Source organism: Xyrauchen texanus, chromosome 6, assembly GCF_025860055.1.
Source record: "Xyrauchen texanus isolate HMW12.3.18 chromosome 6, RBS_HiC_50CHRs, whole genome shotgun sequence".
NCBI lineage: Eukaryota > Metazoa > Chordata > Actinopteri > Cypriniformes > Catostomidae > Xyrauchen > Xyrauchen texanus.
Window position 1 is genome coordinate 5813221 of NC_068281.1, and position 144179 is coordinate 5957399.

The following is a 144179-nucleotide window of genomic DNA, read 5'->3' on the forward strand; positions in this document are numbered from 1 at the left end:
GTTCAGTTACAATAAAACTGTGGCATGGTTCACATGAGTGAGAAAGCAACCTGTACTTAGGTCTGCACTTGTTCATGAAGTAAAATAACTACTAATGCATGCGTTTTTGCTTATTTAAGCATGATGACATCATCAGATGCACACACACAAAAAAACTGCACCATGAGTGGCAGGGGAATGTCGTGGGACACAGAAGAGGTGAGGTGCCTTTTATTTTTGTGCATGAGTGGGCCTTGATTGTTGATTGCTGCAGGTGATGCAATTCAACTGTTGAATTATGGCATGCTACACACAGAAGTGTCATTCACTCTGTCATTCATTCAAACCACTTAAATGAGAGTTTGTGTAATGTCAGACTCCCTATAGTTATTTATGCTGAATTTAAAAAGTCATGAAACACTTGGCTTTCAGAATAGTGTTTAATACACAATCATTCCCTTATTCTATATGCCAAGATGTTCAGACACAACAACCCTGTCATCTACAATTGTACTTGCAGTTCAGTAGTTCATTAATGTAATCTTGTATAGAAGAGGTAAACTTATTTGGCTTGCTGTCCGTATACTAGAGTACAGTGTAATAAGAGCATCTCCTGTAGTGCAGTCATGTCTTTCTTTTGTCTCTAGACCATCTTTAAAGGCTTGTACCCAAATATATTGTATTCAGTCATATATGTCCTCATTGTGTTAATAAGTAGGTGTGTGTGTGCGTGCGTGAGCACAAATGTTCTGCATTGTGGATGTGCTATAGTTTCACTCCTTCATTTCTGTGTGTGTTTGATCTGCTTTGTGCTTGATATTTTGTATTTTATTTGACAATTAAAAAAATTACACAACGAATGTTACTGTTTTTGTCATGCAGCATAAACTGAGTTTATGGCAAATGAAGGAAAAGTAACCAAGCCTTATGGGGCGGCTGTGGCTCAGGTGGTAGAGCGGATCGGACACTAATCACTGGGTTGGTGGTTCGATTCCTGGCCCAAGTGTCCTTGGGCATGACCATTTACCTTGGCCTACTCAGATCAAAGATACCATTCTTATTAAAGAAACAATCAAAATTGGTACAAATTACCTGAACACCAAATGAGGGTTAAACAGTGTTACAGCTGGTTTCTAGTCTAGATGGTTTTTTATTGGCTAAAAATAACTTATTCCCAAATTTCTATGAAAGGAACCGGAGCATTTTATCCAGAGAAAGTTTGTGGAAATTTATGGGAGTTAATTGCATGTTTTATCATCTGGCTTAGAAAAATGAGAACTTTGTGAAAAGTACCTCACAAATTTAAAACAAGAAAAACGATTTGCCAATGGAGTAAGAAAAAAAGTATAATCCGTACAAATGATGTTTAGAGATTTCAAGACAAAAAACGAAGCCATTTTAGTAGTGTGTGCAGTGACATTGTTACCTGAAAATGTCCCTCCATTTCTCCCTAAACAGACTGAGCACCAAATCATTTTTAGGCTTGACTTTGGAGCCCCATGCAGTAACACTGTTTGTTGGTTTGGACAGTCTTGTTCATATCTGGACCTTTAAAAACATTTCAAAAGTTCAACATTTTCTGAGGGGAAACGATTGTTAACAAAATTGTGCAACAGAAGATAGAAATCTTCAATGGAAGGTGTGTGTTATTGCAAGACCCTGATGATCCACTGATAAATGATGCAGCTTTATGTGGTGGTTGATTATGACATCAAGACATTGTAAACATTTCTCAGTTTTCCATATAAATATCCCTTGAACCTGCAGACACAGACCGATTCCAGCAAACTCTCAGGTAGTGTCACCAAACGAATGCTTCAAATGCACATTTTTGCTGAATTTATGATGGTATAACATATTTAGACTCATATTTAATTATGTGTGTTGTCTAATAATTCTACTTTTAATATAATTCTGTTTTTCAGTTGTGAAGTAGTCCTGGTTTGGGGTTTCATCATTATACTCAATGGCAGTCTGGATTGTCTACCTGTCTCTCTGCCTTCTCTTTTCGATGAGTGGTGCAGGTAAAAGCAATATAACAATAATAGGCTTTAAGGTATTACTTTATTTTTGTTTGAATCATTAATTACCTTGTAATAATATTAATATTTATAATAAGAAAATAATTTATTATATATTTTAAAACTATTAAAAGGCAAAACAATGAAAGCCTGTTTTAAACCGTATGTTTAATATCCTTATTATTATTATTTTGGAAACACTACAATAAGGTTGTATTAGTTAACATTGTTTAATGCCTTAGTTAACATTAGTTAATGCCTTAGTTAGCATTAGTTAATGCCTTAGTTAACATTAATTAATGCATTAGTTAACATTAGTTAACATTATTTAATGCCTTAGTTAACATTAGTTAATGCATTAGTTAACATTAGTTAATGCATTAGTTAACATTAGTTAATGCATTAGTTAACATTAGTTAATGCCTTAGTTAACATTAGTTAATGCCTTAGTTAACATTAGTTAATGCATTAGTTAACATTAATTAATGCATTAGTTAACATTAGTTAATGCCTTAGTTAACATTAGTTAATGCATTAGTTAACATTAGTTAATGCATTAGTTAACATTAGTTAATGCCTTAGTTAACATTAGTTAATGCCTTAGTTAACATTAGTTAACATTAGTTAATGCCTTAGTTAACATTAGTTAATGCAAAAATTAGTTAACATTAGTTAATGCCTTAGTTAACATTAGTTAATGCCTTAGTTAACATTAGTTAATGCATTAGTTAACATTAGTTAATGCCTTAGTTAAAATTCGTTAATGCCTTAGTTAACATTAGTTAATGCATTAGTTAACATTAGTTAATGCCTTAGTTAACATTATTTAATGCATTAGTTAACATGAACTAACAATGATCAACACTTATTTTCAGCATTTATTAATCTTGTCTTATGTAATAGATATTTCGTTTATATGAACTAACAAGGAACAGCACCTCTTTACAATGTTTATTAATGTTAATTTTTACAAAAGCCTATAATAATATATAGTGTATTCAGTACTACTAACACATTTCTTACTAACACATTTCTTATTCTTGAAAGGTGTCTAATATGATTCATTCTGGATGAGAAATGTTGGAGAGATATTGAAAGAATTGTCACATGTGTTCCTGTGTGATATATATATATATAATGGAGTTTTGTGAACATTATTGTAAAGTGAAAACCCTTTGATTATCATCAATTAATGCATTACTAATGTTTGTTGACTCTTAATTAATGATATATAATTATAATAAAGTATTTATTGTGCATATTTGTGAACCTTATTGTAAAGTGTAACATATTTCAGCATTACCTAATGTGTTACTAATGTTTGTAGGCTCTTTACTAAATGTATTTAATAATAAAAATGCATTAATTATAGGTATTAACTGACTTTATTGTAAAGTGAAAGTAATTCACACGTTACAAACATTTGCAGGACATAATAAATTACATAGCAGAAAAGATAACACATTAATCAAACTATTGATTCACTATTGAATCAACAATAAATATCACATACAACTCTGAGAACATTTTTCTGCACTGTGCGCATATTGGACATACACTCACCTAAAGGATTATTAGGAACACCATACTAATACTGTGTTTGACCCCCTTTCACCTTCAGAACTGCCTTAATTCTACGTGGCATTGATTCAACAAGGTGCTGAAAGCATTCTTTAGAAATGTTGGCCCATATTGATAGGATAGCATCTTGCAGTTGATGGAGATTTGTGGGATGCACATCCAGGGCACGAAGCTCCGTTCCACCACATCCCAAAGATGCTCTATTGGGTTGAGATCTGGTGACTGTGGGGGCCATTTTAGTACAGTGAACTCATTGTCATGTTCAAGAAACCAATTTGAAATGATTCGAGCTTTGTGACATGGTGCATTATCCTGCTGGAAGTAGCCATCAGAGGATGGGTACATGGTGGCCATAAAGGGATGGACATGGTCAGAAACAATGCTCAGGTAGGCGTGGCATTTAAGCGATGCCCAATTGGCACTAAGGGGCCTAAAGTGTGCCAAGAAAACATCCCCCACACCATTACACCACCACCACCAGCCTGCACAGTGGTAACAAGGCATGATGGATCCATGTTCTCATTCTGTTTACGCCAAATTCTGACTCTACCATCTGAATGTCTCAGCAGAAATCGAGACTCATCAGACCAGGCAACATTTTTCCAGTCTTCAACTGTCCAATTTTGGTGAGCTCTTGCAAATTGTAGCCTCTTTTTCCTATTTGTAGTGGAGATGAGTGGTACCTGGTGGGGTCTTCTGCTGTTGTAGCCCATCCGCCTCAAGGTTGTGCGTGTTGTGGCTTCACAAATGCTTTGCTGCATACCTCGGTTGTAGCAGTGGTTATTTCAGGCAAAGTTGCTCTTCTATCAGCTTGAATCAGTCGGCCCATTCTCCTCTGACCTCTAGCATCAACAAGGCATTTTAAGCCCACAGGACTGCCGCATACTGGATGTTTTTCCTTTTCACACCATTCTTTGTAAACCCTAGAAATGGTTGTGCGTGAAAATCCCAGTAACTGAGCAGATTGTGAAATACTCAGACCGGCCCGTCTGGCACCAACAACCATGCCACGCTCAAAATTGCTTAAATCACCTTTCTTTCCAATTCTGACATTCAGTTTGGAGTTCAGGAGATTGTCTTGACCAGGACCACACCCCTAAATGCATTGAAGCAACTGCCATGTGATTGGTTGATTAGATAATTGCATTAATGAGAAATTGAACAGGTGTTCCTAATAATCCTTTAGGTGAGTGTATATATATATATATATATATATATATATATATATATATATATATATATATGCCATATCATTATACAGTAAATATAACATAGTCTGTATTATTAACATTAAACAAGACACTTAAATACTGTAAAGGCGTGTTATTTTTAGTTAGTTGATGTTAATTAATGCATTGAATAATGTTAACTTAAACAACTTTTTAATGTTAAGAAATGTCTTATATGCATCAGAACAAAGATTAATAAATGCTGTAAATAAATGTTGTTCATAGTTAGTGCATTAACTGTTAACAAAAGCAACCTTACTGTTAAATGTTACCATTACTATTATTAGAATTATTATTATTATTATTAGTATTAGTAATACTAGTAGTAATAATGATTTATTCAGTGGCGGCTGCTGGTCTTTCAAAGAGGGGAAGCTCATTTTCGGCCTACATTATAAACTTATTTAAAAGTAAATTCTGCCCTATGAATGAACGAACGAACGAACGAACGAACGAACGAACGAACGAACGCTCTAAAACTAAATATATTAAACTTGGTAAAACTGAAACAAGGAATGTGGTGTATAATTGTGTGAAATGTATTATGCAAATTGACTAGCAATTTCGCCAAACAAATATAAAGAAATAGGTTGCAGCAGTTTGTCTTTTGACTACACTTGAGAAATCCGCGATGGGACTGAGCGCGAAATAGCTTCAGTGACTTCTTATAGTACAGATTCGCTGTCAATCAAAAGGAGATGCAGTCTTTCGACAGATCCTCCAATCATCACGCGGAAGCCCGGAGTCGGGCCAGCCCACTCCTCATTCACCCCCAGAGACGCTGAGCGTCCGTGGGCGGGACATAATCGCAGCATTTATCCAATGACCGTCTATTTTCGGAGCACTGAAAAAAACTGTTCAGAGCAGCCCCATTGAAGTCAATGGACGCTCGGCTTCAACAGGGAAATGCACTGACGCTACGGGAATGTATGAGAAGTAAATCGAGTCAGCCGACCTGCTATATGTAATGTAGCTGATTCTGAACGAACTCGTCTTCGAGATGAACGTGTTCTAACGCATTTTTAGTCAATAAATTGTTTACACAATAGTACATATTTGACCATTATTTTTTTGACATTATAGGGGAAGCTGAGCTTCCCTTGCAGTCTTAAAGAAATCCCAACTGGATTTATTTATTTTCTTATTTAAGAGGAAGTACAGCATCAGAGAGCAGCCAGAAACACATGCTGTAACAGTAAGACTTTGGTACTCTTAATATCTATTTATTTAATCCCACAATAGTTTATTTAACAATAATAAAAAATATCAACAAAATCTCTTAACAGATTGTCCACTTGGGTGGGATGAATATGGATGTAGATGCTTCAAGTTTTTCAACACAACAGTCACCTGGATTGATGCAGAGGTTTGACATATAACTTTTTTGTCATTCATGAATACTTTGAAAGCTTTTGTCATCTGTTGTAACATTCATTTTCTCTCCTCAGAAAACCTGTTTGTCTTATGGTTTAACCTGGTTAGGAGGCCATGATGCAGTTTCTGTATGTATTGTTTTATTCATGTTGCTTGTGCTATTGGGCAGTTTATAGAGATAAAAACACAGAAAAATAAAAGCTAAATTTCCACCCAAACTTCTCATTATTGATTTGTCTGGAGACATTTTACTTTTGCTTCTTTATTCTCAATAGTGACACTCATTATATTCCCATTAATGTACTGCAATACAATTATTATTTGTTTAATTTTATTTATAAATTAAAGTCTAAACTACCCAAATACAATTATGATGTATAAATACTTCACAATTTTTAACATTGCAGTAATAAGAATTGAGAGGAGAAAGACATAAATAATATAAAAGATTATGTAGGGCCCTATAATAATTTTATTATTTTCCAAATTCCATTTTTTTCTGATTCCATAATAGACAAATTAATCCAATTTTATTGTTAAAAGTGTGTCTGAACAAGTGAATTACTTTGAACTTGTGAGTTATGTGAGTGGTGGTGATGTAGTGGCTAAAGCACAGGGCTGTTAATCAGAAGGTCATTGGTTCGAACCCCATGGCCACCATCATTGTGTCCTTGAGCAAGGCACTTAACTCCAGGTTGCTCCGGGGGGATTGTCCCTGTAATAAGTGCACTGTAAGGTGCTTTGGATAAAACCATCTGCCAAATGTAAATGTAAACTTAAATTAAATGAAAATGCAACACAACATTGGAGTTTTGTCAAATGAAGTGCTGCACCACAGAGCATCACATATTGCTTAAATATATTATTCTGTTGATATTTATTATTATTATAATTATCATCATCATCATCATTACTATTATTACAGTGAATATTACATAAGCATACAGTAGTGAAATATTTCTGTTATTTTTCCATTTAAATCAACAGTTTTTATTTTGGTGTAAAACTGAGTGAACCTCAAACAGTTTCTGAGCGTCTTTGAAGGTAGCTTCTCATGATGAGTGGCAGACTGCACACATTCACTTTGTACCACACAGCACAAGCAGACCGTCATTTAAAGGAATAGTTTACCCAAAAATTCTCATCATTTACTCGCCCTCATGCCATCCCAGATGTGTATGACTTTCTTTCTTCTGCTGAACACAAATTAAGATTTTTTAAAGAATATTTCAGCTCTGTAGGTGTATTCAATGCAAGTGAATAGTGAACAGAACTTTGAAGCTCAAAAAAGCACATAAGGGCAGCATAATTTAAGTCCTTTTTTACTTTTAATTCTCCTGGAAGTGAAAGTGGAGATTAAAGTAAAAAAAATACTTAAATACTGATCTGTTTCTCAACCAAACCTATCATATCACTTCTGAAGACATCGATTAAGCATTGGGGCATTGAAGAAAGCAATGTGCTGAAACGTCTGCTCCCTTTGTTGTTATGACTCTTTAACTCACTTTGCAAATATTTTTAGGATGCAAATTTAATAAAGTTATATCTTTTTGCTCGACCCTTTTTAGTCTGTTTGTCAATCAGTTAGAAACTTTAGATTTTTGAAAACATGGATTAAATCCTGTTATTTTATGAATTACTTTTATGCTGCCTTTATGTGGTATTTGGCCTTCAAATTTCAGGTCACCCTTCAATTGTATTGAATGAACCAACAGATCTGAAATAGTTTTCTAAAAATCTTTGTGTTCTGCAGAAGGACGAAAGTAATACGCATCTGGGATGACATGAGGGTGAGCAAATGAAGAAATAATAAAACAATTTGGTGAAGTGTCCCTTTTAAGTTGAAGTATGTATTTTTCTGTGTTAAAACTTTGTTCTATCCAAGCTTAATATACAGAGACAACGGCAGGTAAGTCATTTATAGGTTAATTTTCATAAAAACTGTGGGCTCTAAGTAGTAAGTATTATGCACGTTGTGTCAAAAAATGATTGATGACGTCACCTTTGACCTTTGCTTCCGGTCCCGCCCCCTCCCCACCCAACCTCCGGCAGATGTTCATGATGTGATATGAAATGTTTGGTCAGCGGTTGTGTACAGGAAGTAGTATGAAGTGTCTGTTCTGATACCCCATCTGTGTATTTAAAAAGGGTTAGGTTTGTTCATTGCAACTATTCAGCAAGTATTTTGTGATTTCCACTTGTGCAAAGGCTGCTTCCAGCACTCCTAAAAAAACAATGTTAAATGATGTAAAAAGGCTTACTAAGATATATTGGGCTCCGAGGAGATGTCACGGTCCATGCATGACCAAGTCTCTCCATGAGCCGTTAGAAGATCTGAAATATGAATTTCATCTAAACAACGCACAGTTGTGTGTGTACGACTTTGACAGAACATCTCGTACTGTTAAGTTATTCAACAGGGGTGATGCAATGGATGAAGACCGTTGTTTGTATTTCACGGAAAAGGACTGGGATGTATTTTACAATCGTGTTTGGAGGGATCTGAATAATGGCGCATCTCCAGAATCATTTCCAAGAGACTGTGTTCAAATCAAATCAAATCAAATCAAATCACTTTATTGTCACACTACCATGTACACAAGTGCAACAGTAGGTGAAATTCTTGTGTGCAGTTCCGAGCAACATAGCAGTCATGACAGTGACGAGACATATACCAATTACAATAAACAACATACTTACACAAAACAATTTACATATCAAATGTACACATACTTACACAAAACAATTTACAAATCAGATGTACACATACTTACACAACACAATAATTATATACAATGCAGAATATAGAACAGAATATACAATACAATACAATAAGTGGGAGTATATGAAATATATGTGTATATATATATATATAGCAGTTGTATTGAGGAGAATATGTTGACAGTCCAGTGTGAGATTATAGATTAATAAAGTGCAGTGCTAATTATTGATCCTGATAGATCAAGAGTTCAACAGTCTGATTGCTTGGGGAAAAAGCTATCATGTAGTCGGCTGGTGCGGGTCCTGATGCTGCGATACCGCCTGCCTGATGGTAGCAGTGAGAACAGCCCATGACTTGGGTGACTGGAGTCTCTGATGATCCTCCGAGCTTTTTTCACACACCGCCTGGTGTATATGTCCTGGAGGGAGGGAAGCTCACCTCCGATGATGTTCCTGGCAGTTCGCACCACCCTTTGCAGGGCTTTGCAGTTGTACGCGGTGCTATTGCCGTACCAGGCGGTGATGCAGCCAGTCAGGATGCTCTCTACAGTGCTGGTGTAGAACCGTGTGAGGATGTGGTGGTTCATTCCAAACTTCCTCAGCCGTCTCAGGAAGAAGAGGCTGGTGAGCCTTCTTCACAACGGCCTCAGTGTGGACGGACCATGTGAGTTCCTCAGTAATGTGGACACCGAGGAACTTGAAGCTGCTGACTCTCTCCACGGTGCTCCATTGATGGTGATGGGGCTGTGTTCTCCGTCTTTCTTCCTGAAGTCCACAACAAGCTCCTTGGTTTTACTGACGTTGAGGGAGAGGTTGTGCTCCTGACACCAGCGTGTCAGAGTGTGCACCTCCTCTCTGTAGGCTCTTTCATCATTGTCAGTGATCAGACCTACCACCGTCGTATCGTCAGCAAACTTAATGATGGCATTGGAGCTATGTGTTGCCACACAGTCATGTGTGTACAGGGAATACAGGAGTGGGCTGAGAACACAGCCCTGCGAGCTCCAGTGTTGAGGGTCAGTGATGAGGAGGTGTTGCTGCCCATTCTAACCACCTGACGTCTGCCTGACAGGAAATCCAGGATCCAGCTGCACAGCGAGCTGTTTAAGCCCAGAGCCCGGAGTTTCTCATCAAGCTTGGAGGGCACTATGGTGTTGAATGCTGAGCTGTAGTCTACAAACAGCATTCTCACATATGTGTTCCTTTTTTCCAGGTGGGAGAGAGCAGTGTGTATTGTAGATGCAATGGCATCATCAGTGGAGCGGTTGTTGCGGTAGGCAAACTGCAATGGGTCCAAAGAGGGGGGCAGAACAGAGCAGGTAACCACACTATCAAGAGGGTGGCTGACCATGTCTACATACTTACCAGCGAGGACAAACAGGGTCTCAGTGACAGAGGGTGTCCTTTCCCAGAGACAGAGCACAATTAATGTTTCCAAATGAAGTTTTTGTTTCAGTGGAAAGATGTTCCTATACTGAATGATGTTTTTTCAAAGATAGACAAACTGTTTAAATGGTGTGATGCAAATGACCAATACAATGTAATTAAGGTCAGGCTGTTTGACCCCGAAAAAGCGTGGGAGAGTTTGTAGGAGTGACCGTGTAACACCGCCCACCTTCTACAGACCTTAAAGGTTGGTGGTGACTGACCGCATTTCAAACCAACATTCAAACCAACATGTCTCAAGACTTTACTACAGATCTTCCTGGGCCCGTCGCATCACCCAATGACACAGATACTTCAGCAAGAGATGACCCCGTTGTAGGGACTCCTGACATCGGCCATTGGCTTGACAAGTTTTGCATGGAGCTTGGCTACAGCAATCTAACGTTCATTTCATCCCACGGATCAGGATGCCCACTTCCGGATGCAGCGACTCTTAGGGGAGATGATGACACGGATGGCATTATTGGTGTGAAGGGGTTCAATTTCATAAAAGCAGTCATAGTGGTCATTCTGGATCATCTCCTCGATTTAAAGTTAAAAGAGTTGTGCTACGGTTGTGAAGTGGATCACCCCAGTCAGATCCAGCACACGTGCTTGTTTGATCCTGACAAGTATTTCTTTTACACTCATTTTGAAGAAATTTCCAGTAAACTGTTTAAACCTGTGTTAAACCAAGTTATCGGCCAGGCTTTAAAACCATTTGGGTTGACACCGCATCCTCAGAGAATCCATGGAGTTGTCGAAGGCGTGTTGTGTGAACTAAGAGAGGAGCCGAACATTCTACAGAGAGTGCGTGAAATCCGTGAGAAGCTGGTGAATGATAGCTGTGAGCAGGCTGTCTATGACGCTGTGGACGGTTGGAAAGGCTGTTCGGCTGGGTCCAAAGTTTGATGCTAACAATGGGTAACTGCTGCGGAGCTACTGGCCTGATTACATTTATTCTGAGACATCGACTTCAATGTGAAATAACCAATATGCTGTATAAGATCATTAATGATGAACGTTCTGGACAAAACAAGATTGTAAATGAACCCTATATTAACAAACGGCTGATTTGTCTAAAAAAAACACATGGACATAGTCAGAGGTCTATCAAACAATTCTACAGAGTCTATGCCTGATACAAGTCTATGCCTGCCAGAATGATTCTCCCTGTGTGTTGCTTAAAAACATTCTAAATTCATTGTTTGAATGCGATAATGTCTGTAAAATATCCGATATAATATGCTTATGTACATTTGTGACGGATACATGTGTGATGTTATTGTCAAGAAACGATCAGAGTGATAGTCATGTCTTTGAAAATGTTGATACTCTGGTTAATTACCTGATTGACAAAAATGCTGATACATGCGTTAATTTCCTACAATATCTAGACATTGGTTGATGTTGGTGTTTCTATTTTGACTATTTAAGCATGTATTGTATGATTACTCCTGATTTTAAAATAAAAGGATACTTTTATAGAATCACTGTTTCATTATTTATGTGGTGTCTGATCTGATAACAGGACCGAGCAATTGCATAAGGTGTACTACACACCATCAAACCCCGGCTCTTTAGGGGGTGTGAGTAGATTAAAACGTGGTGTATTAGAGGAAAGTGGTGATTTGCTAAGTGATAAAGAAGTTTCAAATGAACCTGGTAGATATGTCAATATATTCTACGGAAAATGACAATACAAAATTTCTGCGCACATTTACATTTATTTACATTTATTCATTTGGCAGACGCTTTTATCCAAAGCGACTTACAAAAGAGGAGGAACATCAGCGAATCATCTTAGGTATACAAAACAGATTTAAGTGCAACAAGAAATGTAAATAATTATTTTTTTTTTTTTAGTGACCGGTTAAGTGCTTTTGGAAAAGATGTGTTTTTAGCCGTTTTTTGAAGATAGAGAGTGAGTTAGCTTCTCGGATTGAGTTGGGAAGGTCATTCCACCACCGTGGTATGATGAAATTGAAAGTCCGGGAAAGTGTTTTGGTGCCTCTTTGTTTTGGTACGACAAGGCGACGTTCCTTAGCCGACCGCAGGCTTCTGGTGGGAACGTAGCTCTGCATAAATGTTTTTAGGTATGCTGGAGCAGACCCAGTGACTGTTTTATATGCCAGCATTAGGGCCTTGAATTTAATACGTGCATGAACCGGCAGCCAGTGGAGAGAGACAAAGAGTGGTGTAACATGTGCTCTCTTAGGTTCATTAAAGACCAGACGTGCTGCTGCATTCTGGATCATTTGGAGAGGTCTAATAGCACATGCAGGGAGGCCTGCAATGAGAGCGTTACAGTAGTCCAGTCTAGTTATGACAAGGGAACGAGCTGAACGAGCAGTTGTGTGGCATGTACAGAGAGGAAGGGTCTTATCTTCCTGATATTGTAGAGTGTAAATCTACAAGATCTTGCAGTTTTTGAAATGTGGTCTGTGAAATTTAGCTCATCATCAATGGTTACCCCTAGATTTCTGACCGTTTTGGAAGGCGAAACTGTAGTTGGACCCAGCTGCACGGTGATGTTGTGTTCAACAGCAGGGTTGGCTGGAAAGACAAGGAGTTCGGTCTTGGCAGGGTTGAGTTGAAGGTGGTGTTCCTTCATCCAGGCTGAGATGTCTGCCAGACAGGCAGCAATTCGAGCGGTCACTGTGGTGTCGTTGGGCTGGAAAGACAAGTAGAGTTGCGTGTCATCAGCGTAGCAGTGGTAAGAGAAACCATGTGACTGGATGATGGGTCCCAGTGATGTTGTGTATATGGAGAAGAGAAGTGGCCCAAGCACTGATCCCTGAGGTACCCCAGTAAGTAATGTTGTAGTTTTTCATGCCAATTTTGTGAAAAATCACTCAGCATCTTTGGGGTTTTGATTTCAGAAGAATAGACTTTATTATCACACAATAAAGCCAAGTTGCCTACGGTGAAACCACAGTACCAACAACAACTGAAGCATCTCTGGTTTGGTTTTACTTAAATACATCTCCTCAAACAAGGTGGGGCTTACATGTATTATCCATCATGCTCTTCATTGACTCTGGTCTTGACCATATTAAGAAGTAACAGAATGTCCTTTGGAAGAGATCAATTCTCCCCTAAGTAATGCTATTTATGTTTCTGCACACAAAGTCAAATAGTCAAACCTATGTGAGCACATATTCATCACGTCACAGGCCTTTACACACAGTAAACTGCATGTTTGCTCCTCAGACATAACTGTGGTATAAATCAACAAGTTTTCATTACTCTGATAACTTGATAAAAATATACTACATATTCCCTCCTCTGTGACTTTCTATAGTCACAAATTAACATATTTAAGCATGTACGTGCTCCTGGTTTGGTCTTGTTTTTGGTTGTCACAGTTATGTAGATTGCATTAAACAAAATATTCATCCTAATTTTAAGAGTTCTTGCTTGTAGTGTAGATGTCTTCAACCCAGATGCTTTGTGCATCGTAGAGGATCACCCTTTGGGGAGAGGTTAACCAGCACTTACACCCAGGGCGTGGTTCTTCATATCTTCTTATATATTCATTGAAGGAATCAATTTCCTCCCAATTTGGTCTTTCTGTCCATTCAGGGTAGTTGCCATTGCATTGGGCCATTCACATCAATCAAAGTCATCTGCTTTACTGTTGCTTGAATCCAAAATTATTTTACCAATGGATCACACAACAGAATCTTATTCCTTCCACAATGTTATTATCCAGATATTATATTAATTTTAGTTAATTGTGCACCCCATTTCTTTTGGCAATCAGGTCATGTTAATTTTTAGTCACCACCATATATTCTTTTCCATTCTTCATTATTATTCAAATGTACATGAGTTCAATAACAGCATAAACAAAAATAATTTTCCAATGTAATTCTTCATCATGCAAACAGTCCCAGGTTTGCTTAATACTTTAATAATTTAGGCACTTCTTTGTATGCAACGGTTCTCAAAGCTTTACCTCCAAAATCAATCTATAATTGGTCTTCTACACAGGGTGTGATCCCCTGATAACACAGTGATAGAATGCCTGTTATTCATTGCTGTGATAAAATATTTTAATAAAGCGGTTATTAAGACACAGTCAGGTTGAGTGGAACTCACAACTTCTGGCAGGTTTCTTCTAGACCTCCCTTTTGATGCTTCTTTCCTAAAAGCATCCATCCACTTCCTTAAACCCAGTTCACCCTTCTTGGGCATGTTTCCAGGGCGGTGGCGCCTGTCTTAGGCAGCTCTCATTTTGCAATTGGAGAGTCTTTACCCGTCATTGGGTCGTCACCTCTTGCCACTGGAGAATTTTACCCATCATTGGGTCATCATCTCTTGTCTCTGGTCTCGGTACCGCTCAGTCTTATTATCCAATCTTTAATAATCTGGTATCTGTAAACAGACATTTTCCCTTGCTTCAGGGAGCATCACCTGAGAACCATCACAGCCAATGGAGCCATCTACAACTGCTCAAACATTGAGACAGTCCAAAACATGGTTAAATTCACAAAGCATTATTCACAGTTCAACAATCTATTGAAATTGTCCAAATGAAAAGTAAAATGCAACAATTGAACTCATTTACAGTTCACTAATTTCCATTCAAGTTGTTATATTTTCTCATTTAGCAAAGGTCATAAAAGACTTTGTCTCTTGGTGAAGACTAACCATCAGAACAAATCAAAATACAGGATCGCCTCTGTCAAGCTTCTAAGACGCTTAATTTAAATCATCACTTAATTTAATAATTTCTAGGTAGTTTTAGAACCTACATTTATTCTTCCAGATGTACATTCAACCAAATCTCTTATCTTTAGTATGAGCACTTCATTCAAATTGCCCTCTGAAAATAACAAATCTTTAATCATGATGAGGAAAGCTGTTTGAACCTTTCCTTCATATTACTGTATCTAACATTATTGTCAAATCACATCATTTTCCATATAAAAGAAAATAAAATCAAAAGAAAATAAAACAATTTAGTGATATGGTTTTAGCCCACTTAAAAACTTAAACTGAGAGCGAGAGGGAAAGAATTTTGAGGGAGAGATTGCACTCCTTCACACTGTTGTTACAGTTATTCCCTTTTTTTTCTTAGAAAATCACAATAACACATTTATGTAATTCTACAACAGTGAGAATAGTGATAAATGTAATTTAATAAAATGATATAATCAAATATATTTTATTATATTATCTGCTTTCAACCTTTGCCATTGTAAACCATCTTCAAGAAAACTTCTAGAATTTCTACTTCTCTTATCCCTTCCCTCCTCACGCAATAAAATTAATGCGCATTTGTATTCAGACCATTGAGAAATTTAAGTTTTCATTTTAAAACTCTCTTATGATTACTTTCTCCCTTTTCTTACTCTTTCTCAGGAGAAGGAACTTTCATTATGTCAAATAAACCAACATAAATCACCTTTTTAAATTAACAGAAAATAAATTGAAGATTTTAAACAAAATAAAATAGTAAAGTGGCACAATGGAAGTTCAGACATATATCTTGTGTTTTGCAATAATTGATCAGTGAAATACATTATGTCCTTTGAATTTCTTACAAGTCTCATTTTTATATCCTAATGTTATCATCCTTTAATAATATGATTTTTCAGTTATTATCGTCTTATACTTATCAGCATTTCATGATCAATTATTCAGTTAAATAGCAGAGACAGATGTCACTGTGCATAAACTGTATACCTCTAAAATTGTATTTTCATGGATTTAACTCAAAATAAAAATAGCTTACTAGAAATAGACACTTAATTAACACCTTGTAGTACTGATTAATCTTTTTCTTTAAAGTGAGGGTAGTCTTTGGAAAATTTAGGGAGTAAACAATCCAATATGTTACTCTTACTTTGCCAACAAATTAGCAATTAGATGCTGGATTTAAATTTAGACCCTCAGAACAATTTAGACATGGATATTGCACCCATGGATGGCATTTGGAGAATCAAACATCCAATTAGTCATATATGACTGAAATCAACTTATCAAGAGAAATTTGAATCCACAATTGAAATGTCAATTCAGTAATGATTACCAGCATTCATGATAGTAGGAGGGCCAATCATATAACAGCCCACATACTGTATTTCTCAGTCTTTTTCTTTTCTCCGGACTGTCTCCTGTAACATAAGCTTCTTCAATAAATCATCTGGCTCAGCAATCTGCAATGATAGAGACTGGTTCCAGAATGAGTTATTGAAATGACTTACACAATGCTGACAACAGAGAGAGTAAAACATAGTTAGCATCAATTTCACACAGAATAGACACATGAACATCAAATTATTCATGATATTCAATTTAATCTTAATGTTTTTCTATGAGTTTCACCCAGTACCAATTTCCAGTTTTTCCTTAGCATTATCAATATTTTTTCAATCAAATACACCACATATTGGGACTTATTTCAATTTTATCTAGCATGACTGGTCATAGAACAAACCCAAGAAAAACTTCTGAGTAAATTTGAAATGTAGAGAACATGCAATGATTTAAATCATTCTTAAATTTATTTTCTTTAATTCTAGTCTCAGTGACAACTTTCAGTGTACCCATGATCAACCAATGCCTACACTGTATATATAAAACAAGAAATAAAAGAAAAATGTCTAATCTTAAAAGAATCTGCTATCTCTTTTTTCTAAATTCGGGGCCCCCTGTGTTTGACTAGAGACATTATGAGAGACACCAGGGTCTTAACCCTCTCTGTTCACCTTACGATCAGGATGTCTCACTCAAATCTCTCCAGTCAGACTTTCCTAGCAAAAATAATAAACACTATCTGTCTTATTTTTGTTGGTTGATCAAGTTTACACCAATAAAGTTGCACAAACATATACATTGTTCTCCAGACATATTTAAACACATCAAAAATAAAACATATAATCCTGGGTTTAAATGTATATATAAAGACATTATAGTTTAATTTAATATTGTTAAAAATGTTATTCTTTCATATTGGACTAGACAGAACATAAAACAGACACATGAATGTGAAATTTTCACATTTAAGATTTACTTTTCATATTCCAGTTTCACAATCCTTCTTTTTAATTTCCCTTTCCCATTTTCTGTGGCTTTGATAACTACTGGTCTTATTACAAGAAAGACTATCCACATTCTATCTAAAGTATTTGGAGCTGACCTTTGGGAGCTGACCTTTGGGGTCACATAGGGAGGTATTTTTAAAAAGGGTCCTGTCATTTTACCCTCCTCTGCATGCCTCAGCTTTTCTGGCCTGCCTCATATTTCTCAGTGAATTTTAAACTTTCTGGATATATCTCTTACTACTTTATATTTTTCCTGTTTTTAGTTTTTACTCTTATCTTTTTATTTATTTTTTTACATTTTAATCTAAATGTCTTTCTAAATCATTTTCCTTATCTTCTTCTAATATATGAATTATTATACTCCATACATGAATACATTTCCTATATGTTTGTCAATTTACTTTTTAGGATCAGTTTTCATCTAGATTTTAGTTTTTATTTCTCCACTTGTTCCTTCTTCATTTTTACTTGGCATATAAAAATGAAAATTTATTTTAGCACCCTTAATTTAGATAAATCAATACATCTAGAGAATAAATTAATCTTTTATTTTTTAAATGTATTTCCTTCTACACTAATCTTCAACAGCAATATTTTGAAACAATTTTCCCAATTTCTTTCACCTTTACTTTTTAATACACAAAGTCAATTCACGTCACTTTATTATTTATTTATTTATTTTGCTTTCTCATTTCTTTGAGATTTTACACAGTGGATTTCTAGATTTTAGTATTTCCACTGGAGTTTTACCTTATGTGATATAACAACACTTATCTTAACTACACCTTTGTTTAAATTTCAATTACTTAGTTGACTTCAGTTTAATACACTGGACTCAAAGCTTTAATTCTTATTCTCATTATTTATTATTTTATTTTTTCCTTTGCCTTTTTTTTATTTTTCAAACTGATTTTAATTACTTTACAGTTGTTTAATTTTTTATTTCAATTTCAATTGTTTATTGTTACTTGTCCCTGTGCTTTAAAGGTTAAACTTTAAGCACAGATATCTCTTTTGACTTCACAAATTCTCTATATGAAGTTCACTTGTCTTCTGTGACTGACTAGTTCAGCGGTCTGGCATATTTTTCAGCTGCTAGTCTAAAAAAAAAAAACCTCAGAAGCTAAGAGTTAACTTTCTGTCTATGCAGCAAAGCTAAGTCTCTCTATCTTGTTCACACACCCACCAATATCTCTGGAATGTATAGATTCTCTGTATGAAGTCAAATACATTTCTATGCTACAGTCTAGTTTAGGAGTTATGCTCTAGCCCATTTCAATTAACAGCTGCTAGACTAAGAACAGCCAAGACTAAATGTTTTCCAGCCAGTTGTGAGTTAACTTTTTGATTTTTTTTTTTTTTCCTAATTTCGTTTTACATCTATATTAGCTCACTGTTTTTATTCATTTTCTTGTTGTTTGTTTATACTCTATTAAATGTATCTTTCTATCTATATATCTTTATCATTGGTTTTATCTCCACTTTACAACCAGACTATCTATTAGGTGCCTTTTCTGCCTGCAATTATCAGTTCTTTTCTGCCTCCATATAGTGATGGAAGGTTGAAAATAGCCCAAATATATTTTCTCTGCTGTAAATTGCATATATACACCTTACCATTTATGCAGCACAGGCTGATATTTTGGAACATTTTTAGTTTTCTATATGTTATCAACGAAATTTCCTTCCACAGTTTATCGAGACAGCTTTCATTTCCAACATTCATTCAACATATAACTGATACACTTTCTTTATTGAACAACTTTACTTCATCCGCCTTCGTCTCTTATTTATTTATTGGGCTCATATTACATCCACACAGTGTTCCTTTTATGGTCATTGACTATCACACATTCCGATTCCTCTGCCGGACTTATATTTTTATTCAGTCATACTCTCTCATATTAGTTCACTCTGAACACTCTTGAACCACAATTATTCTTACACGCACATAAACGTTACTAGGCCTTTATAAACACAGAGCTCTCAAAAACACACTAAATTTTGCAATTATTATTATTATTCCTATCTTAAGTACCCTGCAGGATTTATTTTATTTATTTACTTTTTAATCTTTTATTCAGTATTCTTATATTCATTTTTCCCAAGAACGTTATCCGCATTTATGCCAATGCAGACCTCTAATATTAATACTTTTCAAGAGTATTCTCTAATATTAATACTATTCAAGAGCATTCTCTAATATTAATACTATTCAAGAGCATTCTCTAATATTAATACTTTTCAAGAGCATTCTCTAATATTAATACTATTCAAGAGCATTCTCTAATATTAATACTATTCAGAGCATTCTCTAATATTAATACTTTTCAAGAGCATTCTCTAATATTAATACTATTCAAGAGCATTCTCTAATATTAATACTATTCAAGAGCATTCTCTAATATTAATACTATTCAAGAGCATTCTCTAATATTAATACTTTTCAAGAGCATTCTCTAATATTAATACTATTCAAGAGCATTCTCTAATATTAATACTTTTCAAGAGCATTCTCTAATATTAATACTATTCAAGAGCATTCTCTAATATTAATACTATTCAAGAGCATTCTCTAATATTAATACTTTTCAAGAGCATTCTCTAATATTAATACTATTCAAGAGCATTCTCTAATATTAATACTATTCAAGAGCATTCTCTAATATTAATACTATTCAAGAGCATTCTCTAATATTAATACTATTCAAGAGCATTCTCTAATATTAATACTATTCAAGAGCATTCTCTAATATTAATACTATTCAGAGCATTCTCTAATATTAATACTTTCAGAGCATTCTCTAATATTAATACTATTCAGGCATTCTCTAATATTAATACTATTCAGAGCATTCTCATAATACTTAAGACATTCTCTAATATTAATACTATTCAAGAGCATTCTCTAATATTAATACTTTTCAAGAGCATTCTCTAATATTAATACTATTCAAGAGCATTCTCTAATATTAATACTTTTCAAGAGCATTCTCTAATATTAATACTATTCAGAGCATTCTCTAATATTAATACTATTCAGAGCATTCTCTAATATTAATACTATTCAAGAGCATTCTCTAATATTAATACTTTTCAAGAGCATTCTCTAATATTAATACTATTCAGAGCATTCTCTAATATTAATACTATTCAGAGCATTCTCTAATATCTTATAATATATATTATTACTTCTTAAACTTTATCTGTCCCTATTTACTGCTATTACACCTACACCCTTACCAGCAAATAAAAACAGATCATTGCATGCAATTATTTCTTCTGGAATCAAAACCCTTTATTTAGTCTTATTTTCCTTTTTGGTTTAGAAGAGCTTTTTGAGCGTTCTTACCACCACAGGCAAACTGGCAAGCAACACAAACTTTTATAAGCAAAATCTGCTTACCTATTAATGGTGGCCACCTGTTTGTGTTTGCCTTCCCAGCCAGCCCGCGATGTAACGACTCTGCTCTCTTCTGTCGCTGTTCGGGCGCCAATTGTTGTAGTTTTTCATGCCAATTTTGTGAAAAATCACTCAGCATCTTTGGGGTTTTGATTTCAGAAGAATAGACTTTATTATCACACAATAAAGCCGAGTTGCCTACGGTGAAACCACAGTACCAACAACAACTGAAGCATCTCTGGTTTGGTTTTACTTAAATACATCTCCTCAAACAAGGTGGGGCTTACATGTATTATCCATCATGCTCTTCATTGACTCTGGTCTTGACCATATTAAGAAGTAACAGAATGTCCTTTGGAAGAGATCAATTCTCCCCCCTAAGTAATGCTATTTATGTTTCTGCACACAAAGTCAAATAGTCAAACCTATGTGAACACATATTCATCACGTCACAGGCCTTTACACACAGTAAACTGCATGTTTGCTCCTCAGACATAACTGTGGTATAAAACAACAATTTAACTTGATAAAAAATATACTACAGTAACTGGTGTGGCTTGGATACTTCCCCTCTCCATGCTACCTCAAAGGACCTTTCTGAGAGATAAGAGTTGAACCAGTCAAGCACAGTTCCAGTGATACCCAGTTTAGAGAGGGTGGAGAGTAGGATCTGATGGTTGACTGTGTCAAAGGCAGCAGAAAGGTCCAGCAGAATCAGAACGGATGATTTCGATTCAGCTGGACCTTTCTGCTGCCGTTGACTGTGTCAAAGGCAGCAGAAAGGTCCAGCAGAATCAGAACGGATGATTTCGATTCAGCTCTCGCCTGTCTCAGCGACTCGATGACAGACAGCAGGGCAGTCTCAGTGGAGTGTCCACTTTTGAAGCTCGACTGATTGTCATCCAGCAGCTTGTTCTGTGAGAGATAGGCGGAGATCTGATTGAAAACTGCCCTTTCAAGTGTTTTTGCCATGAATGGGATGAGAGAGACTGGTCTGTAGTGTTCTATCTGTGTGGGGTTAAGTGCAGGTTTTTTCAGCAGTGGGGTTACTCGAGCCTGCTTATATGTAGTGGGAAAAGTGCCTGCAAGAAGGGATGTGTTAATTATGTGTGTAAGTGCCAGTAGGATGGACGGAGAGATGGCCTGGAGAAGGTGTGATGGAATGGGGTCAAGGGAACAGGTTGTGGGGTGGTTGGAGAGGAGGAGTTTAGAGACCTCAGTGTCAGTTAAAGGAGAGAACATAGGGAAAGAAGGGTTGTATACAGGAGCCAGGTGTTTGGCAGGGTGTGGTGCTGTGAATAGCACATGTATGCACATGTATAGACGTGTTTAGCAAATATGCATGGGTACGTTGTATAAAGAACAAGACTGGATTGGCGGTGACCAATGCATTTAATTCAATACTACAAGAGGGTAGAATCCCTCAGAAAATTCAGACTGACAAGGGGAAGGAATTTTTTAACAAGCATTTCCAACAACTAACTAAAAAGCACCACATTTACCATTTCAGCACGGGGAGTGAATTGAAAGCAAGCGTTATTGAACGTTTTAATAGAACATTAAAAGGACGGATTTGGCGTTATTTAACAGCTATACAACAGTAGTTATCACAGAAGTATTAAAATGAGGCCTGTAGATGTCAACAAAGAAAATGAACCGGTCGTCTATGACAATTTGTATGGTAATGTGTGTAAGAAGACGCCTGTATTTAAATTCAAAATCGGCGACGTGGTTAGAATATCAAAGATGAGGGGTCCTTTTACCAAGGGTTATGAACAAAACTACACAGATGAGTTCTTCACTATAACCAAATGTATACCACGACAACCACCAGTCTACAAACTATCTGATTATGATGGCGACGTTATCGATGGATCATTTTATGAAGAGGAGTTACAAAAAATTATTGTGGCTAAGGACAAAGCTTTTAAAGTAGAATAGATATTAGACAAGAAGAAGCATGGTAAAAGATCCATGGTGCTCGTACGATGGGTGGGGTGGCCTCCGAAGTTTGACAGCTGGGTTACTGAAAAAGATGTTGTAGATCTACAAACCTCTTAAAGCATATAAAAATAAAACATTTGTTACCTGAGTTCATTTCTGCAGTAAACGGTCATGGGTGAAGCAGGGTTTTATGTTACATTGCCATGCAATGCTTCATTAGATCTTTACCCCGAAAACCGAATTTCAAATTACAGAACAAGATTAGCCAGACCTATAAACTTAAAAGGCCGTTGGGAGGTGGGTGTGGCTGAAATTGAATACCCTAGATCATGGTACTCTATTACTGATGATGATGTGAAAGTCCAATTCAGAGAGGTTATCGACGGAGTCATCCATCTTGAGAAGATAAAACTGAAAAGCGGTTATTATGACAAAGTTTTGATTGTAATTAAGGACCTAAATACTTTGCTACCTCGGCATTTACGTCTTGGCTACGATCATGTGAAAAACAAAGTGTTCATGATAGCGTCACCAGGAAGTTCCTTAACATTTCACGGTAAACTAGCCATTATTTTGGGGTTAATACCGAGGAAACCATTGGTATCTGTAAATGAGTATACTGGAAATGAACGCGTCGAAACCGGTTTTACGCCAGTGTACGCGCCACACCAAGCAGAGATAAATGGAGGGTTTTACACCATGTACATGTACACAGATATTATCGAATATCAATCTGTGGGTGATGCACATGTCCCGCTTTTGAGATGTGTACATATAACCGGATCGGATCGTGAAATAGTCAGTGTTGCATATGACAGAGTGCACTACGTGTCAGTGAATAAACATTCTATTGGAGAGATTTGTATTGAACTCAAAGACGACAGAAACAGCGAAGTGCCATTTTCTTATGGCAAAGTCGTCGTTAAACTACACTTCAGGCCTGTGAAACAACCGATCCTTTAAAAATGGTGTATTACAATCCGTACCAAATGGACCCCACTCATTATGTAAACTATTAAAGCTCAAGCAGGCGGTGGAATGCCGGGGTTTTCTGGGGGAGGGGTCATGTATGGGGCGGGGCTCCACTTCAGGCCTTTTCAGGGGTTTGTTTCGAATGGCTCTTCCGTTGTTAAAAAGAGGTTTCAGCATAGCCAAACCACACCTTAAAAACGCTGCTAAAAACATAGCCAGCGACGTTGTTACAAGAGCTATGACACATTCCTTTAATAATAATGATAAATCTCAAGACGGTTCGGGGTTAATGGTTATGTTACGTAAATGGAGGTCTAAACCACCTGGAATGAGGAGGGGGAGGAGCGGTCAGGCGGTAAAGAAAACCAGGAAACACCCTAAGAAAACCGCAGTTAGGCAACGAAAACGAAAGAGAGCTGTGAAGCGTTTTTCATCTGTTAAAACTATATTCTAAACCATGGCACTACTACACACCATGTCCGAAGAGTGTATTAAATCCGAACTGGATCTGTTTACAGTACCGATGACTCACCGTGCGTTCACATCAGAGGCGGCGAGAGCATCAAATCGACCGGAAGTCATTCATTTTCAATGACAGCCAGCGTCTCTCGCCAGCTAGAAACGGCGCAGCGAATCTTGGGCGGTGTGGGTGTCAGATGAAAGTTCAAGTGCAGTCAACATTATGGTAATGAGCTGTGACGCGGTTTGGCAGCAACCTATTGGAATATAGAAGTGCTCCGCTCTAGCGAAGTCTAGAGAACACAACAGTGTAAACTTTGGTTCCCCCCAAACATTAGTTCCAAAGATAAAATGGAGGAGAAACTAATTATTGCCGTGGCGGGTTTCCCAATAATATATGATCTGTCCCTGTTTACTTACAGGGATATAAAACAACCAAGACCACAGTTATTATTACAAATGCATTTTATTTTGATAACAAACAACTATAATTTCGATCGATTTCTTATTTTCACATTTTAAAGAGTTCATGAGGATATACGCTACTTGTGATAGGTCGGCAAAAAGTAAATGTTCGACATGTCTGGATGTTTAAATTGTGGCCCCTTTAAATATAGTTCACAAAACAAAGCATTCTGAACAAACATTGCCGCCTATTTCATCTACGTCAGAGCGTCCACGAGCGTCGAAGGCAGGGCAGCCAGAGCGACTTTTGACGCTCTCGCCGCTTCTGGTGTGAAAGTACGGTCAGACGGCTATTGAAAAAAACACATACATTGAAATACCTCCTCTATCTGCGATATTGGACAGCGCTCCATTGGAATTTTTCATAGCGGGGAATGGTGAAGATTATATAGATCTGAATAATACACTGCTTTACATGCGTGTTAAAATCACAAATCCGGACGGTTCAAATATCATAGATGGGGCTCCTGTTGGACTGGTCAATTATCCAGGAAACACTATTTTTTCACAGGTTGATGTATCGCTTGGTGATAGGTTAATTTCACAGAGTACAAACACTTACCCCTATCGATGTATTATAGAATGCCTTTTAAACTACGGTAAAGATACATTGGAAAGTGTTTTCTCAGCAGGTTTATTTTACAAAGATTCTGCTGGACATATGGATGCAGGCGATCTGGCAGGGGCTAACATTGGTCTGACAAAGAGGGCTGCCTTTAGCAACGAAAGTGCAGTAGTTGAGCTTTTATCACCAATACACAGTGATATTTTCTTTCAAGAAAAACTAATGCTTAATGGGGTGGACATTAAAATCCGTCTGACAAGAGGCAAAGATGAATTTTGTCTAATGAGGAGTGATGCTATAGCATACAAACTACGTATTTTGACAGCTTCTCTGTTTGTTAAAAAAGTATCTGTATCACCAGGAGTGAGACTGGGGCACGCTCAAGCACTACTCTCAACAACTGCCAAATACCCAATTGATAGGGTCTGCCTGAAAAATTTCTCCATACCAGCTGGAGGCCGTGTATCAAACCAGGAAAACCTGTTTTTAGGTACATTACCCAAATCTATCATATTGGGTATGGTCGATAATGATGCTTTACAGGGGCATACGATAAAAACCCTTTTGCATTTAAGCATTACGATCTGGAGTTTCTAGCTGTTTATGTGGATGGTCAGCAACACCCCGCCAAACCATTACAACCTGACTTTTACCAGCTTGCGCTTTCGTCTGGAAGACATCTAAAAAACCAAGCATTGGTAATCGACAGAGAAGATTTTCTGCAGGGTTATACACTTTATGGTTTTAACCTCACTCCAGAAGAAGAATGTAGCCAGCACATCTCTCTTGTTAAGTCTGGGAATATCAGACTAGAAGTACGTTTCAGACAACCGCTTCCAAGAACCATTAATCTGATTGTTTATGCTGTTTTTGACAACATCATTGAAGTTTCTAACCGAAGACAGGTGCTTGTTGACTACTATTAATTGAAAACATGAATACCATACAGCTTACAGCGGCTATAGACAGAATCACACAAAACACGCATTTTCTTGGAGTACTACCGTGTGATCATTTACCGAAGGACCCCTTAAGAACGTTACCTACGTCAACCATAATCAACACAGACCCTGCACATCTCCCCGGTGAACACTGGTTAGCAATTTACATAAATAAGGATGGTTCAGCATTTTTCTTTGACAGTTTCGGTAATAGTCCTGATTTTATTCGTTTTCCTGTATCAATCACTGCCTTTCTAAAAACGAATTCAACACGCATTCAATATTCAGCTAAACAAGTTCAGCATTTTATGTCTGACACATGTGGTCATCATTGTGTTTTCTTTCTATATCATATGATTCGAGGTTGTGCTTATGATGATGTTATGATGCTTTATAGCGATGATTTAATTAAAAATGATGAATATGTATCGCATTTTGTGAAAAAACTAAGGATAACTCATTGTAATAGTACTACATTTAAGTGTATGCAATGTGTGCAAATGGGATGAAACGTTTATGTTAAATACATGATTTGTAAATGTTTGCTTCTAATAAATAAAAAGAGCACAATGTCAAATGTACCAATGTCATAGCTTTATTTATTACCACATGATTAATTTGTACAAAATTGAATATACAATTATACAATATCAAAATGACAGCCATACGTTTTGATCAAGAGACGGTGATTTAAACGCTGATGCATCTGAATCCTTAGAAGAAGGTGTACTTAAATACATTCTTTTTACCATAGAGGGCGATGTAGACGGTTTGGTTTTAAATGAACTTATTACACGTCTAACCTTATGGTTTGGCACTGTTGAATAGGGGATGTTTAAAGTAGCAATTGCCTGCAAAAACTCCATCCATGAGGTCTACGGTCATCCCTAATATTATGCGGAGCCGTAATACTCTTTACAAGATCCATCACGTGCGACCCCTGTATAGTAATACCTTTAAATACAAACTCCCCCAAATCATTCCAAGATGACATTTCTTTGTCTTTAGACATTTTATCCATGATGTATCTTGCATTTTTCACACTTCTCAATGGGACATTTTTCAATACATCTGCCATAATATCTTCAACAGGGTTAACAGATTGCTCTTTGTGAGACTCATTGGGGGATGTTAATGCAAGCGTTAATGTGTTACTATCTCGATCACCCTGTTTAACTAGCGTTAAAAATCTTTGTAAAGCCGAGGTGTAAAGCTTAGCCTTCTGATGAGTATCCAAATTGTCTTTATTCAAAATATTTCTTATAGCAACATCCAGATCGTCTTCCACGGTTTGTTGAATAGACTCTCGGGTATTGGACATCTTCAGTTTATCTATTTGGTTTTGAGACACTAAAAACAACTTCTCAGCATACTCCATCTTCAACCTTGTTTAGCCGTTATCAGGCTTGTAATAAAGGGGACTGCTATGCTCAAAAGCAGAAGCAGAAATCCTCCGTTCTGGTTGATCAAGCGTTTTTTTCTGGACACATCAATCTTTTTATTGGCTATGTATTTAATTTCAGTCCTTCTCCTCTTCAACCGTTTGTGTTGCTGGTTTGTTAGTGGGATTGTGCCATAGAGTACATTAAATGCAATCTCACACAATGTTAAAATGAGCTCGTCAGATGCTGATTGCATAATAAGACGCATTTGCATTGGGGTCGCTTTAAATAGCATTTTTAACAGGGGGAGGTTTCTAGATAGTCTAGCGTTACCAAAATCACGGTTTTCTTTTTTGAATGTAAACTACTGGCTGGTTTGAAAGCAACCCCGTTCTTAGACGAAAACATTCAGGGGATTTTGCTTTATAGTCGATCATGAGGTATCCAAAAGTCTGGTTGGTAGCATCTTGATAGCATTCCATAAAATATTTTGTATTTCCAGGGTACATTTGTTTTCCCAACACATTTATCTGATTGTTATCACGAGGATTCTTAAACAATATTAAATCATTTGTATTCAAACTGATGGTTCTGCTGGATTTACCTTGGAAAAATAAATTCTGCACAATATAAATAGCGCTGAGGTTTCTATGGTGAACGTATTGAGTGAATAACTTTTCCACTTCAGAGTTTCCACTCGCCTCCTTCATCATGTCGTCAATTATCAATAGATTTGTTTTATTGACAGGTAATAAAACATCATCATTCAGAGATTGTGGTATTCCTTCCACAAATTTAATGTTATACAATTTATACAGTTCATCATACAGTGGTTGCCAGCAATCATAAATGTACACAATGTTTTCAATCTTTTTATAAATCATATTTACAGCATTTTCCAACAACAGTTTTACAAAATAAGACTTTCCAGAATTTGAAGGTCCACTTATTACACATGAAAAAGGATGTTGAAGTCTAATATCAAACCATCAACCTCCCGCACACTGCGGTGATTTAAAAAATGATCAGTAACCATATGGTAGAGTTGTATAATCAGGGAATAGCTGCCTCTTATTATACACCACTTGAAACTTTTTAACAACTGACTTGTTTTTCAAAGTGAAGTTCTTTTTATTCCTCACGATGTTGTCTGTGTAGGCTAGGATGTGTTTGGTGTCATGCGATTTTACATAACTGTTGTAGAGTATCCAGGTCAGCTTTGGGGAATGTACAATTAATTTTAAATGATCGTAATCAATGATTAATCATACGGTTTGAACCAGATAACAATACATACAAAAACGCCCCAAAAAGGGCTTATATAGTCCAAGAGTCTGCTTCAAATATATATAGATAATTAAACACAACGAATTATAATTAATTAGGAATATACATTATATGCAGACTGGCTATATTAATTTTAATAACACCCTAATGGAATTGACCCGTAGGCTACCGCAATCAGTCAGTTCGTCCAGCGAACCGCTTTGCTAAATACTCCTGATCAATTCTCTTGAAGGTTTATTCTTAGTTATAAGCTAACTCATCAAAGCACGTTAACTTACTTTGATAATATCAGCTCGTAGCTTTAGATCGCACATTAAAGAGGCCTTGTTTTATGACCAACAAACACAGACAACTAAGCGTATAATTGGGTTTAATACAAAGAACTAGGATATATCACTACACTTAAACAAACATTTAACATATAATAAACATAAAATAAACAGAGTAAACACAGTAAGGGAAAGTAAAGAATTATTAGAGGTACGGCAAACTTATTTCAACCATTAACCCTTTGGAGCCAGCACGGAAATTACACACTGTGATGCATTTGAATATCAATGGAATAATACTTGCACAATGGACCTTTGTGTCGCTGAACAAGACTGCGTGTTTATCGTGTCCTCGTGGCGTCAGTGAGATGGAGGATTTCTCTTGGTGTTTCCCCAAGCGTGGGTCTCGCGCGGAGAGTTCAAAGCGTCTTAGAGGGTAACTGTTGAAGAGTCGACGGTGTTCCGGAGGGTTGCAGAGCGTTCAGGGGAGTCCGAGGGAGGGGAAGAGAGAGAGTTGAAATGTTGTTCCGAAGGGGTCCAGAAGAACGGGGGAAGAGTGCAGAAGTGTAAGATGGCTTGAAGAGATCCAGAAGAAGTCCAAGGGGAAGAGGTAAGAGAGCGATTCCAATGCCGGGCCTGACTTTTAAAGGTAGGGAGGTCACACCTCCCTTGGGAGGGCTGACCCAATGAGATTCCTCCATTTTGGGCGCGAGATGATTCCTTTGACCGTCAAGGCTCATTTGCATGTTTTATTGACCGGGTCCGGCTTTGGCTTGAATAACTCAAAAGATGGTAAAAACATAGCAGAATGCAATTCTAAGGTGATCTTATATTTATATTCAGCTAGGACAAATCGTAAGGTTTAATTTGATACCAAGAAACGTGTATTTGGTACACTTAAAAGTGGATATACACACTTAGGCTATTAAATATAAGGCCTCAGAGTTTAAACTACACAACTAAGCAGTCTTACTAGTTTGATCTAACAGCAGACATACACAAACATACGGGATTGAACATATTTACTTAAAAATAAACATTTCTGGGTTTTACATGAAAGACACAACTTTTTGCCAACTTTTTCACGTGCCTGGCTCACATGGTACAGCACGGGTTTGGAGTGTCACATGGGAAAGGAGGTTTGTCAATAGTTCATTGTACTTCACAGACTAGCGGGCGCCATTTCAGTGATCTGACAGGGGTTCTTTGTCTTCAAAATCGATGAGTTAATGATTCCCATTCATACGCTACACTGTCAACAAGACAGATCAAAGTGTCTAATCTAATTGCCATAGAATTTTCGGCATTCAAAGTTATACCCTTTGCTTTCATACACACTTTACCTTTCACAGTGTGATATTCGTATGTTTTAGGCCCTCCTGAACAAAATTCTGTGATGTGATCATCATTGCCGATTTCGTCAGTCAGATCCCCTATATACGAACCCAGAGGAGGGTCCCAATCACCGTCTCTAGAGATAAAGATAATGCTGTCTGTGTCGCTATACAACAATCTGTCACCCAATTTATCCATAAGGCTATACAATTCTAACCGTGCATGTGCTGTTGTAAAGGCCCCCAGAAATATATTCACATCCCGTGTGTTGTACATGGCTCCATCGTCATGTTTGTACTGCACCAGCGCAATTTCATCAGACACGAATGTGAAATATTTAACGTCATACTGACAGCCAAATATGATGTGAGCAAAGTCTTCTGGGTCTTTCAAAAGTTTAGAAGTGGGTAGATTTTCTCTCATTGAAAAACGCCCCCACAGACTATTCAGCAACAATTTGTTGATAGATCTCTGAGCAGGGTTGTGACAGATCTTTGCAGGATCGAGTTTAATCCCTTCTTTTTTAAAGTAATCATCGATATAGGCTTTTTTGTCTGAATCGGTGACTACGTGAGAGGGGTAGTCTGAGGCCTCCTGTTTAAATTTCAGAAAGGTCTTTACATAATCGGAAAACAGTGTTTCTGATTTCTCTGCAAAGTGCCACACCTCTGAGACCTCCATTACAAGATACCCCTTCTCAATCGCCTTCAACAATCCAATGCTCACCAAGCAGCCTGAGATAGATCTCTCCTCATATGTATGCGTACAAGATGTAACATTGATTTGTTTCTCAACGCATGTTCTGCATAGAGGAAACATAAGTTTCCCTGCACACCTGTAAGGAAGGGGGTAGCATTGTGGCCTTAATAAGGCTGTAATAATTAATAATTTTCAAGGGGTTCAAAATCCTTGAAGATTATTTCAGGATGTCCAACAGGGTAGCTTTTTCGAGCCTGACAGTAAGGATAAAGACTCGTGAAATCAACATATCTGATCTTTTCATTTTCTGAAGTTTTGTGGTACAACTTGTAAGCATTTGTACGCCCCCCAAAGAGTGCATCACGCAGTTTCAGTCTCTCAGGTGCCGAATAAGTGGTCATAAACGCAATTACATGAGGGTCAGTTTGCTTAAGATTCTTCCATACACACTCATGCATCACCTAAACGTCTAAACAGTATGCGTTCTGCAAAACATCAATCTTTTCATTAAACTGCATCCTGAGCACTCCAAAAGGAATTTTTGACAGGGGGTTTACATAGTCAGGTCTGTAACGACACTCGTGACCGTGGTGAAAACATCCGGCAAATTCTAGAGCTTTTCGTACACCATCTTTTTCGTAATATCCATCAACAAAGTACCCTCCAAATTTCAACAAATTTAACCGTGATTTAGTGCGTGGTGAATGTCTACTTCACGTGTTTTTTTTCACATACTCAAGCCATTCAATAGAGATGTTAGAGAATGTCTTATACTGATTGACGTATGCATTATTATGCATCAGAGCCAGTGTATTTCTAGAGAGAAATTGCATCTTGAAAGTACCCATACAGCAACTAGCAAGAGTCACGTAGCTGAAAGGATCTACCTGCGTGCATCGTAGGAATTCATCTCTAAATTTAATGCATGCTTCACGTAATAAAACAACGTCATTCATGCAGTAGATGCCAATCTCTTTTTTGAAATCAAAGACTTCACCATCAACTGTTTCGTACCACTGATCAAATTTTGTCCTGGCACTATCTGTCATGGTTTTGAACCCGTAGTAGTTTTTCGCAGGGTATGGGCCTATATAAGCCTGATTTTCCTGTCTGTTGAAATAGTGAGGAAAGAAGCCTTTTTCTTTATTTTGCAAATTTAACGCAGATGGCATCTTAGACAGAGCCATGTGGAGGAATGAGTAAGAATCGATAAAACGTTGCCTAAAAGTCTCATCATACATGAAAATGGTTCTAAGTGTAATTTTTGTATCTCGGCTGTCTAAACCTCCAAACGAGTTGTCTCACACACCCCTCACCTCCAAATTCAAATGTCTCACCATCAAAAGTCATGGCACACACATTATTTGATATATGTTTACCATTATCACATCGTGTTTCAAAATCATAGAAAATGTAACGATCTGTATATTCCTTGGGTATGGTAGGCTGTATGAAACACTGGTGTAGGCCTTTGTGGCTTACATCATCCCCGCAATGTAAACATTTATCATTTGGACAGTTATGAGGTTTGGGGTTTTTGGCTGTATGGTAACGTTTACTGCATTTACGACAATATTTTGGGGGTACTATTTTATGAGCATTAAAACAGTATCTAGATCTGCAATAACGCAAACAGTCTTGACAGTGTATTATGCTTTTAGGATGCTTGTAGCACTCACTATCATTGCAAACAGAGCACACATATTTACAATCATGATTCTGTCTGATCGTATAACCTGTGTAACAGAAATCACACACATATGTAGATCCTATAAATGCTTTCAGGTTCTTTATCATGTAATAATGAGAGTCATGAATGTAAAGATATGCTGTTTTGGTGTGTGGTTCATCTGAAGTTTTATATTTTTCCAACTTTCCATCGGTTGACCTGTAAAAGACAACAATTTTTATGTCTAATGCACGTTCAAATTTTGCAATGTCTCCTAGACTTATTTTATCCCGAGGTGTGAAACCGCCAGCACTCTGAATGGATTCACCCCGTCTTTCTAAGTTGTCATGTGAAATCTGAGGGTCGAGAAAATATGCGAGGCATAATGAAAAACATAGGTTGTTTGACGTATTGACAGGACAGAATAAATGCATTCTTTTTCTTTCTTCTAATCACATCATCATGTGCTATATCAACCAGCTTCCTACGAGCACCACCGTTCCTACTTCTGGCTATGGATGCGTGTAACTGCAAACTGTCGTCGGCCATTACTTTCGCATTGCTCTGCATAATTTTTTCAAATTGTTCAACAAAAATGTGTTCGTTATAGCCATTGCTAGGTGATAATACACAGTTTACATCAGATTTCAGACTGGGGCCTCTCAGTGAAATATTAATAAAACTGGATTCACCGCCCATCTGTCTGGAAAATGACACCATCTCTGACAATGCATTGTGCACAGATGTACTGTATTCAGCAAGGTCTGTAGATATTAATTCCCTTAAATTTAGAGCTCTGTGTATCTCTATGCCGTTGAAACGCGGTCTTGGTACAATTGTGAACTCATTTACTACACCTCCGTTTCTAACCAATGCTTCAATATTATTCTGACTTAAACCCACATGGGGTTCATTCGTGTCTGATGAAATATTGCTTACACCACCAGTCTGTACTGCATCAACAATCAACTCAACCTCATTATTAGCATCCTCGTGCTTTTTTATGAACCAATGAACAAACAGAACTCAAACAAGATGACAAGGTGATAAACAGAAACCAATGGGAAACTAACGAGGGCAGGTGAAAACAATGAACAGCGAACACGAGGGCTAACAAGACGACTATGGAGCTACAAGGGTGACAAAAGTGAAAACTAAGGAACTACAAAAGTGACAAAAATGACAAACAAAGGGCAACAGTGAGACAAGACAAGGTATATATAACAGAGACCTCCCTCAAAGGATCGGATTCCAGACGATCCTAAATAATAAAAAAATAAAAAAATAAAAGGCACCAGGAGCAGACGGGCAGACCAGGGGGGGCACGAGAGCAAGAAGGCAGTCCAAGGGGGCACAAAGGGCAGACCGGCAGTCCAAGGGGGGTACAGAGGGGACTGGGTCAGGGGGCCTGGGAGGTGGCCACAGGACAGGGACCGGTTCAGGGGGCCTGGGAGCTGGCCACAGGGCAAGGATAGGTTCAGGAGGCCTGGGAGCTGGCCACAGGGCAAGGACAGGTTTGGGGGGCCTGGGAGTTAGTCGAAGGACAGGGGCCAGTCCTGGGGGCCAGGAAGTTGACCACGGTATGTGGATTGGCTTGGGGGACCTGGGAGGTGGCCGCAGGATAGGGACCGGTCCGGGGGGCGGAGCCGTAGAAGGCATAGCCGGGGGAGGCCTTGGAGCCGTGGGGGGCGGAGAAGCCGTGGGAGGCGGAGCTGAGGGAAGCCCTGGAGGCTCAGGAGGCGGAGCTGCGGGAGGCTCAGGAGGTGGAGCTGAAGGAGGTTCTGGAGGTTCAGAAGGCGGAGCTGAGGGAGGCTCAAGAGGCGGAGCTGAGGGAGGCTCTGGAGGCTCAGGGGGCGGAGCCATGGGAGGCTCAGGAGGAAGAGCCGTAGGAGGCTCGGGAGGCGGAGCCCAGGAAGGCTCGAGAGACTTGAGGGGCGGAGCCCTGGAAGGCTCGAGAGGCTTGAGAGGCGGAGTCCTGGAAGGCTCGAGAGGCTCGAGAGGCAGAGCCCTGGGAGGCTTGAGAGACTCGAGAGGCGGAGCCCTGGGAGGCTTGAGAGGCTGGAGGGGCGGAGCCCTGGAAGACTCGAGGGATTTGAGAGGCGGAGCCCTGGGAGGCTCGGGAGGAGGAGCTCTGGAAAGCTCGGAAGGCGGAGCTCTGGAAGACTCGGGAGGAGGAGCCCTGGAAGACTCGGGAGGAGGAGCCCTGGAAGACTCGGGAGGAGGAGCCCTGGAAGACTCGAGGGACTTGAGAGGCGGAGCCCTGGGATGCTTGGGAGGAGGAGCTCTGGAAAGCTCGGGAGGCGGAGCTCTGGAAGGCTCGGAAGGCGGAGCTCTGGAAGGCTCGGAAGGCGGAGCCCTGGAAGACTCGGAAGGCGGAGCCCTGGAAGACTCGAGGGACTTGAGAGGCGGAGCTCTGGGAAGCTCGGGAGGCGGAGCTCTGGGAACCTCGGGAGGAGGAGCCCTAGAAGGCTCGGGGGCCTCGAGAGACTGACGCCATAGGAGGATGAGCCGCGGACGGCGGGGCCGTGGCGGAGCCCAAGAAGGCTCTGGAGTCTCTGGGGACAGAGCCGTAGGAGGCTCGGAAGGCGGAGCTCTGGGAAGCTCGGGAGGAGGAGCCCTAGAAGGCTCGAGAGACTTGAGAGACTTGAGAGGCGGAGCCCTGGGAAACTCTGGAAGAGGCGCCCTAGAAGGCTCGGGGGCCTCGAGAGGCTGACGCCGTAGGAGGATGAGCTGCGGACGGAGTCCTGGAAGGCTCGAGAGGCTCGAGTGGCGGAGCCCTGGGAGGCTCGAGAGACTCGAGAGGCGGAGCCCTGGAAGGCTCAAGAGGCTCGATGGGCGGAGCCCTGGAAGGCTCGAGAGGCTTGAGAGGCGGAGCCCTGGAAGGCTCAAGAGGCGGAGCCCTGGGAGGCTCGAGAGGCTTGAGGGGCGGAGCCCTGGGAGGCTCGAGAGGCTGGAGGGGCAGAGCCCTGGAAGGCTCGGGAGGAGGGGCCCTGGAAGACTCGATGGATTTGAGAGGCGGAGCCCTGGGAGGCTCGGGAGGAGGAGCTCTGGAAAGCTCGGGAGGCGGAGCTCTGGAAAACTCGGGACGCTCGGAAGGCAGAGTTCTAGGAAGCTTGGAAGGCGGAGCTCCGGAAAGCTCGGAAGGCGGAGCACTGGACAGCTCGAGAGGCGGAGCTCTGGAAAGCTCAGAAGGCGGAGCTCTGGAAAGCTCGGAAGGATGTCAGGCCTAACACTACTCCACAAAACATACGAGACTGGGTAAATCCATTACATTATTCCCTCACTAGCCATCCAGCCCAAGTTCCATATTCACTACCTCAATCTCCACCCTGGCTGGTTGATCCTCCACCATCACCTCACCAATAATCCATGTATGCTCCTCGATCAGTGCAGCAGACTGAACCATGGCTTACACTACCTGAAATACCATACAGTCTGCTATGACCATCACCTTATGAGACTTTCCCCACGATGCTACCAGCTCAGGAGAAAGTCTATCTAGGCCCTAAGCCACGAATCCCCATGTTCATTCATCGTGACCCATCAGAGTTCACCAGGCTTAAGATGTCATTAGATAATCTACTGCCAGCTGATGCCACAGAGCTCTTTAAATACCAAATATTGGTAGACCACCTTAAATTAGAGGAAGCTTCGCTCATTGCTGACTCTTACATGAACTCTGCCATACCATACTCTGACACAATGACAGCCTTAAATGAGAGGTTTGGTCAGCCACATCAGCTAGCCCTCAAAAGAATTGCACAAGTCATGGATGCTCCTGACATTAGGCGAGGGGATCATGAGGCATTTCAAAGGTTTGCACTGCAGATCAGAGCTCTTGTTGGTATGCTGGAAACCCTTGGCATAGAGTGAGAAGTGGAGTTAAAGTGTGGCTTTCATGTCGCTCGACTGCTTGGCAAACTACCACCAGTGTTGCGTGCAGACTTCCGTAGACACTTATACTACTGCTCTGAATCAGTGTATACATTACCTGATTTCTCTAAGTGGCTTCAGTACGAAGCATGGTGCCAAGGCCATACTGAACCACCTACCAAAAGGAATACTGAGAGCCAGGCGAGGCCAGCTCACCCAAGGCCAAACTCTGGATACATATGCTGTTCTCGACGATGGTTCAGAAAGGACCATACTTATGTGTGAGGCAGCAAATAAGCTTGGTCTGTGTGGAATTCCTGAGGAACTGGCATTGAGAACAATCAGGCAAGAAACTAAAGTACTTAAAGGAGCATCTGTCTCTTTCAGCATCTCCCCTGCCTCACAGCCAAATCGGAACTACCATATTAGCGGGCCGTTTACTGCACAGCATCTGGGATTAGCTGATCATTCCTACCCACTAGCCACCTTACAGAAAAGGTACAAGTACCTCAGAGGCTTACCACTTGAGCCCTTTGATCGAGTTTCCCCTCTTCTTCTCATTGGAGCTGATCAGCCCCATTTGATCACTCCAATAGAACCAGTACTTCTGGGACCACCAGGAGGACCGGTCGCTATACGGACTAGATTGGGGTGGACATTACAGCGCCCTGCCAGAGCAAAACCATTTGTGTTGAGCATAACATGGTCCAACACTACGCCACACCTCTGCTATGGAAAAGAAATGATTCCTTTTTCCATGCAAATAAAGATGCTGTCATGCCAAGCCTCAGATGTATAGAGAAACGGCTCGCTAAAGATGATGATAAAGCCTCAGCATATACAACAGAGATGATCAAACTTGAGTTGGCAGGCTCAGTGCGTAAGCTGACTATGGAAGAATCTGTGCAGAGTGAGAAATCATGGTTCATTCCCCATCATTTGGTGCAACACAATGGAAAGAACCGCCTAGTATTCAATTGTTCTTACCAGTTTCAGGGCCGCAACCTCAACGAATCTCTTCTTCCTGGGCCTACCCTTGGTCCTTCGCTCCTAGGGGTCCTGCTTCGCTTTGAGAGCATGCCATCGCTATAAGTGGGGACATAAAGGCAATGTTCCACCAAGTATGTCTTCTAACTGAGGATAAGCCCCTTCTTCGGTTTGTGTGGCGAAACCTCTGCTGTGATGTGCCACCTGATGTTTATGAGTGGCAGGTTCTGCCATTTGGTACTACATGTTCTCCTTGTTGTGCCACATTTGCTCTCCAGAAGCATGTCCATGATCACAGCAAAAAGGGAGATAATGTCAGGAACTCAGTTGACAGGTGTTTCTACATGGACAACTGTTTACAAAGCCTACCATCAAAAGCTGAAGCCAAGGAACTACTCGATAAATTACGAGTTCTGTTAGCATCAGGGGGCTTTGAGATCCGCCAGTGGGCCAGCAATGTCCCAGACATCCTCAGCCATCTTCCTCAAGAAGCCCGCTCAGATAACGCTGAACTGTGGCTCACTCAAATCTCACCTGACTTTCAGGAGTCTACACTGGGACTAAGATGGCACTGTCCTACTGATACCATTGGTCCATTCAAGGTCTTTGTGGGAACCAGGATAGATGAAATCCAAGATCTCACAGATCAACAGGCTTGAAGGTATGTGAACTCATCCACAAACCCGGCAGATGATCTGACGAGGAGCAAAACATTGGCGAAATTGGCCCAGCCAAATAGGTGGTGTTAGGGTCCATCCTTCTTGTTTCGACCCCCTTATGAGTGGGCAGAAGCAGTGCCAGGTGAAGAATATTCTACAGAGCTACGTCCATTGAGTCTGTCATTTCTTTCTTCCCTCAGCTGAGCCGTATCGAGACGGGGATTGCAGATCAACAAAATAAATTAAATACATTGGATAACAAAATTATCGAACAGTTTGGGGGCTCGTCTGGGATCTATCCAGACAGGTAAGACTGATTTAAGTATCAGGTATTACTGTCTGATGAGAGATTGAATAAAACTTAGTTTAATTTGGCTCGATATTAACTCTGTTAACAACTCTGCTCAGGGGCCTCTTCTAAGAAATGATATTGCCCTATTATGAAATAGGAAGGAGGGTTTTGCTCTATTATAATATAGGGAAAACCCCACGACCGCAGCAGTTTTAAGGATATCCTTATTCTGGTATGAATAGGAAGAGGGCGGTAATTGTCCTAAGGAAAAGACGGAGACAATTTGATCTGCATTATTGTTCTGCATGAACCGTGTCGATCGGGAAATTGTTTGTATTATTATTATTATTAAAAGGGTGACATTATGGGACAGGAAATAAGTCACCCGTTATCGAAGTAAACTCCAAAATAATGGATGTTTTGCAATTAATATGATTATAATACTGAGCCATATATCAGCAATTTGGCTGGGTGGTCAGAGAAAGGAGAAAGGAAAAAGGAAGAAAAAAAAGGAAAAAAAAAAGGAAAAAAAATTAATTAGATCAATTCATGAGCGAATCAAATCTATGGTTAAAAAGGGTGAAAGGACCCTCAGTGGGATTATATATACATAAATGAGTCATATGAGGTGTGGAAGAAAATAAAACTATTCTGGGACATAGGTCCTGAACAAAAAGAGACTAATCAAATGCATGCAGCGGTCTCTGTTTCAAAACAAGCCGCCTAAATATGATATTGCCGTGAACAAAGCTTTAACCCCTAGCTCCCCAAAGACACCATGCGCACTGTTGTATCCCAATTTAACACAATTAAAGGGTAACTCATTCGCTGCAGCTTCAGCCATATTCGATTCAGATTCAAAGAAAGATACGAGCGAGGGTACAACAGCTGCAATTCCTTGTATCAAGAGCCCAGACGGATATAAAATAGTTTCACTAACATTGTCAGAGACGCTGGCTATATGCAAAGAATTACTATATATAAACCGCATACCTTTATCATCGAAACTGGCGCATCTAAATGTTCATTAACAGCGCATTGCTATGTGGGCTCTATTACGGGACGCACTCTAAACTCTGTGGGAATTAATGGCATTCCTGTGAAGTGTAATATGACACCAAAATTACCCGTAACATCTCCAGATAACACAAACATGTTTAAAATGCATGGTTTTGTCTGACTCTCCGTTCTGCCTACTGGTCTGTGATCCGATGCATAAAATTGGGGCAAAAATTACTTTTGATTCTAACTCATTACAATTACTGTTTCCCTCAGTATATTTTCAGTCTGTGTATTCAGGACATTACGGAGAAGTTTGCAGCTCAACGTCTGACAACACTTCTGCTGCGAAACAGGAAATGCTCAACGTCGACCCAGAGCTATGGGCCGCCCATAAAGATGAGGCGGGCCTTATTGACGTAAGACCATATGTTGCCAAACTCTCTTTAACTTACCAGTATACTGCAAACAGTATCCACTTTCCAAAGAACAAGGCATTGGCCCAATAATACAGCAATAATACATGACGATTAACACAAGATTTGAAAATTAATGACATTGTCACCAGTGGTGCCGGATGTGTGCACTACTATTAACTAAATTCCAGCAGACCACACTCATTTTACTATTATTAATTTGTGTTAATTCAGTGTCAGTTATGCCCATTACACAGCCGCTGCTCGCATTCACATATGGAGGCCAAAAGTAACAGAATTTAGAGACTCGCCTGCTGTGTTCTCTGCTGTAGTGCACGCTACTTTGAAGGACACCAAGCTGCCACCTGTCTATTGCAATATACTGACGACATTCTGCTTTCCAGCCCGGACATCAAGTCATGCACAATCGCTTCAACTATTGTTTGCAATACATTAGCGAAGGCTGGCTTCAAGACATCAAAAGAAAAGATGCTATGGGTGAAAATGAACTATCAATCTGGGTCATGAACTACAGAAAGGAACAGTACGTCTCTCCACAGACAGTGAAGATGATTAATACCTTCCAACACCCTAAAACAAAGGCTCAAATGCAAAGTTTCTTGGGCTTAGTGAACTATTGTCGAGTATGGGTGCCAAACTGCTCCTTATATGACAAAATCCTGAGAGAAGCAACACTCTCAAGGGCTGAGGAACCTATCAAGTGGACTGCTGAAATGGACATTGCTACCAAATCATGATGAACCCTTTCATCTGTACGTGCACGAGGCGGCAGGCACAGCAGCAGCGATCCTCGCTCAGTCCCCTGGCGGAACATATAGGCCAGTGGCGTACTTGTCAAAATTTTAGAGACAGTCGCCAAAGGCCTCCCTGCATGTTTGTGAGCAGTGACTGCTGTGGCGTTGATGGTACAACATGCAGAACGTATTGTTCTCTCACAACCATTAGTTGTGCACACCTCTCACCAGGTAGGAACTATCATGCACAACATTACCACATGACAGCACAACATTAATCGGGGTATGAAATAATTTTATTGGCTACTGCTAATCTGACCATTAAACCAACCTCCGATGTACACGCCACGACTTTATCATTACAAATTACTAACTCATGGTGAATTTTCTAACGACACACATGATTACTTCAATCGCCTAAAAACATGTACTTTAAGCAGGCCGGATGTTTCATCATCCGCCCTGGAGGAGGGGAAACATTGGTACATTGATGGGTCCTGTTTGGTTATGCTGTAATGGAACTTCCGAATCGAATTATTGAAGCTTATTCACCCATATAAATCTGCACAAGCTGCTGAGTTGTTTGCGTTGATCAGAGCATGCCATTTGGCTAAAGGTAAATCAATAGATATATACACAGACTCGAAGTATGCTGATGAGGTAGCAAAGTGGGCTGCAAGGGAAGTTATGGTAAGCCCAGAGCTGAATCAAGCTGAAGAGACTTTTTCCATGATACAATCAACACTGGTAAAAGACAATGACATTAAATTGTTATAGGTAAATCCATCTGAATCTGACAACATTGGGCCTCAAATTAAGTGAAATCAAACTTATTGCATAAATGGGATAGAGTCTTGTATAATCAGGCCAGGAACACACTGAATAAGGAAATCAGGGTGGCTAAAAGAAGCTACTCTGAGAAGCTGAAAAGCAAGTTTTCAGCTAACGACCCTGCATCAGTGTGGAGTGGCCTGAAACAACTTACTAATTACAGGACTCCTACCCCCAACCCTGTGGCGGACTAACGACTGGCTGACGACCTGAATGTGTTTTACTGCAGATTTGAAAGGCCCGATTTCACACCCCACATGCACTCGGACCTTCATTTCACACAACCATTAACACCTCCTGCAACCCCCCTCCTGCTACACTACCTGCACTCAAGATCTGTGAGGACGATGTGTGCCGTGTCTTTCGGAAGCAAAGGTCAAGGAAGGCTGCAGGACCAGATGGCATCTCACCAGCTTGCCTTCGTTCCTGTGCTAACCAACTGGCCCCCATCTTCACTCAGATCTTCAATAGATCACTGGAGCAGTGTGAAGTCCCATGCTGCTTCAAACGCTCAGTTATTATCCCCGTCCCTAAGAAACCTAAAATCACAGGACTTAATGACTACAGACCTGTCGCCCTGACATCTGTGGTCATGAAGTCATTTGAGAGACTGGTGTTGGCCCACCTGAAGGACATCACTGGACCCTTTCTGGACCCCCTTCAATTTGCTTATCGAGCAAACAGGTCTGTGGATGATGCAGTCAACATGGGTTTGCATCATATCCTGCAACATCTGGACAGACCGGGGACATACGTAAGGATCCTTTTGTGGACTTCAGCTCGGCTTTCAACACAATCATACCAGATATACTCCGGACTAAGTTAAACCAACTCCCTGTTCCCACCTCTACCTGTCAGTGGATTACCAGCTTTCTGACGGACAGGCAGCAGCTTGTGAGGCAGGGAAAATTCACTTCCACCACCTGTACCATCAGCACTGGTGCCCCCAGGGATGTGTGCTCTCCCCACTACTCTTCTCCCTGTACACCAATGACTGCACCACCAAGGACCCCTCTGTCAGGCTCCTGAAGTTTGCAGACGACACCACTGTCATCGGCCTCATCCGAGATGATGACGAGTCTGCATATAGAAAGGAGGTTGAACGGCTGGCTTTCTGGTGCAGTCAAAACAACCTGGAGCTGAACACGCTCAAAACAGTGGAGATGATTGTGGACTTTAGGAGGAACACCCCAACATTGTCCGCCCTCACCATTCTAAACAGCACTGTGGTAGCAGTGGAGTCATTCAGGTTCCTGGGCACTACCATCTCACAGGACCTGAAGTGGGAGATACACATCGACTCCATTGTGAAAAAGGCCCAGCAGAGGTTGTACTTCCTTCGCCAGCTGAGGAAGTTCAACCTGCCACCAGTGCTGCTGAAACAGTTCTACTCAGCAGTCATTTAGTCTGTCCTCTGCACTTCAATAACTGTCTGGTTTGGTGCAGCTACGAAATCAGACATCAGAAGACTACAAAGGACAGTTCGGTCTGCTGAGAGGATTATTGGTTGCCCCCTGCCCCCCCCTTCGAGAACTACACACTTCCAGAGTGAGGAAAAAGGCTGGTAAAATCACTCTGGACCCCACTCACCCTGCCCACTACCTTTTTGAACTGTTGCCTTCTGGCCGGCGCTTCAGAGCTCTATATGCCCGTTCAGTATCAACACAACACCAAGGAGTCACAAGTGTAATTCCAATTCCTAGAAATAATGTATGATGGTTTATGTTTTATGGTAATGTTACAGGAAGATGTTTCTTTTATGAAGGTACGGGTACGTGAAGATATGGGTAAACACCCGGAAACGAAGGTACATAGAAGGTGATGCCTCAAGTGACCCTGAAGTATATTTAGACAGTGTTGGACAGCCAAGAGGTATTAAATGTTTGGATTAACTCTTGGCTAAAGATGGAGGAGGAATATGTAAAATATTTGGTGACAAATGCTATACATACATCCTGGGTCACATTGATGATGATGGTGAATTCACGAAGGTATGAAAGGAAATGGATAAGTTGAATAAAGAATTAGCTGATAACATCAGGGAATATGGGGTCATTTTTCAATGTGTTTGGGTGGTTCGCACCATGGATGTTTTCCATTATATCAATTGATGTATGCATTATACTTATGTTATTATATGGCCCATGTTTTCTACAATTACTAATGCAAAAGATGAATGTGATGATAAACAGGCATAATATCGCCATGCTCCATTATATGCGTGTACCTAATACTGAAGTTGGTTGAGAAGGCTACGTGATCCTTTCAGGATCAAAGTGGGCATTGTGGAATAATGAATGCTTCTCAACAACTTCTCTGGTGATGTAATGTGGAATAATGAAGGCCTCTTTTAAACTTCTTTTGTTGGGGGTATCTGCAGCTGCTTCCTGTTCTAAAGATGTTCTAATGAATCTGTTTTTTCTCTCTACTCTCACGTTTCACACGTAGTTCAAACATGTATGTCACCCCCATATAAGGTAAAGAACTATTTCATTGGTGAGGGTCCAGTGGAATGTGGTTTTTCTGGACCATAACAGAATGCTGAATCAATAGAAGGTTTTTGATACCATTGAGTGTCATTTCTTTCTTCCCTCAGCTGAGCCGTATCGAGACGGGGATTGCAGATCAAAAAAATAAATTAAATACATTGGATAACAAAATTATCGAACAAATATACACATAGAAATGAAGAAAATATAGAAAAATCGAATCGTTTGTGAAATCTCACGCTAACTCGTGCGTGCATGTTCAGCTGGCTTCTTTGTCTGACTTCGATATAAATCGACTCACTCAACATACCACAGAGTTAACCGCCCTCTAGTGGTTAATCATAATATTGCACCAAAGATACAGGAGTTTCTTTGTGGTATACAAATCAAAAGCAGTTACAAATAAATTTACTTCAGGACTAAAATAAAGGGGAAATAAAATATTAATGTACAATTCAAAGTATTTTGTTCATAGATTTAATCGAGATATATGCTGAGTCATGCACTCCCGTATTGTTTACAAATAATTAATAGCATTGTGAAATGATTATTTAAGTTATTTCAGTGTGATTCATATGCTATGTTAATACGGAAACTGATCTTCCGTTAGTTGTTTTATACGCATTCATATTTAGAAGAATGGTGATTTATCATTTATAACTTATCTATTCATGTTGTTAATATGGAGCCTGGCATGACGTTAAACTTGTAACAATCTATAAATAAGGTTCCTTTATACATGTAACATCTATTATTGTTTGTTTATTTGCAGCCACACACATACATACTCCTAAAACCTATTATAGACTTCAATATAAGCTGAGCTGCAACCACTATGTCCAACTCTGTGTCTGAACTATGTCAAAGTGACATCATTGCAGTCTAATGTATGTCTGTGCTGTCAACCAAACTGTTCAGTAAAGTGTTTGAACCGATTACTGCCTCCTGTCTGCGTTCTGACCGACGCCCCAGGGCAAGAACTAAAGCCTCCTAAGCGCCTGTGGTCCTTTCTCTCAAATAGACGTAAATAATATGCAAAAGAATTTAAGGGACAATAGTATATTTATCTCTTTATTTATAATGACACTAAGCAAAATCAACCTTGTCTCACTGAAAGAACGTTACTCTATTTAAATTTTTACAAACTGACTTTTACGTGCCGTTTTCTTTGTTTCACTGCAGGTGAAATGAACACTAGAGGCGCTACAACAACTGTTTGGTTTATTCATTGTCACACAAATCACGAATACAATCACTGATTTTGAGTTTATAAAAACGTATTTTGCACTCTATTACTCACCCCCGCTATATTATGATATCAAAACACTTTTACATTAACGTAAAACGTTTACACGTTTATTACAGACCTACCTACATATACACACACTTATTTCTTTGTCTTAGATTGCTTGGTAGGTTACCTGATAGAGTGTTGGACGTTGGGTTTGACGGACGTGGTTCGACTTCACCAAAAGACACTCAAAAGTGAAAGTGCTATAGAAGCGACACAAAAAGTGTCTTTTGTTATTATTTGTAATTTGCATTTAAAACACTATCGGTTGGGTTTGGTGTTGGATATTTGTAAAACTTTCTTTTATCTTTCCAGACACTATTGGTTAGGTTTAGGATAAAGTTTTAGTTATTAAAACCTTCATCTAAAATTCACCTTAAAAAACTTGTCCGATTACAACCACATTTCGCTCATTTTTGGCATCCCCCACTGGACATTTAACTTGAAAACTGCAGTCAAATGTGTAATGAAGCACGTATTTCAGTTTTGCAAAAGAGTTGCAATGCTCCCATACAGTTTATGAGACCAGGCTGACATTTTCTTTCAATTGATTTTGGGGTGCTCTTATGTGTTTCTGATACTCACAGTAAGTTTAGTACACCTGTGGGCATGAACATGTATTAGAGATACACCATGAAAGCATGTGATCCTAAATGCTTTTATATTCACAGACGATGGACTCATGGCTTTGGAGTAATGGTAAACCAATGAATTACAAACTTTGGGCCCCTGAACAACCCAATAATTATTTAGGTTTTGAGCACTGCATTGAGATGAACTTTGGAGGTAACTACTTTGAAAACTTAAAACTGTAATTGTATGGGTAGAAAAATAAGAGGGCTTGGTGATGTCAGTCAAAAAGGAAGTTTGTTTCAGAGGCAGTGGATTTATTTTGATTAAATATTATCTTTGGAATAATGTGCATGTATTGTTATTTTAGTGTTAACAGGAAAACAATGTGTATTAAGATTCAGTAATAGAGTGAATTTAGATTTTATGTTGACTTTAAAGTCATACTAGAGTCAATATAACAACCTTGAGGGGTTACTTTGGCAATTGATACTGACATAAAATAAGCCTGGTCATGATTTATTTGACTGATTTGGGAGTGTTGTCATCATACATGTAAACATTATATATTAATATTTCTCCATTCACCTTCTTATGTAATTATAAGCATCATGAAGCTTCACAATATTTACATGATTAAAAAAATATTTTCAAAAGGCAACTGGAATGATTTGAACTGTTTTGAGAAGATGCCTTTTGTGTGTGGCAAAAACTGAACATCAGCCTCACCTTTTGTCTCACTTTAAATGTTACACCATTTAAATGTTAACTGTTCAGAAGAGCTCAATAAATGTCAAGCAAATTGCATAAAGTTTTTTCTTCTTCTTCTGAGAATCTGTCTTGCAGCACAAATAAGTCAGGCAGTCTTGTTTCTTCAACCTGCAAGTAAGATCGCCAAATATCTCATGGCTATCTATCAAGCAGTGGTAACAGTCACTGCAAAACAGAAAAAACTAAAAACTAATAATTTTTGTCTTGTTTTCAAGTAAAAATATCTAAACATTCTTAAAACTGGCCAAATTGCATTAGATATTTTTTCTCGTTTTCAAATAAATCTAACTATATTTAATGAAGTTTATGATTAAAACAAGAAAAAACAATTTTCCAATTGGCAGGGTTGTGGAGTAACAGGATTACATATTTAAAATACAAAATACAAGTAACTGTAATCATCTAAAGTTACAATTTAAATAATTGGTAATTAGAATACAGTTACAATCAAACAGTATTTTGATTACTGAACAGATTACTTTGCATTTTATTGTAATTTGTTTAATTTCATATTTAGTCCTTTCAGATGGAAAACATTTATACATATAAATGATGTGATCCAAAATGCATTTGAACAGCGGTGAAACACTTTCTTATGATGTGTTACATTCATACGAGCAGACAGAGAAGTAAGTTTGGAGCAGAAGAAATAGAAATAAACCTTGAGTAAATTGTCAGCTTTAAACTAAGCTAAAATTACATTTCTAGCCATTTTACATGAACATGATACCAGACACAATCATATTTGTTTCATCAAGAAAATTCAGATTAGATCACAATTTCTTTTTTTTTATGTACTATTTCTTTTTTTCTATTGTACTACGATTAACTGAATTATGAATGTTATTCAATATGTTACTGTGGCAGGGCGGAGGCATAATTAGCCTAATACGGGACCGGGTGCGTCGGATCACGACCCGGCCCCTCCCTCCGCCCTGCCACAGTTACATTTTTAATCATTAATTTATTGATTTAATTATCATTTACTCAGTTTGATAATCAAGGTGCAGAACAATGGAAAAATACAGCTTAGAGAGTCACAGTCTCTCTCTGTGTCTCCTTGTAAGGCCCTTTCTGTAAATGCTTTTTATAGACTAGAATCAGATAATGCATGAGTTGATACAGACAATATGTGGAATACGGAGTATTGGGATGAATCAGGATGCAAGCGTCAGGAGGAATAGGGAGTCTCAAGGATAATAAAAACACTTGTGGCAGCACACACACTTCTCCTCGCAGGGATGTGTTGTGTGTGACCAATAAACTGAAATAAGGGAAATCGTTTAATATACTAATAAAATTATTGCAGAAAGTAATTATTGTTAGTTAATATACAGTAAAATGTGTAACCATGAAGTGATTACAGTGTGGTTTATGCATATAAAATGAAATAGTTATGCTTTTGCCACCACTGAAGTAAGTTAAACCAGGATGCGCTGTGCTGCTTGTGCTGTGTGGTACAAAGTGAATGTGTGCAGCCTGCCACTCATCATGAGAAGCTACCTTCAAAGATGCTCAGGCAGCTTTGTCAGGCCAAAGAGGATACTTACAGAAGAGGGGATAATATATTGGCTAATAGAAATAATTCTGAAAAGCTGAAAAAAAATCAGCTAATAACCCTGCATCAGTATGAAGAGGCCTGAAAGACTTTACAAACAACAAGACACCATCCCCCAACATTGTAGGGAATCAACAACAGGCTAACAACCTGAACGTGTTTTACTGTAGATTTGAAAAGCCCATTCACACAATCCACACCTTCTCCGACCTTCACAGCACACAAACATTTATACCACCTGCCAACACCCTCCTCCTGCTACTCAACATGTACTTAAGATCTGTGAAGATGATGTTTGCTGGGTCTTCCGGAAAGCGAAGATCATGTTTCACCCACTTGGTTAAATCCTGTGCTGACCAGCTTGCCCCCATCTTCACACAGATCTTCAAGAACTTCATTGTGAAGTTCACTGATGCTTCGAAACGCTCTACAATCATCCCCGTCCCAAAGATTGGGATTTAAGAGATCAAAGGACTTAAATACTATGGACCCGTCACACTGACGTCTGTGGTCATGAAGTCATTTGAGAGAAGGACATCACTGAACCATTTCTGGATCCCCTTCAATTTGCTTATAAAGCAAACAGGTCTGTGGATGATGCTGTCAATATGGGACTGCATTACATACTTCAACATCTAGACAGACCAGGAACTTATGCAAGAATACTATTTGTTGACTTCAGTTTGGCTTTTAACACCATCAACCCTGCTCTCTTATGGACTAAATTATCCCAGCTCTCTGTTCCCAGCTCTATCTGTCAGGTCCAATTTAAATCACGCCATGCGCTGAGCCGTGTACATGTTCTGCTGACACAGGAGCGGGCAGGTATTTTACGTGCACAGGCGACCAGCTGTGTCAGACTGCACGTACCCTTCCCCAATGCCCCAAAAAAGTTGTCAGAATCCTTCTGGTTACCCTAGACAGAGGAACAAGGCGACGCTTGCCAACCTGGGAACGGGCCGAGCCTGGCTGGGCCTCTTTTCTCTCTATGTTTCTCCGCGTAGAGCAAGAAACGGCCGGGCCCTTACACGCATCGAGGGAAGGGGTTCTTACACAGTTTCCTATTCTTTCAGGGGGAAAAAGACCCTACGGAGACCACACCTGCCCGGCAGGGGAGGTAAGAGTGTGATAGGCCAATGAAATGTCACCCACTACCCAGTGGGAAAGCCTCTGTTTGGAGACAGCGTTCCCTTTCCACTGTCCGCCAAAGCAGACAAAGAGCTGCTCAGAACATCTAGAGCTCTGCGTGCGGTCCAAATAGGTACGCAAAGCACGTACAGGATACAGCAACGAAGGGACTGGGTCTGCCTCATCCCGGGGCAGAGCTTGCAGGTTCACTACCTGGTCTCTAAAGGGCGCGGTAGGAACCTTGGTCACGTAGCCCGGTCGCGGTCTTAGGATCACTGAGGGGCTGTCGCGAGGAGTACGAGGTCCGAGAACCAGGCCCAGTTGGGCCAGTAAGGAGCCACTAGGGTGACTTGCTCCTCATCCTCCCTGACCTTGCACAGCACCTGTGCAAGAAGGCTCACTGGGGGAAATGCGTACTTGCGCAGCCCTGAGGGCCAGCTGTGTGCCAGTGCGTCTGCCCCGAGGGGAGCCTCTGTTTGGGCATACCAGAGCGGGCAGTGGGAGGTCTCTCGGGAGGCAAACAGGTCTACCTAGGCCTTACCAAACCGATCCCAAATCAGCTGTATCGCCTGGGGGTGGAGCCTCCTCTATTCGCCAGACAAGCATTGTCGTGACAGTGCATCCGCTACCACATTGAGGTTGCCAGGGATGTGAGTGGCGTGCAGCGACCTGAGTCGGTGCTGGCTCCAAAGGAGGAGATGACGGACGAGTTGTGACATGTGGCGGGAGCGATTTATGTACGTTACCGCGGTGCTGCTGTCTGACCTGATTAAGACATGTTTGTCCCAAACTAATGGGAGAAACTTCCGCAGGGCAAAGAAAACAGTCAGCAACTCTAGGCAATTGATATGCCAGCGCAGCGGGGCCCCTTTCCAACGGCCTGCAGCTGCATGCCCATTGCACACGGCGCCCCAACCCGATTTGGAGGTGTTGGTCGTGACCAGGACGAGTAGGGACACCTGCTGCAAGGGTAATCCTGCCCGAAGAAAGCAGAGGTCTGTCCAGGGTTTGAGTGTTCGGCGACAGGCGGGGTAGTCTATCACACGGTGCGTGCCGCGGCGCCTTGCTCGTCTCAGGACTGGAGTCTGAAGCCAGTGCTGAAGCGGTCTCATATGCATCAACCCAAGTTGCGCGACCGCCGCGGAGGATGCAATATACCCCAAGAGCCTCTGGAAAAGTTTTAAAGGAACCGCTGCGCCCAGCCTGAAGGAGGAGATGCATTTCAACACTGACTGAGCACGCTAGTTGGAGAGTCGTGCCGACATAGAGACCTAACTCCATGCCGAGAAAAGAGATGCTCTGAACCGGGGTGCGCTTGCTCTTTTCCCAGTTGACCTGAAGCCCCAAACGGCTGAGGTGCCTGAGCACCTGGTCTCTGTGAGAGCATAATAACTCTCGGGAGTGGGCCAGGATGAGCCAGTCGTCGAGGTAATTGAGTATGTGGATGCCGGCTTCTCAGAGTGGGGCAAGGGCTGCCTCTGCGACTTTGGTGAAGACGCGAGGGGACAGAGACATGCCAAAGGGGAGGACCTTGTACTGATATGACTGGCCTTCAAACGTGAACCGAAGGAAGGGTCGGTGTCAGGCAATATTGAGACGTGGAAGTACGAGTCCTTCAGGTCTACCGCTGCGAAACAATATAGATGCTGGACGCAAGTTAAGATGTGTTTTTGCGTGAGCATTTTGAACGGGAGTTTGTGCAAAGCCCGGTTGAAAACTCTCAAGTCCAAGATCGGTCATAAGCCGCCGCCTTCCTTGGATACAATGAAGTAAGGGCTGTAGAGACCCTTTTTCATTTCGGTTGGAGGGACAGGCTCTATCGCGTCTTTGAGTAAAAGGGTAGCGACCTCCGCACGCAGGGATTTGGCATGCTCGAAGGGGGGGCAGAGGCCTGGCAAACTGAATTGCGTAACCGAGTCGGATGGTCTGGGCCAGCCAGCATGACGGATTGGGAAGTGAAAGCCATGCATCCAAGCTCCGTGCGAGGGGCTTCTGGACTCGTCCGAACCAGCCAGCTGTGGAAAAGTCGTGGGGCTGAGGGCGTAGGGTCCGCTTCCAGCGTGCCAGGACTGTTGAGGTGTGGCGTCAGAGTGCCTAGAGAACGGCATTTGCGGGCCAGGTGACCCAGAGACAAAGAAAATAGCTCAGTTATTGAGAATGTGGGTACCGCAGACTCATCATGCACTTCCGGGAAAAATGGGACCATGGGTGTGCGCAACTTTGAGCGGCGCTGTGTTCCCAGGAACCAATTATCCACCTGCGATGGCTGTGGGGAGGACGGAGAATTCCAGTCCAGTCCCACGCTAGCGGCGGCCCGGGCAAGTATATCGGACGTTTGCGTGTCCGCCTCAGCCTGGGCGTGCTGGCCCGAAGGTGGCAGCCCAGGGGAGTCATCTGCGTCAGACGCCACACTCTCCTATGCAGCGGCGAGCACATCCACTTCTAGCTCTAGAGGATAGGCAGGCTGGCCGTGAGGCGAGCCGCTGTTGCCTCGAGCACGGACGGAGTCAACGAGCATGCCGGGGGGTGGGTGGTCCAAGGGGGTGTACCCGGCGGAGCCACACCCGCTGCCGTCCCCAGATCACCTCTAGCGCCAGCGGCATTGTCCTCAATCCCGTGGGAAGAAGGATCGATGCGGGGGGCGGCTGGAGTGGCGTGCTTTCTGTTGAAAGCGAGCCATGACCTCAACATTGCCATGATCATGCTCTGAGTGACCCACAAACGCTACCTCGATGTGATCGCAACCCAGAGACACGAGACAACACCTGTGGCTGTCTGAAGCGGAGAGCACTCTACCACATCCAGGAATGCGTCCTGAAAAGGACGTTCAACGCTGCTGTGTATTGCTCTTTTAGAGGAAAATACTCTTTTACAGAGAAAATCACTCTTTTAAGAATTAAAACTCTTTTAAATTTGCGCTGTCGAAGCGTACAGGGGAAAACTGCACTGCCTTGCAGAGAAGGAGAAAAGCCGCTGATGTGTGCCGTAGATCCAACAGCAAGCAAAGAGTCAGAGGAACAGGAACAGGTGTGTAACTCGCAGCTGATTGCTGACACGACCAAGGCTCCAAAGAAAATTTCTGAATGAACTCATAGTGTTTCCTCGCCTTTATACCTGTATGTTCGGGGGCGGGGTATGCAAATACTGTCTGCCAACTTCTCATTGGCCTTTTTTCATGCATCAGAGGCATATTAGGCACTCAAGAGAAACCCCTAGTGTCACTTCTTCAACACGACGTCGAAGTGAGCGACAGAAGGAGAACTGTATTGTACTACGAAATCGTGAAAGTGTCTTATTTACATGTAAAGTCAAATGTTTTGTTTTTTACCACAACTGTACAGCGATGATGGTCATTCACAATGCCAATGAGATATTTGTACATTGTGGGATCAACCTGAAATTCAGAAAGAGTATTATAACATTTCTGTACTACTTTTCAAAATTGCAACTTAAATTGACCTGAATAAACCAACCTTTAGTTTGGATCTTTTTCCATTCCACATTTGTCCTTTCGAATGAGTCAATTTGGAATGCTTGTTCTTTTGAATGTGTATTTATGACCATAAGCAAGACAATGAAGGATTTACAGTTAAAGTCAACATTTGATACATGATCCTTATCCATGATTTAAATCACTGACATTTTTTAAAACATTTAACTCACTTTCAAGCAGATTATTTGGAGTAGTTTTATTAATGTCTGTAAAGAAGATTTTGTATGGTCCACTTCTGGACAGCAACACATAGAAATTTTTCCTGACCAAGACACTTGGGTATATGTAATGATGGATGTTATAAGTACATTTTTCAAAGCACTATCAGTTAACATATGTGACCAAATAAGATTTCTAACTTACATTGGTTTACAACTGTTAATCCTGTTGCTGAGGTACTGCTGTAGAGGTTGTGCTGTACTGCTTTTGCTGTGGTGGTTGATACCACAACTGCTGTTAAGCTGAAGGAGAAGACACAGATTTTGCTCAGGTTATAGGTGATCGTTCTTTGGCAGAGATGGTGGGTGATGGCATGTAAATGACCATTAATTGGTTTTAATGGAATGCACTTATATATTGTTTATATTTGACTTTACATTACAGTCTATATTTTCTGTATTTGAGTAATTACTTATTTAATTTGTCTATAGAGATTGGAGTTGGTGGACTTTTATTTTGAAAGACACGATTCATCATGTGAATCTTTATCGCGCATGTTAAATTAGTGCATGATACGGGATTGAAGGAGAAAGACCCTAAAAATGCACTCTGGTGTGTGTTATATTGAGTGAATTTACCTTTTTGTAAATGATAAAAGTTTGTACATGCATTGTGCTGACTAATTCTATTGTTTACATGGTAAGGTCTCTGTCGCCGCCTTGTGGTGATGTGTAGAAATACTTGGTTATAAAATGGTGAAACTGTGTTTAATTAAAATGGTTTATTAATTGGTATACATTGTATTTTTCTGTTTTCATACAGCTCTTATGGTGATTCACAATGATTCATAACTACTCGTTATTCATGGTTACTGAAAGTGATTGAAGATTGCTTAAGTAATCTGTGAAAATAAAAAAGGAATATGTGAGCCATCAGTAAAAGAGTCGACCATAAGTAAACCAGAGAGCTATATGGCATTGTTGCAAATGAAGTTACAGGTGTTGCAGATGCTGCAGAGGTGGTTGGGGATGACACAGATGCAGCTGTGGTGAAAGATATTGCAGCCATGCCAGAGGTGGTGGGTGATGGCACTGATAATTCTGTGGTGGTGGGTGAAGGCACTGATAATTCTGTGGTGGTGGATGATGGCACTGATAATGCTGTGGTGGTGGTTGTTGATGGCACTGATAATTCTGTGGTGGTGGGTGAAGGCACTGATAATGCTGTGGTGGTGGATGATGGCACTGATAATGCTGTGGTGGTGGATGATGGCACTGATAATTCTGTGGTGGTGGGTGATGGCACTGATAATTCTGTGGTGGTGGGTGAAGGCACTGATAATGCTGTGGTGGTGGGTGAAGGCACTGATAATGCTGTGGTGGTGGATGATGGCACTGATAATGCTGTGGTGGTGGGTGATGGCATTGATAATTCTGTGGTGGTGGGTGAAGGCACTGATAATGCTGTGGTGGTGGGTGAAGGCACTGATAATGCTGTGGTGGTGGATGATGGCACTGATAATGCTGTGGTGGTGGGTGAAGGCACTGATAATGCTGTGGTGGTGGATGATGGCACCGATAATTCTGTGGTGGTGGTTGTTGATGGCACTGATAATGCTGTGGTGGTGGATGATGGCACTGATAATGCTGTGGTGGTGGTTGTTGATGTCACTGATTATGCTGTGGTGGTGGTTAATGGCACTGATAATTCTGTGGTGGTGGGTGAAGGCACTGATAATGCTGTGGTGGTGGGTGAAGGCACTGATAATGCTGTGGTGGTGGGTGAAGGCACTGATAATGCAGTGGTGGTGGATGATGGCACTGTTAATACTGTGGTGGTGGTTGTTGATGGCACTGATAATTCTGTGGTGGTTGTTGATGGCACTGATAATTCTGTGGTGGTGGTTGATGTCACTGATAATGCTGTAGTGGTGGGTGAAGGCACTGATAATGCTGTGGTGGTGGGTGAAGGCACTGATAATGCTGTGGTGGTTGTTGATGGCCCTGATGATGATGTGGTGTTGGGTGATGGCACTGATGATGTTGAGGTGGTGGGTGATGGCACTGATGTTGCTGAGGTGGTTGGTGATGGCACTGATTATGCTGAGATCAGAGTAATTACCTGAACTGAATATACTTTATTGTTCCAAAAATCGATATACATATTCAAAAAATGTTATACATATTATTTTGTTTCCTGTTTGTACCCCTGAACAACAAGACTATGTCAAATAAATCAAATTAGTTATGAGACACAGAGTGCTTCTTATGACAATGCAACATACCTCTTTTTATGAATTTTTGGGCATCCATGCAGAATAATGAGGGAGGCAGGTTTAGAAAGGTTTCACTTATTAAACACAGATTTTTCTTAAGTTTATTTCGTTTTTAGTTCTGGTTTGCAGTGGAGAACAAGGTGTGTGTTATATTGAGTGAATTTACCTTTTTGTAAATGATAAAAGTTTGTACATGCATTGTGCTGACTAATTCTATTGTTTACATGGTAAGGTCTCTGTCGCCGCCTTGTGGTGATGTGTAGAAATACTTGGTTATAAAATGGTGAAACTGTGTTTAATGTAAATGGTTTATTAATTGGTATACATTGTCATAAATCCATGACATTTAGTGTGATTCCTCAATGGTAATTAGAATACAGTTACATTCAAAAAGTATTTTGATTACTGAAGAGATTGTCATTTGAAACCTTGTTTCATTTAATATTTAGTCCTTTCAGATGGAAAACATTTATACATATAAATGATGCGATCCAAAGTGCATTTGAACAGCGGTGAAACACTTTCTTATGATGTGTTACATTCATAAGAGCAGAAGTAAGTTTGAAGTAAGTTTGGAGTAGAAGAAATATAAATTAACCTTGTGTAAATTGTCAGCTTTTGCTAAGTTAAAATGCTATTTCTAGTCATTTTACATGCACATGTTACTACGATCATATTTATCAAGAAAACTCACATTGTATCATCATTTCTTTTTTCTAGTAAGACCTTTGACATTAGGGCTAAAATCATATTCTCGATAATACTTTTTGTATTGTTTTCCTGTAAAAATATCTAAAAATCCCTAAAACAAGATCAATTAGATTCATATTGTTTTAGAGACAACACTGCATAAGATATTTAGGTTTTTCAGAGAATGTATTTTTAACAGGTGTATTTTGTCTTGCTGTATACTTGAGTTTTTATAGGCAAAACAAGTGAAAAAATCTACCAGTGCTGAAGAAGTAATCCAAAGTAATTAGAATACATCACTGACCTTGAGTAATCTAACAGAATATGTTACAAATTACATTTTATAGCATGTATTCTGTAATCTGTAGTGGAATACATTTCAAAAGTAACCCTCCCAACCCTGGTTATAACAAAGTCTTATTAGGCAAGTTAGGTCAATCAGCGGACATCTTTGGAATGCTCTTGGGCAGCTATTTTCTATGTACAGTATACAAGCAGCATAAAAGTGCCGCTCCTTTCTTCTTGAATGGGAAAAAACTAAATCCACAATGGGGCTCAAAGTCAGAGGCGGCGTCAGACGATTTTGCCGGGGCTTCAGCCCCGAATGTTTTGAGTGTAGCCCCGAATGTATTTTGAAAAGTTGACTGACAAACATGAAACCGGACAAAAGCCTATGTAAACCCCCGAAATCATAAGTTGCCTTATTTCATTGTGCTTTGGCTTTGCACATACTGCATACAGCCTGCAAAAATAGACAAAGGCATAATCTAGCCTATAGAATAAGTTCCTTTGCTGTCGGTAGCCTATTGGCGACTCCGTTTCTTCCTCTCTGTTGAATATGCAGCAGGTAGGGGAGGAGCTTGCACAGTCTTTGACATCAACTAACGTTACTTAGTGGTGAGTTAACAGCAGTTAGCAGGAAAGACAGCAAAAATGAAGCAAATGAGGCTTTGGGGATTTTTCCGAAAGAAGTCAGTGGGTAAGAATTCACATTTGTTTTTGTCCTTAAAGTCTGAAGATCATCATCGGGCTGGCTTTCACCCACAGTAGGCTAAACCTCAAGAGGTCCACTACCGACTGTCATTACATGTTGTAGCCTCTAGCCTCCTAGCGCATCTGCCTCTCACGCCGGATGGATAGATAGATGTGCAGTGTGTAAACCTCACTCTCCTGAGCTCAACAGGTGCATTAGCAACTGAAGCCACTTGTTAGCTCATTGTTAGCGCAACCGTTTCTTATGCCGGAGACGCCGGTCCGAGTCCCGTTCGGAGTGTACTTTGTTTATCAGGTGTTGTTTTCGCTAAGGATAACCAATGAGCTTTAGTATAAAATGTATGTGTGACTTGTTTTGTGATATTAGTTTGTAGGAAATATACACTTTGATTTGATTAAATGGTTTTTTAGAGTGTAGCAAAGATGAGCTACAGACTGAGGAGCAGAATCAGGCATGGAAACTGGTAACAATTAATCACTTAATTTAAGTCACTTTACTTTAAACTTTACCAGTGGTGGCTCAGTGGTTGAGGCTCAGGGTTACTGACCAGAAGGTTGGGGGTTCAAGCCCCAGCACCACCAAGATGCCACTGTTGGGCCCTTGAGCAAGGCACTTAACTCCAGGTTACTCCGGGGGGACTGTAAGTTGCTTTGGATAAAAGCGTCTGCCAAATGCGTAAATGTAAATGAAACATTGTTGATCCTAATGAAAGGATTTTGACAGATGAACATGGAGAATTATATACAGTTTGATGCCATGGTGTGTCAATGAACTTAGACTAAAGTTACTCATGTATTGCTTTAACTTAGGATCTTATACATCATTTTGACTATTTATGTCAAAAAATATAAATTATTTATATTCAATATTTTTTTACCTCACTTTACTCACTATAATATAACTCTTTTGTGATGACTTTATTGTAATGTACATGAAAATTTAAGAATCATGATAGATCCCACTGATCTGCTCTGCCCAATATATTTTCTTCAATGGTATTGGTCTACAAATCAAACAAGAAATATGTAGCACATGATGAATTAGTTGTTTGAAGCTGATTTGCAATTAGTTATGTTCTGTATCTGTTCTTTTGCATCACAGATGATTCAGGGAGGAGAGAGGATGAGTTAGTCGAGGATAGTACTAGAGTGGAAGATTTAGGAACTGTAGAAACAGGCCCAGCCAGAGCAAAACTCAAAGAATACCCTCTCACCAGCTTTGGACTACAGAGAAGTGCTAGTGTGAAAATAAAATTGTCTGGGCTAAGCCCCATATGTCCTTCAATGCTGGAAACGCCTCTGCTCAAAGTTACTATATAAGAACATGTTTCAAAAAAGCAGTAAAATCACTTGCCTCATTAATTGTGTTCTTTACCTCAGATTACACTAAAAAAATATTTTCCCTTGCTTGTATAGCTAATCCGCAACCTCGAGTTGTTTGACAGATGATGTCTATTTCTAAAAGGTGATTGGCTCTTGTTGGAAAGGCAGACATGCCCCTGAAATGTGCTAAGATAACTTGTTGTGGGTGCTAAAGTATGCATCCATGAGTGACTTGAGTCTGAATTCAGTCACGTTCCTGACAAGCCATCACTGGAGAACTGACTCAGTGAAGTGACTTTACACTCATTTTAACAAGCTAGATGAAAACGAGGAGGACTATGTTGATGAAGATGAGGAAGAGAACGATGAATGTGATTGGAACAATTTAGGAGTAGGAGACTTCACCAAGCCCTACACCGAAATGAGAACTGGATCAGCAGGCTGTTCTCATAATAAATCCTTAAAAATGTCAGATGATCCATAAGGATTTGGTAACGAAATAGCTCTGTAACGCCAGGAGATAAGAGGTTCTCTAGGGCGATCTTGAGTCTAGTGAAATCACTCGGGTCCCCTGCACTGAAGATACAGGCAGGATCACCTGTAAAGCCCCCTACCCATTGTGACCCTGCCTAAGGGTTATGAAAGTGAAACTGTCAGCCGTCCCTACCATAGAGGAGGTCTGCCACCCAATGATTACAGTAGTTGGGGTCCTGCTCCTAGCCATCATGCACTTCAGTGATTTCACTAGACTCAAGATCGCCCTAGAGAACCTCTTACCTCCTGGTGTTACAGAGCTATTTCGTTACCAAATCCTTATGGATCATCTGAGTCTAGACGTGGCGAGGCTAGTAGCTGACTCCAATCACAATTCACCTTTCCCCTAATCTGACACTATGGCAGCCCTTACTGAGATATTCGGACAGCCATATAAGCTAGCTCTTAGGAGGATAGCCAAAGTAATGGATGCCCCTGATATCCGATGAGTTGATATTGTAGACTTTGATGGATTCACTCTGCAAGTTAGATCCATCATTGGCATGCTAGAGACACTAGCTCCTGGGGGCAGATCCGAGTTAAACTGTGGGTCACATGTTGAGATGTTCAGTAAGCTACCTGCTGAGATACGGTCAGAATTCAGGTAACACATGTTCCGCCATCCTGGGGTAGTTTACAATCTCTTAGACTTCTCAGAATGACTGCAGACCAAGAGAGAGTTGGAGCCCTTGCTAGACGGTCAGCCACAGTTCTCCTTGGAGCAGATGCTAGCCCAGTTAAGCCATTTGCCTCAACAGGCCGTGAGGGCCGGTGTTGTCACGGCACTGGGTTGAAATATGGATATTGTCCCTAGGCTGCCTGCACTCACAGAAGCCCACTCTTTTTTATTTTTTATTTTACCTCAGCCCCACTCTTATTTACAATTTTTTCGCAGCTCGAAAAATCACTTGTAAACTTCAGTCAGTGGTGGTTGTGGTTGATGGAGGATATAGGCTAAAATGGACAAAAGAAAGCGCAAAGGTGGCGCTGAAATGCAAGATTAAAAAAGAAAGCTCTTCTAATTATATGTTGGCTATTGTCATTGGTTGTTTGTATACCGTTAAATTATGCAACACGCTCTATTGTTGTGCATTTGATACATAGCCTTAAATTAACATCACATGGCTTGAGTTGGATTTTTGGAAACATTAACAACCAATGACAATAGCCCATGTGCCCTGCAGTGTCCCACTAAATCACATACAAACTCTGACATCCCTTTACTTTACTATGGTATTCCTATAGTAAATGATACTATGATACTCACCTGCGAAGACCCACCCTGTTCTGTAATTGTTCTAGAAGGTAAAGCAGAATAGAATATAAGGAATAAATCGTTTAATTTGAGATGACTGAATAGCAAATCATCAGGCACGAAACTTCACAAGATCAAAATCACATAACGATTTTTCAACTGATAAAATCATATAAATGTTTACACTCCAGAGCTGGATTCGACCCACGTCTCTATGATGATCTGTAGAAGTTTTGTTGGAGCTCCACCATGACGTACACGCCTTGGCCTTAGCCTAGGTCACCATTTGTCCGTCGTGATTTTATCAGTTGAAATATCGTTATGTGATTTTATCCTTGTGAAGTTTCGTGCCTGACGATACACGCTTAAGAAATATTTGTAGAGTTCATATTGTTTGTCTCACTATTAAAACGATTGTTACAAATAATGATACATGAACAGGAATAAATGGTGCAACAATTCTTCTGATGTGTCATTAATATTGGAAAATATTTTTTTTTATCAGTACTATTTCATTGATGTATGATATCAATGGTGTAACAATACTTTTGGTATATTAATAATAATAATAATAATACTGGAAAAATTTTATTTTTAATCTGTACTATAAATATGTGATTTTATGTTTTAAAATGTCATGTCTAAGACACGTCTAACAAGTATGTTTTTGAACATACTGTTTCCTGTAAATACATTACATTACAATAGTAAAATGAGTTGCAAACGAACGTGGGTCGATGATCGTAAAATTGGTGTAAGATAAATAAAGAAGTCATTTCAGTAAATACATCACAAAGTTTACAGTATGTGATCTTATGTGCTCTAACTCTACCTTCTTCCTCATCCAGGGTTAGTGAGGGTGTACCGTCCTCATTGTCATAAGTTAAGAACTTTTCTGTCTGTCATAGAAATGGTGTTTTGTTGTTACATCGATTGGTCCGGCACCGGATAGCGTGTCCTGATTATCCTTCTGCAGCGTAGGAGAGGAATCTGCCACTGTTTCAGATGAAAAGGATGTACACACAACAACATTATTGAAGCATTCCTCCTAATTACAGTATGAATAAAAAGGTTCCAATTAGAACTTAGAAGAGTTTTACAGCCTGATCCAACATGAGAGCCTTGTTCCACCGACCACTTTTTGCTTTTCTCTAGCTCTCTGGAAACCATCTGTGCAACATGATCACATGGTCACATGTTGCAACGAATGATCCGGCACCCTGACATCTACCCCATTCTGCCGAGTTAATGACAAGCGTCATCGACCATCAAACATATTTTATCAATACAAATGTGTGCTTCTTTTCCTGTTGTCAGATTTATAGCGCTTTGCGCAAGCAGCTTTAGAGATCAGCATTCTGGTCCCATAGAAACCAGGAAGTAATGGCTTTCAAATAATCAATGGTTAGTGTAATTGAGGGATTGCATTTTCACTCCACTGATGGTTAGGTTTAGGGTTGGGGTTTGGGCATGTGATTAATTAAAAATGCATTCCTGTTGACTGTATTACATCATTTAGAACTAATTAGTGCTGGCATAGTGGGTTAATCCACAGAACTGTTTTGCAGAAGATTGTTGGTTCAATCTCCATCCCCATAGACTCCAGGTTGCTCTGGGGGGATTGTCCCTGTTATAAGTGCACTGTAAGTCACTTTGTCTGCCAAATGCATAAATGTAAATGTAGAAAAAACTCATTATTGGTGCCCCTCTGTGGACATTTCACCCATTAACTAGAGTACCCTTCAACAACACTTCCAGATTTGGCCACTGGGGGCAGTGCTTCGAATTTCAGTAAGCACAGACTGATTTCAGCTGAAGAAATGTACTGTTGTCGAATGGACAGTGAGATATACATTAGTAACTCAAGAAACCTACATAGCAATAAAAAATATTTTTTAAGAATACAATACTGAAAAGAAGGTAATTTACTGAGCCTAAAGCCACATCCACACTAATTTGAAACTTTTCCTTTCCTTTTGTCATCCTTTTCCAAAGTATGTGGTACTAGAGCATTTTCGAAAGTCTCCATTTTTAGTTAAGGAAAATGTCATTCCTGTGTGGATGAGTTGCAATGTGTTTCTAAATGAAAACATATTAGTGTGACGTGGCCTAAGTTTCTGAGAACCATTTAAATAGTGCACAAATACAATTAAACTTAGTATTTGCAAAAGTGAACTGGAAAAACTAGTTGTATTTCAATTATGTTCTCATAAACCTAACAAGGTGGGCGCAAATTATGATTTTTATGAACATTAAAATGGCCATTTGAGGGATGTAGAAAGTGGAAAATGTTTGTCATGATGATGCAGAAAGTGACTGAACATGCTGTTTGACGTCTTTCTTTTTGAGGATTTACACTCGCTTCTCACTACAAAGGTTCTGACCCCACAATGAAGAGACAAAGACAGATGGAGCAAACATAGATAAACAGTAGGAGATTTTGACATGAGTGCCATAAGATTTAGTCTGACCCTACTTGTTCAATGACATGGGTTAGAACTTGCCTGGCGAGCAAATGCAAATAACAGAGCACTCATTTGTCCAATGAAAGCACTAATAGGTTTTGAAAATAGAAGATATTGGTGTGTATTTACATGCAGCGGCCACCTTGACAGATTTCAAGAACACGTAACATTTTTTCAAATTTAGAGTTAGAAGAAAAAAAGACGGAGCATGTTTCATTTTCTTAAATAAGGAGGAATATTCAAAATAGATAAAAACTCTAAGGAGCATTTTAGACTTTTTTAGAATAAAGACTTAACCAGTTAATTACCTTAATCACTGATGTGGATATAAATGTAGCCCAGTTTAAGAGACAGGAAGACGAGATCAGACATTAAATCACTTCAGGCAGTGCCTTAACCACAACATACATGGAGGGGGACAAGTTCCCTCCAGTCATCAGATATGGCCAGACTGTTCCCTCCCCCCCAATCATTTATATCTTTGTTGCTGTTCTGCTGCATTCTATTATGTGCTGCTGTATAATTGCCATTAAGTTGTTGCAGGAATAACATAAAGGTTTAAAATGTTTAATTTTCAGCTTGCTCTATAGTCTCGTCAATGTCATTCGACAACGCTCGTCAATGTCATTTGAGATAGCCAAACAAATTGATGAAGGTGGGACTCAAGTATAATCCACTAAGCGGGAACCTCGTGGATTAGTTATATTCCTGCTCTGCATCAGCAAGTAGTTCAGGTTAAGGGTGTTTCCCCATCTGTCGCTCACTTCAACGTTGTGTCGAAGAAGCGACACTAGGGGTCTCTCTTGAGTGCCAAATATACCTCTGATGCATGAAAAAAGGCCAATGAGAAGTTGGCAGACAGTATTTGCATACCCCGCCCCCGGACATACGGTATAAAGGCAAGAAAATACTATGAGTTCATTAAGAAATGTTCTTCGGAGCCTTGGTCGTGTCAGCAGTCAGCTGCAAGTTACACACCTGTTCCTCTGATGCTTTTGGTTGTTGTTGGATCTACGGCGCACATCAGCGGCTTTTCTCCTTCTCTACACGGCAGTGCAGTTTGCCCCTTGGCGCTTCGACAGCGCAAATTTAAAAGAGTTTTAATTCTTAAAAGAGTGATTTTCTCTGTAAAAGAGTATTTTCCCTGTAAAAGAGTATTTTCCTCTAAAAGAGCAATACAGAGCGGCGTTGAACGTGTTGAACGTACTTTTCAGGACGTGTCTTTGTAAAGATGCCATTCCGCACCTGTGTAGTTCCTGGATGCGGTAGAGTGCTCTCCGCTTCAGACGGCCACAGGCGTTGTCTCGTGTGTCTGGGTTGCGATCACACTGAGGCAGCGTTTGTGGATGGCTCATGCTCTCACCTCAGACCACCCGCCCCCTGGCACGCTCGTTGACTCCTGTCCGTGCTCGAGGCAACAGCGGCTCGCCTCACGGCCAGCCTGCCAATCCTCTAGAGCTAGAAGTGGATGAGCTCGCCGCTGCATCAGATAGCGTGGCGTCTGACGCAGACGACTCCCATGGGCTGCCGCCTTCGGGCCAGCACGCCCAGGCTGAGGCGGACATGCACATGTCCGATATGCTTGCCTGGGCCGCCGCTAGCGTGGGGCTGGACTGGAAACCTCCGTCCTCCCCACAGCCATCACGGCTGGATGATTGGTTCCTGGGAACACAGCGCCGCTCACAGCCACGCACACCCCTGGTCCCATTTTGTCCGGTACGTGCTTTGCGTACCTACTTGGACCGCATGCAATATTTACAGTACTTACCTTTATGCCATTCCAGATGAGTATGGCTTTCTTTCATCTGCTGAACTAAAAAGAAATGTTTTAGAAGAATTTCTTTGCTGTTTTGCTCCATATAATGCAAATGAATGGGTGCCAACATTTCGAAGCTCTAAAAATCACATAAATCAGCATATAAGTTATCCATAAGACTCCAGTGGTTAAATCTTCATAAGTCTTCAGAATTGATATTATACATTTACATTTATTCATTTGGCAGATGCTTTTATCCAAAGCGACTTACAAAAGAGGAAAAACATAAGCGAATCACCTCTTTAAATCCACGATCCCGGATCCGGGATTTAAAATGACGTCAGTAATAATGTACTTCAAATTTTAAATGTATGCAGAGGAGTTATGAGCTCATATCTGGTACCATTTGAAAGCTTAGAATGTCTACTTTCTTGAGATATGCATCACTTTTGCATTTGTTTTACACTAAGTAACTTATTTACAATAAATTACATAGTTCCACCCATCAAAAGTCGTGTCATAATTATGTGCGTTTTTGAATACATATATGTCTCATATCGCTCAAATATGACGCACATGTACAAACCATGTATCAAATGAAAGCTCTCATTGCCAGTAAGAAGTTCCAATAAGTCTTTTTATTGAGGTATAATCACATATCTAATACACTTCGAATGAATCATGAGGTATACAATCAACATTTGTAAACATACAAGTGAAATTATTGAATATTTGCCGTGCTACTCGCACTAGACAGCACAGTTAGCCACAAATGCTACATAATCCTTTACCTTAGGTTATTCTCTGCAAAATGAGCCATTTTTCAGTGTTTTCTGTGGTTGTGTGCCCAAGTAATCCCTCGATATGTCACGCGAGTGCAGAAACACCACAAAGTAATGTTATATGATATTCAACAATCCAGGAAAATATGTAAACATCCGATACGGATAAAGCATATATTGTCGTAAAGCTTAGAACCTCTGCTTTCCGGCAATGTCTCTCAAGATCAAATAGACCAATCAGGGGCTGTGATATTGCATCCTGACTGTGAAGTGATCACTAGGTAGGTTACGTGCGCAAAACACACAGACGCGTCTCACCAGACACCTGAGCGCATATTTACCACTTTCAACAGTGTTTTATGTAATGACAAAGGGTTTTCTGTAAAATTACACTGGGATTTTGCATTTATAGCACTGTTTATGGGTATGGGGAGACTTTAGATTTGGTTAGGCGGAAAGTACACCAAAAAAAGGTAATATTCCTCCCTTCAGATACATTTAAATAGATATTAAATAAAACATGATACAGACAAAATTCCTTTTTCAGGTATTTGCTGACATCTAGTGGAAACAGCCAAAACTGTCTGCATGCTGCTAGGGTTTACAGGGCCTGAGTTATACACTTTCAAAAATGAATTTATATAAAAAAAATCAAAAAGCGCCTCTTTTTTTAGGAGGGTTATTACTGTTCAGACAACATATATTTAATTTTTTTTTTATTTTTAGCAGTGTTTTATGCAACTTCAAAGGGTTTCCTGTAAAATGACACCAAAACTGTGTATTTAGGCCAAAGTATGTGGGAATGGGAAGCTTTTTAATTTGGGTAGGCCAAATCCAGGCGGAAATCCCCAAAAATGGCAAGGATCTTAAGGAGACAGTGGTGCGAAAAGTGCCATACTACAAAGTTTCACTATCATCAGAACAGTATACAAAACAGATTTAAGTGCAACAAGAATTGTTCTTTTTTTTTTCTCTCTCTTCTTCTAGTGACCGGTTAAGTGCTTTTGGAACAGATGTGTTTTTAGCCATTTTTTGAAGATAGAGTGTGAGTCAGCTTCACGGATTGAGTTGGGAAGGTCATTCCACCAACGTGGTATTATGAAACTGAAAGTCCGGGAAAGTGTTTTGGTGCCTCTTTGTTTTGGTACGACAAGGCGCCGTTCCTTAGCCGACCGCAGGCTTCTGGTGGGAACGTAGCTCTGCATAAATGTCTTTAGGTATGCTGGAGCAGACCCAGTGACTGTTTTGTATGCCAGCATCAGTGCCTTGAATTTAGTACGTGCATGAACCGGCAGCCAGTGGAGAGAGACAAAGAGTGGTGTAACATGTGCTCTCTTAGGTTCATTAAAGACCAGACGTGCTTCTGCATTCTGGATCATTTGGAGAGGTCTAATAGCACATGCAGAGAGGCCTGCAATGAGAGCGTTACAGTAGTCCAGTCTAGTTATGGCAAGTGACTGAACGAGCAGTTGTGTGGCATGTACAGAGAGGAAGGGTCTTATCTTCCTGATATTGTAGAGTGTAAATCTACATGATCTTGCAGTCTTTGAGATGTGGTCTGTGAAATTTAGCTCATCATCAATGGTTACCCCTAGATTTCTGACCATTTTGGAAGGCGAAACTGTAGTTGGACCCAGCTGCACGGTGATGTTCTGTTCAACAGCAGGGTTGGCTGGAAAGTCAAGGAGTTCGGTCTTGGCTGGGTTGAGTTGCAGGTGGTGTTCCTTCATCCAGGCTGAGATGTCTGCCGATTTGAGCGGTCACTATGGTGTCATTGGGCTGGAAAGACAAGTAGAGTTGCGTGTCATCAGCTTAGCAGTGGTAAGAGAATCCATGTGACTGGATGATGGCTCCCAGTGATGTTGAGTAAATGGAGAAGAGAAGTGGCCCAAGCACTGATTCCTGAGGTACCCCAGTAAGTAACTGATGTGGCTTGGATACCTCCCCTCTCCAGGCTACCTCCAAGGACCTTTCTGAGAGATAGGTGTTGAACCAGTCAAGCACAGTTCCAGTGATGCCCAGTTTAGAGAGGGTGGAGAGTAGGATCTGATTGTTGACTGTGTCAAAGGCAGCAGAAAGGTCCAGCAGAATCAGAACGGATGATCTGGATTCAGCTTTTGCCTGTCTCAGCGACTCTGTGACAGACAGCAGGGCAGTCTCAGTGGATTGTCCACTTTTGAAGCATAACTGATTGTCTTCCAGCAGCTTGTTCTGTGAGAGATAGGCTGAGATCTGATTGAAAACTGCCCTTTCAAGTGTTTTTGCCATGAATAGGATGAGAGAGACTGGTCTGTAGTGTTCTATCTGTGTGGGGTTAAGTGCAGGTTTTTTCAGCAGTGGGGTTACTCGAGCCTGCTTATATGTAGTGGGAAAAGCGCCTGTAAGAAGAGATGTGTTAATTATGTGTGTAAGTGCAGGTAGGATGGACGGAGAGATGGCCTGGAGAAGGTGTGAAGGAATGGGGTCAAGGGAACAGGTTGTGGGGTGGTTGGAGAGGAGGCGTTAGAGACCTCAGTGTCAGTTAAAGGAGAGAACATAGAGAAAGAAGAGTTGCATACAGGAGGTTGGCGTTTGTATTCACAGCGCTTCACTTTTTCCACATTTTGTTATGTTACAGCCTTATTCCAAAATGGATTAAATTCATTATTTTCCTCAAAATTCTACAAACCCCATAATGACAATGTGAAAGAAGTTTGTTTGAAATCTTTGAAAATGTATTAAAAATAAAAAACGAAATAAAATCACATTTGCTCAATACTTTGTTGAAGCACCTTTGGCACCAATTACAGTCTCAAGTCTTTTTGTGTATGATGCTACAAGCTTGGCACACCTATTTTTGGGCAGTTTCTCCCATTCTTTTTTGCAAGACCGCTCAAGCTCCATCATTTTGGATTTGGAGTGTCGGTGCACAGCCATTTTCAGATCTCTCCAGTGATGTTCAATTGGGTTCAAGTCTGGTCTCTGGCTGGGCCACTCAAGGACATTCACAGAGTTGTCCCGTAGCCACTCCTTTGTTATCTTGGCTGTGTGTTTAGGGTCGTTGTCCTGTTGGAAGATGGAAGGTACAGTCTGAGGTCCAGAACGCTCTAGAGCAGGTTTTCATCAAGGATGTCTCTGTACATTGCTGCATTAATCTTTCCCTCGATCCCAACTAGTCTCCCAGTTCCTGCCGCTGAAAAACATCCCCACAGTATGATGCTGCCACCACCATGCTTCACTGTAGGGATGGTATTGGCCAGGTGATGAGTGGAGCCTAGTTTCCTCCAGACATGATGCTTGCCATTCAGGCCAAAGAGTTTAATCTCTGTTTCTTCAGACCAGAGAATTTTGTTCCTCATAGTCATAAGGGTCCTTCATGTGCCTTTTGGCAAAGTCCAGGCAGGCTGTCATGTGCCTTTTACTGAGGAGAGGCTTCTGTCGGGCCACTCTACCATACAGGCCTGATTGGTGGAGTGCTACAGAGATGGTTGTTCTTCTGTAAGGTTCTCCTCTCTACACAGAGAAATGCTGAAGCTCTGTCAGAGTGACCATCGGGTTCTTGGTCACCTCCCTGACTAAGGCCCTTCTGCCCTGATTGCTCAATTTGGTCCTGGTGTTTCCAATCTTCTTCCATTTATGGAAGAATGGAGGCCACTGTGCTCATTGTGACCTTCAATGCTGCAGACATTTTTCTGTAACCTTCCCCAGATCTGTGCATCGATACAATCCTGTCTCAGAGGTCTACAGGCCATTCCTTGGACTTAATGGCTTGGTTTGTGCTCTGACATGCACTGTTAACTGTGGGACCTTATATAGACAGGTGTGTGCCTTTCCAAATCATGTCCAATCAACTGAATTTACCACAGGTGGACTCCAATCATTTACATTTATCCAAAGCAACTTACAGAGCACTTATTACAGGGACAATTCCCCCAGAGCAACCTGGAGTTAAGTGCCTTGCTCAAGGACACAATGGTGGTGGCTGTGGGGATCGAACCAACAACCTTCTGCTAAACAGTTTAATGCTTCAGCCCACTATGCTACCACCACTCCAATCAAGTTGTAGAAACATCTCAAGGATGATCAGTGGAAACAGGATGCACCTGAGCAAAAACCTCTGTTTTTTTAAAAATAGGAAATATGTCAAAAAAGGAAAGAAATCTGTGCTTGTCAACAGTTTCATTGGGTCTTCAAATGTTTTACAGGACGTGCTGCCCAAAGAAAACTAATTTTGGTGTGAACAGAGACTGAGAGAAAGACAAAGAGTTGACTGAACAACAGAAATGGAGGCTATATTTGAGATTTGCACCCACTTTTGCAGACATAGAAAGAGAAAATAAATATGTAAGAGGATGTGAGCGAGTTTGTCCAGTTCTGTTGGGGTTACTGCTGCTGCTGACCATGTTAACACATCAGTGTATCGTGCCTGTGGGCTTGATTTAGTGTATGAGAGAGCCTATTCATTCACACCAAGACTTGATACACATGAATGGACTGACAGTAGACCTTAATAACAACCGATGGTCTCTGCCAAAGCACACACAAGGCTACATATGACTGAGATTACTTAAAGCCCTACTGACGATTGTGGTTTGGCCACTGGGTTAGACACACTTGAGAGCATTGGCAAGTATTCTGAATCCCCCTTCCAATGAATTAAAGCAGTAAAAGCTAACTAAACCTAATTAAACTTTACCTAGAATTCAAATAACAGAAGCTAACATAATCTAGAATAATGTGTAGGGTGCACTGGTTGTTTCGATCAGTTTTACTATCAGATATAACTAATAATTAATGTTAATTAATTATGAATTAATAATTACATTAAATAATAGAATTTAACTTGTTAAATTCTTTCCTCGGGGCACCACTGTTTGACAAGAGAAAAATGATAGTAAGTGACTGATCGAGTCTCATAAAAATCTACCCTGAAGATTGATTATTTTGATTAGAAATCAATATAATCAACAAGGTAAGAAGCTTGCCATACGAATTATTGCCATACGAATCCAACAGTAATCTGGTTACAGTTGGCTTCTAACAACAAAAATTTAACAATACTGAAGGAATACGGGAGTTCTTGACGTGGCAGAGGACTACTAGGAGTACTTATTATAATATAACAAGATTTTTTATAATCAAACAGTAATGAACACTGCCAATTCTAGATTAATATAACACAAAAACATAAAATGGAAATCCTATCTAAATTGTGGAGCTATATGCTAGTGTATGTATGTGTGTGGGTGTGTCTAGGTTTGGTAACAAAGACACAAAATGGCAGACTAAACTCCACGTGTGGAGCCTGGCTCAAAATGGAGGATCAGTTCCTACCTTGAGTTCTAGGATCAAAATGGCGAACTGAATTCAAAATGGACAATAGTTAACAATGGAGTACTAGGTCGGAAAGGGCAGCACCAACAATTATTGGAATGTGTAGGGAAAGGAAGATGGCTGGATCAGATCCAGCATAACGGAGTAACTACCACGTGTGGGTGGTAATGAGCAGACACACAAAGGAAGTGAACGAAACAGGCAGGAGAATTTGAAAAACACAAGCCTGATTCGTACATAAACCGCGGTGCTACTCGCTCCGTGAATTTCAGTGTGTGTGTGTGTGTAACACGTCAATGAACATTGACCGGAATTTATAGCCTCGGCTGATGTAATCATTAGATGCACTGCGGCCAGGCTATAAATGGATACGTCACCAGGTGTCGTCAGAAACTCTTTTTTCAGAGCGTTTCTGTTTCTGTGTGTTTTACAAACCCTGTCAAAACTTTCTTTCGTCTGTTAGGAGTTAGAATTGGTTAGACAGTGTGCAGTGAACCTTTCTCTTTTCTCTTCTGTTTAGAAAATATTATATATATATATTTCTAAAAAAAGAAAAGAAAAAAAAGAGAGAATGACTGAAAGCCGCAAACACTGCATAAGTTTATGCTATGTTTGTTTGGGGGTAAGAGCACGCTGCTCTCGCGTTGCAGCAGGGCGGGTGCGAGCACTGCGATTTGCTTTAACAGGCAAAGTGCTTCGCGCTCGCCTCGCTTGCTTCCGGGAGTCAGCACTCACGAAAAAAAAAAAAAAAGATTGTTCGTGTGGCTCTTGCATGGATTTGGCTGAGGAGCAAGAGACGGGTTGATCCCTTTCTCTCGCTCTCTCCCCAAACCCAGCTGGTCCTTCACATGATCTCGAAGTGCGTACCGACGCTTCTTTGGATCATGAGGAGGATCGCGATTCTCTTCCCGCCTCCGAGAAAAAAATCTACGGAGGAATTGCTCGATGTTGTTACTCGTGTGGTTGCCAGATTGGACTGGCCAAGCGAAAAAGAGACCCCAAACCCTCCAAATTAGGGGATAGATTTTATCTTCCAGTCTAAGAAAGGGAACGCCTCATGAGTCCCTTCCCTTCTTTGATAACCTCTATGAAGAGCTTTTTCGCTCTAACCCCTATATTTTATTTCCCGTGTTCACATACCCTCGACGTCATTATATTCGACTATTGTGGGTGCTGAGGCAGGGGGGTATTCAGTGATGCCGCCGGTCGAAGAGACGCTTGCGGGCTCTCTCTCGCCGGGCTCGGCATCGTCACTTAAGAAGCCCTCTCTCCCCTCAAAGCCTTGTAGGACAACCTCCACTTTAGTTGGAAGGGCTTATCAAGCAGCAGGTCAGGCTGGTGCTGCTCTGCACACTATGCTGTTTTACAGGCGTACCAGGCTGACCTCCTGGATGACCTGAGTGTGGGTTCTGCGCTTGACGAGCAAGCCTCAGACCCGCCTCGGTCCTGACTGAAGGAAAGCTCAAAAGCAAAGCGTGGCGAGTCGTGCTCCTCATCCCAGGGATTGGAGACAGTCTCGCCACCCTCACCAGCCCCCGAAGCAAGACCTCAGGACTATAATTTCTAGTAAGAGAAAACCCTGACGGTCTTGCGCCTAGATTAGGGGGTAGCTCCCCTCGGGACGGGGCGTGTGCTTCACTTCACCCCTCCCTGTACCCCCTCAAAGCCACTCCATTCCTGCCACCTCTTGGTGTTTCGGGTTGCAGAGGCTTCCGTCAAAATTTGGTGTTTTCGCTGTTCCTGCATTTTATTCAGGACGCAAAACACTCGACAACCCCTCAACAGGAAGTGTTAAAATATAATACCCATCTCAGAGATCCTGGCAGCGTGGAAACTTCTGCCAGATATATTCTTTTCTGTGGGTCTTATAAGGGCTCAGGATTTAATTCACTCGCCGTTTTTCCGTGTTTCAACGGCGTGTTCTCACTAACGTAAACCGGATTTCTTTTTATGTAAAAAAACCCCCTCAATATCCTGGTTAAAGGGGCCATGGTATGTGTTCCCCTTCCAGAGAGAGAGTTAGGTTATTACACTAAATACTTCCCGTTTCCCATGGAGGGTGAGGGGTGGTGTCTGGCTTAGATCTGCCTATGGGTGTTCAAGTCCAAGATGATGCCTGTCAAGACAGTTGTGTCTCAAGCCCTACAACTCGTTTGGCTGGTCACCATCGATCTTATGACGCACTTCTATACTTCATTTAGAAGTTCTGCCACAACATGGAAATATCCTGAGGTTCGCTTCCGGGGGCGAAGTCTTCCAGGGTCAGGTTCTTTCACTCGGCCTAGCCCTTTTTACCCGCACATTCACAATGCATGATGTAGCGCTGGCTCCTTGCGACTCCGGGGCATCTGCATTCTGAATTATGTAGACGACTGGCTGATCCTAGCGCAGTTCCAGGAACTGGCAGTTCAGCACAGGGACATCGTCTTAGCTCATCTGTTTCTCTGGGGTTGAGGCTCAACGCCAAGAAAAGCGTCCTCTCTCCCACTCAGAGCACTGTCTATCGGGGCATCATATGGAGTTCAATCACAATGCGGGCACAACTGTCTCCCGCTAGGATTGAGTCCATTCAGATCACCCTGAGCAAAGTCAGGCTAGGTCAAGGTTGCACTGTTATCAGTATCAACGATTTACAGGTCTCAGGGCGACCGCATCCACGGTGATCCCTCTGGACCTTCTGCTCATGAGACCATTTTTGTTGTGGCCAAAAGCCAGGGGATTTCTTCCAAGTGCCAAAACCCCTAGGCTAAAAAGGGTTACGTGCCTCAGGCTTCGTTCCCTTTCTATGTGGTTCAGACCCCGTTTTTCTGCCTTGGGTCCCACTCTAGGTGCGTCTTGTTGTCGCAGGCTGCTAACGACAGACGCCTCCTTGACGGGCGGGGTAGTGGCCTTAAGTGTCCAGCTTAAGGGAATAGGAGGTTCAGCTTAAGGGGATAGGAGGGTCGTCAGCTCGGTTGTCACAGTCACTGTCTCGGGTTGATGGCTGTATTTCTGGCCCTGAAATACCTCCACCTGAGGCTGCCATGTCTTGGTGCGGGTGGACAATACAGCGGTAGCCTCTTACATAAATCATCAAGGAGACCCACGTTCTTGTCAGCCGTATTTCTGACACGTCGGATTCTTCTTAGGGCCCAGGGCAAGCTCCTGTCACTCAGGTCAGTTATATCCCTGGATGCCCGTATATGGGAGCAGATTTACGGTCCAGACAGAAAATACCAACGGGGGAGTTAAGAACTCCACCCTAAGGTAGTAGTTGCCCAGAGTTCGCCAGCAAGGGTTTTTGCCTCTTACTGATAGCACCGCGCTGGCCGAACAGGGCTTGGTTCTCGGAGCTAATCTCTTCCCTCGACGGCTCGCCTTGGGTGATTCCGAACAGGAAGGATCTTCTATCTCAGGCACAGGGCAATATTTCATCCCTGCCCCAAATTGTGGAATCTTTCATGTTTGGCCCCTAAGGGTACCAACTGAGGGACACAGGGCTCTCTCCTGAGGTTATCGAGACCTTTTTAAATGCCGGGCTTTTTCCACTTGGAACAAGTTTGGGTGAGATCTTAGGGCAGAAGAGGACCTCTTCGCCTCTATGAATAGCGCAATGTCTCCTATACTTCTCCCTGAAATCACCCAGCCCCCTTGGGTCTGGACGTTAAGACACATACATGACCCAGAATACGTCTGTATGCGTTTCTTTCCCCGGTTTCTCTGCTGCCGGGAGTCTTGGCAATGTTCACCAGCAAGGGTCTTGCCTCCTATTAATGGTGCTGCGCTGGCCGAACAGGATATGTTTCTCAGAATTAATTCCTCTCCTCGACGGCTCGCCTTGGGCGATTCCGAACAGGGAGGACCTTCTCATCCTTGGCCCGAATTGTGAAACCTTTCATGTCTGGCCCCTAAGGGTACCAAATAAGGTTCACAGGGTTTTCTCTTGAGGTTATCGAGACCATTTCAAGTACTAGGGCTCCCTCCACTTGGAACTGATCTGGGTAGATTTTACAGGGCAGAAAAGGACCTCTTCACCTCTGTTGATAGCGCAATGTCTCCTCTACTTCTCCCCGAGTCGCCCAGTCCCCCTCCAGGGAGGGGCTGATCGTAGTAACGCATACATAGCACAAATGCGCCTGCATGCGTTTCCTTCTACTAAAGTTCTTATTACAGAACCAGCTTACTGCCAGTTTGCTTCAGTTCTGGATTTTCTGTAGAAAGAACTGTCAGCGGGCACTTGCCACGCCACTGCCAGGTTCTATGTGGCCAATGCGGTTTGTCGCGGCTTGGTGGGCGGGGTGCCCTCAAAGAGGCATCCTCATTATTGCCCGGGCCTAGGAGGCACGCGGTCAAGCTTCGCCAGTAGGTTTTAGGGTGCATTCTACCAGAGGGCTCTCTTCCTCTAAAACCTTGGCTAGAGGTCTCCCTCTGCAGCAAGTTTGTGATGCGGCAGGTTGTCCTCTCCGCACACATTCATTCGATTTTTATAGTTTGGATGTTCTGCCACTCCGGGCTCATATGCCCTTGAGTCGACATCTCAAGCTCATGTCTGGACAAGTTTGTGATGCAGCAGGCTGGTCCTCTCCGCTCACATTCATCAGTTTTTATGACAAGTTTGTGTTGCGATAGTGTTCTCTATGCACACATTCATTGAACTTTATGGGCAAGATGCTTTGCTACTCCGGACTCTTATGTCCTTGAGTCGACATCTCAGCCCATGCCTAAATAAGTTTGTGATGCCGCAGGTTGTCCTCTCTGCTCACATAGGGTTGTTCCCCGTAGCACTTAGCAGCGCAGCATCTCGTTCCGCATTTTTAAGGGAAGAAGGGTTACACATGTAACCCGAGACGTTTTATCATCTGGCTTAGAAAAGTGACAACTTTGTGAAAAGTAATTGCCAATTAAGATTTAAGATTTGCCAATGGAGTAAGAAAAATACATTTAATTCAATAGGCTATGAATGAAAAATAAATAAATATTAATAATCTGTACAACTGATGTTTAGAAATTTCAAGACAAAAAAGAAGCCATTTTAGTAGTGTGTGCAGTGACATTGTTTGTTGGTTTGGACAGTCTTGTTCATATCTGGGCCTTTGAAAACTTTTCAAAAGTTCAACATTTTCTCTGGGGAAAGGATTGTTAACAAAATCGTGCAACAGAAGATAGAAATCTTCAATGGAGGGTGTGCGTTATTGCAAGACCCTGATGATCCACTGATAAATTATGCTGCTGTATGTGGTGGTTGATTCATCAAGACATTGTAAACATTTCTCAGATTTCCATATAAATATCCCTTGAACCTGCAGACACAGACCGATTCCAGCAAACTCTCAGGTAGTGTCACCAAATGAATGCTTCAAATGCACATTTTTGCTGAATTTATGATGGCATAACATATTTAGACTCATATTTAATTATGTGTAAAAATCATATTAACATTATTATTTCCAAATATATTCATTCATGCAAGTATATACACTCACCTAAAGGATTATTAGGAACACCTGTTCAATTTCTCATTCATGCAATTATCTAATCAACCAATCACATGACAGTTGCTTCAATGTATTTAGGGGTGTGGTCCTGGTCAAGACAATCTCCTGAACTCCAAACTGAATGTCAGAATGGGAAAGAAAGGTGATTTAAGCAATTTTGAGCGTGGCATGGTTGTTGGTGCCAGAATTTGGCGTAAACAGAATGAGAACATGGATCCATCATGCCTTGTTACCACTATGCAGGCTGGTGGTGGTGGTGTAATTGTGTGGGGGATGTTTTCTTGGAACACTTTAGGCCCCTTAGTGCCAATTGGGCATCGTTTTAATGCCACGGCCTACCTGAGCATTGTTTCTGACCATGTCCATCCCTTTATGGCCACCATGTACCCATCCTCTGATGGCTACTTCCAGCAGGATAATGCACCATGTCACAAATCTCGAATCATTTCAAATTGGTTTCTTGAACATGACAATGAGTTCACTGTACTAAAATGGCCCCCACAGTCACCAGATCTCAACCCAATAGAGCATCTTTGGGATGTGGTGGAACGGGAGCTTTGTGCCCTGGATGTGCATCCCACAAATCTCCATCAACTGCAAGATGCTATCCTATCAATATGGGCCAACATTTCTAAAGAATGCTTTCAGCACCTTGCCACGTAGAATTAAGGCAGTTCTGAAGGCGAAAGGGGGTCAAACACAGTATTAGTATGGTGTTCCTAATAATCCTTTAGGTGAGTGTATTTCCAAATTCCATAATTTCACATTTCTTTCTGTATGCTAATGAGGAGCGTGTTTTCTCCCTCAAGCCCGTTTCAAGCCCGTTTCACACATACTCCATTTGCAGTGCATATGCGGTGCGTATTTGTTTCCGTACCAATGTTAACAGGTTAGAGCTTTTACACTGCACGCGGATGCAGTCCGTCGATCCGTTCCAGTTAAGGTGCATATACAGCAGTGCAGCGATAGTTTACGGACCGAGTCTATTTTTGCTGTGCTGCACCGCACTGAATTAAAGTGGCAGAGCATTGTTCACATTAAAATAGACATAGATTGTCAAGAACCTGTAATAATTTCATCATATACGCATAATTACAGTTAATGTGTTCTACAGTTACTAAATTACAGGGTCAAAACAAAAGTATGATTATAGTCCCAAAAGTTGCAAAATGCCATCATATATGATTTTTTTACCCTAAAAAAAGACAGAGTGAACCCAAATGCGTCTCATTCTTCTCCTCCTTAGCAACAGATAAAGCACGATAGATTTTCTTCAGTCAACAACTTTGTAAAACAAAGAATCACAATGATTAAAATTAATTTTCATACTGTTTCAATGTCTTAAACAATGTCAAAGTTAACGTTTGGATTTAAAATCAAAATTACTTACACATTTTTGATTTTGTGGCACACAGAAACTGCGGATCAGTATCTATAGCACGTGCTGCTCCTGTACCGTATATGCACCTCATACGTAACATCCAGATGTTAGTAATTGACCTCAAAGTAAGTCTTTTTTATCATATTTGTGTTAACAGTAATCTGAACAGTGTTATATGATTCCGTGTCATATGTACATGCCAGGACATGCCCTGAAGCAATCGTTCTGTGTTAATAGATCGCTAATAATGTTTAAAGTGTGATGATTCATTGTTTATTAATATGTAAATCATTGTTACTGGTTATTCATGATGTCTTGATGGTACGATGTTAATTTGTTAAACTGTTATCACCCCAAACAAGTGATTAGAGTCATGTTTGTTGGAATGCTTTTCATGTTAGCTATGATGTTATTCATACATGGCAAATGTATGTTATTAACACCCACTAATCGCTTATGTTATCCTGTTAAATACCATGTTTCTGTTTATTGGACGATATATTTGGTACAGAAATGTCACTAAAGTGAATTAAGAATATTTTGGTTTCCTTATGTAACAATGAATGCCTGTTTTTGTGTATATATTCAGTTTATTCATTGCCTTTATTGTATTTCTTGTTTTCAGACTACAAAACCATATCCTTATGTACATCACTGAATTTACATCTGTGGTCCATGCATCTACCATCAATACACAGTGATTAAGTTGAATATCTGTCTCTTCATCATTTGTGCTCTGACAGGCACCCAGGGGGGTTTACTCATCCATTAGTCAATCAGAACCTAACAGTACAAAAGCCTCTACAACAAATTGGTCCTTCGAGCCAGATGAGCATTCTCTTTTGACATTATGGACTCTGATGAGGAGATTAGTGGAGGAGCTCGCGCTAAACGACATACTCGCCCTCCAGTTTACCTACAACAATATGAGGTACAATACACACGAGGCAGAACTGTCACTGAGACTGATGTTCCATGCACCTGTCCACCGGACTCCTTCCCCATCCTTTCAACCTTACACCACACTGCCTGGTGGTGACTTGGTATGTTCTGATGGCCCACTGACTATGTCCACGAGTTATAAGCCTCCTCAGCATACTACTTTCCATCAGCCATCCTTTTCTTCACCTCAAGTGACTGAATACATTACCTCTGAGCACAACAGTGAGCTAAAGCATTTGCGCAATGAGCATGCACAACTAATGCAGACCCATCAGGCTTTCAAGGCAGACTTGAAAGAGTTGAGGGAAGTTCGTGCAGAAGTCAGAGAATTGGTTCAAGTTGCTCAGTCCCTTAGAGCTAACCTTAGTCAAGTTATAAGCCAGAACCTCCCACAAGCACAGCCGTCAGTGTTGCAGTTATCCAGTCCCCCTGTGAGGCCATATAAGTCCACAACCCTAGAGGAGGTAATTAACCTCACTGAGCTTCCCTTACCTCCATGGCCTGAGCCTAAAGATGACTTGAGTAAACGAGTGGATGCCCTTGCCATGTCTGATACAGGAGCCACTATTTACCAACCTTTAATGCCAGAGACTAGAAACAATCCCTTTGTTCTCACAGTGGCTCAGTCATGCTCTCCTCAGCCTTATGCTTCTGAGGCTTATGGACTTCCTCCCCCTCCTACCCCTAAAGAGATTCAAGAGTTACTAATAGCTAAGGCCATACCATTACCTCCCCACCGTACGACAGCACCTATTCCCACACAATTTAATCCAATGCCTGCTTATTCGAGTCCTCTAGCCTTAGCACGAAAGTCAGAGTCCAACCTATGACCTGTAGCACCTTATTTTGGGTCAGAACATGTGTATAGAGGACCTACCCCTACGATCCCTAAGTTCATTCGGCCTGATCCAGGAGAGTTTGCTCGACTCAGGATAGCCTTGGAAAATCTTCTTCCCACAGACGGGACTGAACTTTTTAAATATCAGATCTTAGTGGATCATCTTAAGCTTGAGGAGGCTAGAATGATAGCAGATGCTTATCTGAACTCACCTGCCCCATTCACTGATACAATGGCTGCGCTCCATGAGAAATTCGGCCAACCGCATCAGTTAGCCTTAAGGAGAATCGCTATTGTACTTGAGAGCCCTGACATAAAGCGAGGTGATATCTCCGCCTTCCAGAGGTTCGCTCTCCAGGTGCAGTCACTAGTTGGCCTACTGAGAACCTTGGGACGTGACGGTGAACTGGAGTTCAGTTGTGGGTCTCATGTGGCTCCCCCCGATCAACGCGCTGAGTCATATGTTCCGCCAACCTGGCACTACCCCTAATCTAGTTGACCTTTCGAATTGGCTCCGTTACGAAACCTGGTGCAATAGCTATGATGCCGAGCCAATGTCTAAAGGCTTGTATGCTAAGTCAGACTCTGGAAAGAGAACTGTGACCATCTTGCATGGAGTTGGAGAATCCCAGAGTGAGACTCTTGTCTATCGTAAAGGTTCTGTTTCACCAACTAAGCCTGCTAAAGTGAAACGTTCTAGTCCTTTCTGTGATAAGACTGATCATTACCTGAGCCAGTGTACCTCCTTCACTAAACTTACCCCAGATCAAGTCAGGACCTGGATTCGTAGCAACAATCGTTGTTGGCGTTGTGCTAGGTCGCACCATGCAGCTCAATGTGACCTTAAAAAGTCCTGCAACCTCTGCCAAGGCATTCGTCTTCGCCCTCTACATGAGATTAATGTTAGTCCCTCCCAGAAGGAGGGCTCCGCTTTGGAGAAGAGCTGCCTGACAAATTCTTCTCCAGATCGTTTCTTTCTGGATAAACCCTCTATCGGAGGTCGCGTTATGCTCAAAGTAGTTCCTGTGAATCTGCATTATGAAAATCGCACCTTGGACACCTTAGCTCTTCTAGATGACGGCTCAGAGCGGACTATTCTGCTCTCCACTGCAGTTAAAGTCTTGGGCATCCAAGGTGTCCCTGAAGATCTTCCATTGCGGACAGTGAGAGATGACATTCAAGTCCTTCATGGTTCCTCTATATCCTTTCAGATCTCCCCCCTCTGTAAACCCCAAACAAAATATAAGATAAGTCATGCCTTTACTGCAGATCGTCTTAACCTGTCACGTCAGTCTTACCCTGTAGAACAGCTACAGCATAAGTACAGACACTTAAGGGGTTTTCCAATCAGTAAATTCACTGAAGTCCAGCCTTTAATTCTTATCGGTTCTGATCAGCCACATTTCATAACTCCAACTGAGCCTGTTCGATTAGGCGGCCCAGGTGCGCCAGCTGCAGTTCATACACGCCTCGGATGGACGCTCCAAGGCCCCATCCCTTCAATGGGGCGGCCTCATGCCGCACAACAATGTCTGCTAACCTCCTTAGCTTCAATCCAGGATGAACTCCTATAGAACGTCCAACGACTATGGCAGTTGGATATGGTTCATCAACAGGAGGGCAAAGAGGTAACCTGGTCTAAGCAGGATCATGAGGCTCTTCAGCTACTTGAGAGGAAGACTCTTATCCTGGAAATGGATGGAATAAATCAGTTGGCTATGCCCTTACTGCGGCGGAAGGACATTCCTGTGTTAAATGCACCTATTGAGTCAGTCCTACCTACCCTTCCTATTGTGGAAAGGCATATCTGAGAAGGCAGATATCCCTGAGTCGACACTAGGTCTCAGCTGGAATTGGCAGACGGACACCTTGTCCTACAAGCACCGACCGGTTGTATACAAGACTCCCACTTTGAGGAACATCTATAAGGTCCTGGCTACCCAGTACGACCCTCTAGGATGGCTTCTACCTTATACAACTCGAGCAAAGGTCATCATTAAACAATTGTGGAACAAACAAAGAGGGTGGGACAACCCTAACCTTCCACCTGAGCTCATACAGTCCTGGAATGCATGGGAGGAAGAACTTCGATACCTTCATTGTATTACCCTTCCCCGGACTTATGTCCCTCCTGAAGTTAGAATGGATGGAGCTACTCATGAGGTACATATCTTCTCGGATGCCTCTGAGCAGGCTTATGGTGCGGTTGCTTACCTCCAAACTTCTGACCAGGAAGGTCGGACCTATCTGTCCTTCATTATGGCATGCTCCCGTGTCAATCCTAAGAGAGTTCACTCTATTCCAAGACTGGAACTCTGCGGAATTCTAGTTGCAGCACAGTTGTCTAAGTTACTGGAAACCGAGTTGACCCTACATATCAAGTCTATTTCCCTGTGGACAGACTCCACCACTGTCCTCCAGTGGTTAAATTCAGAGTCCTGCCGCTACCGAGTCTTTGTGGGGAACAGAATCGCTGAGATTCAGGAGCTGACGGATAAGTGTTCTTGGCATTATGTGAGCTCTGCCGCCAACCCTGCAGATGACATCACAAAAGGGAAACCTCTCCCATACCTTGTTGCACCGAACCAATGGTCGCAAGGACCTTCTTTCCTCCTCCAGGATTCCAAGGAATGGCCAGTAATAACCAAGACTGAGACTATGGAAGGCAAAGTCGAACTGCAGAAATCAGCCTTCTTACATTCCTCTGTTAAACCCACTAGTGGATGGAACTACCACACCTGGCAAGAACTATTGGATGTCACTGCCCAAGAACTTCGAGCTACCCTAGCTCCAGGGACTCCTCCAGAGGCTGAGGATTTCTGCCAAGCTGAGGTCCATATCCTCAAACGGATACAGCAGGAATCCTTCCCTGAGGATTATAAACTACTAGAGACTGGGAAGTCAGTCAGTTCCAGAAGTCGACTAATCACCCTAGCCCCTGAAATGAATCCATCTTGTGGTCTGATAAGAGTGGGAGGTCGTTTGTGGAGAGTTGTAGGCATTGAGGATGCCGTATTGCATCCGGTGGTCTTGGATCCTAATCACCCAGTCACTCGCTTGATCATTCACCACTATGATCACCAGTTACATCATTCTGGCTCGGAACGACTATTCGTGAAAATACAGAGATATTACTGGATCCTGCGTGGCTGTGAAGCGGTTCGACGGTTCCAACATAACTGTCTCGAATGTCAACAGTGGAGGGCCCAGCCAACAGTGGAGGGTTCACAGTCAGTACCCGAGGAAGTCTTAATGACAGTCTTGCTGGAAGTGGAGGCCATCCTAAATTCAAAACCCTTGGGGTATGTGTCATCAGACGTGACAGATGCAGACCCAGTGAAGCCAAGTAGTCTCATCATGGGGCGGCCCGACGGAGCTCTGCCTCAAGTAATTTACCCTGAATCAGAGATGTTAAGTCGCCAACACTGGAGACATTCCCAGGTCCTAGCGGACCGATTCTGGTCCAAGTTTATAAGAGACTATCTTCCTAGCCTCCAAACTAGGCAGAAATGGCAAGCCTCTCCTCCCAACTTAAAGGAGAAAACCTTTGTTATCATTGTAGACCCCAATCACCTCGTATCTTATGGCCTGTAGGACAAGTCATTAAGACCCACCAAAGCCTGGATGGTCATATTCGGTCAGCCGATGTAGAAATAAAGGCCAAAGTTTATACCTGACCAGTAGCCCGCCTGGTCATCCTGCCGGCCTTACCAAAGGATGGACTTAATGCCCCTAACCCTGACTAGTTGAGTCACCTTTCATAGAAGAAAAGATGTTACACATCTTTGGGGGCGGCTGTTGTAAAGGCTCCTTTGATATGGACTTTTATTCTGAAACCATAGTTAGTTGAGCTGCTGCTATCAGCTGTGTCTGTGTGATCTGTGTGAGCTGTTATCTGAAAAGATGTTTATTCCTGTTTGTTCGTGATGATTGATGCAGATGTAACATCCAGATGTTAGTAATTGACCTCATAGTAAGTCTTTTTTATCATATTTGTGTTTACAGTAATCTGAACAGTGTTTCCGTGTCATATGTACATGCCCGGACATGCCCTGAAGCAATCAATCTGTGTTAATAGATCGCTAATCATGTTTAAAGTGCGATGATTCATTCTTTATTAATATGCAAATCATTGTTACTGGTTATTCATGATGTCTTGATGGTACAATGTTAATTTGTTAAACTGTTATTACCCCAAACAAGTGATTAGAGTCATGTTTGTTGGAATGCTTTTCATGTTAGCTATGATGTTATTCATACATGAAAATTGTAAATTGTCTGCCTGTGATCCTAAGACCGTAACCGGCTACGTGCCCAAGGTTCCTACCACTCCCTTTAGAGACCAGGTAGTGAACCTGCAAGTGATGTCCCGGGAGGAGGCAGACCCAGCCCCATCGTTGCTGTGTCCGGTATTTGCTTTGCGTACCTATCTGGACCGCACGCAGAGCTTTAGACACTCTGAGCAGCTCTTTGTATGCCTTGGGGGACAGCGGAAAGGAAACGCTGTCTCCAAACAGAGGCTTGCCCACTGGGTAGTAGATGCCTTTTCATTTTCTTATCCCACTCAGGCCGTCGATTCCTCCCTAGCCCTCATGGGTCCGCAGTTCGGCGGAGGAACAAATCTACCCTGTACTGGAATAAGTGCTCCACAGGGTGAGGACTCCTACGTGGACACCCCCTGTGTGGACCCACGTTTTCCTTAGGCAGTTCCGGCTGTCCTCCGGTCGCCGTGTTGTAGCAACTCCCCCTCGCTGAGGCTGGATCTACCACCGCGCCACTTTCACGTGTCGCCTAAAAACACATGTGATGTATTCACCACCTTTCCTCCCCAGCTGGGTAGGGGTGGTCTCCGCAGGGTCTTTTCCCCCTGAAAGAATAGGAAATTGGTTAAGACCCCCTTCCCTCAGTGCGTGTAAGGGCCCCGGCTGTCTATTGATCTATGCGAGAAACATAGAGAGAAAAGAGTCCCAGCCAGGCTTGGTCCGTTCCCAGGTTGGCAAGCGTCGCCTTGTTCCCCTGTCAGGGTAACCAAAAGGATTCCGATGACTTTGGTGGGGCATTGGGGAAGGGTACGTGCAGTCTGATACAGCTGGTCGTCTGGCACGTAAAAACACCTGCCCGCTCCTGTGGCTTCTCCGACACAACATCTCGTTCCTTCCATCGGGGAACGGAGGTTACATTCATAACCTAGATGATTTCAAGACAAAAAAGAAGCCATTTTAGTAGTGTGTGCACTGACATTGTTACCTGGAAAATGTCCCTTCATTTCCCCCTAAACAGACTGAGCACCAAGCACACCAAATTATTTCTACACTGTTAGACATTTCAAATGTTTTTTACAGTAACTTACTGGCAACACTGTTGGCAGTAAGTTACTGTAATTGAGATTTACAGTACCATAACCATATTTCAGTTTTACAGTAACTAAATGCTACTGTAATTATATTATACAGTGCCGTTACTGTAAAAACCCTAGGTTCACAGTACACTACTGTAATCCTTTTATTAATTTAATTATTAAATCATTTGTACAAAATAAACATTCGATTTTATAATTTTTTTATAATTACACTAGATTTTCTTTTATAACTGCATAAGTACTACTGACATTCAATCCAAACAGACACAATTTTTTCAAAATATCAAAATCTTTATTTAAAACATTGCAAATATGTGGAAACTTTGCATTTAAAACTGTCAGGCAATGTGAACTATGATGACCCAAGTCCTGAACAAAAGTTAATTCATGAATCAAACATAAACCTCAAGCCAAAAAACTTGGGAGAACAGGAAGAATATCTGCAAAAAACCAGAAGGGATCGGGCATATAGAGATTGAGAGAGGCAGAGGTCGGCAACAGCAGAACAGTCCTTATCTTCACAGCCAGGGAATGAGAGGCAAGCTAGGGTCAAAAAATGGAGGGCAGTCCAACACAGTCGGTGGTGTAAGGACAATGGAAAAACGAACCAACAGCGACTGGCGCAAATCCAGTCCGATGCAAAAGCATCGGACTGGATAAACAATATATAAATCACCAGGACATGTGAATCTACTGTAATTTATTCACTGCTGACACAGGTAATTCAACTAACAAACTATATTTATGTATGTAATTATGCATGACATATTAAACATGATCATATATATATATATATATATATATATATATATATATATATATATATATGCGATTATTAGCAGAAATCGATTCAAATCCAATAAATATTATAAAACGCACCTCTAACGCGTTCACGAGAGTCGAGTTCCGCCGTATGACGTACGTGTAGCGTAAGCTCCGGTGAGAAGCGCAGAGGATAGAGGAAGACAGTGATTATAGTTTATAAACTTATAAATATGGATATTTTTCTTATAAAAACACATCACTTCAGAAGGCTTATATTAATCCCCTGGAGCCATATGATGGATGGATGCACTTTTTTGGGCTTCAAAATCTAAAGGATATTTTTTTTATATAACTCAGATAGTGTTTGGCTGAAAGAAGAAACTCATATAAATCTAGGATGGCTTGAGAGTAAATTATGGAATAATTATAATTTTGGTGTGAACTAACCCTTTAACTGTTATTTTTATATTACATGTTAATTTTACAAATGTTTAAAACACTGTTGAATCATATACATTAAGTTACTGTATACTGATAAAACAATATTATCTAACACATAACAATTACATAATCACAGTGAATAACTGTACAAAGCAAATTAAGTTGTATGCACAGACTTTAATTTGTATTCAGACTATACATTTTGACATTTGCAATACATATGTTGAGATGTCTTGTCCATCAGCTGATCTGATATTATTTACTGTAATGAAGATGAACAGAACTTTCATTTTTAATAAGGACATTTATCCAAGTCTCAATAAATAACTTAAAAATTAAGTCAATAGAATGTTTAGGCATAGCAATATGGTGGCGCAGTGGCTTCACTTTAATTACGTCATGAGCAATCCAGTTCTTTATTATTGATCCACTGTTAGTAAGACCACTGTCTTACCTAATCCAAGTTCCTCCACTCAAATTCTGTTAGCTGGCGAAGGAAGGATGACACTCTGTTGTTGATGATTGTCGTCTTCCTCTTGACCGTTTCTCCTGTCTTATGACTCACTCCGGTTTTAACGGTGCATTTTGTTCCATCCTCTAGGTTTATCCTCAAAAAGAATCTTTAGGCAACAGAAAATGAATTGGGGAAACAAAAATTTAAATAATGGAAAACACATTTAATCATATTAGGATACATATATTAACTGTCTATTAATGTATTAATTATATTTTGTGAAAAATGACTCAGATGCTAAACAATCTTATTTTTTGAGTAAATATTGTTGTGAAATGACAGTCACATTAGATGCACTCTACTCTAATCACCGAACCATGGTCACATGGTCCATCCGCATTGTGAAATGACAGTGTGTGCCATGGTTTGGTGATCAAGACTGTATAGGTGCTGTATTCCAGAAGATAAAAATTGATAGTTACAGTAACAAAGTAGTGAAAAAGTATATTTTTACGATTCAGTTAAAATAACAACTAAACATTTGTGATAAACTAAACAGTAAAATGTAGATAAACAAAGAGAGGTACTTACCGTTGTATGAGTTCCAATGTCGCAAAGGATGACCTCACTCTAAAATATTTTGAGCATCCCTCAAAAGGACAACCGCATCATCACATCCTTCAACACTGCATTTGTGGTTACCACTATGCTGAAACAGATCTTGATTCTGGGACAGCATGTGTGTGATTTCTGTGCATGTGGGACTTTAATGCAGAAAACGGGCTTGAAATTGCCAGGACAGTGTTCTATGCCACATGAAAACCGGTAGTTAGCCAAGTTTCTATGGCTTTTTGCATGGCCACAAAATATTTTAAAGGGGTCATGACATGGTTTTTTTTATTGTATTATTATGTTCCCTTAGGTGCAATTATAGTATTAATATATTTTTTTTAAGAAAAACTTTTAAAATCTAGTGATTTATGACCTTTTCCCACCCTGTTTCTCATCCTCTGATTCAAACAGTCTGTTTTGGGAGCGTTTTCCATTTAAGACTTCAGTGTTAACGCCCACTGTTATGATTGGCTAACGTCAGTGCCTATGTATCAATTACTGGCGCCCCAGCCAGAACAATATGCAAGTAAACTAAGTAAAAACACTGTGATTATTCATAATGAATGAAATTGCGCTTTAAAAAGTAGTTTAAAGTTTAAAATAGATTACTTAAAGTTTGCGTCAGTCGTTGTTCCCAGAATAGTCGACACGGACTTATCTTTGAGCAACAGTTTTCTGGCAAAGCCAGCATCATATTGAGATTTGTTCTCAAAACAGTCATCCTTAAAATGTACAGAACAAGCGCTTAAGTTAACACTGCCGTGACTGGAAAGTCCGCAAAAATAAACTGCATCCATTTTTCCCTGGCGTCTGGATCTTTCGGCAGCTTATTCAGAGGTTTTGTTTGACCACAGCCAGGAACAGCACATCTGTGTGGCATCGTAATTTTCCTGTGCACAAGTAGTCTCTGTCAGAGCTACGCTGTCCATCGACTGAAAACTTGTGAGGCACGCGGCGATCTGAAATGGCGTAGTTGTCTTGCGCTTAAATCGTAGTTATCTTGTGCTGGAGGCGGTCATATGCAAACGCTGTTACGTCACTTCTAACCGACACGTCACTTCTAACCATGAATCCAGAACGAGCTGTATTTTGAGCTTGATTAAATAAATGATTCGTTTAGAATGGGGAGGACGTCTTAAAATATTAAACTTGCAGGACGTTTTAATGATACAAAGACCTCTTATATACCAAAAGATCAAGGCAAATTTGGTTTCTCATGTCATGACCCCTTTAAAACTGGCAGTAAGGTGGCTACAATCCTTACAGCTGTACATATTGCTAGCAGGTTCTTCACAAGAAATACTGATAAAAAAAAAGATCATAAATGCAATTTTCACCATAATGAATATCTATGCTGTTTCTGTTTGCTAATGAAAGACACTCTTGTAACACTAGTTAAGATTTGAACATGTTCTCCACATTTCTCTGTTCCTTATACAGCCATCACTCCCTTTTCCATATATTAAACATATTACATAACAAATATAAATTTTAATTCGGTTAAGCCTTTTGTTTTAAAGAACACTTTTTTTTGTTGTTTTTTTACCGCTAATATTTACGTGCATATGTTATCCTAGTTTAAATTCGTGTGCACAAATCAGACAACTGCGTGAACTGTCAGTACATGTGATTATTTTTATTTATTATTTATTATTTTCCTTGCTTGCTTATTCTCTCAGGGATAAAAACCTTCGTAGAAAGCTCTTTTATCGGTGTATCACACAGGTGTTCTCCAGAACAGTACCGCTAAGCTCCCTCCCCAGCACAAGGCGCTGCTGTGGTTCCTAATCTGATTCTGTACCTTGCCTGTCAAAAATGAAAAAAAAAAAAAACTTGTTTTTGCGCTAAAAGCAGTTACGGTAAATACAGTAATATACCTCAAATTCAAAAATGACAGTAAATCGCTGTAAAAGCTGTTTGACGTCACAGAAAATTCCCATGATGCAAATGGAATTACTGTTATTTACTGTAAAGAAAATTTGCAGTATAATACTGGGTGATATACACCAAATTACAGAAATGTCTAACAGTGTAGAGTGGTGGTGGCGAAGTGGCTAAAGCACAGGGCTGTTAATCAGAAGGTCCTTGGTTTGAACCCCACGGCCACCAACCTTGTGTCCTTGAGCAAGGCACTTAACTCCAGGTTGCTCTGGGGGATTGTCCCTGTAATAAGTGCACTGTAAGTCGCTTTGGATAAAAGCATCTGCCAAATGCATAAATGTAAATGTGTAGGCTTGAGCCCCATGCAGTAACATTGTTTGTTGATTTGGACAGTCTTGTTCAAATCTGTTCAACATTTTCTGAGGGGAAATGTTTGTTAACAAAATTGTGCAACAGAAGATGGAAATTGGAGTAAAAGTGGAGATTTAGAGTAAGAAAGGACTTCAATATTGTTCTTTTTCTCCTATTATATCACTTCTGAAGATATGGATTTAAACACTGGAGACATATGGATTATTGTATGTATGCTTTATGTGATTTTTGGAGCTACAAAAGATCTGATCACCATTCACTTGCATTGTATGGACCTACAGAGCTGAGAAATTTTTCTAAAAATCTTCGCTTGTGTTCGGCTGAAGAAAGAAAGTCATACACATCTGGGATGAATAAATGATTAGAGAATTTTCATTTTTGGATGAACTATCCCTTTAAGAGCAACACTATGTAATATGTCATATGCACAAAGTCAGTGGGCACAGCCATGAAGTTTTAAAAATGTCATGCAAGCATGCACTCAGTCTAGGCACTAATGGGCTGGGTCAAGTGCAATTTCATTCTGAGGTTCTCCAGTTTTTGCACTGTATGCATCCTATTATAAATGTAATTTCCTGTCAAGCAACATCAAATAGATGAAGATAGCCCATTCATAAGAATTTGGTAGTGTACATGGGCTGTAAATGATCACAAGGATTACCCCTCTACCCTCCCTAGCAACCAGGCCAATTTGGTTGCTTGGGAGACCTGGCTGGAGTCACTCAGCACACCCTGGGATTTGAACTAGCAAGCTCCAGGGGTGGTAGCCATCATCTTTACCACTGAGCTACCCAGGCCCCCTAGGTGGTTTTAGTGTTGTGGCTGATCGGTGTATATTTAAAAAAAAAAAAAAAAAAGTCTCATTTAAGTAGTGTTTGTGTAACATAAGAATCCCCAAAGTGTAATTTAAGGAGAGTTTGTGTATGACCGCAGTCCCCAAAATCTCATTTATGGAGACATTCACACTGGCAGTTTAGTCAGAAACAGAGCATGGATAGCATGAAAAGTTGGTAATGTGAAAGCTATCTGTAGGAGGTGATCTGAGTTCAGTTACAATAAAACTGTGGCATGGTTCACATGAGTGAGAAAGCAACCTGTACTTAGGTCTACACTTGTTCATGAAGTAAAATAACTACTAATGCATGTGTTTTTGCTTATTTAAGCATGATGACATCATCAGATGCACACACAAACACAAAAAATGCACCGAGTGGCAGGGGAATGTCGTGGGACACAGAAGAGGTGAGGTGCCTTTTATTTTTGTGCATGAGTGGGCCTCGATTGTTGATTGCTGCAGGTGATGCAATTCAACTGTTGAATTATGGCATGCTACACACAGAAGTGTCATTCACTCTGTCATTCATTCAAACCACTTAAATGAGAGTTTGTGTAATGTCAGACTCCCTATAGTTATTTATGCTGAATTTAAAAAGTTATGAAACACTTGGCTTTCAGAATAGTGTTTAATACACAATCATTCCCTTATTCTATATGCCAAGATGCTCAGACACAACAACCCTGTCATCTACAATTGTACTTGCAGTTCAGTAGTTCATTAATGTAATCTTGTATAGAAGAGGTAAACTTATTTGACTTGCTGTCCGTATACTGGAGTACAGTGTAATAAGAGCATCTCCTGTAGTGTGTGTGTGTGTGTGTGTGTGTGTGTGTGTGTGTGTGTGTGTGTGTGTGTGTGTGTGTGTGTGTGTGTGTGTTGGCCACTAATCGTAGGGTTGGTGGTTCAATTACTGGCCCACACGACTCCACATGCAGTGGAGCAAGGTGTCCTTGGGCAAGACCATTTAGCTTGGCCTTCTCAGATCAAGGATGCCATTTTTATTAAAGAAACTAAACTGGTACAGATGACCTGAACACCAAATGAGGGCTTATTGGTCCGACGTGGCGAACTCGACCCACGGTGTGTTTCAGAGGTTTATGTTTTTGAAAGATAAAACTCCAAAAAAAAAAAAAGTAAACATAATACATATATTTGGAAAGCTGAGATACTCGTGATTCGAACGATGTAAACCTTTTAAGATACAATCACAACAGCAGGTACAATCTATATCTTTGTCAGACCACCAACATATAAACAAACAATAACAAAATTTAGGCAACTCACCTATGAAGCCTCAAAGTAGCCCACTGAGCCATAACTTCCCGACAAAAACGGTGTTGTTTCATTGTCAAATGTCCAAACGATCAAATCAAGTAAAATGTTTTGTCCAAATCACAGTATTACATCAATAAATATCCACAGACTCTTGTTGCATCATTTCAAAGCACCTGGCAGCTGTGCCTAATCTTTCACATATTATCGGTAATAACTTCAGTTCAGATGTAAACATTTCCTATATCCGGTATCAAAATGGAAGCACGCACTCTGACCTTTCGATTGACACCTCATTTGACCCAATAGGAGCTTCCATGTCCTATCCAAAGCCTTCAATACCCAACCACAGTCTGTGTCGAATGTAAGGGCATACCCACTTTCCTTTGTTTACTGATCAAACCAATTACATCGAAGAGTGGAAATGACTGACGCATCGTATAGCCAATGAAATTCTGAAAACAGTGATATGCAGCTTTAGTTGGAAGATTACAGGATGGTTCTGTAATGGGTGTGCGCAAAATTGCCTTGCCATTACCGAGTATGTCAGGTCTGTGCGTAAAAATATTGGAGAGCTGTTTTGGAACTGTTTACACATTTGTCGATTTAAATATGGTGAAACGGACACGAAAAACAGGATTTTCACCCCAGGATGTGATATAAGAAGGCATTCATTGTCAAAATTCTGAGTTTGGAGATGAAATTTCTGAAAACAATACGGATGATTTGGAGGCAGAGGAAATATGGAGAGATGAGACATGGCTCTGGACAAGTAAGTGTTTTCTTGTGTTTTATAACATATATTACTGTATATTCCGCATAAATAAGCTTTAGTTTGAATAATGAACACATTTTGTAATTACCCTTTGTCGTGTGTTTCCTCAGTGAGTGTTTGAACCGTTTGTGCGTGTTTTTTGTATTTGTATGTGCGTGTGTGAGGTTTTAGTTCATTGTTTGTTTCAGATCTATTGACATGCTATATAGATGTTTTTGTATATTTACTGTAAATATATATATATATATATATATATATATATATATATATATATAAGTTGAAAATAAGAATATATGTTGTGTTTGAGAGTCTCTTTGTTACAATGCTGAATTGATGGGGGAGGTGTAGGCCCATCTCTTTGTTCCATAGTACATTGGCAAAGTATACAGTATTTACAGTAAATATACATACAATAATGCATATTTACACACTCGAAAAGAAAAACTATATATATATATATATATATATATATATATATATATAATACAGAAAAGATGGAAAAGTTGTGTCTAGCTTTGTAAATTACATTTATTTATTCTCCCCCACTCAGCAAGCGGCCACATAAAGTGGAGCAGCAGGACAGCACCTCATCAAGAGAGGAGGGCTTTCAGAAACCCTTGCTGAGGAGCTGGCAGAGTTGGGGTCTCACTCCACAGCCAGACCCGTATCTCCTGCTCCACGAAGAGCAGATCACAGGCCGTTGCACGTCACCAAATCTTGCACCGCTGGTCGTCTGAAGTGCAGGCAGTGTCATGCAAAGACACCAGTGAAGTACTCTTCCTGTGTTCTGCCTTTGTGCTTTGTACCCAAATGTGACTGCTACAATGACTGGCATGTTGCTAGAAACATGTACAATTTTATAATGGTTTGTAAATACTTTGTGTAAAAATTCATGTAAATAGTTTGTTGTGTATTTTTTATATAAACAAATTGTCCACCATAGCACTAGTTTTGACTCTTTTATATGCACAACATTTAGTTTCAAGAAGGAAAAGGCACTCTAATGTGTTTATGCATCAGTTACTCTGTGTCAGCAAAACTAATAGTGGATCTGGATATGGAATATGATAGCTCTAAGTGTCATCTTTCATTAGAGCCCAAAATTATGACTGTACGTTGAAGCGTTCAAAAGTAGGAGCCTTTTTGTCCTAGGTTACCAAAGGGTCCTTTTGGAGTATCCAAAGGCACTTTTGTAAAACGCCTGGGTGTACCCTTAGAAAAACATGTGTAAAATATTCATTTTTTATGGTATTGTTCTAAAATTTGAACTTGGACTAGGTAAGGCTTCATGCTGTGATCCCATTGTGTTCTCAAGCTAATAGCTACAAGTTATAGTCATCTGCAGGCATCTGTATGCAAAAAAATTTTCAGGCGGAAAAAAAAAACTTCTATTTCATTGTGTTCAAACTTCTATTACTCAGAATCAGTAGCACTTACAGTAATTCTGACTGCTGGGGAAAAAACTTCAGAGTGTCCCCTTTCAAATGTGACCAAAACCATGCATGTACTCCAAACGGTTCAAGAACAGCTTTAAATTTACTTTGGGTATGCCTTGATTAGGCGTTTTAGGCTAATTTTACAGGATTGGGAAGAGGTTTAAACAGTGTTACAGTTCGTTTCTATTCTAGATGTTTTTTTATTGGCTAAAAATAACATATTCTCAAGTTTCTATGACATTTTTCTGAGGCACAGAGCATTTTTTTCCAGAGATGTTTTATCATCTGGCTTAGAAAATTGACAACTTTGTGAAAAGTACCTCACAAATTTAAAACAAGAAAAATGATTTACCAATGGAGTAAGAAAAATAAACTTAATTCAATAGGCTACAAAAAAAAAAAAAAAATTATAAAATTATAACTGATGTTTAGAGATTTCAAGACAAAAAATAAGCCATTTTAGTAGTGTGTGCAGTGACATTGTTACCTGAAAATGTCCCTTCATTTCTCCTTAAACAGACTGAGCACCAAGCACACCAAATTATTTCTAGGCTTGAGCCCCATGCAGTAATATTGTTTGTTGGTTTGAACAAGCTTGTTCAAATCTGGGCCTTTGACAACATTTCAAAAGTTCAAAATTTTCTGTGGGGAAAAATTGTGCAACAGAAGATAGAAATCTTCAATGGAAGGTATTTGTTATTGCAAAACCCTGATGATCCATTGATAAATGATGCAGCTTTATGTGGTGGTTGATTATGACATCAAGACATTGTAAACATTTCTGAAGCCTCATCGGGCTTTAAAGGAACAATTCACCCCAAAATGAAAATTATCTCATCATTTACTCACTCTTATGCCATGCCAGATGTGTATGACTTTCTTTCTTCTGCAGAACACAAAATGAAGATTTGTAGAAGAATATCTCAGCTCAGATTAATATTTAAGTCAATTTTTACTATAAATTCTCCTCCCTGCTCAGTCAATCTCCACTTTAACTTTCAAACTCTTTTTCTTGTGTTTTTGGTGATTCCCATTCTTCGTGCATATCACCACCTACTGGGCAGACTGTAGAGAGAAACATTTCTGGCAAATAATTTACTTAAATATTGATCCGTTTCTCACCCACACCTATCATATCACTTCTGATGATTGAAAGTGCAGCACACAAACATAAGACACATGTCAATCAAAGACGAGAGGAAATAAAAAATTAATCTTTTATATTTTATATTGATCAACCAACCAGTGGTGGTCTTGCTATCACGATTGATGTAATGAACACCCCTGGACTGGATGTAGAATATAGCCTAAGTACTGAAAATTACTCAAAATTTTATGACACCATATCGAGGACTTCTCTTTTTTTCCGATAAACATCCAGAACGTTTTACCACCCAGCCCTATTGATAACATGGCATTAATATCTCACAGAAACCCAATAATCTCAGTGATACATAGCTAAATTACATGCTACATTATAGACATAAAATCTAGTAAACAGAAAGATGAAATTTACCTAGATATGTTTCTTCAAATTAGAGGCAGACTTAATGCTGATATCTAGCGTGAGCAAGCTAAACTCAGAATCCGAGTCCACAAAGTGTCATTCAAGTGGAGTTTGTGTAAAGTCAGAGTCCCTAAAGTCACTTTTGTAGAGTTTGTGTATGACCAGTCTCCAAAGTCTCATTTGTCGTGGAGTATTCATGATACTTTTATCTTAGAATCTTAAAAGTTCAATTTAAGCAGCGTTAGCAACACCAGTCCCAAAAGTGGCTCTCATTGCTGAATGTGGTGCAAACTTTTTTTTTCCATTAAGGTTTATCCAGTGATTAAAGTTTCTAGTAAGAAGATTATATTAGTCTATTTGTGGCCTCTCAATGATCTCAAAAGAAATGAAAAATGTTTTTCACAATAATACAAATTCAGTTAACTAATCCACAACTATGACTTATGAAACTGCTATTTCACTGTGTAACAACTATATATCTGTACCGGCTTGTGATTTTCTTGCCAGTATTAGAACTTTGCATTGTAGCTCTGTTTATGTTTCTGTCTTCTTAGAATGAATCATTTGTTGCATTGTCACAAAATCCTCAAATAATTACTTAATTGAGTTTGCATTTTAAGTCCTAAAAGTTTGACTTGAACAGAGTTTGTATATGTCTCTAAATGTGAAATAATAAATACTAAACGTTTTTAATAAAAGTGTACGTGTGCGTGAGCACAAATGATCTGCGTTGTGGATATGCTATAGTTTCGCCCAGTGGCGACGCGTAACTGTTGATAGTGGGAGGGCACAATTTAAAGTTCATGGTGGTATGCATTGTTCAGGGTCAGTAGAAAAATTTGTTTTAATTAACCCAAATCTCTCGGGTATTTGTTAACCACATAGCAAGTTTTCATAAAAAACACAGCGACGTCTGCACCACAGTAATGAGACAACTAGCAGGTCTTCTTAATCAGAAAGAAAACGTCTCGGGTTACATGTGTAACCCTTGTTCCCTGAAAAAAGCGGAACGAGATGCTGCGCTGCTAAGCGCCATGGGGAACAACTCTAATTGTGACCTAGCTGAAATAGTGTGTGTAACACGTCAATGAACATTGACCGGAATTTATAGCCTCGGCTGATGTAATCATTAGATGCACCTGCGGCCAGGCTATAAATGGATACGTCACCAGGTGTCGTCAGATACTTCTTTTTGAAGAGCAGTCCTGGGACGTCCCAGTGCGGCAAAGCAGCGCAGCATCTCGTTCTGCTTTTTACAAAAACACGTTCCCTTTACAAAAAGCTTCACTTTGATGCCGCGCTGCTAAGCGCCATGGGGAACGCAATACCCACGCCGACGCACTTGGGGCTGTCCGGACCCCTACGGTTGTGCAGTGTACTCACAAAAATGCGAGAGGTCTCAGACATGAGCTTAAGATGTCGAATCAAGGGCATAAGAGCCAGGAGTAGCATAAACATCAAAACCGTTACATTTTGATGAATGTGTGTGGAGAGGACCAGCCTGCCGCATCACAAACTTGTTTAGGCATGGGCTGAGATGTCGACACAAGGGCATAAGATCCCGGAGTAGCAAAGCATCTAACCCATAAAGTTTGATGAATGTGTGAAGAGAACCCTATCGCAACACAAACTTGTCATAAAAACTGATGAATGTGAGCAGAGAGGACCAGCCTGCCGCATCACAAACTTGTTCAGGCATGAGCTGAGATGTCGACTCAAGGGCATAAGAGCCCAGAGTGCAGAACATCCAAACTAGAAAAATCCAATGAATGTGTGCAGAGAGGACAACCTGCCGCATCACAAACTTGTTTAGGCATGGGCTGAGATGTCGACTCAAGGACATAATAGTCCGGAGTAGCAAAGCATCTAGCCCATAAAGTTCAATGAATGTGTGCGAAGAGAACCCTATCATAACACAAACTAGTCATAAAACTGATGAATGTGGCGGAGAGGACCAGCCTGCCGCATCACAAACTTGTACAGACATGAGTTTGAGATGTCGACTCAAGGGCATAGAGTGGCAGAACATCCAAACTATAAAAATCTAATGAATGTGTGCGGAGAGGACAACCTGCCGCATCACAAACTTGCTGCAGAGGGAGACCTCTAGCCAATGTTTTAGAGGAGAAGAGCCCTCTGGTAGAGTGTGCCCTAAAACCTACTGGCAGAAGCTTGACCCAGCGCCTCGTAGGCCGGGCAATAATGAGGATGCCTCTTTGAGGACACCCGCCCACCAAGCCGTGGCAAACCGCAGTGGCTACATAGAACCTGGCAGTGGCGAGGCAAGTGCCCGCTGACAGTTCTTTCTACAGAAAATCCAGAACTGAAGCAAACTGGCAGTTAGCTGGTTCTGTAATAAGAACTTTAGTAGATGGAAAGCATGCAGGTGCATTTGTGCTATGAATGCGTTACTACGATCAGCCCCTCCATGGGGTTGCTGGGCGACTTCGGGGAGAAGTAGAGGAGACATTGCGCTATCAACAGAAGCGAAGAGGTCCTCTTCTGCCCTGTAAAATCTACCCAGATCAGATCCAAGTGGAGGAGCCCTAGCACTTGAAATGGTCTCAATAACCTCAAGAGAAAACCCTGTGAACCTCATTCGGTACCCTTAGGGGCCAGACATGAAAGGTTTCACAATTCGAGACCAAGGATGAGAAGGTCCTCCCTGTTGGAATAGCCCAAGGCTGAGCTGTCGAGGAGAGGAATTAACTCTGAGAAACATATCCTGTTCGGCCAGCGCTAGCCATTAATAGGAGGCAAGACCCTTGCTGGTGAACATTTCCGAGACTCCGGGAGCAGAGAAACCGGGAAAGAAACTCATACAGACGCATTCTGGGTCATGTATGTGTCTTAGCGTCCAGACCCAAGGGGACTGGGTGATTTCAGGGAGAAGTAGAGGAGACATTAAGCTATTCATAGAGGCGAAGAGGTCCTCTTCTGCCCTAAGATCTCACCCAAACTTGTTCCAAGTGGAAAAAGCCCGGCATTTAAAAGGTCTCGATAACCTCAGGAGAGAGCCCTGTGTCCCTCAGTTGGTACCCTTAGGGGCCAAACATGAAAGATTCCACAATTTGGGGCAGGGATGAAATATTGCCCTGTGCCTGAGATAGAAGATCCTTCCTGTTCGGAATCACCCAAGGCGAGCCGTCGAGGGAAGAGATTAGCTCCGAGAACCAAGCCCTGTTAGGCCAGCTGGTGCTATCAGTAAGAGGCAAAAACCCTTGCTGGCGAACTCTGGGCAACTACTACCTTAGGGTGGAGTTCTTAACTCCCCGTTGGTATTTTCTGTCTGGACCGTAAATCTGCTCCCATATCACGGGCATCCAGGGATATAACTGACCTGAGTGACAGGAGCTTGCCCTGGGCCCTAAGGAGAACCCAGCGTGTCAGAAATACAGCTGACAAGAGCGTGGGTCTCCTTGATGATTTATGTAAGAGGCTACAGCTGTATTGTCCACCCGCACCAAGACATGGCAGCCTCAGGAAGAGGTATTTCAGGGCCAGAAATACAGCCATCAACCCGAGACAGTGACTGTGACAACCGAGCTGGCGACCCTCCTATCCCCTTAAGCTGGGCGACCACTTAAGGCCGCTACCCGCCCATCAGGGAGGCGTCTGTCGATTAGCAGCCTGCGACAACAAGGCAGCACCTAGAGTGGGACCCAAGGCAGAAAACCGGGGTCTGAACCACATAGAAAGGAGCGAAGCCTGAGGCGTAACCCTATTTAGCCTAGGGGTTTTGGCCCTTGGAAGAAATCCCTGGCTTTTGGCCACAACAAAAGCGGTCTCATGAGCAGAAGGTCCAGAGGGATCACTGTGGGCGCGTTAAGCCCTGAGACCTGGAAATCGTTGATACTGATAACAGTGCAACCTTGACCTAGCCTGACTTTGCTCAGGGTGATCTGAATGGACTCAATCCTAGCGGGAGACAGTTGTGCCCGCATTGTGATTGAACTCCATACGATGCCCTGATAGACAGTGTTCTGAGTGGGAGAGAGGGCGGCTTTTCTTGGTGTTGAGCCTCAACCCCAGAGAAACAGATGAGCTAAGGCGATGTCCCTGTGCTGAACTGCCAGTTCCTGGAACTGCGCTAGGATCAGCCAGTCGTCTACATAATTCAGAATACAGATGCCCGAGTCGCAAGGAGCCAGCTACATCATGCATTGTGAATGTGCTGGGTAAAAGGGCTAGGCTGAGTGAAAGAACCTGACCCTGGAAGACTTCACCCCCGGAAGTGAACCTCAGGAACTTTCCATGTTGTGGCAGAACTTCTAAATGAAGTATAGAAGTGCGTCATAAGATCGATGGTGACCAGCCAAACAAGTTGTAGGGCTTGAGACACGACCGTCTTGACAGGCATCATCTTGGACTTGAACACCCACGGGTAGTTCAAGCTTTAAGATCTAAGCCAGACGCCACCCCTCACCCTGCATGGGAAATGGGAAGTATTTAGTGTAATAACCTAACTCTCTCTCTGGAAGGGGAACACATTCCATGGCCCCTTTAACCAGGAGATTGAGTTTTTGGTTTTACAAAAAGAAATCCGGTTCACGGTAGTGAGAACACGCCGTTGAAACACGGAAGCGGTGAGTGAATTAAATCCTGATGCCCTTATAAGACCCACAGAAAAGAATATATCCGGCAGAAGTTTCCACGCTGCCAGAATCTCTGAGATGGGTATTATATTTTAACACTTCCTGTTGAGGGGTTGTCGAGTGTTTAGCGTCCTGAATAAAATGCAGGAACAGCGAAAACACCCAATTCTGACGAAGCCTCTGCAACCCGAAACACCAAGAGGTGGCGGGAATGGAGGGGCTTCAAGGGGGTACCGGGAGGGGTGAAGTGAAGCAGCGCCCGTCCGAGGGAGCTACCCCTAATCTAGGCGCAAGACCGTCAGGGTTTTCTCTTACTAGAATTTATAGTCCTGAGGTCTTGCTTCGGGGGCTGGCGAGGGCGGAGAGACTGTCCCAAATCCCTGGGAGGAGGATCAAGACTCGCCACGCTTTGCTTTTGAGCCTCCCTTCAGTCAGGACCGAGGCGGGTCTGAGGCTTGCTCGTCAAGCGCAGAACCCACACTCAGGTCGTCCAGGAGGTCAGCCTGGTATGCCTGTAAAACTGCAAAGTGTGCAGAGCAGCACCAGCCTGACCTGCTGCTTGTTAAGCCCTTCCCACTAAAGTGGAGGTTGTCCTACAAGGCTTTGAGGTTAGAGAGGGCTTCTTAAGTGACGATGCCGAGCCCGGCGAGAGATAGCCCGCAAGCGTCTCTTCGACCGGCGGCATCACTGAATACCCCCGTGCCTCAGCACCCACGATAGTCGAATATAATGACGTCGAGGGTATGTGAACACGGGAAGAAAATATCTATATATTTTTAAACAAATTTTTTTTTTTTAGGGGTTCTCCATGAGCGAAAAAGCTCTTCATGGAGGTTATCAAAGAAAGGAAGGGACCCATGAGGCGTTCCCTTTCTTAGACTGGAAGATAAAATCTATCCCCTAATTTGGAGCGTTTGGGGGTCTCTTTTTCACGTGGCCAGTCCAATTGGCAACCGCACGAGTAACAACATCGAGCAATTCCTCCGTAGATTTTTTATCGAGGACGGAAAGCTCGGAGGTGGGAAGAGAATCGCGATCCACCTCATGATCCGAAGAAGCGTCGGAATGCGCTTCGAGATCATGTGAAGGACCAGCTGGGTTTGGGGAGAGAGTGAGAGAAAGGGATCAACCCGTCTCTTGCTCCTCAGCCAAATCCATGCAAGAGCCCCACGAACTATCTTTTTTTTTTTTTTTTTCGTGAGTCCTGACTCCCGGAAGCAAGCGAAGCACTCTGCCTGTTAAAGCAAATCGCAGTGCTCGCACCCGCCCTGCTGCAACACGAGAGCAGCGTGCGTCTTACCCCAAACAAACGGAGCAAAAACTGATGTGTGTCGTCTTCAGGTATAGAGCGAGAAGAGAGGAACACGCACCGTTTGCGGCTTTCAGTCATTCTCTCTTTTTTTTTCTTTATTTTTTAGAAATATATATATATACATAATATTTTCTAAACAGAAGAGAAAAGAGAACAACGTTCACTGCACACTGCCTAACTGATTCTAACTCCTAACAGAGGAAAGAAAGTTTTGACAGGGTGTGTGAAACACACAGACACAGAATCGCTCTGAAAAAAGAGTTTCTGACGACACCTGGTGACGTATCCATTTATAGCCTGGCCGCAGGTGCATCTAATGATTACATCAGCCGAGGCTATAAATTCCGGTAAATGTTCATTGATGTGTTACACACACTATTTCAGCTTGGTCACAATTAGAGTTGTTCCCCATGGCGCTTAGCAGCGCAGCATCGTAGTGAAGCTTTTTGTAAAGGGAACAAGAGCTACTTCCTGGGTTGTGGCGTGCTAACTTTCCATTCATAATAAATATAGCCACGCCACCTTGCAAAATGCTTTAACAAACTTATGACCTAATCCTATTTTTGTGACAACTTACCATTAGCTAAAAAATAACACATGTAAATGACAATAACAAATGTACATGCTTTAAAAACCTTGCCTTGTCAAAAGAATTGTAGGCATCGGTCCTTTCTGCTTGCAAACCTTGTTACAATGCCCAGTATGTTAACGGCGTGTCCTTTTTCAATCTGTAGTATTGCCAGGTTAGAAACACGAGCATCTGTCATTGTCGTCCTCAGGTAAGTTTTCAGTTGCCGCAAAGAAGAAAAGCTTCTCTCAGCCAATGCTGTAGTCACTGGGATAGTTAAGTAAAGCACGTAGAGTTTGGACAGATTTGGAAGCGTGTCACGCAGTGCCATTTCACGAAAGAATCACAGTCTTTTTCCCAGCTGGGTGCACTCCTCTTCCTCATTACTCTTCTCAGCAATGCCATCTCTGAACATCTGGGAAAACAAGTTGATTTCAGAGTTCAGATCTTCTTGATCAATACTATACGTGGTGGAAACAGCGCCAACACTTTCATCTGACGGGCTCTCAGAAGAGAGAACGTCTGCAAGGGACTTGAAAATGGACAGGTCATTCTCGGAAAAGCGGTCCTCTACTTCCTCAATAAGGGTATCCAGAGTGCTGTACAGTATTTCAACTCTGTAGTAAACGCTTTTCTGGCACAGTTCATCAACTTGATTAAAGGTCTGGGATGCAAAATCGTCACTTCTCATTTCCTTTAGCACTGACACTTTGGATTTAACCATCGCCATTGCTGTTTGATATGTAAAGTCTTTTGATTGAAGAAATTGCGACAGGTGGTTCGTTTGCATTAGCACTCTCCGCATAAAAAACATGCAGTACAGAAAGTTGAAGTCTTGCACATATCTGAGAATTGCATAAGCTTCAGTTCCAGCTTTTGAACCCCCATGTGAAATTTCGTTCAGAGCTTGAACCATTTCATCAAAATTTTCCAACACAGCTCTGATAGCCTCGACTCGACAGTTCCAACGAGTGTCGCTGAGTGACTTAAGTGTAGTTGGCCCCGCAGAATACGTTTTTTGTGACGTAAATTTTTCAAACACAGCATGTCTCTTTGAGCTTACTTCAATGAAATTTTGTAGAGCTTGGAGAATTCCGAAAGCATTTCAGACAACTGGAATGCAGGAAGCAATGTCCACTACGCAGAGATTTAATATATAAGCAAAACAGTGAACATAGTGAGCTAGAGGATTTTCGTTAAGTATCCGTGTGGCCACACCTTTGTAGGGTCCTCTCATGTTGGCGGCTCCATCATAACATTGACCTCTTAGAGCTGAAATATCAAGTCCCAAGGCTGATAATGTACTCTTGATCAGTATGGCAAGTGAAGCCCCGTCCGTCTGCAGCGTCCTGTAGAAGCCAATAAACCGCTCCTGTATTTCAAATTACTGGTTTACGTAGCGCACTATGAGAGCAACTTGCTCGTGTCTTGACAGATGACATTGACATTGTTTCGTCTGCAATGATGGAAAACACTTCAGCTTTTTTACTTCATTTACGATCGAATCTATTACTTGTGAAGCCATGATTTCGATTATTTCATTCTGACACGAGCTGTGTAGGTAGGTGAAGTATTTCTCTCGGTTAACCATGAATCGTTGAATCAGTTCGTTGTCTGTACTACGCAGTTTCATCAATTCCCTCAAATTGCCTTGATTTGTGGAATCCATTCCCTCTTCGTGTCCCCTCAAAGGTATACCCTGGAGAGCATGTTGTGGCAAAAAATTATTAACCAACCATTATCACTGCGTAAGAGACACTCTGAATCAAACAGTCTTTTAAAATAATTTATTCTTTCAAGAAGGACACAGTCATTACACAGGAATTACTCTGTGCCATGAGTGTGACCCAGTCGGGGAGGGCTGACTTGTTTTTATACCTCTTTTCCCCAAGGTCTCTGACAGAAGCAGATCTTCCCTCTCTACATTCCTTAGACACAGGGGCATTCCTTTGCAATGACTATTACTGATCAATGAGTACCAAAATTTCTACAACAATTCCCCGCTTTTTATCATTCAGATTACTCAATCACAATAATAAACAATAAGACAAATTTTAAGTCATATTATCACACATACACTCTTTATCTCTGATTTTCACATAAATGATCACTCTCTTAAACATTTGTGAAATAACATTTGGAAAAAAATTAAAAAGCTTAGGCTGTTTTTTGTGGGGATAGTCCCTTAAGTATTAGCAAGCAAGTAAAAACTTTATCTGAAGCTGGGCTAAATGAGTAAACACTGTTACTGCACTTCTGACATAAAATCAGACCCTCGGTCACCTCAGTATAAACAAGAAATAGTGTACAGATTAAGTAGGAAAAACACATCAATTTAACATTTTGGTTATGTCACATCTCTTGGTTTTGTCAGCAGGCTATAAAAATACAAAGAATAAAAGTAGAATAAAATCCCTCATTTCAAACCCTCTCCTTGTACGTCATCTCGTAACACTGATGACAGCTGCTTATAACCCTCTTTACTTATCAAAACATTCTCAGATAGAAAAGACATACCTCATTTTAACACATTTCACAGTAGCTCTTGCTACTTGTATCATCATATTTGTGTTCATCATCCTCTGGATAGACTGTCATCTTTATCAATTGAACAGACATCCCTGCTTTAACCAGTCTCTGTACTGAGCTGGAAACACACGTTATAATGCATGGTAAACATAACAATATCAACAGTCCTATCACCGCAATTGGTAACACAGTTTGAATCAGCCAATACCCCCATCCTCCCCAGAGATTCATAAACCAAGTAAACCATGTACTCTCAAAATGTTCTGGCTCCTGTACGGCTTTTCTCATGTGTTCAATTACATTTGTGATGTTGTCGCTGTAATCTGGAATATTGAATCAACAAGACATTCCCAACATTTTGCAAACTCCTCCTTTCTCTGCAGTTAACATGTCAAGAACCAACCTGTTTTGAATGACCGCATCTCTTAACTGTTTCATTTCAACATTTATCATTGTCAAAGCATTTTCTGTGCTATTAGCTATTGCTAATACTGTCCATGCTAGCCCATTTATCTTATTAATTGTTACCGTTGTACCCACCCCTAAGAACAATGACCACCCCACGTTTGCTCAAGGCGTCGTCCACTGATCAGATAATGTGTACCCTTCATAGTGCTTTGGTAAAACCCCAGGCAAAATTTCAACATTTTATTTTTTTTGTCTTCCCACCCCAGGTGCCTTGTTTGGCAAATACACAGATGGATAACAACACCCTGACCATTTCTTTGGCATCCGATGAAATGCCCTGTTGCCACATATTATGTTGTTGACATAATAGAAATAAATGTGCTCTCAATGTGTTACATAGATCTTGTGTGATGAGCAATGCCAACAACCAATAAGATGTGTTGAGATTGACATGTGACATGTGAAGTGTATCTAAAAATAAAACGTTTTTCTCCTGTGTGAGAGTTCCAGCACGAGCGCTGATGCCCCACCGTGTTTTATTCCTCCGTCATTATTTGTAACTTAGCACTGGGTTTGCACACCAGGATCGTTGAACAATCTAACTCTGCTAACAGGTTATGGATCACCCAGATCGTACAGCGTGTCCAGTCAGAGGTAGCATGCTAAGCAAGCACCATGAGTAGATGGGTTGCAGAGTCAAGTAGCCGTTGGTCACGGCTAGTGTTTGACGGAGATGAAAAGAATTATGAACTCTGGGAGACAAAATTTTTGGGCCATCTTCGACTGAAAGGGCTAAAAGAGACTATTTTAAATGAGCCCACCGAAGATGAGGAAGGAGAACTGGCGGAAGACGAGGAGAAAAATGCTGAGGCTTATGTGGAGCTGATCCAATTTCTGGATGATAAAAGCTTGTCGCTGATAATGAGAGACGCAGCAGACAACGGGTGGAAAGCTCTAAAGATACTAAGAGACTATTATGCGGGCAAAGGTAAGCCACGTGTAATTAGCCTGTATACCGAACTGACTTCACTCCAAAAGTCGAGCAGCGAGAGTGTGACTGAATATGTTGTAAGAGCAGAGACCGCTATTACCGCATTGAGAAACGCTGGTGAGATATTAAGTGATGGACTGTTAGTAGCCATGATTTTGAAGGGCCTGCCAGACTCATACAAACCATTTGCTATACATGTCACACAAAGCGAGAAGGCGATGGCTTTTGCCGAATTCAAAACTAAGCTACGGAGCTATGAGGACACAGAAAAGATGCGCGCCATAGCATCAGCTGACAACGTCATGAGGCGCGGGCGCAGCCGAGTGAAAAACCCGCTTTGGCAAGTTCTAGTGATCGGGGAGCCGGGAGTGTGGACATCATATGCTTCAGATGTGGCCTGAGAGGACACAAAGCCAGAGAATGTCAACGCAAGCAGTGGTGCAGTCAGTGTAAGAGCAACACACATCGGGACGCAACCTGCAGAAGGAAACATAGGCGATACGATGCGCGGAAAGTTTCTGAGGAGGTGAGCGGCACGGAGTATGCATTCCGTATGAGCGACGGGGACGTGGATATCCAGCCGGGGCGCGGTGTCAAGGCAACAGTTCTGATGGTGGATACAGGGGCAACTTCACACATCATCACAGACATAGGAAAATGTAAGAAGTTCGACGACAGTTTCCAGGCCGAGACACACTGCGTGGAGTTGGCTGATGGCACAAGGTGCAAAGGAATCACTGAACGCAGAGGAGATGCAGAGGTTTGCTTGATTGACAGCAGAGGGTGACGTCACAACGCAACGCTGAATCAGGTGTTGTACATCCCCTCCTACCCGCAGGACATCTTTTCTGTAGAAGCAGCTACTTCCAGCAGAGCCACCGTAATCTTCAAGCAAGGGGAAAATGTTCTACAAAATAAAGACGGTACAAAATTCCACATTCATAAGTACAACAGACTTTACTATTTACACACAGCAGATGATGAATGTGATGACCAAAGTAAGGGGTGTTATGATATGCAGACATGGCATGAGATCCTAGGACACTGTAATTATGATGCTGTTCAAAAATTACAAGGTGTTGTTGATGGCATGATGATTAAGGTTAAAACAGATAAACCTGTCCTTCATTGCGATGTATGTACTCAGGGAAGTTTATCCAAACCAGGAACAGAGAGCCTGATGTAAGAGCCAAAGCAGCTCTAGAGATGGTGCACACAGATATAGTGGGACCAGTAGACCCAGAGTCCAGAGATGGGTATAGGTTTGCGTTATCATTCACTGATGATTATTCAAGCAACAGAGAAATTTCCTGCTGATACAGCCCCATACGGGAAGGTAAAATGTATCAGATCTGACAATGCTACAGAGTTCATGGTGAAAAGTTACCAGTCATTACTCAACAAAAATGGGATAAGACATGAGACCTCAGCACCTTACTCACCACACCAAAATGGCACTGCCGAGCGAAATTGGTGCACCCTATTTGACATGGCGAGGTGTATGCTGATAGAAAGTGAGTTACCAAAGGAGTTATGGACCTATGCAGTACAGACAGCAGCTGTAGTGAGGAACAGATGCTTTAACAAGCGCACAAAACAGATACCTTATGCTGACAGGAAAACAGCCTAATCTTTCCAGGATGCAAAAGTTTGGGTCAGTGTGTTTTGCCTATAAACAGGATAGAGAAAACTAGACTCAAGGTGTGAGAAGGGAATTTTTTTCGGGTATGACAAAAATAGCCCAGCCTACATGGTCTACTATCCTGAAAGTGGAAAAGTGCAGAAAAACAGACTGGTGAAGTTTGTGACCAAAACAGTTTTTGAGCTGCAGACACAAACTGACTTGAATCCTGATGATGACGATTTTGAGGTACAGAATAGCGCAAATAAGACCAGGCAAAATGCTAATGTGAGTCCAGGAAGTACTCCGCTACAGGTTCCAGTAACTATGCCTGAGGAGAACAGCCAAACACAGCCAGATGAGGACAAAAATGTACATAAAAGATACCCTCCTAGAGTGAGGAAGACACCAAGTTATCTGTCTGAATATGTATCTGGTGAGGAGAGTGATGATCAGGTACTGACTAACGTAGACTATTGTTACAGATTAACGAGTAATGTACCCCTAACATACAGAGAAGCTGTAACTTCATCTAACTCAAATGAATGGGTTAATGCGATGAATGAAGAGATGCAGTCACTAAAAGAAAATTACACATTCACTCTAACCAGCTTACCTGAGGAAAAGGAAGCAGTGGGGGGTAGATGGGTGTATGCAGTTAAAAACAATATTGATGGATCTGACAAATACAAGGCGCGATATGTAGCCAAAGGATATAGTCAAAAGATGGGTGTAGACTATGAGGAGACCTTTTCTCCTACTGCTAACATGAGGAGTATCAGAGTGTTAATGCAGAAAGCAGCACAGGAAAACCTGATTTGACATCAGATGGATGTCAAGACTGCCTACCTCCATGCACCAATAGACTGTGAGATTTACATGCAGCAACCAGAGGGTTATGAGGTGAAATCTAACACAAATTAAAAGTTGGTGTTTAAGTTGGAAAAGTCACTATATGGACTAAAACAGTCAGGCAGAAATTGGAACAAGATGTTGCACGAATAACTACGTGAAATTGACTTTTTGTGAAACCCTGCTGATCATTGTTTTTACACAAAGGAAACAGAAAATGAGAAAGTGATCATGATCATATGGGTTGATGATTTGATCATTGCTGCCAGTGATGAAAATGCACTAAAGGTTGTGAAGGAGATGCTCACAGCAAATTTCAAGATGAAAGACTTGGGTCAACTGAAAAATTTTCTTGGTATCGATTTTGATCAAAGTAATAACTGTGTTAAAATGTCACAGAAGAGATATATGGAAAAAATACTTGAACGATTTGAGATCCAAGACTGTAAACCACGAGTGACACCATGTGAACAAAAACTTACTATACTGATGATGCAGAGAAGATGATGTCAAGAAATACAGAGAGGCAGTTGGCAGCCTAATTTATCTAACTACATGTACAAGACCAGATCTGAGTTTTGTAGTAAGTAAGCTGTCACAGTATTTTACAGAGCCAACAGAAGAGCAATGGACTACTGTGAAACATGTACTGAGATATCTGAAAGGCACAACCGTAAAAGAGTTGATTTACAGGAAATGTGATAATGAGAAACTGGGATTACATGCGTACAGTGATGCAGATTGGGCGGCTGATGTAACTGACAGACGAAGTACAATGGGTTATTGTGTAAGCCTAAAAGAGAATGGTCCTTTGATCTAATGGAAAACCAAAAAGCAGCCCACTGTTGCATTATCCACTTGTGTGGCAGAGTATATGGCCTTATATGGCCCCTATATGGCAACCAAACAAGAGTGTATGTACCTAGTACAGCTATTAGAGGGCATTGACGGACATGACTACGCACCACCTAAGGTTTATGAGGATAACCAAGGTGCAATAGCGTTAGCAAAAAATCCTGTAAACAGACAGAAATGTAAACATGTTGACATAAAGTATCACTTCGTGAGGTCAACTGTGAATGATGGGAAAATAAGTTTGAACTATTGCCCAACAGACCAGATGGTAGCAGATGTGATGACAAAACCTGCAACAAGATTAAAGTTTAGTAAGTTTACAAAGTTTATGTTCGGAGATTAACCATGTATGGGTTTACATGATGCTAGGTAGAGCACCTAATTATGTTTTTTTTGTTGTTGTTGTTGTTTAAGAGAAGAACAATGTGAGAGCAAGTGGGGGTGTTGACATAATAGAAATAAATGTGCTCTCAATGTGTTACATAGATCTTGTGTGATGAGCAATGCCAAAAAACAATAAGATGTGTTGAGATTGACATGTGACATGTGAAGTGTATCTAAAAATAAAACGTTTTTCTCCTGTGTGAGAGTTCCAGCACGAGCGCTGATGCCCCACCGTGTTTTATTCCTCTGTCATTATTTGTAACTTAGCACTGGGTTTGCACACCAGGATCGTTGAACAATCTAACTCTGCTAACACTGCTGCAGGTGAAGTTTCATGTGGCTTGCTAAATGGGCATGTGAAGTTGACTCCTTGTCGTTGATGACGGCTGTACAGTTGTCCGCTGTTCTGTCCTTCACGTTGATTCTGACCCTACAGTCAGACCACCCTGCTTTAAACCGTCTCGCATTGTTCTTGAATTCTTTTCAGTTCGTACCTTTTCACGATGACTACTGCTTGTGACCACACGATGGGGTTCACTCTGCACACAGGCCGTGCTATTCTCTGTGGTTGGCCTTGCTCTTCCATTGATAGTGGTATTTGGTGTTCAAACTTGACCTCGGCCTTTATTGACATTCACTCGGAACAATCTCCTCCTGTTGCTGATTCTCCTGCGATGTGGGAGGAACTTTCCTGCAGTGGTTGGCATGAACCCACGTAGCTCTCTCTGCGACCTTCAATGCCGTGTGAGTCGTTTTGTGCAGGAAGGTTTCAGCAATCTCACCCTGAGCGGCTTTCACCTGAACATAAACATTGGACAACAGAGAAGACATTTCTTTGCAATAATTCAACATGTCATTCTAACACAGATCTGTTGATGGCAGCCTTTGTCTCCCCCCCTCTATTCCCATGAATGGTGGTCTACCAAATAGTATTTCAAATGGACTTAAATTTGTTTTGACTCTTTTTCTCATTCTGGTGTACATCAACACAATTGGAAGTGCTTTAACCCATGTGAGCCCAGTTTCCTCACAGCACTTAGCCAATTTGTTCTTGATCGTTTGATTCTCCCTCTCAATAGCGCCTCCGCTGGTGGCCTGGTAACTGCAGTGTGTTCTCATGTCAATTCCCAAAAACTGACCCACCTGCTTTATTGCTTCATTTACAAAGTGTGTCCCATTGTCCGAGCTGATTTTTCTTGGAATTCCCCATCTCGGAACAATCTCGGTTAAAAGAGCTTTCGCTACTGCTGCCGAGTCTTGTTTCAAGGTTGGGAATGCCTCAACCCATTTGGACCACATGTCAACCATCACCAGGCAGTATTTCTGTTTCCCACAAGGGGTTAACTCGATGAAATCCATCATCAGATACTCAAAAGGCCCCCTGATGGTGGTTGAGATACTATAGGTGTTTTTATCACTCTCGCCACGTTATGTGTGTTAAAAATGACACATTTTTGCAAAAATGTTGTCCTTTGTAAACCACAATTCTTTCATTTGCGCAACCATCCCCGCTTTTGATACATGGTCTAACCCGTGTATCAACTTTCCATAATGAGGAAAGAAGGGTTTGGGTAAACAAGGCATGCCATCACAGCTCATCCACACATTCTCCTTAAAACTACAGCCAGCTGCCTTCCACTTGTTTTTCTCCTCGCCTGTGGAAAAAGTTTGCATGCTCTGTAAACAAGAAGAAATTTCGAGGTTATTGTCAGATATCAAAGCACACGTAGTTTCTTTTGTCTCCATTGCTGCCGCAGCCTTCGCTGCCGCGTCTGCTCGTGCGTTTCCTGTTGAGACTGAACTGTTATCGTGAGTGTGCGCTGCGCATTTGCAAATCGCGACCTTGTCTGGTAAAAGAATGGCCTCCAAAAGCTCAGACACAAGAGACGCGTTTAATATTGGACGGCCATCTGACTTCAGAAATGTTCTGAAATTTTGTGAAATCGTGTGCTACCCCAAAGGCATAACGCGAATCTGTGTAAATTGTCACACATTTGTCTGCCATAAGTTTACATGCTTCTGTTAAAGCAACCAGTTCAGCTGCCTGAGCTGAATAATTTGATGGCAGTTTGCCAGATATCACGACCTCAAATTCAGTGGTTATCGCGTAACCAACCTTATTCTTTCCTGTTTGTGGATCTTTGGAAGCCGACATCCTGCTCTGTGGGGAGGAGGGTGGCAGGATTCAAAGTTGTGCATCTTTTAACAGTTATGTTTGGCATGTCCAATAAATTTGTGTGGTACCTCAGCCATCGGGCTGTAAATAAATGTGACGTTCTCTGTTCTTGCAAAATCATGGAGACTGCGTGTGGAACCATCAAAGCTAAATCAGAATACCCCACAAATTCCCTGGATGCCAGTACTGCCAGTTCAGCAGCCGCCGCAGACCTCAAACAGTGTGGTAGACCTGCTGCTACTGCATCAAGTTTGGTTGAAAAATATGCCACAGGTCACAGTCTGTCTCCATGAGTCTGCAAAAGAACAGAAGTCATAAACCCATTTTTCTCATCAACCATCTGAACAAACGGTTTGTTTACATCTGGCAGACCCAAAGTAGGAGCCAGAGCCATTTGTACTTGCATGTTAACAAATGCCTCCTCGGCTTCGCTTGTCCAAACAAGCTTGTCACGTGACCTCAGCCCTTTCCCTGTCATCAGGGCTCGTAAAGGCTGTTCAAGAATGGCATAATTAGGAATAAATGTACGACAATAAGCACACATTCCTAAAAATGACAATAATTGTTTTTTTGTAATTGGTTTTGGCACATCTTTTATGGTCTGTACACGTTTGTCACAGATGGATTTACTGTTTGGTCTGATAACATGTCCCAAAAACTTTATTTCCTGTATCACAAACTGCAATTTTGAAAGACTTACTTTGTGTCCCTCTCCTTCTAGGTGCTTCAATCTCAAAATCACATAAATGCTCCTACACTTTTGACATAAATGCTCCTACACTTTTGCTGTGTTTCACTTTTGCACTTATTTCAGCCCAATCTGTTGCTTTCATGCATTCTATCACAAAAGGGCTCAGATCTGCCCACAGCTGCTCTTTGGCCTTGATCACTGATAGTGTGGCGTAGTGTTCCCTGCTATCAAATAGAACTGCATTTGTTTTTCTGTCAGGCAAGTTGAGAGCGCAGACACATTTTCTGTCCAGAAAATCTTATCAAATTTCACAGTCTCATTTTCTACCCCATTAAACCACCCCTCCTCATATTGTGGTTCACATTCAATTATGACATGTGACGTGCAATGCAATTGGTCAGGCATCATATTTTCTGTGTTAAATGACATTGTTCGATCTTTTGCCAATTTCAAGATCATTTTTGCCCAATCATCATTTTCCACACGCCATTCAAATGCCCACTGCGGTTCAAATTTAGAACAACATATTTGTTTAACTAATCCCAAAGGAACCCCCCTGTAAGGGTCAAATTCAATTCACACATTAAATCTCTTGCCATTAGAGGTACCGGACAAGCTGGTGAACACAGAAACGCATGTTTAAATGTTCATCCCTTCTCCGTCTCACACTCCAAGGGCACTGTGAATTTTTCAGAAATCAAATGGCCCGAGGCCGAAGTGCTCTTATGCACTGAACCTGTCAATTTTGGCACACATGGCAAGTCACATGGTTGTATCGTAAAATTGCTAGCCCCAGAATCTACCAAAAAAATCTATTAATGTCCCATCAACTAACATTTGATATCTCGGCATTTGTAAAAACCCTGAACTTTTGTACATTCTCAAACATTCATCCGAAACATTATCACATAAAGCTTCACCAGTCACACTCAAAGATTTGCAAGCATTGTCTTCATTGCAGAGAGCAGTATGTAAATCAGTGTATGTGTGCATGTTGTATGTGTGTGTGGTTAAAAAAAATGTAACTTCCCTTTTTTGTAGCCGGCAGCTGATCACCCTCAGCTCGACCCCCTCCCTTCTGCTCTCTGCTCTGCTTGCTTCAGTCTGCCTTTTTCTTCCCCGGACAGTCTGTATCCCAGTGTCCCTCTTGTTTTCACAGTTTGCATGTCGTGCATTCTCTGAAATCATGGTCGTCAGTTCCACACTAGCCGCAATTCCACTTCCGCTGGTTTCTGTAGCCTCTCTTCTTTTTGTCGGCCCATTTCTGCTGCGGTTTAGATGTACTGACATTAGATTGTAGTCGCACAACTGCCAGTTGTAGATCCTTCTCCCCCCTCGCCTTGACTTTGTCTTTCTTTGTCAGCAGCTGTTCCTCTGCGTGCACAGCGTGTGCCAGGGTGGAGGTCAGCCGCCCGCTCTTCCATTCAATGTAACTTGCTTCCACTGCTTGCTCGATCTCAGGTCTCAGAAAAAAGTTCATTCAGGTCTCCTTCTCTGTCCGAGTCGAGAGGAGCTACTTGTGGTGCTTGTCTTCTGGGCGGAGAGCAGTCGAGGTCGGGGTTCAGTTTCAGGGCTTTCAGCTCCGCCACGGGATAGTGATGATTATACGCCAGCGGCACCGGCACAATCGCCGTTGCATATGGGGAAACACAAACATACTTTTCATTAGTCGGTTCTGGTGGTGCTGACACACAAACAGATCTTTCACACATTTTATTTTAGGTTTTTCCTACACTTTTCAATCTTACAAGAAAAATTCTTTCTGCATTTGCTTTCGTTCTCTTCTATCTGCTTCCTTAAGCCAACAGCCCACTGTCTGTTCACATTTTTTACACACATGTTGAACGCAGCCACAACAACCTTTTTGTGCCTCGCTGCCCTGTTCCACTGATTCTCGAACCACTCTCAGTCTAGTCGTGCTCAGTGTTCCCTCCCTGGGGAAATCATGGTATTTGATCAGTTTCTCTATGTCCTGCATACATTTTCTCCTATAGTTTTTTCTCATTTGACAGAAAACCGGTGTATCAAATTTGGCAAGCTTGCTTTGAGACTTCCCCATACTGGCTATTTCTGCTTCTCTGTGGATTTACCGTTCGACGCACGTCTAATAATCTGTCGGACGTCTCCAACAGATCTGATTTCTTAACCCAAGATCAGATAAGGGTGCACTCCCTAGTGCTTTGTTAATTACGGTTTACTAAAAATCTTTCTCTGGAGTACGTTCCAGCATTCAGTATTTTAGCTAACCTAATTAAACAATTTTTGCGAGAACTCAGTCTCTGTTTAGAAAACCTCTTGACCTGTCCGTAGGTCTCAGTTTCTGCTCGAGAACCTCTTGTATTCACACTACAGAATGGTTTCAGCCACTATGGTCTCAGCCACTATGGTTCACTCACTCTTATACCAAAAGAAAATAATTTAGTCGTCTCTTATCAGAGATATTTGGGTTGCCACGGGTTCGTTTTCATTTGATTCCAGTGGAGTTTCTCCTGGCCCTGATGCGGTCGGTCCCTCTCTCTGAAGCTTACGAGGTAGATCTGGAACTTCTCAGACCAGGTGGCCAAACACCGTCCGCTTTCAGGTCCGGAAGGCACTTCCAAGGAATCCCACTATTCTGAAAATTATTAACCAACCATTATCACTGCACAAGAGACACTCTGAATCAAACAATCTTTTAAAATAATTTATTCTTGCAAGAAGGACCCAGTCATTACACAGGAATTACTCTGTGCCATGAGTGTGACCCAGTCGGGGAGGGCTGACTTGTTTTATACCTCTTTTCCCCAAGGTCTCTGACAGAAGCAGATCTTCCCCCTCTACATTCCTTAGACACAGGGGCATTCCTTTGCAATGACTATTACTGATCAATGAGTACCAAAATTTCTACAACAAGCGCAAAATAAAGTACTCTCTATTACAGTTTCTAAATATGCTCTGTTGTCCGCCACTGATTTTTTCTTTTGACTATCAAGCTGGGACGCAACGCTCCCTGTTTTACAGGACTGCAGCCTACCCTTCCATTTAGCTACGGCCTCTAGATGAGCTTCACACTTTGAATGTTCCCGAAATCTTTCATTTACTTTCTTCCATGTTTTAAAACCAGTAACTTGAAATGCCAGTTCACTGTTTGGCCCATTGCCAAATGCTCGACAGCAAAAGCAGAAAGCTCTGTCATCACGTATGCTGTATTCAAGCCATTTATACTCATTGTACCATATTTGCCTGAATTTTCTGTTTTTGATCCCGCAGGCATTGGCTGGAAAATTAATTACTGGCTGATACGGGCCTTCTTCAATATATTCCAAAGCTGCATCCGGCCAAGGCAAGGGTCTATTTTATCGACAGACTGGACAGTTGCACCCGCACTAACCTGAGCGTTTGAAATGGTATCGTCACTCTCGTTGCTTCTAACATTCAAAACTACAGAAGAGTCAGGTTCTGTGTCTGTTGATGTATCTGGCGTTGGTGGTTTAGATTTTTTGTTGTAGAAAAACTCCAAACTTAGCTGTCTTTTTGCCATTTTAAACTATTTTTGAATGCCGCGTGCTGACTGAACAGTTGTCTCACTAAGTGAACAGTCGTTCTCGCGAGAAGAAATATACAGGTGTGTTTATGCTAATATGTTTGAAATTTTGAAATAAACTACATATTTGCTACCCACTTACGAAAAACATTAAAACAAAACAAATTTTTTATACATTTTTTTTATATAAAACCTGGCAAGAGTCTGGAAATCTGGGGGGACATGTGACCAGGTGTGCCCCCCCTACATGTCGCCACTGGTTTTTCCCCTCAATTTGTGTGTGTGTGTTCTGCATTGTGGTTGATTTATGTATTTTATTTTACAATAAAAAAAAAAAAAATGAATATGCTCTGTGATTTCTTTTCCATTCATTTCCTATGTTGGGTCAAAAATTACCCAGAACACAACAAATGTTACTGTTTTTGTCACACAGCATAAACTGAGTTTATGGCAAATGAAGGAAAAGTAACCAAGCCTTGGCCTAATCAGGTTAAGGATACTATTTTTATTAAAGAAATTAAATCAAAATGGGTCAAAATGACCCAAACACCAAATGAAGGTTAAACAGTGTTATAGCTGGTTTCTGTTCTAGATGGTTGCTTATTGGAGTGGAAATAACATATTCTCAAGCTTCTATGATATTTTTTGCAGAGAAATGCTCGTGTGCCTCAGTGTAAATTTGTGGGAGTTAATTGCATGTTTTATCATCTGGATTAGAAAAGTGACAACGTTGTGTAAAGTAATTGCCAATTAAGATTAAAAATTTGCCAATGGAGTAAGAAAAATTAATTTAATTAAATAGGTTACGAATGAAAAATAAATAAATATTAATAATCTGTACAACTGATGTTTAGAAATTTCAATAAAACATAAAAAAAAATAAGCCATTTTACTAGTGTGTGCAGTGACATTGTTACCTGAAAATGTCCTTTAATTTCCCCCTAAACTGACTGCACACCAAATCATGTTTTGGCTTGACTTTGGAGCCCCATGCAGTAACATTGTTTGTTGGTTTGGACAGTCTTGTTTATATCTGGACCTTTGAACATTTTTCAAAAGTTCAACATTTTCTCTGGGGAAATGTTTGTTAACAAAATTGTGCAACAGAAGACAGACACCATGTGTTATTGCAAGACCCTGATGATCCACTGATAAATGATGCAGCTTTATGAGGTGGTTGATTATGACATCAAGACATTGTAAACATTTCTCAGTTTTCCATATAAATATCCCTTGAACCTGCAGACACAGACCGATACCAGCAAACTCTCAGGTAGTGTCACCAAATGAATGCTTCAAATGCACATTTTTGCTGAATTTATGATGGTATAACATATTTAGACTCATATTTAATTATGTGTGTTGTCTAATAATTCTACTTTTAATATAATTCTGTTTTTCAGTTGTGAAGTAGTCCTGGTTTGGGGTTTCATCATTATACTCAATGGCAGTCTGGATTGTCTACCTGTCTCTCTGCCTTCTCTTTTCGATGAGTGGTGCAGGTAAAAGCAATATAACAATAATAGGCTTTAAGGTATTACTTTATTTTTGTTTGAATAATGAATTACCTTTATTAAAAATATGAATATTTATAATAAGAAAATATTTTATTATATATGATAAAACTATGAAAGCCTGTTTTACACCGTATGTTCAATATCCTTCTTATTATTGCTTTGGAAGCACTACAATAAGGCTGTATTTGTTAACATTAGTTAATGCCTTAGTTAACAGTGGCAGTGGTGGCTCAGTGGTTGAGGCTCAGGGTTACTGACCAGAAGGTCAGGGGTTCAAGCCCCAGCACCACCAAGATGCCACTGTTGGGCCCTTGAGCAAGGCACTTAACTCCAGGTTGCTCCGGGGGGATTGTCCCTGTAATAAGTGCACTGTAAGTCGCTTTGGATAAAAGCGTCTGCCAAATGCATAAATGTAACAATGAACAACACTTATTTTCAGTGTTCATTCATTTTATTAATGTTAATTTTTACAAAAGCCTATAATAATATATCATGTATTCAGTACTACTAACACATGTTTTAACATTGAAAGGTGTCTAATATGATTCATTCTGGAGGAGAAAAGTTGGAGAGATATTGAAAGAATTGTCACATGTGTTCCTGTGTGATATAATATATATATAATGGAGTTTTGTGAACCTTATTGTAAAGTGAAAACCCTTTGATTATCATCAATGAATGCGTTATTAATGTTTGTTGACTCTTAATTAATTATATATAATTATAATAAAGTATTTACTGTGCAAATTTGTGAACCTTATTGTAAAGTGTAACATATTTCAGCATTACCTAATGTGTTACTAATGTTTGTAGGCTCTTTACTAAATGTATTTAACAATAAAAAAGCATTAATTATAGTTATTAAAAGACTTTATTGTAAAGTGAATGTAATTCACACGTTACAAACATTTGCAGGACATAATAAATTACATAGCAGAAAAGATAACACATTAATTAAACTATCGATTCACTATTGAATCAACAATCAATATCACATACAACTCTGAGAACATTTTTCTGCACTGTTGGGCGTATTGGACACACACATATATATATATACTGTATATACAGTAAATATAACGTAGTCTATATTATTAACATGAAACAAGACACTTAAATACTCTAAAGACGTGTTATTTTTATGTTTTGGTTGACATTAATTAATGCATTGAATAATGTTAACTTAAACACCTTTTTAATGATAGGAAATGTCTTATATGCATCAGTTAACATGAACAAATATTAATAAATGCTGTAAATAAATGTTGTTCATAGTTAGTGCATTAACTGTTAACAAATGCAACCTTACTGTTAAGTGTTACCATCATTATTATTATTATTATTATTATTATAAGTAGTAATAATGATTTAATTATTTTATTATTTAAGAGGAAATACAGCATCAGAGAGCAGCCAGCAACACATGCTGTAACAGTAAGACTTTGGTACTCTTAATATCTGTTTATTTAATCCCACAATAGTTTATTTAACAATAATACAAAATATCAACAAAATCTCTTAACAGATTGTCCACTTGAGTGGTCTGAATATGGATGTAGATGCTTCAAGTTTTTCAACACACCACTCACCTGGATTGATGCAGAGGTTTGACATATAACTTTTTTGTCATTCATGAATTCTTTGAAAGCTTTTGTCGTCTGTTGTAACATTCATTTTCTCTCCTCAGATAACCTGTTTGACTTATGGTAGTAACCTTGCTTCTGTCCACAACCCTGATGAGTACATTTTTATACAGAACATGATCCGACAACAGACTCATACTTCAACAAGTACCTGGATAGGAGGCCATAATGCAGTTTCTGTATGTATTATTTTATTCATGTTGCTTGTGCTATTGGGCAGTTTATAGAGATAAAAACACAGAAACAAAAGCAAAATTTCCACCCAAAATTCTCATTATTGATTTGTCTGGAGACATTTTACTTTTGATATTTTCTTTTGCTTCTTTATTCTCAATAGTGACACTCATTATATTCCCATTAATATACTGTAATACAATTATTATTATTTTTATATCAATCAGAATAAATTAAAGTCTAAATTACCCAAATACAAGTATGATGTATAAATACTTCAAAATTTTTCACATTGCAGTAATAAGAATTGAGGGGGGAAAGACATAAATAATAAAACAGATTATGTAGGGCCCTATGAAAACCATTGTATTATTTTAATTACTATTATTACAATGAATATTACATAAGCATACAGTAATGAAATATTTCTGTTATTTTTCCTTTTAAATCAAGTTTTTATTTTGGTGTAAAACTGAGTGAACCTCTAACAGTTTCTGAGCGTCTTTGAAGGTAGCTTCTCATGATGAGTGGCAGACTGCACACATTCACTTTATACCACACAGCACAAGCAGCCCGTCATTTAAAGGAATAGTTTACCCAAAAATGTCAATTCTCTCATCATTTACTCGCCCTCATGCCATCCCAGATGTGTATAACTTTCTTTCTTCTGCTGAACGCAAATGAATATTTTTTTTAAGAATATTTCAGCTCTGTAGGTGTATTCAATGCAAGTGAATAGTGACCAGAACTTTGAAGCTCAAATATTTTTAATTGTTAAAACCTTAAAACATTCACCTTAAAAACTTGTCCGATTACAACCTCATTTCCCTCATTTTTGGCATCCCCCACTGGACATTTAACTGTGTAACTTGAAAACTGCAGTCAAATGTGTAATGAAGCACGTCATTTCAGTTTTGCAAAAAAAAGTTGCAATGCTCCCATACATTTTATGAGACCAGGCTGACATTTTCTTTCAATTGATTTTGGGGTGCTCTTATGTGTTTCTGATCCTCACAGTAAGTTTAGTACACCTGTGGGAATGAACATGTATTAGAGATACACCATGAACGCATGTGATCCTAAATACTTTTATATTCACAGGAGAAATCATGGCTTTGGAGTAATGGTAAACCAATGAATTACCAACTTTGGGCCCCTGGAGAACCCAGTAATGGTGGAGGTCGTGAGCACTGCATTGAGATGAACTTTAGTGGTAACTATTTTGAAGTTGAAATTATAAAATTAAATTGTATTAAAACTGTAATAGTATGGGTTGAAAAATAAGAGGTCTTGGTGATGTCAGTCAAAAGTGAAGTTTGTTTCAGAGGCAGTGGATTTATTTTGATTAAATATTATCTTTGGAATAATGTGCATGTATTGTTATTTTAGTGTTAACAGGAAAACAATGTGTATTAAGATCCAGTAATAGAGTGAATTTAGATTTTATGTTGACTTTAAAGTCATACTAGAGTCAATATAACAACCTTGAGGGGTTAGTTTGACAATTGATACTGACATAAAACAAGCCTGGTCATGATTTATTTGACTGATTTGGGATTTGGGAGTGTTGTCATCATACATGTAGACATTATATATTAATATTTCTCTATTCAACTTCTTATGTAATTATAAGCATCATGAAGCTTCACAATATTTACATGATTAAAATATATATATTTTCTTTCTTTCTTTTATCAGAGTCAAGCTACTGGAATGATTATAAATGTGCTGAGAAGAAGCCTTATGTGTGTGGCAAATACTGAACATCAGCCTCACCTTTTGTCTCACTTTAAATGTTAGACCATTTAAATGTTAACTGTTCAGAAGAGCTCAATAAATGTCAAGCAAATCACATAAATTTTTTTCTTCTTCTTCTGAGAATCAGTCTTGCAGCACAAATAAAACAGGCAGTCTTGTTGCTTCAACCTGCAAGTAAGATCGCCAAATATCTCATGGCTATCTATCAAGCAGTGGTAACAGTCACAAAACAAAAACTAATTATTTTGTCTTGTTTCCAAGTAAAAATATCTAAACATTCTTAAAACTGGCAAAATTGCATAAGATAGTTTTCTCGTTTTCAAATAAATCTAACTATATTTAATGAGGTTTAATCTTAAAACAAGAAAAACTATTTTCCAATTGGCAGGGTTGTGGAGTAACAGGATTACTTATTTAAAATACAAAATATAACTGTAATCATCTAAAGTTACAATTTAAATAATTGGTAATTAGAATACAGTTACATTCAAAAAGTATTTTGATTACTGAAGAGATTACTTTGCATTTTATTGTCATTTGTTTCATTTAATATTTAGTCCTTTCAGATGGAAAACATTTATACATATAAATGATGTGATCCAAAGAGTGTTTGAACAGCGGTGAAACACTTTCTTATGATGTGTTACATTCATACGAGCAGACAGAGAAGTAAGTTTGAAGCAAGTTTGGAGCAGAAAAAATAGAAATAAACCTTGTGTAAATTGTCAGCTTTACACGATGCTAAAATTATATATCTTTCCATTTTACATGCACATGATACGAGGCACGATCATATTTTTTTTCATCAAGAAAATTAATGTTAGATCACAATTTCTTTTTTTTCTATTGTACTATAAAAATCTGAATTATGAATGTTATTCAATATGTTACATTTTTAATCATTAATTTATTGATTTAATTATCATTTTACTTTGATAATCAAGGTGCAGAACAATGGAAAAATACAGCTTAGAGATTCACAGTCTCTCTCTGTGTCTCCTTGTAAGGCCCTGTTACGTTCCTGTGTTGTCTGCCCTCTGTTCTCTGTTTCACTATCACGTTGATTTCACGTTTCCTTGTTGTCCGCTCCGTGTTTTCCTTTTCACCCGTCACCGATCCCACTCCATGTCACATTTTCCCTGTTGTCCGCCCTGAGTCTCACTGTCCGTGTGTTAAACTACATTTCCCACAATTCCCGGCCTCCCCCACTGCCTGCACTCATCATTGTTTTCACCTGTGTCTCGTTCAGTCTCCACTTTGTCTGTGTATTTAAACCTTGGTTCTTTGTTTACTCTCTGTCAGTCGTTGTTTGGTAATGTTTCGTTTCTTGCATGTTGTCCAGCCTGGTCCGTGTTCCCTACCCGAGTTCAGAGTTTGTTTCTTCGTGTTTATATCTGTTTCGTTGTGTATCAGTTTCCTGTTTTCCCCTTGTGGACTTTTCTTTGTGTTTACCTTTTTTTTCTTGTTTGTTTATCTTTAATAAATACCGCGTTTGGATCCGCACCTCTGCCTGTCTTGTCCTGCTTCCACACCCAGCACAACAGAACGACCGACCCAAACAATGGATCCAGCGGTTCAGCAAGCGAATTACCAACTGCTCTGCCTGAAACAAAGAACCAAGGTTTAAATACATAAAAATATGTATTTTTACGATATGTGCGCATCAAGGGCACATATCGACCACAAAGTATGCGTGAGCACCCTTCTGATACCTAAAATGAAAAATGAGACACCCTTCGGTCTCATGGAGTTAATGGACACATGAAATAAGTACACAAGACTGAAAATTCATATGAAGTGTGCCATTTAGGACAGGGCCTATGACCGTGAACCACAATAGTCACATCTATGAGATAATTCAAATGTAGAATAATTTTTGATGTCATAGGATGTCATAGGTCAATATCTTTTGCAGCACTTAAATGTGTTAATCCAGAAGGCCAGTATTTATCTGGAGGTCTTTGTACAGGTTTATCAATGTAATTATAATTTACGCTTATGTGTTCCTATGATATGCAATGGAAGTACATTTCTATGTTTAACATGGGTGTATTCACAATACATAGCATACGATATAATATCTTAAGATTATTTATCATTATGTTAAGTACATCACACAAATGTGACTGTATTCACCTGTAATGTCTCCAATAAGTACAGTATATTGGCCTGTATGGCCATGATATATTGCCTTAGCTAGACTTTAGCTAACCTATTACATTAGCTAGTAGCTCATGAGTCATGAATGTTAGCAAGACACAAGTTAACTATATTTGCTTTTGGCTAATTAGCTGTATAGTCGAGGCACTGTACACCACGCGGAGGGAGGGAGGGAGGGCGGGCATCGACAAAATCTCATCTACCGACCTGATGTTTTGATTTTTTATTTAATAAATATATTTGTTTGACAGGGAAGCTGTGCTAAACAGGAATATATATATTAATTTATTTATTAAAAAATAAAAATAAACACCCCAGAAAAAAGGGCACTTTCTCTCGAGGAAGAAAAAGGGCAGGTGCTCAAGCCCCTTTGATGTCTATGTGTGCACGTGCCTGAGGCTGAGTAAATGATGAGAGAAATATATTTTTGGGGTAAACTCATTTTATTTGAAAGACTATCTAGGTACATAATAACACTGCATTGCTGTGACTGTTTATAACTATTTCAAAATGTACAAGCTCACACTTTAAATGGTCAGTGCTTTGATTTTTAAATCATTAAAATAGCAACAGATCAGAGAAAAAAATGGAGATTGAGTGATTATTTTTACACTTTACATGCCATTCAAAAACGTGGCATTTTACAGCGTAAGAGAGAAATTAAAAAACTTAAAATAATACCATTTGTACTTTTCAATGACTTGGGATGTCTATGTTCAGGGCGAAGGCTAAATTGTTACTGTCTCTTTAAGAGGGTTTTATCGCATGTTACGATATTCAAGGCACAGTTCAGTTTAATCTTTTGAGAACTGAGAAGTATCATTATTTTCGTTTTGTGCTGTGCTTGTTGCATCTGTATTCATTGTGAGATGATAAAATACAGACTGCGTGAATGGCTGATTTTGTTCACTTGAATTTTGTGACGTGTTTCAGAAAGATTATCGCGAAGACAGAGACAGCGCAGCCGGTTTATTTTCTTTATTTTACAAAAGCACAAGGTTTTGTTGTTATTTTAAGTGTACACAAATAAAAGTACGACTTTCATAGTTTGTGATGATGTATTAAATGTATCAGTATGGGCACAAATAACGCAGTATTTTGTTTAAGTTGTTTCCGCTGTTTCGAGAGAAAAATATAGCAGGACGTCATCTGGAATAATGCCAGAATTCAATATAATTATACCAGATTTCTTTCTCAACTGTTTGTTCACTTGAGACATAACAGACTCCTCAATATATCATGTATTTTTACACTTTGTTGTATGAAATTGTCCGTTCAGGCGCAAGCAGCAGCAAGCGAAATCTCATCGGCGTTCGAGCGGCGTTAGACACGACGCGGCTCGATCGCTGTGTCACTCAATCTGCTCGCAAACATGTATTTGAGTTGTTTTCACATTTGTTGAGTTGAATAGTGTAAAATCGCTTGAATGTTCAAACAGGCAAACATTGTATACAACCGACAAACCTTCGTGAAGATGCGTGCAAAGTTGAAAAGGCAACTTTAAATCGCAACGTTAATTAGCTCTCCTCTCTCGTTCGGCTTAAAGCCAAAATGTTCCCACACCGGAGCTGAAGATTGCGGCTTTGAAATCAATTCCATGTTGGACTCGTTCTTCCTAACTGGCTCGCTGAAGATGTCACGAAACAGAACACTTTAAAATGCAGTTGGTTCACGCCTTCTCTTCACCTGACGGTGTCCTCTCTCTCTCTCTCTGTGTGTGTGTGTGTGGACACGCTGCCTGAGCCCCGCCTCCGACACAGAGTGCAGACAAGATGACAGAGGCAGCGCGATCAACTAAAATGTTGGTGACATTCATTTTAATGTAAAAATGAATCTGATTATTATTTTTAATAATAAAACAAATTATCAGTTGCAATATATCGCGGCACCAAAAATGATCGCGCTCATTTCCATATATCGTGCGATAAGTCGATATATTGACGACAGCTCTAGTCAGACAACCCTAAAACAACATCATACTCGGAAGTTTTGATACGTTAGGATCGATAAGCCCATCCCTACTTTCTTTAGACATATGTTTCATGTGTTGGTTTTAATAAAGACTCGGAGTACTCATAAAACTCACAGAACGAAATATGCGTCACACTTTACTGCGTTCTCAACAACATGTACACAAGTCTTCTTCATACGTTAAAACAACGAGAATACAGAAAATAGGCTTAGAACTCCACCTAGTGGTTATATTATAGAATTAAAGGAGAAATTACATGAGACAGCTTTATAACTTAAATGGTTTTAACTGAAATAGACAAGTTTAATATAACTATTCTGATAAGTGTATATTTCCAACATCATGTTTGTGTTATCCGTTTCTGTAAGTTTTTGTGACGTGTTTCAGAAAGATAATCGCTTAGAGAGCGATAGTTTATTTTCATCTTAACCGGACATCACAGTTGATCACTGCAATAATTCATAATTCAATATATTGATACCCGATTTCTTTATCAACTGTTTGTTCAATTGAGACATAAGGGGGTGATTTCAAAGCATTTTGAAAGTGACACACTTCCTTCTGCCAGTTGGTGGCGCTATAACTTTGACTCTGAGGTGTAACGGCCACTCCGCTTCGCGTCGGGACAGCATTACCACCCCGGGTGTGCATTATTTTTCTAATAATTCAACGGCCCCTCGTCAATTATTCCTTACATAGAACTAACTAAGTTATAACACACTTTGTGTCCTTTTTTAGTCATAAATTCTTTTCCTCGCCACGGCCAAAACGTTCGAGATATCAAAAATCCGTCCTTAATGTAGCATCCTCAATGTCTTGACTTCATGCTGACCGAGTTTGGTGGCGATTGGATTAATTCTCTATGAGGAATATATATAAATCCAGAGCATGTGTTTCCAAACAACCCATAATAGCCGACTTCCTGTTGGGCTGGCGTAAAACTTAGAGCACGAAAGTTGTTCGGCCCGATGAGATCTAGAGGTGTACCGAGTTTCATATTATTACATGCAAGCATGTTTGATATATGGACAAGTGTTCGAATCCCATTCCAGGTGTCGCTGTCGAGCCCCCCTGCCACACCCGGGTACCAGCTTCAGCCCGGCCCTGATGGCCGTGGGTTCTGACCCTTGTGCAAAGTTTCAAGAGTTTTCGAGCACGTTAAGGACCCCAAAAGTCCCAGAAACCTTGAAAAACAATCAAACAATCAAAAAGCAAATCTCACCCAACAGAGAACCCCCCTCCCTCCCCCACACACACACACAAAAAATTTGGCAGGGCCATTCTGTCTGTCAGAGAGACACAGAGAGAAAAAACACTGAACGGGAGGGGTCACTCAGAGAGAGAAAAATTGAAAGAAATCCACATTCAAACCACAATATCTGACTTTCTGTTGGTCGGAGCTAATGACTGTAAATTAGAAAGTTGTTCGGCTTGATGAGAACAATATACACGCCGAGTTTTGTAACTGTAGATAGAACTAACTAAGTTATAACACACTTCATGTGTCCATTTTTAGTCCTAAATCAATTTCCTCGCCACGGCCAAACCGTTCGAGATATCAAAAATCCGTCCGAATGTAGCATCCTTAATGTCTTGATTTCATGCCGACCGAGTTTGGTGGCGATTGGATTCATTCTCTAGGAGGAATATATATAATTCCAGAGCATGTGTTTCCAAACAACCCATAATAGCCGACTTCCTGTTGGGCTGGCGTAAAACTTAGAGCACGAAAGTTGTTCGGCCCGATGAGATCTACAAGTGTACCGAGTTTCATATTATTACATGCAAGCATGTTTGATATATGGACAAGTGTTCGAATCCCATTCCAGGTGTCGCTGTCGAGCCCCCCTGCCACACCCGGGTACCAGCTTCAGCCCGGCCCTGATGGCCGCGGGTTCCGACCCGTGTGCAAAGTTTCAAGAGTTTTCGAGCACGTTAAGGGCCCCAAAACCTTGAAAAACAAAAATAAAAGCATTTTCACTCTTCAGCAAAATCAGCACCCTCCCCACAGACACAGAGAGACGTAGGGTCAGTGAGAGAGGAGAGAAAATTCTCCAAAACATCCACATTCAAACCAAAATAGCTGACTTTCTGTTGGTCTGAGCTAATGACTGTAAATTAGAAAGTTGTCCGGCTCGATGAGAACAATATAATTACTGAGTTTTGTGACTGTGGGTCAAAGTGTAAAGCAACCCCCACTTTTGTCAAAAGGTGGCGCTACTGAGCCCCTGCACCACGCCTGTTTCTGAAACTTTGCACATGTCTACTGGCTAATAAATGTGATGTGTCTGTTGAGTTTCATGCAATTTCAAGTATGCTAAGAGTCTCAAAAGCATCAAAAAGAATATTCAAGTTTGAAGCGTTGCCACGACAACAGTATTTAAGATATCAATAATCCTTTCACACGTCTACATCTGCCGTGTGTTTACATTATACACATAAAGTTTTAAGTAAATCGGGTAAAAATAAGAGGGTGATTTCAAAGCATTTTGAAAGTGACACACTTCCTTCTGCCAGTTGGTGGCGCTATAACTTTGACTCACAATAGTCACATCCATGCGATCAGCCTCTTACAGTGATCACGCTGCTGCGGTTTCATGGAGATCAATTAATGTATGCAGAAGTTATAACACACTTCCTGTTTCTCTTTTCGCGCCATCATTTCGTTTCCTCGCCATGGCCAAACCGTTTGAGATATCAAAAATCCGCTAACTATTTTTCATCCTCAATGTCTTGACTTCATGCTGACCGAGTTTCGTGGCGATTGGTGGAATTCTCTAGGAGGAGTATTTCACATTCCATTGCATGCGTTTTCCAAAAAACCCTAAATAGACGATTTCCAGTTGGCCTGAGGTAAAAAGTAAAAGTATGAAGGATATATGAAACGATGAGATCTATATGTGTACCGAGTTTCATATTATTACATGCAAGCGTGTTTGATTTATGGACCAAGTTTTCGGACCCTGTTCCAGGGGGCGCTGTCGAGCCCCCCTGCCACGCCCGGGTACCAGCTTCAGCCCGGCCCTGATGGCCGCGGGTTCTGACCCGTGTGCAAAGTTTCAAGAGTTTTTGAGCACGTTAAGAGCCCCAATAGTCGTAAAAAAAATAATAATAATTAAAGCTGCGAGCAGCGATGACGGGCCCAAGCCGGTGGCACCGCCACCCCCGTGCCTTTAGGGTTGCTGTGCACGATGGGCAATAACGTAACCTCGCTTTGACTGTCGAGAAGAAGATGTGTGCTGTAGAGCTCCAACGAACATTCACGAACGACAGCTCTCGACCTAGTTAGAAGCATTTCTTGTTTGCATGACATGTGGACTTAATAAATCCTTATCTTGAGCCAAATAAACAAGCTGACATTCAGTACAACCTGTGTCTTTTGTTTAGAACACATACAAATGTTATTTATGTACCGTTTTTGTACGGTACATAAATAAATAAAGCACCGCTTTTGAAGACTGCGCATGATGCTGAACGTGCTCTACTATGTAAGAACGAGCCGATTATTGAATCTGGAAATGGGTGGGGCCTGTAACACCTTTAGGAACCAAACGTGCAACACTCATAAATACCGGTTGTAAATCACATTCCCTCACTCGTCTTTGAGATGGCTTCACGTGTTTGGATCGTCGGCAGTTCCATCATCCGCGACACTGCATACTCGCTTCTGTGAGCAGCGCCTGGACGGAAACCTCGGTCTTCAGTGTGAGATCACCTGGGACGGCAGAGGAGGCAGACTCTGGGAGCAGCTGTTTCCAGCTCTGCGCTCTCTCAGGGCCAAAGCTACAGCTCCAGATATTCTCATTATTCACCTGGGAGGGAACAGTTTGTGTCGGGTGGGCCGCAACCGCCTCGATTTTCTTCGGAAATAAAGAGTGACCTGACCGAAGTCTTACAAATGTTTCCCAGAACCAGGCTGGTGTTTTCTGGCATTTTACCCCGTCTAAATTGGAGAGGACAGACTGGCAGGACTGGCTATGGCATTGAACGAAGCCGGCGGTGGATCAACGGCGCCATGTCTGGCTTCTTGGCAGAGAGGCAGATGCGCTGCATTCACCACAGAAACATCGGCTTGTTCCATCTGTGCAGAGACGGAGTCCACCTGAGACCAGAGGGAAACCAGCTTCTGCCGAGCAACCTCCGAGAAGCTCTGCAGGTGGAACTCAGAAGATGAAGCAACAAATGTCCTTTTAAGGGCAGCAACAATGGCTCTTTTAAGAGCCACATTCACTCATTCAAATAAAAAGCATTTTCCAAGTGTGTGAAATTCGTTGTTCCTCACCTTACTTGATGTCAGGTTTCAGATGACTTGTTTTTAAATAAAAATGTCGATTCCTCTTATCCATTCCTTTGTAAGCATTTCAATATAACTTTCAAACCATTTAAGAATCGTGCGCTGTTTTCTGTGCTGACCACAATCCAAAACGTGCCATAAAGCAGCGGTTCTCAAACTTTTTTGTTTTGGTTTATTTATATAAAGACACAGAGAATATTACTTGCCTTACCTGATTAGAATTATAAAAAAATAACTAGGGAATCACTAAAACGAGAGAATTATTCTTATTTGATGATACTCTCAAAACATTCCACAACAAATCCTTGAAATTGAATGATATTCAGAACAGAACACCTAATAAAAAAACGCTCTCTTTACAATCAAAATGTTTTTACATTTGCGATGTATTTGGATGCTAAACTATTCTTTATTATAGGCTTTGTACTTTACTCACGCTCCAATACCGACGTAGAAAATCATCCGCTTTACATGCTCAAAAATATGCTTGGAAACATCACAGTGGAGCGGTGCTTACTGTGAATGATACTGAATTGTACTACTGACTATTTAAACTAGGGCTGGGCGATATGGCAAAATATATTATCACGATATTTTTTTCCATATTGATCGATATCGATATTTGTTACTGATATATAATTTAATAATGCTGCCCGTTTGAAAAGTATACTGATAATGATGCCTGAAGAAACCAGAAGGTTCAATAGTTGAACTATATAGTTTATTAACATAAATAAATAACAATGCAAACATTTAACTGTGCAAACATGGATTGGTTGAGAATATATTTTGTTATAAAAGAATATTGATAAACTTTAAATCTAAATGTTAACATTTTACTTTTAGCAAACATGCTTTATCTGCCTTGACAAAACAATGCAAGTTAGCTTGCCTTGTAACTGATTATAAAATATCAAACTAAAAGCTGTGACTACAGTACTATCACATCAAATTTCTTTAGCAGGGCAGCAAACATTTCAAAATGTTTGCAGAGGTACAACCAAGACAACAAATGTAAACAAGTGAACCACAAAGTCCCTGGCAGATTTAAGTACTTAACTGTCAGATAAATAAAATATTAATTGTGTACTGGTTTTAAATATCTCAAATGTTTTAGAGGTAGCAATCTGAGTAAAAACTGCAAAATGTAAACATTGTAAACCAGTCACTATGCTACACCTTTTAGGTAGTGCTCATGTAACCCTAATTACCCTATTATAGGTTTTTTGCCAGAAAGACTAGTCTGCAAAACTTTTGGACGGAGTAACATTAACATGGGCCCGCGATTTTCATACTCTCGGTGTGGTCGCTGGGATGGTACCTTTTCAGGTGACCGAAAAGGTTTTATTTGTGTTTCCCGTCTTGGTTATCACCGACCGACGGCATATTTCGCGAGACCGCCTTTATTTGCGCTGTCGTCGCTTTTCAGATATCCAAACCACTTCCATATAATTGACGCCTTGTTACCTTTTTTGTCAACAATTTCCTCAGCTTTGGAAGATAGTTCGAGTTCGTCGTTTCCACTCATTTTTTCTTTACACTCACTTTCTTCACTGCCGGTAGCTCAAACAGTGCTCTGCTAGCAAATGGGCGTGTACTTAGACGCACAAGCCAAAATCTGCGCTCTGACTGGCTGTTGTCCGCTTATTTCTGCTTTGTAATAGGCTGTTAGGTCTATCCATATCGAGTAAACATGTCAAAAGTTTATCATCGTAGTCTAAATAAATATTATCGCGATGCCATATCGAGATCGCTTTTATCGCCCAGCCCTAATTTAAACAGAGTCATTTTTATATGTTAGGTTTACTATTTTATTATTATATTTTATTATGGATATAATGAACAGGCTACGATGTCAAGATTGCAATGATGGAGTGTGTGTGTGTGTATTTGTAACCTTAAGTAATCATGGTTTATTTATTCATTTATTTATTCATTTGTTCTTTTATTTATTTATTATTTAACATGCATGTGTGCATTATTAAAAGTACCATTGCAGCAACGAGAACGGGTCTGAGCCAAATTATGTTAAAGATGTGTTCTGGTGACTGGCGTGTTTTAAACCAATCAGATAAGAGTAAATCGAGAGTTAGCGATTAGCTCATCTGATTGGCTACATGAAGAAGGTGGACCCGCCCTCCACTTCGCGACTCCCGTTGGAACTACGCCATTTCAACAACAAATGGTAGATTTATCAGAAAATTAATCAGAAAGAAAATCAATCGCAAAGATCGCAAAACAATAATTATAAAAGTGGTTGTTTGCTGCCATTTTTTTGTTTTCTTAAAAATGTAAAACACAAGCATATATGTTTTATCACAGGTTTACAATAAAAATAAGAGTGTGATTTCAAAGCATTTTGAAATTTGATCATCATTCTCGGACGCTTTGATACGCTCGGATCGATCAGCCCATCCCTACTTTCTTTAGACATATGTTTCATGTGTTGGTTTTAATAAAGACTCGAGTACTCATAAAACTCACAGAACGAAATATGCGTCACACTTTACTGCGTTCTCAACAACATGTACAAGTCTTCTTCATACGTTAAAACAACGAGAATACAGAAAATAGGCTTAGAGCTCCACCTAGTGGTTATATTATAGAATTAAAGGAGAAATTACATGAGACAGCTTTATAACTGAAATGGCTTTAACTGAAATAGACTAAAGTTTAATATAACTATTCTGATAAGTGTATATTTCCAACATCATGTTTGTGTTATCAGTTTCTGTAAGTTTTTGTGACGTGTTTCAGAAAGATAATGGCTTAGACAGAGCAATAGTTTATTTTCATCTTAACCGACATTAAAGTTGATCACTGCAATAATTCATAATTCAATATATTGACACCCGATTTCTTTATCAACTGTTTGTTCAATTGAGACATAAGGGGGTGATTTCAAAGCATTTTGAAAGTGACACACTTCCTTCTGCCAGTTGGTGGCGCTTATAACTTTGACTCACAGTAGTCACAACCATGTGACACACTGCTGAAGTTTCATCGAGATCAGTTAATGTATGCAAAAGTTATAACACACTTCCTTGCTTTTATGCTTCCTTTGTGTGCTTTTTGAGCTTCAAAGTTCATTTGCAATGTGTTCCACATTCAAACCAAAATATCTGACATTCTGTTGCTCTGTTTGTTCACTTGAGACATAAGAGGGTGATTTCAAAGCATTTTGAAAGTGACACACTTCCTTCTGCCAGTTGGTGGCGCTATAACTTTGACTCACAATAGTCACATCCATGCGACCGGCCTCTTCCCGCGAACACACTGCTGAAGTTTCATCGAGATCAGTTAATGTATGCAGAAGTTATAACAAAACTTCCTTGCTTTTATGCACCCTTTATGTGCTTTTTGAGCTTCAAAGTTAATTTGTAATGTGTTCCACATTCAAACCAAAATATCTGACTTTCTGTTGCTCTGTTTGTTCACTTGAGACATAAGAGGGTGATTTCAAAGCATTTTGAAAGTGACACACTTCCTTCTGCCAGTTGGTGGCGCTATAACTTTGACTCACAATAGTCACATCCATGTGACACTACTGAAGTTTCATCGAGATCAGTTAATGTATGCAGAAGTTATAACACACTTCCTTGCTATTTGCTCCCTTCATATGCTACTTTTATGGGGTTTTTGGAGCTTCAAAGTTTCCTTTGCGATGTGTTCCACATTCAAACCAAAATATCTGACTTTCTGTTGGTCTGAGCTAATGACTGTAAATTAGAAAGTTGTCCGGCTCGATGAGAACAATATAATTCCTGAGTTTTGTGACTCTAGGTCGAAGTATAAAACCAATACCCCACTTTTGTCTAACAGGTGGCGCTACTGAGCCCCTGCACCACGCATCAAAAAAGAATATTCAAGTTTGAAGAGCTGCCACGACAACAGTATTTAAGATATCAATAATCCTTTCACACGCCTACATCTGCCGTGTGTTTACATTATACACATAAAGTTTGAAGTAAATCGGGTAAAAATAAGAGGGTGATTTCAAAGCATTTTGAAAGTGACACACTTCCTTCTGCCAGTTGGTGGCGCTATAACTTTGACTCACAATAGTCACATCCATGCGATCGGCCTCTTCCAGCTGATCACACTGCTGCAGTTTCATCGAGATCAATTAATGTATGCAGAAGTTATAACACTCTGACTGTTTCACTTTTCGCCATCATTTCGCTTCTCGCCACGGCCAAACCGCTAGAGATATCAAAAATCTGCCGGCAATTTTTCATCCTCAATGTCTTGACTTCATGCTGACCGAGTTTGGTGGCGATTGGTGGAATTCTCTAGGAGGAGTATTTCACATTCCATTGCATGTGTTTTCCAAAGAACCCTAAATAGACGATTTCCTGTTGGTCTGAGGTAAAAAGTAAAAGTATGAAGGATATATGAAACGATGAGATCTATATGTGTACCGAGTTTCATATTATTACATGCAAGCGTGTTTGAGTTATGGACCAAGTTTTCGGACCCTGTTCCAGGGGCGCTGTCGAGCCCCCTGCCACGCCTCGGTACCAGCTTCAGCCCGCCCTAATGACCGCAGGTTCTGACCCGTGTGCAAAGTTTCAAGAGTTTTTGAGCACGTTAAGAGCCCCAAAAGTGCCCCAATAGTCGTAAAAATAATAATAATAATAATAAATATAGCTGCGAGCAGCGATGGCGGCCCAAGCCGGTGGCACCGCCACCCCCGCGCCTTTAGGGTCGCTGTGCACGATGGGCAATAACGTAACCTCGCTTTGACCGCCGAGAAGACGTGTGCTGTAGAGCTCGCGATCAGCGTGGGCTCTGCAAAAGTTCGCATGGAGGGCACATATCAACCACAAAGTATGTGTGAGCACCCTTCCGATACCTAAAATGAAAAATGAGACACCCTACGGTCTCATGGAGTTAATGGACACACGAAATAAGTACACAAGACTGAAAATTCATATGAAGTGTGCCATTTGAGACAGGGACAGTGCCTAGGACCGTGAACCACAATAGTCACATCTATGAGGTAATTCAAATGTAGAATAATTTTTGATGTCATAGGTCAATATCTTTTGCAGCACTTAAACGTGTTAATCCAGAAGGCCAGTATTTATCCGGAGGTCTCTGTTCAGGTTTATTAATGTAATTATAATTTACGCACTGCTGAAGTTTCATCGAGATCAGTTAATGTATGCAGAAGTTATAACACACTTCCTTGCTTTTATGCTGCCTTTATGTGCTTTTTGAGCTTCAAAGTTCATTTGCAATGTGTTCCACATTCAAACCAAAATATCTGACTTTCTGTTGGTCTGTTTGTTCACTTGAGACATAAGAGGGTGATTTAAAAGCATTTTGAAAGTGACACACTCCCTTCTGCCAGTTGGTGGCGCTATAACTTTGTCTCACAATAGTCATATCCATGTGACACACTGCTGAAGTTTCATCGAGATCAGTTAATGTATGCAGAAGTTATAACACACTTCCTTGCTTTTATGCTGCCTTTATGTGCTTTTTGGAGCTTCAAAGTTCATTTGCAATGTGTTCCACATTCAAACCAAAATATCTGACTTTCTGTTGGTCTGTTTGTTCACTTGAGACATAAGAGGGTGATTTAAAAGCATTTTGAAAGTGACACACTTCCTTCTGCCAGTTGGTGGCGCTATAACTTTGACTCACAGTAGTCACATCCATGCGACCGGCCTCTTCCCGCAAACACACTGCTGAAGTTTCATCGAGATCAGTTAATGTATGCAGAAGTTATAACACACTCCCTTCTTTTATGTTACTTTTGATGTGCTTTTTGGAGCTTCAAAGTTAATTTGAAATGTGTTCCACATTCAAACCAAAATATCTGATTTTCTGTTGGTCTGTTTGTTCACTTGAGACATAAGAGGGTGATTTCAAAGCATTTTGAAAGTGACACACTTCCTTCTGCCAGTTGGTGGCGCTATAACTTTGACTCACAGTAGTCACATCCATGCGACCGCCTCTTCCCGCAAACACACTGCTGAAGTTTCATCGAGATCAGTTAATGTATGCAGAAGTTATAACACACTCCCTTCTTTTATGTTACTTTTGATGTGCTTTTTGAGCTTCAAAGTTAATTTGAAATGTGTTCCACATTCAAACCAAAATATCTGACTTTCTGTTGGTCTGAGCTAATGACTGTAAATTAGAAAGTTGTTCGCCCGACGAGATCTAGAAGTGTTCCGAGTTTCATATTATTACATGCAAGCATGTTTGATATATGGACAAGTGTTTGAATCCCATTCCAGGTGTCGCTGTCGAGCCCCCTGCCACGCCCGGTACCAGATTCAGCCCGGCCCTGATGGCCGCGGGTTCTGACCTGTGTGCAAAGTTTCAAGAGTTTTCGAGCATGTTAAGGGCCCCAAAAGTCCCAGAAACCTTGAAAACAATCAAACAATCAAAAGCAAATCTAAACCCAACAGAGAACCCCCCTCCCTCCACACACACACACACACAAAAAAAATTTGGCAGGCCCATTCTGTCTGTCAGACAGAGAGACACTGAGAGAAAAAACACAGAAAGGGAGGAGGAGGGTCACTCAGAAAGAGAAAAATTTTAAGAAATCCACATTCAAACCACAATATCTGACTTTCTGTTGGTCGGAGCTAATGACTGTAAATTAGAAAGTTGTTCGGCTTGACGAGAACAATATACACGCCGAGTTTTGTAACTGTAGATAGAACTAACTAAGTTATAACACACTTTATGTGTCCATTTTTAGTCCTAAATCAATTTCTCGCCACGGCCAAACCGTTCGAGATATCAAAAATCCGTCCGAATGTAGCATCCTCAATGTCTTGACTTCATGCCGACCGAGTTTGGTGGCGATTGGATTCATTCTCTAGGAGGAAAATATATAATTCCAGAGCACGTGTTTCCAAACAACCCATAATAGCCGACTTCCTGTTGGGCTGGCGTAAAACTTAGAGCACGAAAGTTGTTCGGCCCGACGAGATCTACAAGTGTACCGAAGTTTCATATCATTACATGCAAGCATGTTTGATATATGGACAAGTGTTCGAATCCCATTCCAGGGGCGCTGTCGAGCCCCCTGCCACGCTCGGGTACCATCTTCGGTCCGACCCTGATGGCCGCGGGTTCCGACCCATGTGCAAAGTTTCAAGAGTTTTCGAGCACGTTAAGGGCCCCAAAACCTTGAAAAACAAAAATAAAAGCATTCTCATTCAACAGCCAAATCAGCACCCTCCCCCAGACACAGAGAGACGTAGGGTCAGTGAGAGAGGCAGAGAAAATTCTCCAAAACATCCACATTCAAACCAAAATATCTGACTTTCTGTTGGTCTGAGCTAATGACTGTAAATTAGAAAGTTGTCCGGCTCGATGAGAACAATAAAATTCTTGAGTTTTGTGACTGTGGGTCAAAGTGTAAAGCAACCCCCACTTTTGTCAAAAGGTGGCGCTACTGAGCCCCTGCACCACGCCCGTTTCTGAAACTTTGCACATGTGTACTGGCTAATAAATGTGATGTGTCTGTCGAGTTTCATGCAATTTCAAGTATGCTAAGAGTCTCAAAAGCATCAAAAAGAATATTCGAACTTTGAAGCGCTGCCACGGCTGACAGTATCGAAGATATCAATAATCCTTTCACATGTCTACATCTGCCGTGTGTTTACATTATACACCTAAAGTTTTAAGTAAATCGGGTAAAAATAAGTGGGTGATTTCAAAGCATTTTGAAAGTGACACACTTCCTTCTGCCAGTTGGTGGCGCTATAACTTTGACTGACAATAGTCACATCCATGCGATCGGCTTCTTCCAGCGATCACGCTGCTGCGGTTTCATGGAGATCAATTAATGTATGCAGAAGTTATAACACACTTCCTGTTTCTCTTTTCGCGCCATCATTTCGCTTCCTCGCCACGGCCAAACCGTTAGAGATATCAAAAATCTGCCGGCAATTTTTCATGCTCAATGTCTTGACATCATGCTGACCGAGTTTGGTGGCGATTGGTGGAATTCTCTGGGAGGAGTATTCCAAATTCCATTGCGTGCGTTTTCAAACAACCCTAAATAGACGGTTTCCTGTTGGCCTGGGGTAAAAGTAAAAGTATGAAGGATATATGAAACGATGAGATCTATACGTGCATCGAAGTTTCATATTATTACATGCAAGCGTGTTTGAGTTATAGACCAAGTTTTCGGACCCTGTTCCAGGGGCGCTGTCGAGCCCCCTGCCACGCTCGGGTACCAGCTTCAGCCCGGCCCTGACAGCCGCGGGTTCTGACCCGTGTGCAAAGTTTCAAGAGTTTTTGAGCACGTTAAGAGCCCCAAAAGTGCCCCAATAGTCGTAAAAAAAAATAATAATAATAATAATAATTAAAGCTGCGAAAGCAGCGTATGACGGGCCCAAGCCGGTGGCACCGCCACCCCTGGGCCTTTAGGGTCGCCAAGCACGACGGGCAATAACGTAAGCTCGCTCGACCGTCGAGAAGATGTGTGCAAATTCCAAGAAATCCACATTCAAACCAAAATATCTGACTTTCTGTTGGTCTGTTTGTTCACTTGAGACATAAGGGGTGATTTAAAAGCATTTTGAAAGTGACACACTTCCTTCTGCCAGTTGGTGGCGCTATAACTGACTCACAATAGCAACATCCATGCGATCGGCCTCTTACAGCTAACACACTGCTGAAGTTTCGTCGAGATCAATTAATGTATGCAGAAGTTATAACAGACTTCCTGTTTCTCTTACTGCCTTCTGCCAGTTATTATAGGCTTTGTACTTTACTCACGCTCCAATACCGACGTAGAAAATCATCCTCTTTACATGCTAAAAATATGCTTGGAAACATCACAGTGAGCGGTGCTTACTGTGAATGATACTGAATTGTACTACTGACTATTTAAACAGAGTAATTTTTATATGGTAGGTTTACTATTTTATTATTATATTTTATTGCGGCTATAATGAACAGGCTGCAATGTCAAGATTGCAATGATGGAGTGTGTGTGTGTGTGTGTATTTGTAACCTTAAAGGGGTCATATAATGCCATTTTTGTACAAGTTAATATGAATCTTTAGGGTCTAAATGAAAACTTTGTAATATACTTTTATTAAAAATTCTCATTAGTATTTTAAGAAAACACTAATTTTAACTGCTCAAAAACAGCTCCGCTTTCAGCACTGCTTCAGTGCATATGACTTTAAATGATAATGAGGTTTGGTCACCCCGCCCTCCCTCCGCTCTGGGGGAATTCTAGTCTTGAATCATATGCATTTGCAAGATGTAAACAGTATTTTGCCAGTATTGTGTTACCATTCATCTTCATGCAGTTATAACTGTTTTTTGACATTACTTCTAATCAGTAACATACAAGTATACCAGGTGTAACTTAGTGTTACCATGTTAACTGTAACACCTGCGCATACAGTTTTTAATAACACAATAACCATAACGCGTTGTTCATTATAAACGTGGATTATGAATTATATTGAGAACGTCGTAACGTTATGGAAAACATGCCGTAATGTACCCTGAGTGTAAACATTAGCCACATGCAGTTTAGCGTTGTTTTGGTTAAACTGACCTCTGAATGCCGCTTTACCTGCAGTTGAGCGTTGTTAAACTCACCGATGAATGGGGTTGTACACCACAATGAGCGTTGTTAAACTCACCGATGAATGCGGTTGCCTATGAACGCTTAAACCTTTGCTGAGAGGGCACTTTGATATCAGATTGTGAGGGTTTTAAACATAAAAAACTGTTGGAGGGCCAGATAAAGATGATCTGGGGCCACCATTATACTAGCCCTGCCATAGATTATTTATTGTAGCCTATTCCTTTTATTTTTATTTATTGCAGTCTCGACCCATTCAGCAGCAGACCATTGCAGTGAGCTTACCCAAGACGCCAAATTTCAACGCTACAGGCTCCGGTTCAGAGATATATAGAAGTCTATCGGACTACCCTGCACGCTATGTTTGCTCTCCTGATGACAACAGAAGTGACGTAGATAGTGACGTGTGCAAAACTGTCCCAATTCTGCTTTTCACAGCTGGGCCCTTAGCGCACTTACTCCGCTAAGTGCACTTTCAACAAGTGTCCACTTCGAGGAAGGCCTTAGGGCATAGTGTGCATATTGGGACAGGGCCTTCCTGTTTTCGGTCGAAGTCCACAGTAGTCGATTGTCGAAGTTAACGCTACGATCATTGGTAACTAAGCAATTCAAGAGAACGCTCCCATTTAAGTCAATAGGGTGCAACAGAGTTCTCAACAGAAAATATCACTCTAATCACCCTTTTGCTAATGAAAAAATAATAATCTATAAACAAAGTCGTAACAGCTAAAATAATTTTAGCTCAAATTTATTTATTTGCTAAAATAAAACATTTACTTACTTTCACATGTTTCATTAAGTCCTCGGCAGTTGCATGACCCATGAACTGGGATCCCAGGTATCTTGACTGCACCTGCCCGCCTCCCAAAAACGCACGTGCAGGTCCAGCTGTTTCGCTTTTGGTGGTGCGATTAAGACTTTCGTCGAACATCAGCACGTAACGGTCCCGTGATTTTGGAAATTAGTCATCATCCGCTATTCCAAAGCGCGTAATGGCTGATGGCTGTCGCTTGCTGGAGACCCTTCACAGCAGTTAGATGTTTTTCACTTTTTGAATGAGACTCCAGCTCCGTACACCCAACATTCCCAATTTAATAGCTTTCTTGCATAAGCAGTAGGCTTCAAATGCGTTATTTGCAACTGGCTTTAACCAAGCACCTAAATTCAGATTTTTCAAGCCAAGTATCGCTAAACTTGCACTTCCTCATAGCTGAATAAAATCCGCTTAACGCCTTTCTGTGGTATCCAAGAGACTCACGCCAATAACACGGAAGCTCAAAGCTGATTGGCTGTTGCATGTTGGTCTATTTTGTAGTCATAATACAGCGAATTATATTTGGACTAGCTGAAAAAGAAACTACAACACCACGGAATTAAAAAAAAACATTCCAAAGCGCTAGTGGAGCATTTAAATGAGATTTACATGGACGTAGGAAAATTAAGACCTGTTAAAAATTATTTAAGACCTAGAACACAATACTTCAGCAAATTTAAGACTTTTTAAGGCCTTAAATTGTGATTTTGAAATTTTAGACTTTTAAGACTTTTAAGACCCCATGGAAACCCTGTTCTGAGTAAAATCACCAAAGCAATGACGCCACGACTCCCGCTGAAGTATCCAGCATCTCTAAGGTCTGCAAATAACTCCATCCAGAACTGAGACGTATATACATTTTTAAGAGTCCTCAAGCTGATGTTTACACCGTGTACAGCTGCACTGAGTGGCCCTCGTTAAAATATTGAACGCAATGATGCAGTATGTCTTGTTTTTCCGCCTGGTCCGCGTCTTTTAAAAACTCCAAACACCGTTCTCAACAGTCAGCACGCATAAGTCTTCTTCTTACGTTAAAACAACGAGAATACAGAAAATGTGCTTAGACCTCCACCTAGTGGTTATATTATAGAATTAAAGGAGAAATTACATATGAGACAGCTTTATAACTGAAATGGCTTTAACTGAAATAGACAAGTTTAATATAACTATTCTGATAAGTGTATATTTCCAACATCATGTTTGTGTTATCCGCTTCTGTAAGTTTTTGTGACGTGTTTCAGAAAGATAATCGCTTAGACAGAGTAATAGTTTATTTTCATCTTAACCGACATCACAGTTGATCACTGCAATAATTCATAATTCAATATATTGATACCGCATTTCTTTATCAACTGTTTGTTCAATTGAGACATAAGGGGTGATTTCAAAGCATTTTGAAAGTGACACACTTACTTCTGCCAGTTGGTGGCGCTTATAACTTTGACTCACAATAGTCACATCCACGCGACCGCCTCTTCCAGTGAAGAAACTGCTGAAGTTTCATCGAGATCAAGTAATGTATGCAGAAGTTATAACACACTTCCTTGCTGTTTAAGCTGCATTTATGTGCTTTTTTGAGCTTCAAAGTTCTTGTGCAATGTGTTCCACATTCAAACCAAAATATCTGACTGTAGGTCAAAGTATGAAACCAATACCCCACTTTTGTCTGAAGGTGGCGCTACTGAGCCCCTGCACCAGGCATCAAAAAGAAAATTCAAGTTTGAAGAGCTGCCACGACAACAGTATTTAAGATATCAATAATCCTTTCACACGTCTACATCTGCCGGTGTTTACATTATACACATAAAGTTTGAAGTAAATCGTGTAACAATAAGTGGGTGATTTTAAAGCATTTTGAAAGTGACACACTTCCTTCTGCCAGTTGGTGGCGCTATAACTTTGACTCACAATAGTCACATCCATGCGATCGGCCTCTTACAGCTGAACACACCGCTGAAGTTTCATCGAGATCAATTAATGTATGCAGAAGTTATAACACTCTGACTGTTTCTCGCTTCGCCATCATTTCGCTTCTCGCCACGGCCAAACCGTTAGAGATATCAAAATCTGCCGGCAATTTTTCATGCTCAATGTCTTGACATCATGCTGACCGAGTTTGGTGGCGATTGGTGGAATTCTCTGGGAGGAGTATTCCAAATTCCATTGCGTGTGTTTTCAAACAACCCTAAATAGACGGTTTCCTGTTGGTCTGGGGTAAAAAGTAAAAGTATGAAGGATATATGAAACGATGAGATCTATATGTGTACCGAGTTTCATATTATTACATGCAAGCGTGTTTGAGTTATAGACCAAGTTTTCGGACCCTGTTCCAGGGGCGCTGTCGAGCCCCCTGCCACGCCTCGGTACCAGCTTCAGCCCGCCCTAATGACCGCAGGTTCTGACCCGTGTGCAAAGTTTCAAGAGTTTTTGAGCATGTTAAGAGCCCCAAAAGTGCCCCGTAAGTCGTGAAAAAATAAATAATAATAATAATAATAATAACTAATAAAACAATAGGTCTGCAGAGCTTAGCCTAGATATGGCTGCAAGCAGCCATGGCTGGCCGGTGGCACCGCCACCCCGTGCCTTTAGGGTTGCTGTGCACGATGGGCAATAACATAACCTCGCTTTGACTGTCGAGAAGATGTGTGCTGTAGAGCTTGCATCAGTGTGGGCTCTGCAAAAGTGTGCATCGAGGGCACATATCAACCACAAAGTATGCGTGAGCACCCTTCTGATACCTAAAATGAAAAATGAGACACCCTACGGTCTCATGGAGTTAATGGACACATGAAATAAGTACACAAGACTGAAAATTCATATGAAGTGTGCCATTTGGGACAGGGTCTATGACCGTGAACCACAATAGTCACATCTATGAGGTAATTCAAATGTAGAATAATTTTTAATGTCATAGGATGTCATAGGTCAATATCTTTTGCAGCACTTAAATGTGTTAATCCAGAAGGCCAGTATTTATCTGGAGGTCTTTGTACAGGTTTATTAATGTAATTATAATTTACGCTTATGTGTTCCTATGATATGCAATGGAAGTACATTTTTATGTTTAACATGGGTGTATTCACAATACATAGCATACAATATAATATTTTAAGATTATTTATCATTATGTTAAGTACATCATTAAAGTTAAGATAGTAAATGTATTTATATATTTTGTAGTAGCTAATATAACAAGCAAGTACACTGCGGGAATTATGAATTATACCAATGGAGTCGTATGGATTGCTTTTATGCTGCCTTTATGTGCTTTCTGGAGCTTCAAAGATTAATTTGCAATGTGTTCCACATTCAAACCAAAATATCTGACTGTCTGTTGGTCGGAGCTAATGACTGTAAATTAGAAAGTTGTTCGGCTTGACGAGAACAATATACACGCCGAGTTTTGTAACTGTAGATAGAACTAACTAAGTTATAACACACTTCATGTGTCCTTTTTTAGTCATAAATTAATTTCCTCGCCACGGCCAAAACGTTAGAGATATCAAACATCCATCGGCAATGTAGCATCCTCATTGTCTTGACTTCATGCTGACCGAGTTTGGTGGCGATTGGATTAATTCTCTAGGAGGAATATATATAATTCCAGAGCATGTGTTTCCAAACAACCCATAATAGCCGACTTCCTGTTGGGCTGGCGTAAAACTTAGAGCACGAAAGTTGTTCGGCCCGACGAGATATAGAAGTGTACAGAGTTTCATATTATTACATGCAAGCATGTTTGATATATGGACAAGTGTTCGGACCCCGTTCAAGGGGGCGCTGTCGAGCCCCCCTGCCACGCCCGGGTACCAGATTCAGCCCGGCCCTGATGGCCGCGGGTTCTGACCTGTGTGCAAAGTTTCAAGAGTTTTTGAGTACGTTAAGGGCCCCAAAAGTCACGGAAACCTTGAAAAACAATATCTTAATGCAAATCTCACCCAACAGAGAAATCCCTCTCCCTCCCCTCCCTCCACTCCCCACACACAGAGAATTGGCAGGGGCACGTTGTCAGAGAGAGACAGAGAGAGAAAAACATAGAATGGGAGCGGTCACTCTGTCAGAGAGAGAAAAATTACAAGAAATCCACATTCAAACCACAATATCTGACTTTCTGTTGGTCGGAGCTAATGACTGTAAATTAGAAAGTTGTTCGGCTTGACGAGAACAATATACACGCCGAGTTTTGTAACTGTAGATAGAACTAACTAAGTTATAACATACTTTATGTGTCCATTTTTAGTCCTAAATCAATTTCCTCGCCACGGCCAAACCGTTCGAGATATCAAAAATCCGTCCGGAATGTAGCATCCTCAATGTCTTGACTTCATGCCGACCGAGTTTGGTAGCGATTGGATTAATTCTCTAGGAGGAAAATATATAACTCCAGAGCACGTGTTTCCAAACAACCCATAATAGCTGACTTCCTGTTGGGCTGGCGTAAAACTTAGAGCACGAAAGTTGTTCGGCCAGATGAGATCTACAAGTGTACCGAGTTTCATATTATTACATGCAAGCATGTTTGATATATGGACAAGTGTTCGAATCCCATTCCAGGGGGCGCTGTCGAGCCCCCCTGCCACGCCCGGGTACCATCTTCAGCCCGGCCCTGATGGCCGCGGGTTCTGACCTGTGTGCAAAGTTTCAAGAGTTTTCGAGCATGTTAAGGGCCCCAAAACCTTGAAAAACAAAAATAAAAGCATTTTCACTCATCAGCAAATATCAACCACAAAGTATGAGTGAGCACCCTTCTGATACCTAAAATGAAAAATGAGACACCCTACGGTCTCATGGAGTTAATGGACACATGAAATAAGTACACAAGACTGAAAATTCATATGAAGTGTGCCATTTGGGACAGGGCCTATGACCGTGAACCACAATAGTCACATCTATGAGGTAATTCAAATGTAGAATAATTTTTAATGTCATAGGATGTCATAGGCCAATATCTTTTGCAGCACTTAAATGTGTTAATCCAGA

General features: G+C 40.8%; 1 protein-coding gene across 2 annotated transcripts; it reads left to right on the forward strand.

Annotated features, from left to right (window-relative positions):
* The first annotated feature begins 1897 nt into the window (after nt 1–1897).
* Nucleotides 1898–120487, forward strand: LOC127645094 (ladderlectin-like). 2 transcript variants are annotated; one of them, XM_052128619.1, is made up of 7 exons: nt 116399–116557; nt 116688–116786; nt 118191–118235; nt 118327–118406; nt 118489–118623; nt 119720–119831; nt 120317–120487. In XM_052128619.1, the coding sequence occupies exons 2-7, from the start codon at nt 116729–116731 to the stop codon at nt 120379–120381; spliced, it is 495 nt and encodes a 164-aa protein (XP_051984579.1). In that variant the 5' UTR covers nt 116399–116557; nt 116688–116728; the 3' UTR covers nt 120382–120487. The 2 variants fall into 2 exon arrangements, with proteins under 2 accessions (XP_051984580.1, XP_051984579.1); XM_052128620.1 differs by lacking the exons at nt 116399–116557; nt 116688–116786 and adding an exon at nt 1898–2003.
* The last annotated feature ends 23692 nt before the right edge of the window (nt 120488–144179 follow it).

Coding starts and splice junctions, on each gene's coding strand:
- LOC127645094 (XM_052128620.1), top strand. CDS start 1,946: ATGGCAGTCTGGATTGTCTACCTGTCTCTCTGCCTTCTCTTTTCGATG. Junction 2,004..118,190: donor CTTTTCGATGAGTGGTGCAG/GTAAAAGCAATA, acceptor TTATTATTTAAG/AGGAAATACAGCATCAGAGA. Junction 119,832..120,316: donor CATTGAGATGAACTTTAGTG/GTAACTATTTTG, acceptor TTCTTTTATCAG/AGTCAAGCTACTGGAATGAT.